Source organism: Zophobas morio, unplaced genomic scaffold, assembly GCF_036711695.1.
Source record: "Zophobas morio isolate AGI-343-1 ecotype UQ-CSIRO unplaced genomic scaffold, CSIRO_AGI_Zmor_V1 ptg000041l, whole genome shotgun sequence".
NCBI classification, from domain to species: domain Eukaryota; kingdom Metazoa; phylum Arthropoda; class Insecta; order Coleoptera; family Tenebrionidae; genus Zophobas; species Zophobas morio.
Genome location: NW_026972146.1, coordinates 4,732,811 through 4,838,872, shown reverse-complemented (window position 1 = coordinate 4,838,872; position 106,062 = coordinate 4,732,811). Strand labels below are relative to the sequence as shown.

The 106,062-nt window shown below is 30.6% G+C and overlaps 2 protein-coding genes across 8 annotated transcripts; both read right to left on the bottom strand.

Moving 5' to 3' along the window:
* Positions 1–5,248: 5,248 nt before the first annotated feature.
* LOC135140974 (gamma-aminobutyric acid receptor alpha-like) lies at positions 5,249–95,776 on the bottom strand. Of its 5 annotated transcripts, none has more exons than XM_064071734.1 (10): positions 95,650–95,776; positions 52,025–52,209; positions 51,902–51,969; positions 45,618–45,841; positions 34,178–34,260; positions 20,449–20,628; positions 19,379–19,531; positions 14,482–14,615; positions 14,251–14,388; positions 5,249–5,968 (listed from the first exon to the last, which is right to left on the bottom strand). In XM_064071734.1, exons 2-10 carry the CDS (start codon positions 52,200–52,202, stop codon positions 5,567–5,569), a joined length of 1,560 nt encoding a protein of 519 aa, XP_063927804.1. In that variant the 5' UTR covers positions 52,203–52,209; positions 95,650–95,776; the 3' UTR covers positions 5,249–5,566. The 5 variants fall into 5 exon arrangements, with proteins under 5 accessions (XP_063927804.1, XP_063927808.1, XP_063927805.1 ...); XM_064071738.1 differs by having other exon boundaries at positions 20,479–20,628; XM_064071735.1 differs by having other exon boundaries at positions 52,025–52,203.
* On the bottom strand, positions 57,533–58,496 carry LOC135140956 (uncharacterized). Of its 3 annotated transcripts, XM_064071715.1 has the most exons (3): positions 58,459–58,496; positions 57,767–58,409; positions 57,533–57,718 (listed from the first exon to the last, which is right to left on the bottom strand). In XM_064071715.1, exons 2-3 carry the CDS (start codon positions 58,314–58,316, stop codon positions 57,588–57,590), a joined length of 681 nt encoding a protein of 226 aa, XP_063927785.1. In that variant the 5' UTR covers positions 58,317–58,409; positions 58,459–58,496; the 3' UTR covers positions 57,533–57,587. The 3 variants fall into 3 exon arrangements, with proteins under 3 accessions (XP_063927785.1, XP_063927784.1, XP_063927786.1); XM_064071714.1 differs by lacking the exon at positions 58,459–58,496 and having other exon boundaries at positions 57,767–58,452; XM_064071716.1 differs by lacking the exon at positions 58,459–58,496 and having other exon boundaries at positions 57,773–58,452.
* Positions 95,777–106,062: the final 10,286 nt, after the last annotated feature.

Below are 106,062 nucleotides of genomic sequence, written 5' to 3'. Positions count from 1 at the left end.
CTTGTTAGTGTTGATGAAAACATAAATGGTAATTAAAGTTATTCTAAATAGCCGTCCGGTAGCTCAAATTTTACGGTACGAGTGATATGTTTCAGGACGAGTAGGTAGCCCAGTCTTTAATTTCGAAACGAGTACTGCGAAAAGAGTTACCGGACGTATGTTGTTATGTATTTTATGTCATACTGTCAACATACTTTTTTATTCGATAATATTATTATTATTTTGAGAAAAAATCCAAATCGAGTCACTTTTTCTGACATCGTTAGCAACCGCTCTTTGGTAAATGTTTTAATTTGTTTACTCGTGCAAATCAGCATCATATGTTTAAACACATAGTACTTATAACACTTTACAGGACTTATTGTTTTGTATAATCCGACTCGATGGACGAATGTTTTGTGAATCCGTCTCGAAGGACCAATGTTTGTGCAACTCGGCTCGTCCTACCAGTATTTTTTGTAATCTGGTTGATACGACAATGTGATACCGAATTGTACTTTGATATTGCTCCAAGGACCTTTGTTTTCTTGCGTGCGAGATAATAGACAGCGTTCGGTTTCGATGTTTAATACAGGACGGTTACAGAAGTACTAAATTTACATTTGTATTTACAATAACAGGCAGGGGCGGCTGGTCAGGGGCGGCAGGGTCGGCCACGCCGTACCAGTCATTTTAAAATACTTAGTAAGCGTTGAAATTAGAAAATAAAAAAAGAAATAAAGTTTGAATGTACGTTAGGATAGATCATATATATTAAAAATATATTTTATTATATTGTAGGTACAAAATAAAGCATTTGTTGCTAATTTTAAATGCTGATAAACACGCTTTGCCGGCGAGATTTCGGCAAGCCGTACCCAGGAATGCATTATGCTCGATGTTTCGACTTCGTAGCAGCTTACGGTTTCATCGTTCTCTTTGTCTAGTACACTGTAGTAGACAAAGACCTGGCGGAACGTATGTTGTGCCAGGTCCGGCGAAATCCTCCTTCGCCGTACCCAGCAACGCGAATTTAGTTTTTAAAACGCTTAATATTTAAGATAGCTAACCAAATTACAAAACAATAACGGCTTCGATGTTCTTCAGTGCATACTATTTTTTTTTAAATAATAATTGTCGATTTAATACATTTTTCTGTGTATGAATAATAAACGAAAAAAATTACATTAAATTATCTAAAATTTTATTTTTCGTACATAACTTAGCTACAACATAAATGCGCTTTTTCTGTATTTTTAGCATCTAAGCGTTTTCAGATATTTCAGAAACGAATTTAAAGTTTTAAATCATTTTAATTTTTCAATTATTCAATTAATTTATTTGACAATTTGTCATATACATTAAAAATAAATAAATGTAAATGAAGATAGTTAACAGTTGGTACTTTTATTATTACTTTTTTTATATTTTTTAACTGCATGTCATTATTTAATTATTATTATTTAATTGTGGATGTCCGGGGTCGGCAAGCCGTATAGCCGCCGGTCGACGCGGAACTCAGTAAAAATAATGTTTTCGGTGGTTCTCAATTAATGATAAAGCAGAACAAGTAGAATTAAGGATTAATAGTATTTGGAATCAAACTGACATTGTCAATTTCCTATAAAAAATTATTTTAACAGGTCGAAACATTTGAGATGTTTTGTACATCCTGGCACGTAAAATGTCAGTGGTTAATGAGTAGCAGCCATACATTACGAAAATATATAACACCAAGGTGTAGACTCAAAATATTTGGCCGACCCGAAATTTTGACCCACCAGCCGCCACTGATAACAGGTAAAGCAAAAGAGACCCAAAAGGGTCAGTGGCCGCTTCCGGAAATGGAAGACTTGTCCTTTTTGGCCACGGAGGTAGAAGAGTGTCTCTTCTACCTCCGTGTGTTTTTGGCTCAATTTTATCGGACTTGTCCGTTTTTTTTATTTTACCGGAATAGTTCGATCCAGTAAAACGTCAAACTTGACATAGTATGAAGTAAAATAAATAAATTTTATGATGTAAATACAATTAAGTGTATCGATAATTCGCTACTGAAAATTTATTGAAATATAATTTGTGTTAAAAAAAGATTTTTGTGGTTTTATGGTTTATTAAATGTAATTAAAATAAATAATATCAAGAACTTGTATTATATATCAAAAACATTCATTGTAAATAAGAAAATTATGTAAATAAACCATAAAACCATACAAAATTTTCCTGCGACCTCTATTCAAAATCCCAGTTTACCAATAGGAATTAAGGCACAAAGATGTTTCACTGAATTTATTACCGATTTTTCAAGAAAAGTATGCTTATAAGCCTATAAGCGTCTAATGGGTTAAAACAACAAATAATAATCACAATTTATTTGTTTTATGTGTTCATTACAATAATCCCATTTATTTACCAGAAACTTCTAAATGAAATAATATCTGGTTGACGAGAAATATCCGCAAATTTGTGTTAGGCTCATCTGGCAACGTTTTCGGTAGGTAGGTATCAATGGAATAATGCGATTAGGTATACTGACCGTTTTAAGGAGTGCTCGTCCAATAGTGCGTAAACTAAAAGATTTGGTAATTTTCTTGGAAGAGTTTGTTTCTTCAATGAAAATTTATGGTTTTTAATTCTTCGGCCGCTTGAAAGTCTCGCCATGTGAAAATAGATTATTTGATAACCTGTTTCGTAATAATTGTAAATACGAACAAAAGCATATTTGCATATTCTAAACAACTGGCCATATCGATTCCAAACTTGTACAGATATGTTTTTTATTGTTTCTGTTTTCAATGAAATAAATTTTATTTGCAAAATACTTAATGTCTAACGACATATCACGCATACATACTACCCCATTTACTATATTTTCAATCTGTGCATTTTTCGCTTCATTCGTAAGAGCCAAGTAAGAAGTATCAGTGAGACCGGCGGACTTTCAATAGCTCGTAAATGAAAAGATTTAGTAAAGTTTCCTAGAACAGTCTGTCTCTTCATAAAAAAATTTAGACATTTTTACTATGAAATATAGGTACAATACGCTATATTCCACTGTTTGTTTTCTTTGAGATACGACTAGTTCTTGTGCCGAAGTGAAACACCAAAAAGTCTAAAGTCCGGAAATCAGAGTGAATTTTAAAACACATAAAACGACTTCTTTATTTATTTAAATATTGTCCTGTAACGTCCTGTGACGTGGAATGGAGTTTCTTAATGTACAAAAGTATGTTAGATAATAACCGAAAAATTTTCTTGATTAAAACTAAAGGAAACACAATTATTACTTGGAATAAAAATAAAGAATATCAAGAACTTGTGCTATGTATTAAAAATATGTAATTTCAAATAAGTAAATTATGTTAATAAACCATAAAACCACAAAAATCTTTTTTTAACACAAATTATATTTCAATAAATTTTCAGTAGCGAATTATCGATATACTTAATTGTATTTACATCATAATAGTTATTTATTATACAAGCGGTTAAAGTGAATGTTTAATGAGCGGCCAGTTTAAGGCGAGAGCGCCTTAAGACCACGAGTTACACATTCATTTTAACCGCGAGTGTAATACAAACTTTTATTCAATTTTGACAACCCCAAGTCCCAAATTGTGAAAAAATTGGTGATTCAAAGTTCACATTCGAGAAACGTCAGAATTGACAGCGACCAAATAAAAGTTTTATATGCGTAGAATTTAGGTTACAATATCAGGTGTGTGTGTAGTATGTGACTCTGGCGACGGTGTTTGTTTATTTTAAACAAACTAAAATTATCGAAAAATTGCAAAATCATGCAAGATTCCAACGGCAAAACTTGCTCCCAAAAAAGAGCAAATCAGAAAGTGTATCAAAAGTTCCTTAGATGGAAAGAGCAGCAAGGCATTGGAGAAATTACAGAAATGGTAACCATGGTTTTAAAACAGCAAAATAAAAATTTTATTTCGCTAGCGGTTTAAAAATTTTATGGTGCTACCGGATAAACCAAAGCTTTAGTGGCCTACTGACGGCAAAATAAACGTTTGTTTACATGTCAAAATTGAATAAAATTTATTTATTTTACTTTATACTATGTCAAGTTTGACGTTTTACTGGATCGAACGATTCCGGTAAAATCAAAAAAACGGACAAGTCCGATAAAATTGAGCCAAAAAGGACAAGTGTTCCATTTCCGGAAGCGGCCACTGACCCTTTTGGGTCTCTTTTGCTTTACCTGTTATTGTAAATACAAATGTAAATTTAGTACTTCTGTAACCGTCCTGTATTAAACATCGAAACCGAACGCTGTCTTTATCTCGCACGCAAGAAAACAAAGGTCCTTGGAGCAATATCAAAGTACAATTCGGTATCACATTGTCGTATCAACCAGATTACAAAAAATACTGGTAGGACGAGCCGAGTTGCACAAACATTGGTCCTTCGAGACGGATTGCACAAAACATTCGTCCATCGAGTCGGATTATACAAAACAATAAGTCCTGTAAAGTGTTATAAGTACTATGTGTTTAAACATATGATGCTGATTTGCACGAGTAAACAAATTAAAACATTTACCAAAGAGCGGTTGCTAACGATGTCAGAAAAAGTGACTCGATTTGGATTTTTTCTCAAAATAATAATAATTTTATCGAATAAAAAAGTATGTTGACAGTATGAAATAAAATACATAACAACATACGTCCGGTAACTCTTTTCGCAGTACTCGTTTCGAAATTAAAGACTCGGCTACCTACTCGTCCTGAAACATATCACTCGTACTGTAAAATTTGAGCTACCGGACCGGACCGTATTTAGAATAACTTTAATTACCATTTATGTTTTCATCAACACTAACAAGTATTTAAAATAACAAGTAATAATTTGTTTGTATTGTTTATTCATTATAATAATTCCATTTATTCACCAGAAACTTTTAAACGAAATAAAATCTAATCGACTAGAAATAACGGCAAAGTTGTGCTAGGCTCATCTGGCAACGTTGCAAATTATATAAATGTTTACTATGAGATTTTTACACATTGTTTTCGTCGCCCTCTGTCGAGTGGTAGCTTTATTAAATGTATTGTTGCTGCGATTTGGGTTATCTACGCGCGCGATTGGTGTCCAAGCTTTTCGCCGGCGTTTGACGGCCGACTGTTGGTGCGCCATCTCTTGTTCGCCGGCCGTTGGCCTGTTCGCTCCAAACAATAGCATGGGTCTATCTATATGTATTTAATCAATGCCTGCAAAAAAGCAAACCCAAAACGTTCTACAAGTTTGAAATAAAACACTTACGAAAAAAATTATAGGTAATTTATTATCTCTAACACTATAGACTTTTCAACAAATAACAACAATAAATATAATTCCTCCTGTCTAATAATAATAATAATAATAAACGACAATATAGTTTTATTATCGTACAATAATAAATCGCTACATAATGATTTGGTTCCGCAGTAATTTCCCGAAATCATCAAGTCCCTCCCCCGCGACATAAATTTGGCAGTTTCACGTAGCTATTCCACCCCTCACGAAATAAAACCAAACCGAAAAAAACAGGAACTATGACACCAATTAAGCAGAACATCACAGCTATGACAGTTATTTACTTAACGCTCAGATTCTGAATGCGCTTGGTCCTCGACAGGTACGAATACCAGTAAAACAAGTTAATGGTAACAAACAGGACGGGGAAGACTACCCTGGATGCGCGATCAATTTTCGAGACGGAGTTAAACCGGGGCGTTCTTTTCTTCTTCTTTTTCCTGTGGCGTTGGTTCTGACACGGCGACTTCTGGCTTCCGGCGGACTTGGCCGGACTCGGCACGAAGTTCTTTTCTTCTTGGGATCTGCTGATGCAGGAGAGATTGCTCCAAGGCTGCGACGTCCGCCTCATCGAAGCCACCGGAATGGAACACGCCGACAGCGGAATTACTTCGACGAAATGCGGATCGCCGCCGTTCGAGCTGTCGAAATTCGAGCTCTTGCAAACAGGGGAACCGGACACCTACGAGCAGAGTTGAAGGGTTAAGGGGTGACGTGCGAGGGTTTTCTTGTAAGAGTGAAAAAAGTCGGCGTTATTGCTTGCTTGTCTGGGGTGGAGGGAAGCTGGAAAGTTTCCAAGGCGGTTTTGGACGATTTCGACTCGGGAGATGGTTATCGGATAAATTATTTTAGCAATTCGGTGTTATATATTTTTGAAAATTTTCCAAGCTTCAGGTAGAGGGAGGGTGGGTCACGTCAGGTCGGGTCGGATTAGTTGTATTAAGTCAGGTCAAGAGCTTTAGAGAAATTTCCCCAATTTTGTCTTCTTTTCGTTTATGCTATTTGTATGATCTAAGGTTTCCCCCTTCAAAAAGTCTATGACGTCACTTCCGAACCATATGGACAGTGAACAGTGGCGTATTATTATTTGCATAGGGCGACTGACTATTTTCATATTTTTTCGAAGTTTCATGATCCCTAGATCACGAAAAAACGGATCTCGCGTTTCCGTTTGTCTGTGGTCTGTCTGCGTCTGTGTCCATTTTTATTAAATAGATAATCTCCGAAACTACTGGACCGATTGTTGTCAAATTTTGGATGTGTATTAGGAATATCATGTAGATGGTAGTAAAACTAAAAAAAAATTTACATGTCATACGAATTTTATAAAATAACATACAGTTCTATGTGGTATATGAATCCGCCTTGATTTTTTACCCTAAGCATCCGGATTTTGGATGAAAGAATCAAAATTTTGTGATAACTGTGATTATTTATATTTCCCGTTCCTGAGCGTAAGCTAAGGAAGTATGGTTTTAATTTACAGAGGCTATCGCAAAAATATAGACAGTACTTCAAAAAAAGTTTTAAATCTTGAAGACACTTAAAACTAAGAAACTTGAAAAAAAGCTAAGAAATCCCAGAAATCCGTGATATACGAAAAATCCAAGAAATCCTGGAAATTTATAAAATATAAACATTCAAAAAATAAAAAATTTGGAACAAAATATTATTCCCTCAAGAAACAGGAGACCAAATCCGCTGAGTTAGGAAACCCAAAAATCTAGGAAAATAAAAACCCAAGAATCGCAGGAAATTCAAGAAATCGAAGGAATCGAAGAAATAGAAGGAATCGAAGAAATCCAAGAAATCCACTGAGTTAAGGAAACCCAAAAAATCTAGGAACATCAAAAAACCAAGAAACGCAAGAAATTCAAGAAACTCAAGAAAAGAAGGAATCGAAGAACTCCAAGAAACTAAAAAAATCCAATGAGGCAAGGAAACCTAAAAAATCCAGGTTATTTGAAAACCCAAGAAACCCAAAAATCGTAGAAACCGAAGAAACTTGAAACATCTGAAAAATCCAAGAAATATGAGAACCCGACAACTCCAAGAAATCGAACATTATACAGATAATAAGCATTCTAGATACCAAAAATCTGGAACAAAAGAAATTAAAAAAAAAATACAAGAAATCCAAGAAATAAGAAAAATCCAAGATACCCAGGAAATCTATAAGATACTAGTAAACATTCCAAAAAATCGAAAATTTGGAACAAAATTTTATAACCTCAAGAAACCGAAGACCAAGAAATTTAAGAAAACCAAGAAGTCCAAAATTCTGAAAGTTATAAACATCCTGAAAAATAAAAAAATTAACTCCCACGAAACTCAAGAAACCTTAGAAACTTGAAAAACCTAATAAAAGAAAGAAATCTCAGGACTCCAAGAGCTCAAAAAGTTCATGAAAACCAAGAAATCGACTGAGTTAAGGAAACCCAAAAACTCTGGGAACATCAAAAACTCAAGAAATGCAAGAAATTCAAGAAAGCCAAGAAATAAAAGGAATCGAAGAAATCCAAGAGTCCAAGAACTCCAAAAAATTCAAAAAATCCAATGAGGCAAGGAAACCTAAGAAATCCAGGGTATTTAAAAAACCAAGTATCACAAAATTCCTAGAAACCCAAGAAACTTGAAACATCTGAGAAATTCAAGAAATATAAGAACCCGAGAACTCCAAGAAATCCAAAATTAGAAAGATAATGAGCATTCTAAGCACCAAAAATCTGGAACAAAATTTTATAACCCCAAGAAACCGAAGACCAAGAAGATTAAAAAATCCAAGAAGTCCAAAATTCTGAAAGTGATAAATATTCTGAAAAATAAAAAAAATAAAGTCCCAGGAAACTCAAGAAGCTTTAGAGACTTAGAAAACTTAATAAAAGAAAGAAATCTCAGGACTCCAAGAACCCAAAAGGTCCAAGAAAACCAAAAAATCCACTGAGTTAAAGAAACCCAAAAAATCTTGGAAAATAAAAAACCCAAGAAATTCAAGAAATCCAAGAAACTCAAGAAATAGAAGAAATCGGAGGAATCGAAGAAATTCAAGAAATCCAAGAGCCTAAGAACTCCAAGAAACTCAAAAATCCAATGAGGCAAGGAAACCTAAGAAATCCAGGGTATTTAAAAACTCAAGAATCCCAAAAACCCTAGAAACCCAAGAAACTTGAAACATCTGAGAAATTGAAGAAATATAAGAACCCGAGAACTCCAAGAAATCCAAAATTAGAAAGATAATGAGCATTCTAAACACCAAAAATCTGGAACAAAATTTTATAACCCCAAGAAACCGAAGACCAAGAAGATTAAAAAATCCAAGAAGTCCAAAATTCTGAAAGTGATAAATATTCTGAAAAATAAAAAAAATAAAGTCCCAGGAAACTCAAGAAGCTTTAGAGACTTAGAAAACCTAATAAAAGAAAGAAATCTCAGGACTCCAAGAACCCAAAAGGTCCAAGAAAACCAAAAAATCCACTGAGTTAAAGAAACCCAAAAAATCTTGGAAAATAAAAAACCCAAGAAATTCAAGAAATCCAAGAAACTCAAGAAATAGAAGAAATTGGAGGAATCGAGGAAATTCAAGAAATCCAAGAGCCTAAGAACTTCACGAAACTCAAAAATCAAATGAGGCAAGGAAACCTAAGAAATCCAGGGTATTTAAAAACTCAAGAATCCCAAAAACCCTAGAAACCCAAGAAACTTGAAACATCTGAGAAATTGAAGAAATATAAGAACCCGAGAACTCCAAGAAATCCAAAATTAGAAAGATAATGAGCATTCTAAACACCAAAAATCTGGAACAAAATTTTATAACCCCAAGAAACCGAAGACCAAGAAGATTAAAAAATCCAAGAAGTCCAAAATTCTGAAAGTCATAAACATTCTGAAAAATAAAAAAAATAAACTCCCAGGAAACTCAAGAAGCTTTAGAAACTTGGAAAACCGAATAAAAGAAAGAAATCTCAGAACTCCAAGAACCCAAAAGGTCCAAGAAAACCAAAAAATCTACTGAGTTAAAGAAACTCAAAAAATCTTGGAAAATAAAAAACCCAAGAAATTCAAGAAATCCAAGAAACACAAGAAATAGAAGAAATCGGAGGAATCGAAGAAATTCAAAAAATCCAAGAGCCCAAGAACTCCAAGAAACTCAAAAAATCCACTGACGCAAGGAATCCTAAGAAATCTAAGAATCTTAAAAAACCTAGAAAGTCAAGAAATTTGAAACATCTGAAAAATCCAAGAAATATGAGAACCCGACAACTCCAAGAAATCCAAGATTATACAGATAATGAGCATTCTAGATACCAAAAATCTGGAACAAAATTTTAAATCTTGAAGAAACCCAAGACGAAGAAATTAAAAAAAAAATACAAGAAATCTGCGAAATATGAAAAATCGAAGATGTCTACCCAGCAAATCTATAAAATATTTATAAACATTCCAAAAAATTAAAAATTTGGAACAAAATTCTATAACCTCAAGAAACCGAAGACCAAGAAATTTGAGAAGTCCAAGAAGTCCAAAATTCTGAAAGTTATAAACATTCTGAAAAATAAAAAAAAAAACTCCCACGAAACTCAAGAAGCCTTAGAAACTTGAAAAATCTAATAAAAGAAAGAAATCTCAGGATTCCAAGAGCCCAAGAAGGTCATGAAAACCAAGAAATCGACTGAGTTAAGTAAACTCAAAAAATCTAGGAACATCAAAAACGTAAGAAATTCAAGAAATCCAAGAAATCTAAGAAACAGAAGGAATCGAAGAAATCCAAGATCTCAAGAAACTCAAAAAATCCAATGAGGCAAGGAAACCTAAGAAATCCAGGGTATTTAAAATCCCAAGAATCCCAAAAAATCTTAGAAATCTAAGAAACTTGAAACATCTGAAAAGTGCAAGAAATATGAGAACCGGAGAACTCCAAGAAATCCAAAATTATACAGATATAATGAGCATTCTAAATAGCAAAAATCTGGAACAAAATATTAAATGTTGAAGAAACCCAAGGCCAAGAAATTTAAAAAATCCAAGGAATTCAAGAAATCTGCCAATACGAAAAATCCAAAACATTTAGGAAATCTATAAAATACTTATCAACATTCCAAAAAATCATAAATTTGGAACAAAATTTCGAAGAAACTGAAGACCAAGAAATTTAAGAAATCCAAGAAATCCAAAATTCTGAAAGTTAAAAACACTCTGAAAAATAAAAAAAATAACTCCCACGAAACTCAAGAAGCCTTAGAAACTTAAAAACCTAATAAAAGAAAGAAATCTCAGGACTCCAAGAACCCAAAAATTCATGAAAATCAAGAAATCGACTGAGTTAAGAAAACTCAAAAAATATAAGAACATCAAAAACCCAAGAAATGTAAGAAATTCAAGAAATCCAAGAAATCTAAGAAATCCAAGATCTCAAAAAACTCAAAAAATCCAATGAGGCAAGGAAACCTAAACAAAACATTTAGCAAATCTATAAAGTACTTATCAACATTCCAAAAAATCATAAATTTGGAACAAAATTTCGAAGAAACTGAAGACCAAGAAATTTAAGAAATCCAAGAAGTCCAAAATTCCGAAAGTTATAAACACTCTGAAAAATAAAAAAAAATAACTCCACGAAACTTAAGAAGCCTTAGAAACTTGAAAAACCTAATAAAAGAAAGAAATCTCAGGACTCCAAGAACCCAAAAAGTTCATGAAAACCAAGAAATCGACTGAGTTAAAAAAACTCAAAAAATATAAGAACATCAAAAACCCAAGAAATGTAAGAAATTCAAGAAATCCAAGAAATCTAAGAAACAGAAGGAATCGAAGAAATCCAAGATCTCAAGAAACTCAAAAAATCCAATGAGGCAAGGAAACCTAAGAAATCCAGGGTATTTAAAAACCCAAGAATCCCAAAAATCCTAGAAACCCAAGAAACTTGAAACATCTGAAAAGTTCAAGAAATATGAGAACCCGAGAACTCCAAGAAATCTAAAATTATAAAGATATAATGAGCATTCTAAACAGCAAAAATCTGGAACAAAATATTAAATGTTGAAGAAACCCAAAGCCAAGAAATTTAAAAAATCCAAGGAATTCAAGAAATCTACCAATACGAAAAATCCAAAACATTTAGGAAATCTATAAAATACTTATCAACATTCCAAAAAATCATAAATTTGGAACAAAATTTCGAAGAAACTGAAGACCAAGAAATTTAAGAAATCCAAGAAGTCCAAAATCTGATAGTTCTAAAAACTCTGAAAAATAAAAAAAATTAACTCCCACGAAACTCAAGAAGCCTTAGAAACTTGAAAAACCTAATAAAAGAAAGAAATCTCAGGACTCCAAGAAGCCAAAAAGTTCATGAAAACCAAGAAATCGACTGAGTTAAGAAAACTCAAAAAATATAAGAACATCAAAAACCCAAGAAATGTAAGAAATCCAAGAAATCTAAGAAACAGAAGGAATCGAAGAAATCCAAGATCTCTTGAAACTCAAAAAATCCAATGAGGCAAGGAAACCTAAGAAATCCAGGGTATTTAAAAACCCAAGAATCCCAAAAAATCTTAGAAATTCAAGAAACTTGAACATCTGGAAAGCGTAAGAAATATGAGAACCCGAGAACTCCAATAAGTCCAAAATTATGAAGATATAATGTACCTAATGAGCATTCTAAATACCAAAAATCTGGAACAAAATTTTAAATTGTGAAAAAACTCAAGATCAAAAAATTTAAAAGAATCCAAGAAATTTGCGAAAAACGAAAATCCAAGACATTCAGGAAATCTATAAAATACTTGTAAACATTCCAAAAAATCATACATTTGGAACAAAATTTTATAACCTCAAGAAACCGAAGATAAGAAATTTAAGAAATTCAAGAATTCGAAAATTTTGAAAGTTATAAACATTCTGAAAATTAAAAAAAATAACTAATACATATAATAAAAGAAAGAAATTTTAGGAATCCAAGAGCCCAAATAGTCCAAGAAAACCAACAAATCCACTGAGTTAAAGAAACCCAAAATATCTTGGAAAATAAAAAAGCCAAGAAACGCAAGAAATCCAAGAAATCGAAGGAATCGAAGGAACTTCAAGAACCTCAAGAAACCCAGATTATTAAAAAAACGAGAATCCTAAGATATCCTAGAAGCCCAAGAAATTCAGGAAATCTGTAAAATCCAAAAAATCTGAGAATCCGAGAACCTCAAGACATCCAAAAATCTGGAACAAATTTTTAAATCTCGAAAAAATACAAGATTAAGTAACTTAAAAAACTCCAATAAATCCGAGAAATCTCTCAAAACACCAAAAGTCCAAAAAATCCAGGAACTCTACAAAAAGTACATATAACTATTCCAAAAAACCGAAATTTTGGAACACAAAAAACCGAAGACCAAGAAATTGAAAAAATCTAAGAAGTCCAAAATTTTGAAAGTTATAAACAATCCGAAAAAGAAATTAACACCCACGAAGCTCAAGAAACCTTAGAAACTTGGAAAACCTAATAAATCAAAGGAATTTAAAGACTCCAAGAACCCAAAAAGTCCAACAAACTTAAGAAATCCAAAAAATCAAGGAAAATCAAAAAGCCAAAAATCTGGACCAAACTTCCAGAAACCCTAAATTAAGAAACTTAAAAAAATCAAGAAATTCGACCAACCCACAAAATACGAAACAATAAAAAAATCCAGGAATTTATAAAATATAAAAGTAAAAATTTGGGACAAAATTTTATAACATGAAGGAACCCAATTGTACCAAGAAATTTAGGAAATCCAAGAATCCGAGAACTCCTAGAAATCCAGAAATTATATTGTTATTTCCTGTTTTTCATGTGCAATAATCACCTATACGTGGGCGTCGAGTACCCACCATCTCGAAAATCTCGAGTCGTCACTTGTCGTGTATGCAAACGTGCGATCTTGATCAGAGTGCGAACAAAGTTGTGCAGTAAAATCGCCTCTCGAGTGATAACTTCTACATATAAAAAAATGTAGGTAATAGTGGTAATAGTGTAAGAAAAAAAAATTTAGGCTTCCAGAAAGTTGCCTTACAATTAGCAAATGTTAATTTAAATAAAAAATTTCGACATTAATTCGAGTGGAACTGACAAAATTTTAAGTATAATAATAAGCAATTTGGCTTTTTTTGAACTGTGTGCTTGGATAAACTCGAGAATTATATAAGCTCTCTGAAATGCCATTAAAATGTGCCATTTTTTTTGTACTTAGAATACACATTAATCACGTCGTGTTATCATTAAAACTTTCAGTTTAATGAACATTATACATAGTTTAATCAGTTTCAAACATTGATTGCAGCTGCTTTCACTAAAACTCTCCTAGCAATTATAACTTGCCATTTTAGATAAACTATTACCTGAGCTCAAATAATTTAACTCTCACGTTACATTCGCTATTTACTCTAACATTTCAATCTTTTTCTAATTTTGAAAATCCGCAAATTCCAAAATTTGCAAAACAAAGCTTGAACGTCTGCCAATCCGTCGTTCAACTCAGTCAAATCTACTGCCCCGAAATTAGTTAAAATTCCATTTTTCATCCAATACCCACTTTTTCAGCCAATTTTTCCATCTGCTGACGATTCCTCTTAAATTTAAACAGAATTTTCTGCCGCCCTAATGATGATGTTTCGTGCTTTCGCATCGTTAAACTTTATTTGGTTTTATTTTTTCCTTCTTGTTAATAAAAAATCCTTAAAGCAAGCGAATTCGCTCAACCTTGAATTCGATAATTATTATTATTGTGAAACTCAAATCCCTCCTTTCGGCTGAATCGAAACATTTTTATGAGGTGCGTGGGGACCTTGAATGCGTAAAAAGGTGGCTTAATTATTTGTAAACACGGCTGCTTTGTAAATATATTACTCGTGATGACGTCATCACTTTTTGCGGGGGATGAATAAGTGTTTTTTAATTACCTCACCAGTTAGTTAAGTAAACACTCGAACACTCACGTGCGAGGTGGCGTCCTTCGGCGCGTTGTCTGTGGTTTCAATCCAATCCTCCTCGTCGCTGCTGGAATCGGAACTGAAATCCGAGCTGAAGTAGCACTCCCCGGAACCGTATTTCGTGAAGTAGTGGACCACAGCGAACTGTAATAATTGGCATTGTTTCGAGTAAACGTGTTCGTCACGGTAATTGTTTGCGTGCTTTTCACGTACTAGGTCAGTTAAGTGCGTTTTTACCTGGATAATAGTAGCGAAAATGAACGCAAACGACAGGAACACGAAGAAGTCGAGCGCTGTGGGGTAGGGGACTTTGGGGAGGTCCGTCCTGGCTTCCAGACCCAGGAACGTCATGGTTAAGACGGTCGTGATACCTTCAAACGGTTTATACAATGAAATTAAAAGCACAACAAATAATACTCCCGCAGAAGGCGTAAATTGAAAAATGAAATATACTTAAAATAGACAACAAATCGGAAAAATCGAAAAATCGAAAAACCAAAACACCCAAAAATCGAAACATTTAAAAATCAAAAAATTAAATGATCTGAAAATTGAAAATCCAGAAATTGAAAAGTTCTCAATATTCAAATCCTTAAAAATTGAGTAGTGAAAACTTGAAAAATTGAGAAATCCAAGCATCAAAAAATAGTAAAATTGAAAAATGTAAAACTTAAAAAATCCAAAAATTGAGAAATAAAAGTAAAGAAAAATCAAAAATTTAAAAATTCGAAAAATTGAAAAATTAAAGTATCGAAAAATTGAAGAATTGGGAAATCGAAACACCAAAAAAATCAAAAAAACAAAAATCTAAAATTCAAAAATCAAAAAATTGAACACTCGAAAAGCCAAAAAGTCGAAAAATCGATACATCGGAATGTTCAAAAACTGAAACATCGAGAAATCAAAACATCAACAGTAAGGAGTCAAAAAATAAAAAAATTAAGAAATCAAATTAGACCAAAATTGAAAAATCGAAAAGTTAATAGTTGAAAAATTGAACTATTTTAAATGAAAACAAAATCGATAAACCGAAAAATTGAAAAATCTAAAAATCGAGAAATTGAACAAACTAAAAATTAAACAATTTAAAAATCGAAGAATTGGAAAACCAAAAAATCTAAACCGAGAACTTGAAAAATCGAGTAATCGAGAAATCAAAACATCAAGGAAGTCAAAAAACTTAACGGAAAATCTACAACTTAAAAATTGAAATATTAAAATACCTATCGAAAAATTGAAAAACCGAGAAACCGAAACATCAAAAAATGGAAAAATTGAAGAACCTAAACATTGCAAAATCCCAGAACTAAAATACTGAAAAACTGAAAAATGGAAGGAAAATTGAAGAATCGGAAAAGTGAAAAAATCCAAAACTGAAACATTGAAAAATTCAGAAATCGAAAATTTGAAAAATCACAATTGAAGCAAGAATTGAAAAATCGAGAAATAGAGAAATGGGAAAATAAAAAAATCAGTTAATCGAAAAATTGAGAAATCGAAAAATTTAGAAACGTCAAAAATTGAAAACTGAAAAATAAAAAAATTTAAAAATCGTAAAACTGAAACATCGGAAAATTGAGAAATCGAAAAATGAAGAAATTCGAGAAACCGAAAATATGAAGAATCGAGAAATCGAAAAATCGATAAATTGAAAAATCCCAGCAGTAATATATCGAAAAATTGAGAAATCGAAATCGAGCAAAACTGAAGTATCGTAAAGTTAACAAATTGAAAAACTGAAAATTTTTGAAAAAAAAATCGTATCAAAAACTAAAAATTCAAAAAATCGAGAAATTGAACAATAAAAAAATCGAAACATTGAAATCCCAGTAAGTTGATAAATAGGAAAATTTAAAAAACAAAAATTTTAAAAATCCAAGAATTGAACAACAAAAAAAATCCAAGCCTGAAAACTCAGACAATCGAATGATCGAGAACTCAAAACATCAAAGAAAACAAAAAATCTAAAATTTAAAAATTCGACAAATTGAAAAATCATGGAACTGAAAAATCGAAAAGTCGAGATAGTGAGAAATCTAAAAACCTAAAACTTTAAAAACTGAAAAATTAAAATATCGAAACATTTACAAACCGAGAAAACACAAAATCAAAAATTTGAAAAATTGAAGAAACGAAATATTGCAAAATTCCAAAGCTGAAATATTGAAAAACCTAAAATTGGAAGGAAAATTAAAGAATCGAAACAGTGAAAAAATCCCAAACTGAAACATTGAAAATTTGAGAAATGGAGAAATGGGAAAATCAAAAAAATCGGTCTAAAGAGTTTAGACAGTACTTCCCTCGCTATCGGAAACGGGACGACTGCATGTCTATTATGTTTTTTTTTCACATTATATTTCAAAGCATTCGGTTTTGTAGTTCCTGATTAAATCAATAAAATAAATTTTCGCATTCATTAAATTTTTTGAGTCACCCTGTATATCGGAATCCAAAAAATATGATTGGAATGATACATTACAAGTACAGACTCATCATATTTTGTACATTTTAAATAGGATTATTCGGCAAAATTTTGAGGTGACGTCATGAATTGTTTGGAGGAGATAAGCAAATATATTTTGACTAAAAATTTATTATGCTCTTTATAACCTTAAAACATTTGCAAGATTTCAAAGCATTGGGTTCTGTAGTTCCTGATTAAATCAATAAAATAAATTTACGCATTCATTAATTTTTGGGGTCATCCTGTATATGCAAATCCAAAAAACATGAATGGAATGATAAATTACAAGAAGAAACTTATCATATTTTATACATTTTAGATAGGATTTATTCAGCAAAATTTTGGGGTGGCGTCATCCATTTTTTAGGAGGGATGAGCAAATATACATATTTTGATCAAAAATTTGCCATGCTTATGCTAAATTTAAAACATTTCCAAGATTTCAAAGCATTCGGTTTTGTAGTTCCTGATTAAATTAATAAAATAAATTTGCGCATTCATTAAATTTTTTGAGTCACCCTATATATCCGAATCCAAAAAATATGAATGGAATGATAAATTGCAAGAGACTCATCATATTTTGTACATTTTAGACAGGATTTATTCAGCAAAATTTCGAGGTGACGTCATGAATTTTTTAGAGGGGATAAATAAATATATTATGATTAAAACGGTCCTGGTTTAATAACAAATAAATATTGTTCGTCTATGAAACAAGCTCGTCTTAGACAAAGTATTCGTAAAAAAATATGTCGTAAAAAATGTACGTATGCTGGTCCCGATTGCGATTATGGTTTAAGTATTTTTTAGATAATCCTGACATGGATGTAGAAACATTTGTGACAGCCAAAGAGGTTTTTTTGAGAAAATTATCTTTGAATTTAGACCAAATTGAAATAGACACAAGGCAACAGGCACATTTGGACAAAAGAAAGAGAAATTAGGGTTACGGCTTCAAATTTTGGACGTATTTACAAACTTAGACCTACTACAGCAATAGCTAAAACTGTGGAGTATCTGTTGTACAGTACATTTAGAGGTAATAGTCATACATAGTATGGACAACAAAGTGAAGAAAAAGCTGTCAAGTGTTTTGAAATAAATAAAAATATAAAAACTGAACGGTGTGGCTTTATTTCAAAACAATTTCCTTACTTGGCTACTAGTCCAGTCAGGGTTCTAGAGGATAAGTGTGCATTAGTCGAAATTAAATGCCCTTCAAAATCGCAAGATTTGTCTTCCGAAGAAGCGGTTAGAAAAAAAATTATCAAATTTTGTACATTGACAGACGGAGAATTGAAAGTAAAAAAAATCATGATTACTACTTTCAAGTCCAATGCTTGTTACGGGTATTTCACAAGTTTATTTTGTTGTGTGGACACCCAAAGGAATTAATATAGAAAAAAACGAAGAAATATGTAAAACGATGGCAGATAAACTTGGCAGATTTTACTTTGGCGCATTATTGCCCGAAATAATTGATTTAAGAAGAAAGAGGAACCTGCCTTTGCGAGAGATTTTTTTAAAATAAATAAAATTTGTTTCTATTTTTTTATGTACTTTAATAATTTATTACGAGTACATTTTTCATCACCAAGACTTGCATATTTTTATTATAAATATATTTTGAAAATGATCTCTCGGCAAATGAAAACATATACGAGCACTTTTTTCGAGTAAACAATGAAGGGAGAAGTTACTGGGCGTAAAGTTTTTCTAAAACACCTCCTTTCTGGGATAAGTAGTAGTAGATACACTTAGCTGCTTATACGTGTTAAACAAAAGCTGTATTTTATATATATTTTTTTATTATTATAAATATGTTTATTAGTTTTGTTAATTAACAAAGCAAAATATATATTAACAATAATATTACAATGAATTTTTAGTAATCATGTGTATTGAATTCAGGATCCTGAGTGGAGTAAAAATATTATAGTTCCCCAGTTTTAATTCGGTTTTATGATAGTAGCTCATTGCGTAAAAGTTAATTTCCTTAACAATAGATTACTACGGCCGGTCCTGGTGGCTTGTTATAAAACTGAGTTCCTTGGCATAAATTAGAAAAATCAGTCGAAAACTCTAACAATCAGCTTATGGTAGAGCAGGCGATAAGGGTTTTACCTGGAAAGTCGCTTCCGTAAATTTTAGCGGGGCTCCTATCGGCAAAGTACTGAACTAACGGCTCAAAATCTGTCGAATTGATTCCCATTTTTTTCAATAATTGTTAGTTTTTGTTAAAAACTCTGCTAACCAATAGATCATTAATTTTCCTCTGATATTCCTGTTAAAATTATTCTACGTGTTTTGCATTAATTTGTGGTATATTTTGATTTTGATAAACACATTATTATTTAAACAAATTGTACCACTAACAAACATTTAATGACTCTGCGCCCTGTGAAAAGTGATGTTTTATCCATGTGCGAATTTTCAAGCGATTCTATGATGGTTATGACTCAAAAAACTTGAAAAGAAAACATACAATGGTGCTTTTTTTACGATATTTCTCAGCCATATTTTTTTAATTGATTGAACTGGTCTACGCGCTCTAGAATATGAAAAAAGCTGCAGTTTGATGTATGATACATCTATATTAATATCATTTTTTCATACAAAAAATCAAAAAAATGTTATACCTCGTCTAGCGAGTCCCCTTAAAATACTCACCTAGGGACACTCTGTCCGCCGTGGCCTCCCTGTTGAGCCAGAACGAGACCCAGGAAAGCACGACGAGGAGGACGCAAGGGCCGTACACCTGAATGAGAAAGTTTCCCATATGCCGTTGCAAGTGGAAACTGACAAGAAGCATTGAATATTCAGCTGAAATGCCACCATCAACACTAATATAATGAATTATGCAATCAGTTGTCGCTCAACTAAAAACAAATCACTGAATCATTCATGTCATTGAAAGAGAAGGAATTTGATCCTTTTTACGAAGCAGAAATTACATACAAAAATGGTCGCAAAACAAAATAAGCCAGGTTTTAACAAGTCGTGATCCTCTTTCGACTAGTTTTGTACGTTATGACTTTCCACGTCCAATAAGAGATTACCATGGCACACGAAATCCTTGGGTTTTACATGCGCTTCGAAAGGATTTCGTATGTTTTGTTTGTAGATAACTTTGTCCACGTGGACTGGCTGGGGTTTTGTACTTCGAGTTGGAATAAATTCACGGAATTTTTTGCGGCTTGGGTTATCGGTCTTACTTCGTGGGTTTGAATTTTTTGTAAAGGTTGTGGTGTAGTGTTCGGAATTACAGGCAACAATTCTTTTGTGACCAACACTAACGACTTTAATTCGTGGTGATGATGTTTATTCAAATGGAAAGCCAATATAATGTAATTAGTTTCTATTCCCGCGTGACTATTGATTGCGATTGCAAAGAACTAATTATTCAGATTTTGCAATATTACATTTCGATATATGTGAAAAACAAATCATTTTAATCACGAATCTGAAGCCATTTTTCAACAAACAAGCAAAGATTAAATTTTAACCTCAGAACTTGGCGGCTTATCCCCCGACGAACCTTTGTCCCGTCGAGTAAAACAGTCCGAAAATTGACAATTTGGATTTGAGCAGGACGCCGTGTCTCATCAACCGGTCAAATTGGTTTAGGCTGAGCGCAAACTAACTATCAGGTATTAGCAAATGATCCTATTAAGCAAACAAGTGAGGCCTTTCGGGACGCCAGTTATACTGAAAACCGCGTAAATTCATGCAACTCTTACTAATCTCAAAGGTGTCAACAAGGCGAACACCTGATTTGGTATCGCTGTTGACGATGGTGTCGGTGTGGTTAGCTGCGGGGGTCGCGATCAGGTCGAACTGTGACAGTTTCATGTCGTCGGCGATGGCCACCTGTCTGGCTTTGTTCCACCGGTACAGGACGTCCTGAGCTGTGTATCCGACTGGAAGAGAACAAACAGGTCAATATCCATTCTTGCTATAAGACGACTCTAACATCAAGTTTTTGTTTAATAGTGACTAAAGTGATGTTTTTAGACAAAATTATTCCAGTTTTTGCTTTGTTAGTTCTTCGATTTACAATTTTTTGAGTTTTGAACTTTTAGTTTTTTCATTTTTCAATTTCGTGTTTTTTATTTTTCAGCAAAAGAACAAATTTATCCAAACTAAAATATTGTAAAATCGGAAAATTGCATCATTGAAACCATAAAGAATACAACGAGTTTAAAATGAAAAATCCAAAAATTTCAGAATGAAAATCGAGAAACTAAAAAATCGAAACACCGAAAAATTGAAAAATGTAAAAACAGAAAATCCCGAAATTGAAACATCAAAAAATGATTTTGCAATTTTTAAATTTTAAAGTTTTCAAGTTCTTGATTTCCAATTTTGATCAAAATAAAATTTTGCAAAATCGAATAACTGTAACATCGAAACTTTAAAAAATACAACAATTAAATTTAATATTTTTCAAATTCTCAATTTTTAATTCTTTATTTTCTCGATTTTTCATTGTTCAACAAAAGGACAAATTTATTCAAACCGAAATTTTGAAAAATTGAAAAATTTAAAAATTGAGAAGTCGAAGAATTGAAAAAATAAAGAAAAATTGAAAAAACCGAAAAAATTTTAAAATGAAAAATCGAAAAATTGAAAAAACGAAAAACAAAAATTTCTATAAATTAAATAATCAAAAATACAAAACATTATTTTCAGAATCCGAAGATTTTAAAATGAAACTTGAAATATCGAAAAATTAAAAAATCGAAAACTAAGAAATGAATTGGATAATTCAAAAATCGAGAAATTGTAATATTGAAACCTCAAAACCCTGATTAATTAAAAAACCAGAAATTGAAAAATCGACAAAACGAAGCAATTCTGCACTTTTTCGATATAAAATTTTTCAAATTCTCGATTTTTATTTCTTCATTTTCTCGATTTGTCATTTTTTAATTGTTCAACAAAAGGATCAATTTATCAAACCGAAATTTTGAATTGAATTGAAAAATGAAAAAATTGAGAAATCGAAGAATTTAAAAAAATAAAGAAAATTTGACAAAACCGAAGACATGAGACTTAAAACTGAAAAATAAAACTTGAAATATCGAAAAATTTTAAAATTGACAAATCGAAAAATGATAAAATTAGAAATCAAACAAATGGACAATTGAAAAAACAATTGAAAAATCGAGAAATTGTAATAAAGAAACCTGAAAACCCTGATTAATTAAAAATCGAGAAATTGAAAAATTGAAAAAACGAAAAACAAAACTTCCTATAAATTAAATAAGCAAAAATACAAAAATTTTTAATTTCAGAATCCAAAGATTTTAAAATGAAACTTGAAATATCGAAAAATTTAAAAATCGAGAAACGAAGCAATTCTGCAATTTTTCGATATAAAATTTTTCAAATTCGCAATTTTTAATTTTCATTTTTCGATTTTTCATTTTTTAATTGTTCAACAAAGGACAAATTTATTCAAACTGAACTTTTGAAAAACCGGAAATTTGTAACACTGAAACATCAAAAAACAAAACAATTAAAAATCGAGTAATTGAAAAAGCGACAAAAAGAAACAATTCTGCAATTTTTCGATACAAAATTTTTCAAATTCTCGATTTTTATTTCTTCATTTTCTCGATTTGTCATTTTTAAATTGTTCAACAAAGGACAAATTTATTCAAACTGAACTTCTGAAAAACCGGAAATTTGTAACACTGAAACATCAAAAAACAAAACAATTAAAAATCGAGTAATTGAAAAAGCGACAAAAAGAAACAATTCTGCAATTTTTCGATATAAAATTTTTCAAATTCTCGATTTTTATTTCTTCATTTTCTCGATTTGTCATTTTTAAATTGTTCAACAAAAGGATCAATTTATCAAACCGAAATTTTGAATTGAATTGAAAAATGAAAAAATTGAGAAATCGAAGAATTGAAAAAATAAAGAAAACTTGACAAAACCGAAAAAATGAGACTTAAAAACTGAAAAATGAAACTTGAAATATCGAAAAATTTTAAAATTGACAAATCGAAAAATGATAAAATGAGAAATTAAACAAATGGACAATTGAAAAAACAATTGAAAAATCGAGAAATTGTAATAAAGAAACCTGAAAACCTTGATTAATTAAAAATCGAGAATGTGAAAAATTGAAAAAACGAAAAACAAAAGCTTCAAAAACTATAAATTATGCAATCAAAAATGAAAAAAAAAGTTAATTTCAAAATCCAAAAATTTTAAAATGAAAACCGGAAAAGAAACATGGAAAAATTGACAAATTATAACATCGAAAAGACGAAACACTTACAAACTGAAAAATTTATAAACCGAGAAATCGAACATTTGAAAAAAAAACAGAAACTGAAAAATCGGGTAATTGAAAAGCCAAGAATTGTAGGGACACTTGAAAAAAATCCTAATGATAATTATTTGAAAAAAGTGAATAAATTAAAAATCAGGAAATTTAAAAATGAAACAATTACAAAATTGTAAATTTGAAAAAAAAACCGTAACATTGAAAATTTTTAAGACTGAAGCCTGAAAAAGTGATAAATTAAAAATCTAGGAATTGAAAAATCGAAAAAACGAAAAACTGTAAAATTCAACAGATAGAAAATCGAAAAATTAAAAAGCAAATTAGAACAACAATTACAAAATTGTAAATTTGAAAAAAAATAAAAACATAAAATCTAAAATTTGTAACATTGAAACCTGAAAGTGATAAATTAAAAATTGAGAAATTGAAAAATCGAAAAAACGAAAAATTGTAAAAAGATGGAAAATCGAAAAATCAAAAAACAATTTTGAAAATCGCAAAATTAAAATATCTGAAAATTAAAAAATCGAAACAACTGAAAATCGAAAAATGTAAAAACGAAACACGGAAAAATCGAAAAATTGACAATAAAAAAAAATTTTTAAATCTCGAATTGAGAAAATAAAAAATCAAAGAAACGAAACCACCAAATGCTTTTTACAATGTGAAACCTTCTCGTGAGTTCCACTGTCTTTTTTAAGAATATAAAACCTTCTCAGGGGCGTCAAATGTTTTTTTTTAAGAATATGAAACCTTCTCGGGGGTCCCAACTGTCTTTTTTAAAAATGTAGAACCTTCTCGGGGGTTTCAATTATCTTTTTTAAAAATGTAAAACCTTCTCGGGGATATACATTTTAAACCCTTCATATCCTTTTGAAAGAAAGGGTTGTAAATTTCCCCTATCTTTTAACAAATGAGTCAAGACATAAAACACCTTGACGCGTTGTTAACGGTTAGTGATGTGCGATACAGAAATAAATGAAGGATCCCGAGGGCAGCATGTGGCAAAGCCTCTAAGATAGACACGACGATTTATGCCCAAGGGGATCAGATCGCTCTCTCGCGTTCAACATGGGGGCAGACCGGGTCATTGTGGCTTGATTAATGCCCACACCTGTCATCGAGTGCTACTTGTTACTTTAACCCTCCCATTATAGCGGAAAATTTTCAATTAGACCACCCCTATAGCCGTTTGACTTTTAAGGGCGCAAATTACCCTCGCTTTGATGTAAATGACAAGCGCATGATTGTTTAACGTGACGTGTAAGAACAAAGGTGTTCCATTTACGATTCCTCCCTCCACAACAGATTAATCGAATTCTGGAATAATCGCCCGCCGCGTTGAAAAATCAACTAGTCGTTTTTTCAGCATTATTATCCTTGACCGGGAAAATCATGCCAAAAGTGGCGCCGCCGCCTTAATAATCCCTGTTGCGAGTGCGACGGTCGATATGCATCTAAATATCTAATTTCTGGATTAATGCCACGGCCCGAAGGATTCAACAGGTGGTTGATAAAGGCTTTTGTGTTGATTGTTATGGCAACTTCAACATGTTAATAAATTCTTATCGTTGTGGAGGAGAAGACGTTTCGGCGTGTTGCGGGTGATGAAAGGGTGCTGGCGTGAAAGGGTATTTGTTCTGACTGCACGGTACACAAATGCATGACGGTCGACTCGAACTTTATTAGATCTGTGCAAACGCCGAGTCAAACTAGTGCACGAATTAATTTAATTGAAAATTAAAACGAGGGTGCGAACTTTTCGGTGTGCTCTGAGAGAGTCGCTTGGTTATCCAGTTAATGGAACCGAAACTAAAAACTCGCTACAAATCGAGAAATAGGTTACCAGCCCCGTAGCTAGAAAACTTATTCAGGGGGGGCAAGTTTGTCGACAGAGGGGGCTTCATGTAAATATTTATATTTTAATAATACACTCAGATAACTACTTTATTTTTTCTGAGTTTTTATATTTGAAAGAACGTTAAAATAATTGGAAACGTCGATTTTTCACGCTAAATTTTCGTAAAAACCTGTCGAAGTCCAAAAAATTAGTACGGTACTTGGTTAAAATGCTGGTTAAAACAGAGAATGTAGATTCACAAACAGCTGTACTGCATCCAAAAATTTGTGTAGTGACCATATAGGTAACATCCAATTTGTTTGAGTTTATTTTTTTGCATGTTTAGTACATATTTTAAAAATCCGACTTCGAAACCAAATATTTCGAAAATTTTGGTACGGAACCATGTCATGTTTTTTTAAACTCGTCGAGATGTGTATTTCAGAATTTTTTCTCAACTTTAACAAAAGCTCAATTTTTGGAAACCCATATAAAATTTTTGACTTTTCCCAAGCATTTTCGAAAATTACCAAAAGAATTCCTTTGTTCATCTCGATTTCTTCCAAAAATCGTTTTGGATTCAATTTTTTTGAAAATTCTTACATTTTTTGCAGAATCGACGGAAGAAAAATGGCAATTTTTGAGAACCTGTATCAAATTTTTGACTTTTTTCAAGCACATTCGAAATTACCAAAAGGGATTCCTTTATTGATTTCGATCTCCAGATGTTGTTTTTGGTTGTTTTTTCGAAAATTCGTACAATTTTTCCATAATCGCCAAAAGAAATATGGTAATTTTTGAGAAATTTTGAAAATTCCAGCTCGAAACCGAGTATTTCGAAAATTTTGATCCGGAACCTTGAACCTGTCATGTTTTTTTAAGCTCGTCGAAATCAATATTTCAGAATTTTTTGTCAACTTTTACGAAAGTTCAATTTTTGAAAACCCATATAAAATTTTTGGCTTTTCCCAAGCATTTTCGAAAATTACCAAAAGAGATTCCTTTGTTCATCTCGATTTCCAGAAATCGTTTTGGATTCAATTTTTTTGAAAATTCTAACTTTTTTTCCAGAATCGACGGGAGAAATATGGCAATTTTTGAGAACCTGTGTCAAATTTTTGACTTTTTTTCAAGCACGTTCGAGATTACCAAAAGGGATTCCTTTATTGATTTCGATCTCCAGATGTTGTTTTTGGTTGTTTTTTCGAAAATGCGTACAATTTTTCCACAATCGCCAAAAGAAATATGGTAATTTTTGAGAAATTTTGAAAATTCGAGCTTGAAACCGAGTATTTCGAAAATTTTGATCCGCAACCATGAACCTGTCATGTTTTTTTAAGCTCGTCCAAATCTATATTTCAGAATTTTTTGTCAACTTTTACGAAAGTTCAATTTTTGAAAACCCATATAAAATTTTTGACTTTTCCCAAGCATTTTCAAAAAATTATCAAAAGAGACTCCTTTGTTCATTTCGATTTCCAAAAATCGTTTTGGACTCAATTTTTTTGAAAATTCTTACAATTTTTCCAGAATCGACGGAAGAAATATGGCAATTTTTGAGAACCTGTATCAAATTTTTGACTTTTTTTTAAGCACGTTCGAGATTACCAAAAGGGATTCCTTTATTGATTTCGATCTCCAGATGTTGTTTTTGGTTATTTTTTCGAAAATTCGTACAATTTTTCCACAATCGCCAAAAGAAATATGGTAATTTTTGAGAAATTTTGAAAATTCGAGCTCGAAACCGAGTATTTCGAAAATTTTGATCCGGAACCATGAACCTGTCATGTTTTTTTAAGCTCGTCCAAATCTATATTTCAGAATTTTTTGTCAACTTTTACGAAAGTTCAATTTTTGAAAACCCATATAAAATTTTTGACTTTTCCCAAGCATTTTTAAAAATTATCAAAAGAGACTCCTTTGTTCATCTCGATTTCCAAAAATCGTTTTGGACTCAATTTTTTTGAAAATTCTTACAATTTTTCCAGAATCGACGGAAGAAATATGTCAATTTTTGAGAACCTGTATCAAATTTTTGACTTTTTTTTAAGCACGTTCGAGATTACCAAAAGGGATTCCTTTATTGATTTCGATCTCCAGATGTTGTTTTTGGTTGTTTTTTCGAAAATGCGTACAATTTTTCCACAATCGCCAAAAGAAATATGGTAATTTTTGAGAAATTTTGAAAATTCGAGCTCGAAACCGAGTATTTCGAAAATTTTGATCCGGAACCATGAACCTGTCATGTTTTTTTAAGCTCGTCCAAATCTATATTTCAGAATTTTTTGTCAACTTTTACGAAAGTTCAATTTTTGAAAACCCATATAAAATTTTTGACTTTTCCCAAGCATTTTTAAAAATTATCAAAAGAGACTCCTTTGTTCATCTCGATTTCCAAAAATCGTTTTGGATTCAATTTTTTTGAAAATTCTTACAATTTTTCCAGAATCGACGGAAGAAATATGGCAATTTTTGAAAACCTGTATCAAATTTTTGACTTTTTTCAAGCACGTTCGAGATTACCAAAAGGGATTCCTTTATTGATTTCGATCTCCAGATGTTGTTTTTGGTTTTATTTGGTTGAAAAGTCGTAAAATTTTTCAGCAATCGCCAAACGAAATGTAATTTTTGAACTTTGAAACCGAATGTTTCGAAAATCTTGATCTGGGACCATCTAGACCTTGTGTTTTTTGATTGAGCTCGTCGAGATCAACATTTCAGATTTTTTTGTGGATCTTTAGTCAACTTCAACAAAAGCAAAATTTTTGAAAATCCATAAAATGTTTTTGACTTTTCCCAACCGTCTTCGAAAATTAGCGAAAGGGATCTCTTTATCGATTTCGATCTCCAAATGTTGTTTTTGGTTTTATTTTCTCGAAAATTTGTACAATTTTTCCAAAGCCGCCAAAAGAAATGTAATTTTTGAGAAATTTTGAAATGTCGACTTTGAAACCGAATTTTTCGAAAATCTTGGTCTGGGACCATCAAGACCTTATGTTTTTGGATTAAGCTCATCGAGATCTACATCTCGGAATTTTTTGTTGATTTTTTGTTAATTTCAACAAAAGCTCAATTTTTGAAAATCCATATACATTTTTTGACTTTTCCCAAGCATCTTCTAAAATTAGCAAAAGGGATCTCTTTATTGATTTCGATCTACAGATGTTATTTTTGGTTTTATTTTTTTGATATTTCGTCGAATTTTTCCACAATCGCATAAAGAAATAACTTTTTTTTAAGTCACTTTTGAGATTTTTTAGAAATTTTAGGTAGAACCCAATATTTCGTAAATTTTGCTCCGGGAGCATGAACATGTTTTTCGATTAAGCTCATCGAGATCTATATTTCAGAATTTTTTGTCAACTCTAACAAAAGCTCAATTTTTGAAAACTAAATAAATTTTGACTTTTCTTAGCATTTCCAAAAATTACCAAAAGTCATTCTTTTATTTATTTCAATCTTCAGATGTTGTTTTTGGTTTTATTTGATCGAAAATTTGTAAAATTTTTCTAGAATCGTCAAAAGAAATAGGAGTATAATTTTTGAGAAATTTTAAAAATTCGACTTGGAAACCGAATAGCAGCAAGACCTTATGTTTTTTGACTAAACTCGTCGAGATCTACATCTCAGAATTTTTTGTAGATTTTCAGCCAATTTCAACAGCTCAATTTTTGAAAATCTAAAAAAAAAAATTTGACTTTTCCCACGCATTTTCGAAAACTAGCAGAAGGGATCTTTTTATTGATTTCGATCTCCAAATGTTTTTTTTTTGGTTTTATTTTTTCGAAAATTCGTACAATTTTTCCAGAGCCGCCAAAAGAAATGTAATTTTTCAGAAATTTTGAAATGTCGACTTTGGAACCGAATTTTTGAAAAATCTTGGTCTGGGACCATCAAGACCTTATGTTTTTTGATTAAGCTCATCGAGATCTACATCTCAGAATTTTTTGTCTATTTTTTGTCCGTTTCAATAAAAGCTCAATTTTTAGAAAATCCATATAATATTTTTGACTTTTCTCAAGTACCTACATAGTAGGCTATGGAATAAAATGTGACATGTTAATTTTTTTATGCGGTCAACATCAACGGTAAGGTGATATTGCCAAATAATATACCCTGTACGAAAATAAAGGTGGGGCGGTTGGGGCCAGTTAATATGCTTCGGCAATCGGCATTATATTGAAATTTTATTACTAATTTGAAATTTATAATGTATAAGTCTTCCAGGGGGGGCAACCACAACTGCTAGGGGGGGCTCAGCCCCCTCTTGCCCCCCCGTAGCTACGGGGCTGTAGGTGACGTCATGTTAACATTTTCTCTACTGTTAAACGAGTTTGTAAATCCGCAGAACTTATTCTTCATTTCCCGTCTCTTTATTCGCACTCGATAAATCTCAATATTATTATTACAACTTCCCAAATAGCACAACAATACGCGAAACCGGCATAACCCACGCTACACTGGCTGCTTCGAACTCCCTAACGGCACTTTCTACGTGTACAACATAAACTTCTCCATCGGCACTTTACCCTGGCGTAGCACTAGAAAGTTAAGTTGCGATGTGAACGCAACATTACGTCTAAAAAATACATAGAACGAAGGCCGTTTTTGCCTCCGTACGTTCCAATAATGCGGTTTGCGGGGCGAAAGTGTTTTTGTCTGTTCCAAAGTGGATTTTAAATGCAGGGAAAGGATGGTAGCAGATCGTACGGCTTGTTAAAGTCATTTTGTAGTGATCCGATAGAAGAAGTGGATATTTTAAATCGGTTGTCCCGTGAGGCGTGTAAAAAGCTGCCTCCGACCGAGCGTAAAACGCACTACTCGCATATTATCCTAGAGCTTCGATCGGGACTTTCGCAAACTCATGAGCTTCGAAAAGTTTATAATTTTTTTTCGTATTAAAATAACTGAGAAAAAATTTAACTGAAAACCCCGAATATCTAACCACGAGTCAGGTTGAAAGCTACGTTTTCAATTTTTCGCAGGAAATTTATTTCGGTAACCCCCACACGCGATACATCATTCTGAATAGCTATTGTGGATCGACGTCTTTTGAAGCCATTTATATGATTATTATCTTGTAAACAATTTTTTGGATCATTTTGGATTAGTCGCAACGGTGATGACAGATTGATGCTCCTATTTGAACAGTTCTACATGTAATTCACAAAAGTAAACATTAATCAATTTTCAAGATTAAAAAAGTTCTGTTTAACTAATGCATACACAGTGTAATATTGGTTCCATCCCACGCCAGCCGCTGTTAAATTTATTGTATAGCTTTTAAATTTTCAGTTTCAGTTTTTACGAAAGCCACTTCAACACGGCCATGCATTTTTCATAAGTGCAGCAACATAATTGCTGAATTCGAGTGTCTGCCAGTGGTTAATAATTTATTCGCAAAGCTCGATTGTGTGAACTAGTTGTATTTGGACAAAAGTGAGCCATGGAATTTTTCTTCGCGTTGGATAAACTGGTTCGTTAACAACGACATTCCGACTTCTGTCGTTAGAATTTAAAATGCCGAAAATGATTTTGTTAGAACAAACAATTTCCATAAAAAGGTGTTATCTGCAAATGAAAAAAGGTATCCCAACTCAAGCGTGAAAAATTAATAGTGAACATATTTTCTGCGACTTTTTTTAAACTTTTTAAATATTTGTATAAATAAGCATACATTAATTTCCGCACCCAAGCTGGTCCAAAGTCGAATATTATTGCTTTCATCTGTGTGTTTTTTAATTCGCATCGATTTTTGAAGTTTTTAAGGTTCTTAGCTTTTCGATTTTAGGATTCCTCAGTTTTTCGATTTTTATTTTGGAGTTCTTGCATTTTTTAACTTTTTGTTGTCGATTTTTCAGTTTCTCGATTGTTATTTCGTCAGTTTTTTCAAGTTTCAATGTTTTAATTTTTATTTTTTTCAATTGTTGATTTTTTCGTTATTCGATTATTTACTTTCGCTATTTTTTCAACATTTCGGTATTTCAATTTTTTTTATTGTTCAACAAAAGGACAAATTTATTCAAACTGAACTTTTGAAAAACCGAAAAATTTTAACACTGAAACATCAAAAAACAAAATAATTAAAAATCGACAAATTGAAAAAATCTACAAAAGGAAACAATTTACAGTTTTTCGATGTAAAATTTTTCAAATTCTCAACTTTTAATTCTTTATTTTCTCGATTTTTCATTTTTTAATTGTTCAACGAAAGGACAAATTTATTCAAACCGAAATTTTGAAAAATTTTAAATTTAAAAATCTTGTAATCTTGAAACGTCTAAAAATTATAAAACTGAAAAATCAAAAAATAAAAATTGAGAAGTCGTAGAATTGAGAAAATAAAGAAAAATTGAAAAAACCGAAAAAATGAGAATCAAAAATTGAAAAATGAAACTTGAAATATCGAAAAATTTTAAAACTGAAAAATCGAAAAATGAAAAAATTAAGAAATCAATTGGATAATTCAAAAATCGAGAAATTGTAATACTGAAACCTCAAACCCTGATTAATTAAAATTCGAGACATTGAAAAATCGACAAAACGAAGCAATTCTGCAATTTTTCGATATCAAATTTTTCAAATGCTCCATTTTTAATTTTTATTTTCTCGATTTTTCATCTTTTAATTGTTCAACAAAGGACAAATTTATTCAAACTGAACTTTTGAAAAACCGGAAAATTGTAACACTGAAACATCAAAAAACAAAATAATTAAAAATCGAGAAATTGAAAAAATCAACAAAAAGAAACAATTTGCAGTTCTTCGATGTAAAATTTTTCTAATTCTCAATTTTTAATTCTTTATTTTCTCGATTTTTCATTTTTTAATGGTTCAACAAAAGGACAAATTTATTCAAACCGAAATTTTGAAAAATGTAAAAATGAGAAAATTGTAATCTTGAAATGTCTAAAAATTATAAAATTGAAAAATCAAAAAAATTTAAAATTGAGAAGTCAAAGAATTGAAAAAAATAAAGAAAAATTGAAAAAACCGAAAAAATGAAAATCAAAAATTGAAAATAAAACTTGAAATATCGAAAAATTTTAAAATTGAAAAATCGAAAAATGAAAAAATAAGAAATCAAACAAGTGAACAATTGAAAAAACAATTGAAAAGTCGGAAAATTGTAATATAGAACCCTGAAAACCCCGATTAATTAAAAATCGAGAAATTGAAAAATTGAAAAAACGAAAAACAAAAATTTCTATAAATTATATACTCAAAAATACAAAAATTTTTAATTTTGGAATCCAAAGATTTTCAAATGAAACTTGAAACATCGAAAAACTGAAAAATCGAAAAATGGAAAAATTAAGGAACGAATTGGATAATTCAAAAATCGAGAAATTGTAATATTGAAACCTCAAAACCCTGATTAATTAAAATTCGAGAAATTGAAAATGTTACTTCGACATTCCTCAACTTTTGAATTTTACAATTTGTGGGATTTTTCTATATCTAGAAAATTTAGTTTTCCGTGTTTTGAATTAATCAGTTTTTCGATTTTACAGTTTTTTTTTTCAATTTTTCAAATTTTCAGTTATCGAAGTTTACAGTTTCTCAAGTTTTCAGATTACAATTTTTAAATTTCTCGGTGTTTCAAGTTTCGTTTTTTCTATTTTTGATTTTCAATTTTGCAATGCGCCAACGTCATCAAAAAAGATTATAAGTGCAAAAAATTTATTTACAGCACATTATCAACGGGAATATATTACATCGGAAGAATGTCACGTAGACATTAGTTTGATTTGAATGAGTTTATCGCCCCAAAACAGATGACTAAAATTATTCATAAGCCTCCATTGAACAAAATATTCTAATTGTTATTATTACAAGTCTTACCTTATCATTATTTTATTGTTATAAAGACGAGCGTATTCTCACATTTTCCAAAAAATGGGGTGCCTCGTTCTTAATTTGATCAATAATAAATTGACTGATTCAATAATTTTTTTGAGTCACCAGTTTAAGCAAATCTAAAAAATATGAATGCGATGATTAAAAGTTCATATTTTGCACATTTGCGAAAGAGTTTATTCGGCAAAATTTTGAGATGGTATGTGATTTGCCAAAATCTGTCTTATCTTAGCAAGTTCTAGCCCCCCCCACCCACCCTCTCTTTCCTTGGAAGGTATGTCATTGGCAAAATCCGTCTTATCTTATTAAATACTTGCCCCGCCCACCCACCCTCTATTTTCTTATAGGATAAGTCATTTGCCAAAATCAGTCTTATCTTATCAAGTAATAACAAAAGTCAAAAAATTCAAAAGAAGAAAAATCAAATAGTCGAAGAAACGAAAAATTGAAGAAATGAAAAAACGAAGAAGCGAAGAAATGAAGAACTGCGTTATTCAAAAGACGTAAAACCCAAAAATTAATTGAAGAATGAAACATTAAAATATCCAAAAGATGAAAAACTGAAGAATTGAAAATCGAAAATCGAAAAAAGAAGAAATGAAAAGTTGAAAAAATCGGAAGACGAAATTGAATGAACGCAAAATTCCCTCTGTTCGATTTTTGGATTTTACAATTTCTCAATTTTTTGACTTTACAATTTTTCGAGAGAAGACACGTAAATAAAGAAAAATTAGAAATCGAGAATTTAAAAAATCGAAAAAAGGAGAAATGAAAAATTCAAACGGTGAAAAATAGAAAAATCCAACAATTCAAAAATTGAAAATTGAAAAATTGAAAATAGAGCATCTGACAAATCAAAAAGTCGGAAGACAGAAAAAGGAAACTTTTCCAATTTTGGATTTTTCGAATTAATCGTCCAAAATTTAAAAAATCGAAAAATTGAAAAGAAGAAATCGAATATTTGAAGAAAGGAAAAAACGAAAAAGAGAAAAAATTTTCGACTTTTCCACTATTCGATTTTGATGTTTGGATCTTTCGATTTATCAATTTTTGGATTTTTTGATTTTTCAGTTTCTCGATTTTGACTTTACGATTTCTCGATGGTTCGCCTCGACTTTTTGACTTTTTGATGGTTTTGGATTGTTTTAATTGTCATTGAGAATCTGAAAAATCGCAAAATTCAAAAGATGAGAAATCAAATAGTTGAAACGAAAAATTGATACAATTTAAAACCCATTTACTATGTACAATTTTGAAATGACGTCATCACATTAGTGGTGGGGATGATTAAACAAATTTCGGTTAGCGTTTTACCATCTACATGATGTACCTAATATAAATATAAAATTTGACAACGATTTACATGGCCTACCACGGAGAGTTCATTCAAACGTATCGAGAACGTATCAAAAACGTATCGTGGACGTAATCAAAACGTAGTGTAAAAAAACTCAGTGATACTCACACGAGCCGAACTTGAGCGGGCACCTCTGGATATCCATCGGAAAGTCCTCCAAATTCATAGGACATCCAGCTTTAATCGTCAATCTGAAAGAAGAGATGAATAATGTACCTAGTTTTTGTTAATTCAGGCTCCGGAATATGTAATTCGCAATTATCGAGTTCGGACGTTGAGCAAAAACCCGCTAAATTATGCACGTAAAAATCGGAATTAATTTTGCAAACCGTGTTATTGTGTGTAAATTTCATTATAAAGTTTGCTAAGTAGGACCGGATTAGAGACAAACGGCTTGATCACCGCCGGAACTTTTATTCCTAATTCCCTTAATTGACATAATCACTTGCAGAACTCTATTATAATTCTTTCATTATTCAAACGTTTCTCGGTTCTGGTACTTAGCGCGGATCACGAAATATTGCTCAATTTAATTATACCGGGAAGGGTGATTTACATTTATGTTTGGGATTTAGCGGCAGTTGTTGAAGAAATTTTACTTTTGATATTTTGCCGTAATTGAGAGCCAATTTCGTTCGCTATAATTAAGCACACAAGATTTTTTCTACTGAAAATTAATTTGAAAAACGCGATTATTGTTGCGAGCTCGATTTAAATCTTTATCTTCCCGTTCTACTCGAGTGGTGAAAAATCTCTTAATAAAAGAAAATAGGAAACAGTGTGGGCAAACTTCCAAACAGATACTGTTACATTGCCGAGCAAGGTCAAAATAAATTTCGACTTCCTCTGTCTGTTGAAGATTTAATTTAATTGGATGTCTATTTTAAGCACTTTGCTATTATTGTTTTTATTGTTGTAACAACAAAACGGAAGTCTTTAAAATCCTCGAACTTTTGTAGCAAACGACACTGGTGATAAAAATCTGCAGATGGCGTGGAGTTTAAGCCAATTTCCATAAAACAGAAATAAATTTCTAAATGGGACACAAGAAGATATATGTCGGATGTACAGAATATTGGTAACTGTAAATAAATAACAAAAATGTGTTCGAAGAAAAACCGGGAAACTTGTGTCCGTGTGTAATTTTTTTTCTCCAGAATAACTGAATATTTTTTGGAATATTATTATTTATTGTCGATTCTGTCTGATTCAATCACAGTTTGCTCGAATAAAATGAAATTAAAATTAAAAATGTTGCTGTTATTGTCGTTCGAAGGAAATCCATTAAAAAAATACCGACAAGAGATTGATTTTCTGTCCATAATTTATTCTTTTCGTTGCATTAACAACTTGAAATGAAAATTGTTTCTTGACTTTTTTAATTATTTCAACTGGATTAAAATTTTCATAAAGTCGTGTTGCTCACAAAATAAAATCCTCATGACTTGTCAACAACCGGCTATAAATTTTATGACACTCATTTATCCTGAAGCCCGAAGCACTCGTGAAAAAATCTGTCTTTATTCCGGCGGCGTTTATCGCGTACTCGAGATACTCGGAAAACAGCGAATATAAGTGAGGATAGTGGTAGTTTATTGAATTCATCTCACGTCCTATAAATCTCACGATGGTGCTCAACGAAACATCCTCAGATCGAAATCGTATGTGTGTACAGCGTAAAACGCAATAAATTTCAATTCGTGAAAATCTCTTCACGTTTACGTGTCCGTTTTTATTAGTTGCAACAAAAAGGTTGCGAACTAATTCAAACACCGCCGGTTCGAGATCCCGACGCAATTTATATAAAACCGCAGCCCCTGCAAAGCGAAACGCCGCTAAATTTCATTAGAGTTATCTTCGTCACATATTTTGGTTTATTTGGAGTCGATGTTTGACTTTGGAGAGGTGAATTTTGAGCGAATAATGCGTGTCGCGGGACGAGCTAAACGTGACGGGGTATATTTTTCTTTCCGAGCGTAAGCTAAGTGAGTATAGTATTCGAGTCCATCGAGCGACTGGCTACTTTCATGTGTTCTCGGCGTTTATGACCCCAAGAGTAGGAAAAATAGGTCCCCGTTTCCGTCTGTCTGTCCGCCGTAAGATATGTACCAATTTTTCGATTACTCGGTTTGTCGAATTTTTGATTTCTCATCTTTTCGATTTCACTTATTCAATTTGTCAGTTTTCAATTTTTAAATTACTCAATTTTTCGATATTTCACTGTTGGGATGTTCAATTTTTCCATTCTCCAAATTCTCCATTTTTCAAAATTTTCGATTTTCCGATTTTCCCGTTTTTAGATTTCTCAATTTTCCAGTGTTTCAGTTTTACGATTTTTCAATTTTTCGATTTGTCAACTTCTGTTTAATCGATTTCCTCAATTTCTTGATTATTGAAATTTTAGATTTCTCGGTTTTTTATTTTTCGATTTCCCAATTTTTCGATGTTTCAGGTTTGCGATTTTTCAGTTTTTCGATTCTCAATTTTTCGATTTTTTAATTTTTCAATTTCTCAATTTTTGACGTCTTCATATTTTAGATTTTTCGCTTTCTCGATTTTTAGATTTTACAGTTTTTTAATTCTTCAATTTTTCGACTTTTCAATTTTTTGATTTTTAATAATTTTCTATCGATGATTTATAGATTTTTCTTCATTTAAAATTTTTCAGTTTTTCAATGTTTTGTCATTTCAGTTTTGGAATTTTTCAATTTCTCGGTTTTTCAGGTTTTCGACTCTTCAATTTTTCGATTTTTTAAATTCCGGATTTTTCCATTTCACGGTTTTTCAATTTTTCTACTTTTTGGATTTTCGATCTTTCAATTTTTGGATTTTTAATTTTCAGGTTTATTTCAATGTTTCGATTTTTTTGATTTTTTATGATTCGACTTCTCGAATTTTCAATTTTTCTTGGATTTTTCGATATTTCAGTTTTGGGATTTTTAATATTTTGATTCCTCAGTTTCTCGATTCTTCAAATTTTCCAGATTTTTTCATTTTTCTATTTCTCAATTTTCCGATGATTCAATTTTTTGATTCTTTAATTATTCGATTTAAAAAATTTTCAATTTCTCAATTCTTGATGTTTCCAAATTTTAGATTTTCCGCTTTCTCCATTTCTCGATTTCTCGATTTTTAGGTTTTCCAATTTTTCAATCATTCAATTTTTCGACTTTTCAATTTTTCACTCAGGTTTTTAATTTTTCAGTTTTTGGATTTTTTATCATTTTCGACAGATGATTTTTCAATTTTTTTTACTTTTAAATTTTTCAGTTTTTCACTTTTTGACTTTTCGATTTTTCGATTTTGGGATATGAAGAAAAAGGACAAAAAGGACGAAAAGGACGAAAAGTACGAAACGGACTACAAGGACGAAAAGGACGAAAAGAACAAAAAAGGCGTAAAGGACCAAAAAACGAAACGGAAGAAAAGAACGAAAAGGACGAAAATGACGAAAAGGACGAAACAGGACGAAGAAAGACGAAATAGGACGAAAAGGACGAAAAGGACGAAAGAGGACGAATAAGGAAGAAAAAGGTTTAATAAGGACGAAAAATGTCGAAAAAGGATGAAGAAGGACGAAAGGACGAACAGGACGAAAAAGGACAAATAAGGATGAAAAAGGACGAAAAAGAACGAAAAAGGACGAATAGGACGAAAAGAATGAAAAAGGACGAAAGAGAACGAAGGGCGGTAAAGGACGAAGAAGGACGCAAAAGGACGAAAAGGACGAAATAGGACGAAAAAGGTCTAAAAAGGACGAAAATGGTCGAAAATGGACGAAAAAGAACGACAAAGGACGAAAAGAATGAACAAGACGAAAGAGGACGAAAAGGGACGAGAAATTAGACAAAACATTAAAAAACTGAAAAATTTAAAATGAAGAAAAATCATTAAATCATCGATGGAAAATTTTACAAATCCAAAAATTGAGAACTATAACACCTGAAAAACTGAAAAATTGAAAAGTCAAAAGATTGAAGAATTGAAAAACTGTAAAATCTAAAAATCGAGAAAGCGGAAAATCTAAAATTTGGAAACGTCAAAAATTGAAAAATAGAAAAATAAAAAAATCGAAAAATTCAGAAATAGAAAAATTAAAAAAATCGAAAAATTGAGAATCGAAAAATTGAAAAATCGAAAAATTGAGAATCGAAAAATTGAAAAATCGCAAAACTGAAATATCGGAAAATTGGGAAATCGAAAAATAAAAAAACCGAGAAATCAAAAATTTCAATAATCAAGAAATTGAGGAAACGAAGTATTAAAAACCTAGAACTTAAATACACAAAAATTGACAAATCTAAGACAAACTGGAAAATCGAAAACTTGAAAAATAAAACCTGAAAAATCCGAAAATTGGATAGTCGAAAAAGTAAAGAATGGAAAAACTGGAAAATCTAAAATAGTACAAAATTTACAAAATAGAAGAATTGAAAAATTGAACAATCGACAAAAATGAAAAATCACAAAACTGAAACGACGAATAATGGAAAAATTGAAAAATTGGAAAATTTAAGTATCGAAAACCTGAAAAATCGAGAAATTTAAAAATTCCAAAACTGAAATGACGAAAAATTGGGAAACTGAATAATTGAAAATTCGAACTTTCCCTAATTTATTGTTTTGTCGTTTCAGTTTTGGAATTTTTCAATTTTTCGGTTTTTCAGGTTTTTAACTCTTTCATTTTTCACTTTTTCTACTTTTTGGCTGCTCGATTTTTCAATTTTTCGATTTTTAAATTTCAGCTTTTCAATTTCTCAATGTTTCGTTTGTTTGATTTTTTCATGATTCGACTTTTCAATTTTTCTTGGATTTTTCAATTTTTCGATATTTCAAGTTTCATTTTAAAATCTTCGGATTCTGAAATTAAAATTTTTTGTATTTTTGATTAATTAATTTAAAAAAATGTTTGTTTTCCGTTTTTTCAATTTTTCGATTTTTCAATTTAAAATTTTTTCGATATTTCAAGTTTCATTTTTCAATTTTTGATTCTCATTTTTTCGGTTTTTTCAATTTTTCTTTATTTTTTCAATTCTTTGACTTCTCAATTTTTAATTTTTTTGATTTTCAGTTATGGGATTTTTAATATTTTGATTCCTCAGTTTCTAGATTCTTCAAAATTTTGATTTCTCGATTTTAAACATTTTTCTATTTCTCAATTTTCCGATGTTTCAGTTGTTGCAATTTTTCAATTTTTCGATTTTAAAATTTTTCAATTTCCCAATTTATGATTTTTCCAATTTTTAGGATTTCCGCTTTCTTCACTTCTCGATTTCTCAATTTTTAGGTTTTCCAGTTTTTTAAATCATTCAGTTTTTCGACTTTTCAATTTTTCACTTTCTCAGGTTTTTGATTTTTCAATTTTTGGATTTTTAATAATTGTCGATCAATGATTTGTCAATTTTTTTTAATTTAAAGTTTTTCAGTTTTTCAATTTTTGGATTTTCAGTTTTGGAATTTTTAAATTTCTAGATTTTTCAGGTTTTCGATTCTTAAATTTTTCAATTTTTCAATTTTTCGAATTTTTAAATTCTGGATTTTTAGATTGCTTTGTTTTTCAATTTTTCGTCGGTTCAGTGTTGGGATTTTTCATTTTTGTATATTGTTCACTTTTTCAATTCGTCTATTTTTTAAATTTTGGATTTTTTAATTTTTTAATTTTCCATGTACCGAGTTCTCGATTTTTCGATTTTTTATATTATGGATTTTTCAATTTCAGAGTTTTTCGATTTTTCCACTTTTCGGCTTTTCGATTTTTCAATTTTTCGGTTTTAAATTTTAGATTTTAAAGTTTTTCAGTTTTTGTCATTTCCAAATGTTTATTTCTATTTTCTTTACCTCTCGATTTCTCGATTTTTAGATTTTTCAGTTTTTCACTTTTGACTTTTTTTCGATTTTTTAATTTTGCAATATCTCGATATCGCGATCTTTTGATGTTTCGTTTCTCGATGCTTCAGTTTTTCAGTTTTTCGATATTTCGATTTTTCAACTACTTATTCGATTTTCCAATTTTTCGTCATTTTAGTTTTCGAATTTTTCAATTTCCAATTTTTCAATTTTTCGATTTTTTGATGTTGCGATTTCTCGGTTTTTCGACTTTTCGGCTTTTCAAGTCTTCATTTTTTCGATTTTAAAATTTTGTTTGTCGAAGTTTAGATTTTTCAATGTTTCAAATTCTCGGTTTTTTGATGCTTCGTTTTTCGGTTTCAGTTTTCCAATGTTTCGATTTTTCCGTTTTGAAAATTTTTGAGTTTGTGGCTTTTCGATTTTTCGATTTTTCAATTTTCCCAAATTTTCGGTTTTTTTTTTACGAATTCTTCGTCATTTCAGATTGGGAATTTTTCAATTGTTCTCGATTTTTCAATTTTTCAATTTTTTAAATTTAAAAGTTTTCGATTTCTAGGTTTTCGATTTTTTCACTTTTCGGCTTTTCGATATTTCAATTTTTCGATTTTTATCTTTCAGGTTTTCAATTTTTCTTGTTTCGATTTTTTGATTTTTTTTATGATTCGACCTTTCGCATTTTCAATTTTTCTTGAATGTTTTTGAATTTTTCGATATTTCAGTTTTGGGATTTTTAATATTTTGATTCCTCAGTTTCTCGATTCTTCAAAATTTTAATTTCCCGATTTTAAACATTTTTCTGTTTCTCAATTTTCCGATGTTGCAATTTTTGCAATTTTTCAATTTTTCGATTTTAAAATTTTTCAATTTCACAATTTTTGATTTTTCCAAATTTTAGATTTTCCAGTTTTTAAATCATTCAATTTGTCGACTTTTCAATTTTTCACTTTCGCACGTTTTTGATTTTTCAATTTTTGGATGTTTAATAATCGTCGATCAATGATTTGTCAATTTTTTTTAATTGAAAGATTTTCAGTTTTTTAATTCTTGGATTTTTTTTCATTTTCGATCGATGATTTGTCAATTATTTTTTTTAAATTAAATTTTTCAGTTTTACACTTTTTGACTTTTCGATTTTTCGATTTTGGGATATTTCGTTTTCTCAATTTTTCGATGTTTCTATTTTTCGATTTTCCAATTATTCAATGTCCCAATTTTTTGTCATTTCAATTTTGGAATCTTTAAATTTCTCGATTTTTCAGATTTTCGATTCTTAAAAGATTCAATTTTTCGATTTTTTAAATTCTGGAATTTTAGATTTCTGTTTTTCAATTTTTCGTCGTCTCAGTTTCGGGATTTTTCATTTTTGTCTATTGTTCAGTTTTTCAATTCTTCTATTTTTTAAATTTTGAATTTTTCAATTTTTTTATTTTCCGTGTACCGAGTTCTCGATTATTCAATTTTTCGATTTTTAAAGTTTTCGTCATTTCAGTTTTGGAATTTTTCAATTTTTTGATTTTTCAGATTTTTGATTGTTCAATTCCGATTTCTCAATTTTTCAATTCGTCGATTTTTTGATTTTTTGATGTTGCGATTTCTCGGTTTTTCAATTTTTGGCTTTTGGGTTTTTCAATTCTTCATTTTTTCGATTTGACTTATTCAATTTGTCAATTTTCAGTTTTTAAATTACTCAATTTTTCGATATTCCACTGCTGGGATTTTCAAATTTTCGTTTCTCCAAATTGTCCATTTTTCAAAATTTTCGATTTTCCGATTTTCTCATTTTTAGATTTCTCAATTTTCCAATGTTTCAGTTTTACGATTTTTCAATTTTTGTCGTATCTGAGTTTTCGATTTTTCGATTTTCAGATTTTTTGATTTTTCACTTATTCAATTATTCTTATTCACTTATTCAATTTTTGTGTATTTAAGTTCTGGATTTTTAATATTTCGTTTCCTCAATTTCTTGATTATTGAAATTTTCGATGTTTCAGTTTTGCGATTTTTCAATTTTTCGATTTTTAATTTTTTTATTTCTCAATTCTTTGACGTTTCCAAATTTTAGATTTTCCGCTTTCACGACTTCTCCATTTCTCGATTTTTAGATTACAGTTTTTCAATTCTTCAATCTTTCGACTTTTCAATTTTTCGAATTTTCAGGTGTTATAGTTCTCAATTTTTGGATTTTTAATAATTTACCATCGATGATTTGTCAATGTTTCTTCATTTTTAATTTTTCAGTTTTTCATTGTTTTGTCTAATTTCTCCACCTTTTCGTCCTTTTTCGTCCTTTTCGTCCTTTTGGTCCTTTTTCATCATTTTCGTCCTTATTCGTCCTATTTCGTCCTTCGTCCTTTTTCGTCCTTTTCGTCCTTTTCGTCCTTTTCGTCCGTTTTCGTCCTGTTCGTCTTTTTTCGTCTTTGTTTCGTCCATTTCGACCTTTTTCGTCCTTGTTAGCGCTTTTTCGTCCTCTTTCGTCCTTTTCGTCCTTTTGCGTCCTTCTACGTCGTTCTTCGTCCTTTACCGTCCTTCGTCCTCTTCCGTCCTATTTCATTCTTTTCGTCTTTTTCGTCCTTTTTCGTCCTTTTTCGTCCTTTTTCGTACTTATTCGACCTTTGTCGTCCTTACTCTTTTTTCGTCCTTATTTGTCCTTCGTCCTTTTTCGTCCTTTTTCGACCTTTTTCGTCCTTTTTCATCCTTCGTCCTTATTCGTTTTTTGGTTTTCGATGATTTATCGATTTTTCTTCATTTTAAATTTTTCTGTTTTTCAATGTTTTGCCGAGTTTCTCATCCTTTTTCGTTCTCTTTCGATCTGTTCGCCCTTTTTCGTCCTTTTTATCCTTTCCAGCCTTCTGGTCCTTTGCGTTTTTTTCGTATTTTTTATCTTTTTCGTCCTTTTCGTCCTTTTCGTCCTTTTCGTCCTTTTTCGTGCTGTTCGTACTTTGTCGTCCTTTTTCGACCTTTTCCGTCCTTTTTAGATTTGTTTCGTCCTTTGTCGTCCTCTTTCGTTCTTTTCGTCCTTTTTCATCCTTCTTCGTCCTTCTTCGTCCGTTACCCTCCTTCGTTCTCTTTCGTCCTTTTTCGTTCTTTTCGTCCTTTTTCGACCTTTTTCGTCCTCCGTTTTTTTCGTCCTTCTTCGTCCTTTTTCGTCCTTCGTCCTTTTTCGTCCTTTTCGTCCTTTTCGTCCTTTTCGTCCTTTTCGTCCTTTACGTCCTTTTCGTTCTTTTCATCCGTTTCGTCCTTTTGGTCCTTTTAATCCTTTTGGTCTTTTTGGTCCTTTTCGTCCTTTTGGTCCGTTTCGTACTTTTCGTTCTTTTCCTCCTCTTGGTCCTTTTCATCCTTTTGGTCCTTATTCGTCCTTTCCGTCCTTTTCGTCCTTTTTCGTCCTTTCCTTAATTTAGTGTTTTGTCATTTCAGTTTTGGAATTTTTCAATATCTCGGTTTTTCAAGTTTTCGACTGTTCAATTTTTCGATTTTTTAAATGCTGGATTTTTCCAATTCACGGTTTTTCAATTTTTCTACTTTTCGGCTTTTCGATCTCTCATTTTTTCGATTTTTAAATTTCAGGTTTTCAATTTGTCATTGTTTCGATTTAAAATTTTTTTATGATTCGACTTCTCGAATTTTCAATTTTTCTTGGATTTTTCAATTTTTCGGTATTTCAGTTTTGGGATTTTTAATGTTTTGATTCCTCAGTTTCTCGATTCTTCCAAATTTTGATTTCCCGATTTTAAACATTTTCAGTTTTTGCAATTTTTCAATTTTTTATTTTTCCAAATTTTAGATTTTCCAGTTTTTAAATCATTCAATTTTTTGACTTTTCAATTTTCCAGTTTCTCAGGTTTTTGATTCTTCATTTTTTGGATTTTTAATAATCGTCGATCAATGATTTGTCAATTTTTTTTAATTTAAAGTTTTTCAGTTTTTCAATTCTTGGATTTTTTATCATTTGCGATAGATGATTTGTCATTTTTTTTTTAAATTAAATTTTTCAGTTTTTCACTTTTTGACTTTTTGATTTTTCGATTTTGGGATATTTCGTTTTCTCAATTTTTCGATGTTTCTATTTTTCGATTTTCCAATTATTCAATGTCCCAATTTTTTGTCATTTCAATTTTGGAATCTTTAAATTTCTCGATTTTTCAGATTTTCGATTCTTAAAGGATTCAATTTTTCGATTTTTTAAATTCTGGATTTTTAGATTTCTGTTTCTCAATTTTTCATCGTTTCAGTTTCGGGATTCTTCATTTTTGTCTATTGTTCAGTTTTTCAATTCTTTTATTTTCCATGTACCGAATTCTCGATTATTCAATTTTTCGATTTTTAAAGTTTTCGTTATTTCAGTTTTGGAATTTTTCAATTTTTTGATTTTTCAGATTTTTGATTGTTCAATTCCGATTTCTCAATTTTTCAATTCGTCGATTTTTTGATTTTTTGATGTTGCGATTTTTGACTTTTCGGTTTTTCAATTCTTCATTTTTTCGATTTTAAAATTTTGTGTTTGTTGAAGTTAGATTTTTCAATGTTTCAAATTCTCGGTTTTTTGATGTTTCGTTTTTCGGTTTCAGTTTTCCAATGTTTCGATTTTTCCGTTTTGCAAATTTTTGAGTTTGTGGCTTTTCGAATTTTCGATTTTCCATTTTTTCAATTTTCCCAATTTTTCGGTTTTTCTTTTTGCCAATTTTTCGTCATTTCAGATTTGGAATTTTTCAATTGTTCTCGATTTTCCAGTTTTTCGATTTTTTAAATTTTGAATTTTTCGATTTCTAGGTTTTTCGATTTTTTCACTTTTCGGCTTTTCGATATTTCAATTTTTCGATTTATAAATTTTAGATTTTTAAATTTTTGAATTTTCAGTTAATTGATTTTTCAATTTGTACTTTCTGAGCGTAAGCGGCGACTAGCTATTTTCATATTTTCTCGAAATCCAGAATAGGAAAAAAATGGTCGCCCATTTCTGTCTGTCTGTCTGTCTGTGGGGATTTTTATTAGACAGAATACTAGTCCTCAAAACTACCAGACTGATTGTCAACTTGTGTAGATATATTCTATTTTATAAAAGTGGTCAAATCTGATTTATCATAGTTTTTAGAATTGCTTATACATGGTGTCAAAAATATTAACGAATGAGGCGGTTTATTATATTGATTAAATCGAAAACGACTCAGTACATTTTCCCGAAAATATACACACGATTTTAACTTATAAGGGATGTCATAAAAAATAAATTTCGCAGAATCAAACTTTAATTTGTGGTGCACTATCTCGTCCACGAACCAGCTTTTAATTAAAAGCGTAAAAGCCAAAGCTCTTAAAAATCTTTTCTTAATAAAGCACAAACAGTCGGGACCTTTGCAGTGTTTGCCTCCTTGCGGAAGTTTAAGCTGATCGAAGTGGAACAGCGGTTAATCGAGCCCCAATTAATATTAGTAAATTAACTCAATGGCACGTAATCTCCGATCCTTCAGCAAACTATGCAAATGTGAAAAGCTTTGCCGTGCCACGGACGAGCTTAATTAAACTTTGTCTCAGAATGCACAGATCGCAATTGAGTCTAACTGGAACGTGTAAGTCCTTGTTTGCCGAAGCCTAGTTAGAATACAGACAAAAATGGTTGCGTAACGAGTATTTAAAGCGGATCTGTGTGTATAGATGCATATTGTGGAACACTCCATAGAAAGTAAAAGTCACTAAATAAACTCACCTAGACGAATACAGCACCCTGCCGTCCTGATACAGCCTAACGAACTTGTTCGGGGTCGTTATAGTGTGCAAATACGACTGCTTTCCGTTGTAAAAATAAGTGTCGGGCTTCCAAATCCTCCCGAGCATCGAGATACTCAAAGCCAAAGTGTCGTTCGTGTCCCCGGGGAAGGCCAATCGTCGATCCACCCAAGATTGACGGAAGTAGCAATCCATCGAATACGTCTAGATCAACAAGTCGTGCGATTAAAATCCTGGATTAACATTGTGCTGGGATGTGAATGTTTAAAGGTACGGATTTTGGAAGGGAGCCAGCAGGCGGGGCGGAAACGGCGAAAGCAAACGCAAGGAAGCAAAAACACGAACGAATTCTTGCTTTCATAGCCAGATGAAAATTAAAACGGGGACTACACATGCAGATAGAGAAAAGTGAGAGATGGGAATTTTCGGATAAAAGGCGATATATTTATTGATAACGTTCTTTTCTTTTGTTGATGGGATTCGAGTTAAAAAAATTGGTCGAAGGTTGTTTGTATAGAACTTTTCTCGCGTCTGAAATGCACGCGGTTCTTTGATAAATTAAAAAAAGTTTGCGTTTCAAGTTTTAATTATGCAGTTTTTCAATTTTGAAATTTTTATATTTTGCAATTTTTCGATTTGAGTTTTTCGAGTTTTCTATTTTAAGTTTTCAGTTTCCCGATTTGCAATTTTTCGTGTCGATTTTTATTTCCTTTATTTTTTCAATTATTCGGATTTTCAATGTTCAATTTTATAAATTGTTTTCAATTTTAGTTATTCAATTTTCGTTTGTTTAATTTTTCGATTTGCGATTTTCAATTTTTCATTTTTTTTGTTTCTTCAATTTTTCGATTTTTCATATGTTGAATTTCTTCAATTTTTTATTTCTTCAATTGTTCAATTTGCAATTTTCCGTTTTCATTCTTTTGTTTCTTCAGTGTTTCGAGTTTTCAAGTTTAAATTTTTCAATTTTCCAACTTTCGAATTTCTGCAGTTTTTCGTTTTATTAATTTTTCGATTTGCGACTTTCAGTTTTTCATTTTTTTGTTTCTTCAGTTTTTCGATTTGCAGTTTTTCGAGCTTTCAAGTTAAAATCTTTCAATTTTCCAACTTTTGAATTTCTTCAGTTTTTCTCTCATTTTTTTGTTTCTTCAGTTTTTCGATTTGCAGTTTTCCGAGTTTTCAAGTTTAAATTTTTCGATTTTCCAACTTTTAATTTTCTTCAATTCTTCGATTTGCGATTTTCAGTTCTTCATTTTTTTGTTTCCTCTGTTTTTCGAGTTTTCAAATTTAAAATTTTCAATTTTCAAACTTTTGAATTTTTCAATTTTTTAATTTTTCAATTTTTCGATTTTAATTTCTCGAGTTTTTTATTTTAAGTTTTCAGTTTTCCGATTTGCAAATTTTCGTGTCGGTTTTTTTCCTTTATTTTTTTCAATTATTCAATTTTTCAATGCTTCAATTTTATAATTTTTTTTTAATTTTAATTTTTCAATTTTCGTTTGTTTAATTTTTCGATTTGCGATTTTCAATTTCTCATATTTTTGTTTCTTCAATTTTTCGATTTTCCATAAATGAATGTCTTCAATTTTTTGTTTCTTCAATTTTTCAATTTGCGATTTTCCATTTTCATTGTTTCTTCAGTTTTTCGAGTTTTCAAGTTTAAATTTTTCAATTTTCCAACTTTCGAATTTCTGTAGTTTTTCGTTTTATCAATTTTTCGATTTGCGATTTTCAGTTTTTCATTTTTTTGTCTCTTCAGTTTTTCGAGTTTCCAAGTCAAAATTTTCCAATTTTCCACCTTTTGAATTTCTCCAGTTTTTCGTTTCTTCAAATTTTCGATTTGCTATTTTCAGTTTGTCATTTTTTTGTTTCTTCAGTGTCTCGATTTGCAGTTTTTCGAGTTTTCAAGTTTAAATTTTTCAGTTTTCCAACTTTTAAGTTTCTTCAATTTTTTGATTTGCGATTTTCAGTTTTTCATTTTTGTTTCCTCAGTTTTTCGAGTTTTCATGTTTAAATTTTTCAATTTTCCAACTTTTGAATTCTTCAGTTTCTTGATTTCGCAATTTTTCGATTTCTGTTTTCATTTATTAAGTTTACAATTTTTCGATTCGCAATTTTTCGTTTCGGTTTATTATTGTCTTTATTTTTTCAATCATTCGATTTTTCAAGGTTTCTATTGTATTTTTTTTTCATTTTTATTTCTTCAGTTTTTTGATTTCCTATTTTTCAATTTTTCATTTTTCTTATTACGTCAATATTTAGATTTTGTTTTTGTTTATTCAATCATGTGTTTGTTAATGTGAGTTTTTGTTTTCAAATTTTTCATTTTTCCTATTTCCCAACTCTTGGATGTATGAGTTGTTTGATTTTGTAAATTTTCGATTTACAATTTCACGAGTTCTCAATTTTTAGATGTTTTAATTTTTTTTATTTCTTTAATTTTTCAATTTGCAATTTTTCGTTTCGGTTTTCATTATTTTTATTTCTTGAATTTTAGAAAATTTTTCAGTTTTCCGATTTTCCAACATTTGTATGTTTAAACTTTTAGATTTTGCAATTTTCCGATTTGAAATTTCTCGGAGTTCCCAATTTTTAATTTTTCAATTTTACGATAAGAATCGAGTTTAGAGGTTTCATTTTAAATTTTTTTCAGTTTTCCGATTTTCTAACTTTTGGATCTTTCAATTTTTCGAATCTTTGATTTTTCGTTTCTTCAGATTTTCGACTTACAACTTTTAGTTTCGGTTTTAATTTTTTTATTTTCAAAATTTTTCGTTTTTCTAAAGTTTCCATTTTATAGTATATATTTTGGTTTTACAATTTCACTTTTCGTTTTTTCAATTTTTCAATTTTTATTTTTTTTTATTACTTCAATTTTATAATTGTTTTCAGTTTTCCGATTTTCCAGCTTTTGGGTGTTTAAATTTTTTGATTTTGCAATTTTTCGATTTGAAATTTTCCGGAGTTCTCAGTCTTTAATTTTTCAATTTTTAGATTTTTCAATTTTTCATTTCTTTAATTTTTCGATTCGGTTTTTCATTTTTTTTAGAATTTTTCGATTTTCCAATGTTCCGATTTTATAATTTGTTTTTTCAATTTCAATGTTATCGATGTTTCGTTTTTTCAATTCTTCATTATTTTTATTTCTTGAATTTTATAGAATTTTTCAGTTTTCCGATTTTCCAGCATTTGATTGTTTAAACTTTTAGATTTTGCAATTTTCCGATTTGAAATTTCCCGGAGTTCCCAATTTTTAATTTTTCAATTTTTTATTTATTTTGCTTCTTCAATTTTACGATAAGAGTCGAGCTTCGAGTTTTCATTTTAAAATTTTTCAGTTTTCAGGTTTTCTAACTTTTGGATGTTTCAATTTTTCGAATCTTTGATTTTTGATTTCTTCGGGTTTTCGACTTACAACTTTTGGTTTCAGTTTTAATTTATTTATTTTCATAATTTTTCGTTATTCTAAAGTTTTCCATTTTATGTTTTTTTGGTTTTACAATTTCACTTTTCGTTTTTTCAATTTTTCAATTTTTATTTTTTTTTATTACTTCAATTTTATAGTTTTTTTCTATTTTTCGATTTTTCAGCTTTTAGGTGTTTAAACTTTTTGATTTTGTAATTTTTCGATTTGAAATTTTCCGGAGTTCTCAATCTTTAATTTTTCATTTCTTAAATTTCTCAATTTTTCAGTTCTTCAGTTTTTTGATTCGGTTTTTCATTTTATTTTTAAATTTTTCAATTTTTCAATGTTCCGATTTTATAATTTTTGGTTTTTTCAATTTCAATTTTTTCGATTTTTCGTTTTTTCAATTCTTCATTATTTTTATTTTTTCAATTTTATAAAACTTTTCAGTTTTTCGTTTAACCAACATTTGGATGTTTAAACTTTTAGATTTTGCAATTTTCCGATTTGAAATTTCCCGGATGACTTTTGGTTTCGGTTTTAATTTTTTTATTTTCAGAATTTTTCGTTTTTCCAAACTTTCCATTTTATAATTTTTTGGTTTTACAATTTCACTTCCGGTTTTGCAATTTTTCAATTATTATTTGTTTTTTATTACTTCAATTTTATAATTTTTTTCAGTTTTCCGATTTTCCAGCTTTTGGGTGTTTAAACTTTTTGATTTTGCAATTTTTCAATTTGAAATTTTCCGGAGTTCTCAATCTTTAATTTTTCAATTCTTAGATTTTTCAGTTTTTCATTTCTTCAATTTTTCGATTCGGTTTTACATTTTTTTTTTCAGAATTTTTCAATTTTTCAATGTTTCGATTTTATAATTTTTTGTTCCTTCAATTTCAATTTTTTTGATTTTTTGTTTTTTCAATTTTTCATTATTTTTATTTCTTCAAGTTTACAAAATATTTCAGTTTTCCGATTTTCCAACATTTAGATTATTAAACTTTTAGATTTTGCAATTTTCAGATTTGAAATTTCCTTTAATTTTTCAATTTTTCATTTTTTTATTTTTTTTTGTTAATTTTTTTCTTCAATTTTACTATAAGAATCGAGCTTCGAGTTTTCATTTTAAAATTCTTCAGTTTTTCGATTTTCTAACTTTTGGATTTTTCAGTTTTTCGAATCTTTGATTCTTCATTTCTTCAGATTTTCGAATTACAACTTTTGGCTTCGGTTTTAATTTTTTTATTTTCCTAATTTTTTGGTTTTTCAATTTCACTTTTCGTTTTTCAATTTTTCGTTTTTTTTTATTACTTCAATTTTATAAATTTTTTCAGTTTTCCGATTTTCCAACTTTTGGATGTTTAAACTTTTAGATTTTGCAATTTTTCTATTAGAAATTTCCCAGAGTTCTCATTCTTTAATTTTTCAATTCTTAGATTTTTCAATTTATCATTTCTTCAATTTTTCGATTCGATTTTTATTTTCTTTTTTTTCAAAAATTGGGTTTTGTCAAAGTTCTGATTTTATACTTTTCTTTGTTCAATGTAAAATTTACCAATTTTTGGGTTTTTCAATTTTTCACGTTCCAAATTTTCGATTTTTCAATTTTTAGATTTTTTAATTTTTCGTTTTTTCATTTTCAGTTTTCACTTTCTCTATTTTTCAATTTTTCGTTTCTTCAATTTTTGATTTCCAATTTTTCTAGTTTTTATTTTAAATATGTATCTAATAATAATCATAATTTTTAAAATTTTCCACTTTTTGAATTTGACTGTTTTAGAATTTTTCCATTTTTCAATAATTGGATTTTTCTTCAGTTTTCGGTTTTTAATTTTTCAATTTCTCTATATTTAATTGAACAATTTTTCGATCTCTTTTTAACCATTCTGTGATTTTTTTTTTAATTTTAGGTTTTCCAGCTTTTTGAATCGATTCCTTCTTCTTCTTCGGCAGCTTTTCGTTTATCCACCTTTTTCCGATTTTTTTATTTTTTCCAATTCAATTTTTCAAATCAAATAATTGAAAGAATTGCAGATTGTAAAATTAAAAAATCAAAAATGAAGAAACAAAAAATTATAAAATGAAAACTTTGAAAAATCGAAAAAAAATATAGAAAATTAAAGTATGAAAAATCTTGTAGAAAAACGAGAAAATGAAAATTAAAAAATTGGGAAAATGAAAAATAAGAATCAAGAACTTAAAAAATTGAGGAAAGGAAGAATTGAAAAATTTGTAGGTCGAGAAATCGAAAGATGTATTTTGAAAATTAAAGTTTCCAAAACGGAATATTATGAAATTGAAACAGTGAAAATGGAAAAATTGAAAATTAAAGAATGAAAAAACGGAAAATTGTAATATCAAAACAATCTAAAATCTAAGAAAAGTGAGTCGTTCTTGATTTAATCAATGGAATAAACTGCCTCATTCATGAATTTTTTGAGTCACTCTGTATAAGTAATTTTAAAAACTATGAGTGGTGTGCATTGATAAACCACAAGTATAGAGCTAACAAATTGACTGTTGTAAATTTTGTAGATGACGTCATTAAATTGTTGGTAGGGATGGTGACCCAATTTTTGGATGGCGTTTTACGATATACATGTCAGTCCTAATAGACATACAAAATTTGATAACAATTTGTCTAATAAAAGTCCGGACAGACGACAGATAGACAGACAGACAGTCAGCTTCTGCTCGTGAAGTAAACCAAAGTTTTGATGAAACTTCCAGGAGCAACATTTCCCCACATATTTATTTATCATGCCCGTAACATGCATCTAGTAGTTCGCCCGATTCCACTAAACGACAAGCTCCCAAACTTCTTTAATTAAACAAACTGAAACAGTATGATTAATGTTTACCATATCGACTTCGGAGATTGGGCCCATGCTGCGCACCATGATATCAACTTCGACGATTGCGGGCGGGCCTAGATGTAATCAGCGATAAAAGACATAAATCTTACGTTTGTTTATTTGCCGTACCGCCAAAGTCCGGCCTGATGCTGTTATCGTATCCCCGGAGCAGATTATCGAGGAGCGTCGAAATGTTCTGGTGATTGTTGATTTGCGGCGCCCTGGAAGATTGTTTGAGGGACACACCTGAACTGGTTTCAAACTTGGTTAGCAACGAAACGGCCAGCCAAAGTTGAAACCGCTTCATCCTGTTGCTGAAACAAAGGATCAATTTTCATGTGGATTTTTAGAGAGGGTCGGATTGAAACTTTGTCGAGGCGATCTCGTTCCAGGCAACGGACGACAATGGGGTAAAATAATAAGCCGTAAATCAGAAATAAATAAATGGGGATTTCGAGAGTTATCTCGCTTTTCTGCTGTGCCGGCCACACTTAAAGGGATATTATCATAATTATTTTAAACCGCAAACCACCACACAGAATATTTTCACGTCAACGGACAATTTCTGAATCAACGACAAAAAATGTTCTTTGACCGACCACATTTTATTTATTTTTGTTATTACAATCGTAATAAGGCATAAAATTTTTCATTTCGCCTCAAATTAATAAATGCGTTTATTGCGTCGTAAAATGTTATAACCGGCTAATTTTAACAGAAAACATCAAGCAACATTAATTTGTCGCGTTCAAAAAGGTAATAAATATCTCCTCGAATTGCCAAGAGGTGTATATGAGAAGCTTGACACGCGAAAAATGGATATTCACTTTATTTTATTTTTAAAATAAAACGAGCTCTGAAAGAGACACATGTCTGGAACAAGTATCTGGAAAACAAAATGTTGGATCTGTATTAATTCACGTTTAAAAACAACAATGTCCTGTCAGATTATTTCACTAAACGGTTTTCATATTTTTTAATGACAGTTTTGTTTCTCGAAAAAAATCCAAAAAATCAGATTCAGTACGCAAGAATTACGTTAAAGTTTTGTAATTCCAGAATAAATTTTAGTATTTTGTCAAATTTTGAATGATTTTGTTGGTAAATAAAAACGTACTATAGAGGTTGTATAAGCAGTTTATCGTTGTGTGTAAATCAAATACTGATGAATGTCTTCTCGTCCCGGAAAGTGAGGAACTGCGGCTCTCTGCTTGATCCGCTCATCGTAGAATAAATTGTATCAATTGCCGTAATAATTAACGTAAAAATCTGGAGGCCAAAAAGAAGTACGTTCTGTTACAAAATTTGCATGAAATTTATTTCGCAAAATTATGACATTTCAATATCGCGATGATTCGAAATCCAAAAAGTCGAAAAATTGAAAAATCCAGAAACTGAAAATTTTTCAAAATGAAAGTGTTCAAAAATTGATACATTTTTCATGAAAAATCGAGAAAATTAATAACCGAAAAGTCGAAACATTTTTCAAATCGATTTAGAAAATCGTAAGATCGAAAAAATAAAAAATTCGAAAAATAGGTAAATAGAAAAATTGAAAAATCTAAACATCGAAAAAATGGAGAATCTAAAACCTCAGTTGAAATCGAAAAGTTAAAAAATAAAAAAATAAAAAAATTAAAATAAAAAAGAAATGGAGAAATTGAAACATCGAAAAACTGAAATATTCGAAAAATCCAAAAATCGGAATTTCAAAAAAACTGAAAAATCTAAAATTCAAAATTCGAAAAATAGCAAGATTGAAATATCAAAAAGCCGAAAAATTGAAAAATTAAAAGTCTAAACTTCAAAAATCTAAAAATTGAAATATCGAAAAGTAGAATATCGCGAAATCGAAAAATCCAAAAATCCTAAATTCAAAATATTCAAAGATGCCGAAACTGAAACATCGGTAAATTGAGAAATCGAAAAATTAAAAACCGAAAAGTGGAAAAATCGAAAAATTAAAAACTGAAAAGACGGGGAATTGAAATCGAAAAATAAAAAATTTGTAAACGTCAAAAATTAAAAAGTCGAAAAATTTTCGATTTATAATTTTTTCGATTTTTCAATTTTTGATCGAAATTTCAAAAAATTGAAAAACCGACAGGTCAAGAAGCGAAGGATGGAAAAACCGAAAAGTCGAAAAGTCAAGAAGTCGAAAAATCGAAAAATTGAGAAATCGAAATAGGCTAAAGTCGAAAAATCGAAGAAAAGTTAAAAATTGAAAATGTGAAAAATGTTAAATTAACAAAAATCTGTAAAACGAAAAATGGAAAAATTGAAAAATAAAAATATCGAAAAACTGAAAAATCGAGAAATCGAGAACTCGAAAAATCAAAAAATTGGAAAATCAAAATATCAGAAAATGGAATAATCGAAAAATTAAAAAATCGGGAAATCAGAACATCAAAAAATTTAAAATTTAAAAAATGGCATGTCGAAAAACTGAAAAATCGAAAAATTCGAAAAATAGGTAAATAGAAAAATTGAAAAATCTAAACATCGAAAAAATGAAGAATCTAAAAACCTCAGTTGAAATCGAAAAGTTAAAAAATAAAAAAATTAAAAATTTAAAATCATAAAAAATAAATGGAGAGATTGAAACATCGGAAAACTGAAATATAGAAAAATTTTAAAACCGAAAATCGAAAAATCAAAAATCAAAAATTATAAAAAGGAAAAATCAGAAAATTGTAATACCGAAAAATCTAAAACGGAGAAGTCAGAAAATCGAAAAACCCAAAAATCGGAACTTCAAAAAAACTGAAAAACCTAAAATTTCAAAATTCGATAAGTAGGAAGACCGAAATATCAAAAAACCGAAAAATTGAAAAATTAAAAAGCAAAACTTCAAAAAACTAATAATTGAAAAATCGAATAAGTAGAATATTGAGAAATCGAAAAATCAAAAAATCCTAAATTCAAAATATTGAAAGATCCCGAAACTGAAACATCGGTAAATTGAGACATCGAAAAATTAAAAACCGGAAAGTGGAAAAATCGAAAAATTAAAAACTAAAAAGTCGGGGAATTGAAATCGAAAAATAAAAAATTTGTAAAAGTCACAAATTAAAAAATCGACAAATTTTCGATTTATAAAGTTTTCGATTTTTCAATTTTTGATCGAAATTTCAAAAAAATTGAAAAACTGGAAGCTCAAGAAGCGAAGCATGGAAAAACCGAAAAGTCGAAAAGTCAAGAAGTCGAAAAATCGAAAAATTGAGAAATCGAAATAGGCCAAAGCCGAAAAATCGAAGAAAAGCTAAAAATTGAAAAAGTGAAAAATTTCAAATTAACAAAAATCTGCAAAACGAAAAATGGAAAAATTGAAAAATAAAAATATCGAAGAACTGAAAAATCAAGAAATCGAGAACTCGAAAAATAAAAAAATTGGAAAATCAAAATATCAAAAAATCAAAAATTTAAAAAATGGCAAATCGAGAAACTGAAAAATCGAAAAATTGAAAAATTCGAAAAATAGGTAAATAGAAAAATTGAAAAATCTAAACATCAAAAAAATGAAGAATCTGAAAACCTAAGTTGAAATCGAAAAGTTAAAAAATAAAAAATTTAAAATTAAAAAAAAAAGAAATGGAGAGATTGAAATATCAAAAAACTGAAATATCGAAAAATTTTAAAACCGAAAATCGAAAAATCAAAAATCGGAACTTCAAAAAAACTGAAAAATCTAAAATTTCAAAATTCGAAAAATAGGAAGACTGAAATACCAAAAAACCGAAAAATTGAAAAAGTAGAATATGGAGAAATCGAAAACCGAAAAGTGGAAAAGTCGAAAAATTGAAAAACTGAAAAATCGAGGAATTGAAATCTAAGGATAAAAAATTTGTAAACGTCAAAAATTAAAAAATCGAAAAAAATTTTTCGATTTTTCAATTTTTTATAGAAATGTCGAAACATTGAAAACCCGAAAGGTCAAGAAGCGAAGCATGGAAAAACCGAAAAGTGGAAAAGCCAAGAAGTTCAAAAATCGAAAAATTGAGAAATCGAAATAGGCCAAAGTCGAAAAATCGAAGAAAAATTGAAAAACTGAAAAATCGAAAACTGAGGACTCAAAAAATCGAAAAATCGACATCAAAAAAACTGAGAAATCTAAAATTTAAAAATTGGAAAAATAGAAAATTTGAAATACAAAACCGGAAAATTGAAAAATTAAAAATCTGAACTTCAAAAATTTAAAAATTGAAAAATCGATAGAGGAAAATATCGAGAAATCGAAAAATCCCAAAATCCTAGATTAAAAATATTGAAATATCCTAAAACTGAAACATAGGTAAATTGAGAAATCGAAAAATTAAAAACCAAGCAGTGAAAAGGTCGAAAAATTAATAAATTGAAAAACTGAAAAATCGAAAAATCGAGAAACTGAGAAATCGAAAGATCGAAATTTTATAAACGTCAAAAATTGATTTTTCGATTTTTCAGTTTTTCATCAAAATTTCAAAAAAATGAAACACCGAAACGTCAGATAACGAAGCATGGAAAATCGAAAAGTCAAGAAGTCGAAAAATTGAGAAATCGAAGTAGGCCGAAATCGAAAAATCGAAGAAAAGTGATAAACTGAAAAAATGAAAATTTTCAAAATAACAAAAAATCTATAAAACGAAAAATCGAAAAATTGTAAAACCGAAAAATCCACATATCGAAACATCAAAAAAATTAAAAATCTAAAATTTAATAATTTGCAAATATGGAAAAACTGAAAAATTGATAAATCGAGAAATATAAAATTTAAAGAATCGAAAAATTCAGTACATAATTGAAAATTTGAGAATTTGAAAATGGAGAAATTGAAAAATCGACAAATTGAGAAACCGGGATTTATGAATACGTGTTGAATTTTTATTTAATGTTCGAGATTTCTGGAGAAAGAACGAAAGTTGAAGATTTTTTGGCTTCTCGATTTCTCGATTTTTTAAGTTTTTGATTTCTCAATTGTTGAACATTTCAAGTCTGGGAATTTTTTAATTTCCGGGTTTTTAAATTTTTCGATTTTTTTAGGTTTATCTGGCGATTGTTCTATTCGTATTGTTTAAGTAGTGCTTAGTATTAAGGCGCTTGTAACGTATGTCTTTGATTTTTACCACTTTAATAAAAAACAAAAAATTAATCAAAGCTTAATTGAAGCGAAAAATTGATGTCATAATTTTACACTGAATTCTGAATCTGTTTCTTTTTTAATGAATTACTCATTGTATAATATGATCCAATTATTTAGAAATAGCCGTGCCTAAATACCGAAACATTTTTCTTTTCCTAAGAAACTTTGGTCCCTAAATACTTATAAAGGGCAGTCTACATCTTAAAGCGGCGATCTAATAGTGGGTCGAATTTTTTGCGGCATTTTTTAAACTTGGGTTTTACTTTGTCGGACAAATTCCGGAAAAATACACAAAGACTTTGTGAAATTATTAGCTTTTATGTCGTTGTTCCATAAGATGGATTAAATTTTTGGCTTGCCAAAACATCCCTTCGGGAAGTTAAGACGTGACGTTTTATCGTCACAGAGCTTGGAGATTTTTCCGCCTAATATTGAAATAGTGAAAATAATTCGACAAATTGAAACGAACCCTTAAAATATATTCTACAAACTGTGAAAGGATGAGGAAAAAAAATGTAGCTGCGAAAAATTTTTATTGGCAAAAACCTGGACGTACGACAGGACAAAGAATGGCTACATCGGAGGATCCATGTTTTGAATTTCTTCGATTTCTTCCTTGACGTTACAGAGACAATCCGGGTTGTCGCACTGTCTGTTGTCGTCCATATTTTCGTCGCCGTCCTTGTGGTCGTCGGGATACGGGTCTGCACACCACATTATCATCATTATTATTATTACCAGTGTTCATTTACCTTTACTCAGGTCATCCCCTCTCTTCTCCTCGCCCCGGTTTTCTCTATCCCCGGCGCTCCTTCTCCTCCTCCTCCTCCTTCTCTTCTTCTCGCCGCCTTTCCTTCGCCGCCTCCGCAGCTGCTTCACCGGGAAGTCGCTGTCGCTGTCGCTGAACCTCAGGCTCTCCGAGTCGCTGCCGTGGTGCCTGTGGGCGCGCACCGGGAGCACGGCGTGATGCCGCCCCCGGCGCCGCCGCCGCCGCTTCTTCGTTTTCTGCATCCTCTTGCGCCTCCGGCACTCGGCGCAGTCCTTGAAGGGGTCCAGGATGCCGATGTTGATCCTGAACTTGCCGGCACGCTGCTTCACGATGCCATTAGTCGTGGCGTGATTAAGGGCTCGTCGAACCTGGGTGGATAGATTTCGCGGTGCCGGAAACGAATCGTTGTGGTGGAGCGAGGATTTCACATGAGTGACGATTTTGTTGCTGTTGGAGCCGCCGGTTTCCTTCAGCTCGTAGATGGCTTGCAGGACTTCGGGTAAAAAACGTGGTGGGCGGGTGGTTTTTTTCATTGTGTGTCGCACGGGGTCGGTTTTTTGCCTTTGGTTTATTATTTAGAGGAGGTCGAGGGATCACTGATAAAGATAATTTTGAATTTGTTTTATCTGAAGAGTAGAGCTTTAATTTTGGATGGGGTGACTTTTCAACACTTACCGAAATAAATTTTGGACGTTTTGGTAAACAAAGCGTTGTTAGGAAAGCGAAAAAGCAGAGCCGGGGCGATTTTTGCATTAAACAGTCCAGAAAACACGTATGTGCCATGACGGTCTTATTTACCATTGAAATTTTTAGAAACCTCAAAAAATTTGAATTTCACAGCGAATATTTAGAAAATGCTTGTCGGCGTAATTTTAGGTCCTTTGGTGTTTTATTTTTGGATAAATTTAAAGAAATCTCGTGTTTTGTTGCTGGATGAACTTGAAAAAATTTTTTGAGCGTTTAGTGTTTTATTTTTTACGAATCTGAAAAAGTCTTGAGTGCCGCAGTGTTTTTATTGTTTTTGTGGACATTTTTTGTAAACTATTTAAAACAATTTTGAGGGACTTGGGTGTTTTATTTTTGGAAAATTCTGACCTGACCTGCTTTTGAGTTAATTTTGGGACCCCTGCTATAGTTTTGGAAATTTCATTCTACCCTATAAAATTTTATTGACGATAATGAGACGGATAGTAGTACAATGGTAAGAAATATTTATCGCTCCAACAAGTTCACTCGAATTTGTCTGAGAACATTTACCAGGTAGTTCTACTCATAAAATAATGGTCATTTCTGTTCATGAGTAACGATTGTCCCTGTCCGGATCTGCATTATTCTGCTTTCTAACCTCTGGGGATTTCCGGCACGCGACAACTTAAGTTGTAAATATCTTTTGCTATTGTACTACTGTCCGTCTCGTTATTGATAATAAAATTTTATAGGGTGCAATAAAATTTCCAAAACTATACTTGGCAAAAATAAGACGAATTTTGTCAAATGATCAATCTTAGAATTATTCGATCTTACAATTTCCCGATTTTACAATTTTTCAATGTTTTGGTTTCTCAATTTTTCGATTTTTCAATTTCTCAATGTTTAATTCTTGATTTTTCATTTTGCCATTTCTCCAATTTTTCGATAAGCGATTTTTTGATTTCACAAGTCTCGAACTTACAATTTGGCAATTTTACAATTTCTCTGTTTTAAAAATTTGGATTTTTCGATTTTTTGGTTTCTCAATTTTTCGATTTTACAATTTTTTGTTTTAAAAAATATTCGACTTTTCAGTTTTTCGCTCTTGATATTTCGGTGTTTCAATTTTTCACTTCATCAATTCATCGACTAGACAATTTTTTGAGTTTGCTGTTTTTCGTTTTTCAATTTTTAGACCTTTTCAGTTTCTCAATTTTTAATTTTTCAATTTTTATTTCTTGAGCTTTTCGATGTAGTTTTTCGATTTTCAACTTATCCATTTTGATATATTTCTTCAAATTTTCATTTTATTTTCAATTTATCAATTTTTAATTTTTCACTTGTTCAGTTCTTCGAATCGCAATTTTTCCATTTTACAATTTTCGGATTTTTGCATATTTTGGTTTCTCAGTTTTTAAATATTCAGTTTCTCAGTCTTTAACTTTTGATATTTTAAATTTTCAGTCCTTCAATTTTTTAACTGACAATTTTTCCTACTATTTTTCGATTTTTTTACAATTTAAAATGATATACCTTCTACCCTTCATTTTCTTAGGATGTCATTTGCGAAAATTAGTTTTACCTCAACAGGTACTAGCCCCGCCCACCCACCCTCTCTTCTCTTAGTGCGTATCTTATTTGCCGAAAATCACTCATATCTTAGCGGGTACTAGCCCCGCCCACCCACCCTCTTTTTCTTAGAAAGTATGTTATGTGCCAAAATTGGTCTTATTTTAGCAAGTTCTAACCCCACCCACCCACCCTATCTTTTCTTAGAGGGTATGTCATCTGCCAAAATCAGTTTTATCTTACAAGGTACTAACCCCGCCCACCCACCCTCTCTTTTCTTAGAAGGTATGTCATCTGCCAAAATCAGTTTTATTTTAGCAGGTACTAGCCCCGCCCACCCGCCCTCTCTTTCCGTAGTATTATTTTCGTTGTAATTATTGGCTTCTTTTCAAGAACACGATATTTGAAACAAAAATCTCCTCAAGTTTACCATTTCATATTGTAATTATTTTATAGTTGAAAGAAGATTATGTGTATGTACTAAGAAAATCGAAGGATAAGCCCCACCCACCCGCCCCGGTCTCAATTCTAATGAATTTTTTATTCGTTGTGAGATCGGGGGGCGGAGCTTATCTGCAAAGTTCATATTTCTCTACAAGAAAACTACACATATTAAGAAAAACAAAGCCAAAGTTTAAGCCCCACCCACCCGCCCGATTTCATTTGTGACGAATTTCTTATTCGTTGTGAGATCAAGGGGCGGAGCTTAACTGCAAAACCCATGTTTGAGACATGATCGTATTGTAGAAAATAGACTATTTTGAGAAAAAATAGGGAATGAATATTTTTATTCTCTGAAAAGCAAAAGAAGATCGAAAGAAGAAGCAGAAGAAACCTAAAACGTGTTTAAAATGGTAAATTTTGGTAGAAAAATATGGATTTTGCAGTTAAACTCCGCCCTTCTATCTGACAACGAATAAAAATGCATCACAATTGAGGTAGGGGTGGGTGGGTGGGGCTTAATTATTGGCTTCTCTTCAACAACACGACATTCGAGACATAAATTGAACTTCAAATTTACCATTTCATATTTTAATTATTTTATTGTTGAAAGAAGATCATGTGTATGTACTAAGAAAATCGAAGGATAAGCCCCACCCACCCTCCCCGATTTCAATTCTAATGAATTTTTTATTCGTTGTGAGATCGAGGGGCGGAGCTTATCTGCAAAGTTCATATTTCTCTACAAGAAAATACCATGTTTTAAGTATCATGTGGTTGAAAGAAAACTACACATATCAAGAAAAACAAAGCCAATGTTTAAGCCCCACCCACCCGCCCGTTTTCATTTGTGACGAATTTCTTATTCGTTGTGAGATCAGGGGGCGGAGCTTAACTGCAAAACCCATGTTTGAAACACGATCGTATTATAGAAAGTAGACTATTTTGAGAAAAAAATAGGGAACGAATATTTTTATTCTCTTAAAAGCAAAAGAAGATCGAAAGAAGAAGCAGAAGAAACCTAAAACACGTTTAAAATGGTAAATTTTGGTAGAAAAATATGGATTTTGTTGTTAAACTCCGCCCTTCTGTCTGACAACGAATAAAAAATTCATCACAACTGAGGTAGGGGTGGGTGGGTGGGGCTTAATTTATTGACTTCTCTTCAACAACACGACATTTGAGACATAAATTGAACCTCAAATTCGCCATTTGATATTTTAATTATTTTATTGTTGAAAGAAGATTATGTGTATGTACAAGAAAATCGAAGGACAAGCCCCACCCACCCGCCCCGATTTTAATTCTAATGAATTTTTTATTCGTTCTGAGATCGGGGGGCGGAGCTTATCTGCAAAGTTCATATTTCTCTACAAGAAAATACCATGTTTTAAGTATCGTGTGGTTGAAAGAAAACTACACATATTAAGAAAAACAGAGCCAAAATTTAAGCCCCACCCACCCGCCCGATTTCATTTCTGACGAATTTCTTATTCGTTGTGAGATCAGGGGGCGGAGCTTAACTGCAAAACCCATGTTTGAGACATGATCGTATTGTAGAAAATAGACTATTTTGAGAAAAAATAGGGAAAGAATATTTTTATTCTCTTAAAAGCAAAAGAAGATCGAAAGAAGAAGCACAAGAAACCTAAAACGTGTTTATTTTGCAGTTAAACTCCGCCCTTCTATCTGACAGCGAATAAAAAATTCATCACAACTGAGGTAGGGGTGGGCGGGTGGGGCTTAATTATTGACTTCTCTTCAACAACACGACATTTGAGACATAAATTGAACCTCAAATTCGCCATTTGATATTTTAATTATTTTATTGTTGAAAGAAGATTATGTGTATGTACAAGAAAATCGAAGGATAAGCCCCACCCACCCGCCCCGATTTTAATTCTAATGAATTTTTTATTCGTTCTGAGATCGGGGGGCGGAGCTTATCTGCAAAGTTCATATTTCTCTACAAGAAAATACCATGTTTTAAGTATCGTGTGGTTGAAAGAAAACTACACATATTAAGAAAAACAGAGCCAAAATTTAAGCCCCACCCACCCGCCCGATTTCATTTCTGACGAATTTCTTATTCGTTGTGAGATCAGGGGGCGGAGCTTAACTGCAAAACCCATGTTTGAGACATGATCGTATTGTAGAAAATAGACTATTTTGAGAAAAAATAGGGAAAAATTATTTTTATTCTCTTAAAAGTAAAAGAAGATCGAAAGAAGAAGCAGAAGAAACCTAAAACGTGTTTAAAATGATAAATTTTGGTAGGAAAATATGGATTTTGCAGTTAAACTCCGCCCTTCTATCTGACAACGAATAAAAAATTCATCACAACTGAGGTAGGGGTGGGTGGGTGGGGCTTAATTATTGACTTCTCTTCAACAACACGACATTTGAGACATAAATTGAACCTCAAATTCGCCATTTGATATTTTAATTATTTTATTGTTGAAAGAAGATTATGTGTATGTACAAGAAAATCGAAAGATAAATGTCAATTCTAATGAATTTTTTATTCGTTGTGAGAGGGGGGGGGCGGAGCTTATCTGCAAAGTTCATATTTCTCTACAAGAAAATGCCATGTATTAAGTATCGTGTGGTTGAAAGAAAACTACACATATTAAGAAAAACAAAGCCAAAGTTTAAGCCCCACCCACCCGCCCGATTTCATTTGTGACGAATTTCTTATTCGTTGTGAGATCAAGGGGCGGAGCTTAACTGCAAAACCCATGTTTGAGACACGATCGTATTGTAGAAAATAGACTATTTTGAGAAAAAATAGGGAAAGAATTTTTTTTTTTCTTAAAAGCAAAAAAAGAAGAAGCAGAAGAAACCTAAAACGTGTTTAAAATGGTAAATTTTGGCAGAAAATGTGGATTTTGCAGTTAAACTCCGCCCTTCTATCTGACAACAAATAAAAAATTCATCACAATTGAGGTAGGGGTGGGTGGGTGGGGCTTAATTATTTGCTAGTCTTCAACAACACGACAGTTGAGACATAAATTGAACCTCAAATTTACCATTTGATATTTTAATTATTTTATTGTTGAAAGAAGATTATGTGTATGTACTAAGAAAACCGAAGGATAAGCCCCACCCACCCACCCCATTTCAATTGTGATTAATCTATTTATTCCTCGTGAGGCGGGGAGGGCGGAGCTTAAATGCAAAAGATTTTCTCCACAAGAAAATATTATGTGAAACATATATTAAATTTCGCGTGGTGAAAGAAAACTACACATATTAAGAAAAACGAAGCCAAAATTTAAGCCCCACCCACCCGCCCGATTTCATTTGTGACGAATTTCTTATTCGTTGTGAGATCAAGGGGCGGAGCTTAACTGCAAAACCCATGTTTGAGACACGATCGTATTGTAGAAAATAGACTATTTTGAGAAAAAATAGGGAAAGAATTTTTTTTTTCTTAAAAGCAAAAAAAGAACAAGCAGAAGAAACCTAAAACGTGTTTAAAATGGTAAATTTTGGCAGAAAAATGTGGATTTTGCAGTTAAACTCCGCCCTTCTATCTGACAACAAATAAAAAATTCATCACAATTGAGGTAGGGGTGGGTGGGTGGGGCTTAATTGTTGGCTAGTCTTCAACAACACGACAGTTGAGACATAAATTGAACCTCAAATTTACCATTTGATATTTTAATTACTTTATTGTTGAAAGAAGATTATTCTATATGTACTAAGAAAATCGAAGGATAAGCCCCACCCACCCGCCCCATCTCAATTGTGATTAATTTATTTATTCCTCGTGAGACGGGGAGGGCGGAGCTTAAATGCAAAAGATTTTCTCTACAAGAAAATATTATGTGAAACATATATTAAATTTCGATGGTGAAAGAAAACTACACATATTAAGAAAAAAGAGCCAAAAATTAAGCCCCACCCACCCGCCCCGGTTTCAATTGTGATCAATTTTTTATTCGTTGTGTGATAAGGGGGCGGAGCTTAACTGCAAAATCCATGTTTGAGACACGATCGTATTATAGAAAATAGACTATTTTGAGAAAAAATAGGAAATGAATATTTTCATTCTCTCAAAAGCAAAAGAGGATCGAAAGAAGAAGAAGAAAACCTAAAACATGTTTAAAATGGTAAATTTTTGTAGGAAAACATGGATTTTCAATGAAACTCCGCCCTTCTATCTGACAACGAATGAAAAATTCATCACAACTGAGGGTGGGTGGGTGGGGCTTACTTATTGGCTTCTTTTTTTTATTGTATGGTTATTTTCAACAACACGATATTTAAAACATAAATCTCGTGGAAAAATATTGATAAGAGCTATCAAAAATCTTTGCAAAAAGAATTTTAAATATTGAGACTTGTTAAAACACTCATGGTAAATATCGTTGGAAAATTTTCTTTTCAACTGCTATAATATTTCTTGTTGTCGTAATTTATTTATTATTGTTTTATACTGTTACGTTGATCGGTGAATAATAACGGCATGGGTAAAATTCAACAATTTATTTCTCAGTAAGTCGAATTACACGACTAACTGCACAGCGATTATGTAGAAAATAAACCTCTATTTGAAGCTATACTTCCCTTCTAGAAGTTCCACAGTCGAGGTCTTTCTGGATTACGCATCGCGACTTCCGCTTCCGCTTCGACGATGAGTCATCATCGCCCATAGACGTCGTACAGGGGTGGCATATGCGTTTCTTTCCTAGCATTATTATACGTGACCCTAAACACGCTATATTTTTGGAATCAGTGGCGTCACATCAAATTTCGAGTCTGGACACCTTTTTTAATAATAACTGTAATGGCCAAACTCCAGTTCAGGCCGACCAATTAGTACACGATTCGTAAACGTCCGTCCCGAAACAAATTGAATTTAGATAACGGCACAAAACAAATTTTGTTGTCAGGAAAGTATCGATGCAATGCCTTGTCGATTTAACTACAAAGAACATAATAGGATGTTGTTCATCATCGGCTGGTCGTAATTGGATCAAGGCACCGAGTCCGTGTTGAAAGTGGATAAGTAGATTTTCCTAATTTCCCCTCGCATTTATCTCTTTTTCCGGCTGAACCTTCCAGTGCGCGGATTCCGATTGACGTTTGCGATTCCGCATCGAAAAAATCGCGGTTTTAATCACCACCTTTGACAATTCCGAGCTGCCGCAAAAAATCAAGCCTCGGATGGGTACATGGGTTCTGAACGCGATTTCCACGAGTTGAATCACTTTCTAAGCTTATTTACGTCACACCTCTTACATCCGCTCCCGGAGCAAATCCCGTTTGTCGCGAATGGATTAAATCTTAAACCGCTCACTGACGGCGCCCTTAAAAACGCTAAACATGTCTGGAATACGGGTTGAGGTGGGTCGACTTTTGATTTTTTTTTTTTTTGGTCTCGGTGGAGCGGGCACCTTCGATGATATTTCGAAAGCTTGACGAGTCCTGGGGGATGAGACACGCTTTTTTAATCTATAACATCAACACTGGGATTCTGCCAATTCGCAAGTAGTGGCTCTGGAAGATGAAATAAAAAATAAACAAAATTTAATTTCGATGAGCGTAGATTCATATTTCTTGGAATATCGCCGCGTCATTATTTTCTTGGAAGATATCATCCGGAATTAAAAAATATTTGCTTTTTGCAAAACTATATATAAAATATTACATTAGGCACCTAAATTTTCCTTATTTGTAAAAGAAAATATCAAAGAACCTCCTTCAATTTAATTATTAAGGAAAAATGAATTTGAGAAAAACACATCAAAGACTGGAATCACTCAGCTGTATAATCAGATAGTTATTTTCTATCGATTCGTAAAATGTTACCCTTTTCTCGTCTTATTGATGTACACGTAATTACTTTGATAAGTTTTTTTTAATTTCACTCAACGTTTTCATAGCTACTGAACGAAATCTTTTAAAATAAGCCGCTCCGGTTCCTGAATATGGCTTTCAGTGACTCGAATCAGCCGTATTTTAATAATTCAGCCGAACTTATTTTCCTCAATATTTGCCTTTTCTCTAGTACTGGAAAGTTTCAATATAATTTCTCCTTTAAAAAGACAGTGACGTCGGTTATTGGTAACTCAGAGGTTGCTGACTAGATTCGACGATTTATTTTGTGAAAAATTACAATCTCTTAATTTTCAATTTTTCCATGGGACGTTGAGAATCGAGAAATTGAAGAATTGAAAAACTGAAAAATAAAAAAATCGAGAAATAGAGAATTCGAGAAATCGAAAAGTCGAGAAACCAAAACATCGATTAATTAAGAAACTGAGAAAAGTTGAAAATTTAGAATCGTCTTAAATTGAAAAATCGAAAAACTTAAAAATCGAAAAAGTTCAAGATTGAGAAGTCGAAAAATCGAAGAATCGAAATATTGAAAAATCCCAAAACTGAAATGACGAAAAATTGGAAAATCGAATAATTGAAAAATTGAAATCGAAACATCGACAAACTGAAAAACTAAAGCATCGAGAAACAAAATTAAAAAATCGAGAAAAAAGTCAAAAAGTGAAAAACTGAAAAATTTTAAATAAAAAAAAATCGACAAATCGAAAATGATTAAAAATCCAAAAATTGAAAAGTCAAAAACCTGAAAAATTCAAAAATTGGAAAGTCGAAAAATTGAATGATTTAAAAACTGGAAAATCTAAAATTTGGAAAAATCAAAAATTTTAAAATCGAAAAATTAAGAAATTGCAAAAACTGAAACATCGGAAAATTGAGAAATAGAAAAATGTTTAAAATCGGGAAATCAAAATTTTGAAGAATCCAGAAACTGAGGAATCAAAACATTAAAAATCCCAAAACTGAAATAACGAAAAATTGAAAAATCCAAGAAAAATTGAAAATTCGAGAAGTCGAATCATAAAAAAATCTAAAAATCGGAACATTGAAAAATTGAAAACCTGAAATTTAAAAATCGAAAAATTGAGAGCTCGAAAAGCCAAAAAATTAGAAAAATTGAAAAACCGTGAAATGGAAAAATCCAGCATTAAAAAAATCGAAAAATTGAAGAGTCGAAAACCTGAAAAACCGAAAAATTTTTGCAAAACTGAAATGACAAAACAATAAATTAAGGAAAGGACGAAAAGGACGAAAAGAAGGAAAAAAACGAAAAAAACGAAAAGAACGAAAAGGACGAAAAGGACGAAAAGGACGAAAAGGACAAAAAGGACGAAAAAGGACGAAGGACGAAAAAGGACGAAGAATGACGAAAAAAACGGATGACGAAAAAGGCCGAAAAAGGACGAAAAAGGACGAAAAGAACGAAAAAGGACGAAAGAGGACGAAGGACGGTAAAGGACGAAGAAGGACGAAGAAGGACGAAAAGGACGAAAGAGGACGACAAAGGACGAAAAAAGTCTAAAAAGGACGAAAAAGGTCGAAAAAGGACGAAAAGGACGAAAAATGACGAACAGGACGAACAGGATGAAAAAGGACGAAAATGGACGAAAAGGACGAAAAGGACGAAAACGACGAAAATGACGAAAAGAACGTAAAATACGAAAAAACCGAAAAAGACCAAAAGACTGAAAATGACGAAAAGGGCGTAAAATACGAAAAAAACGAAAAAGACCAAGACTGAAAATGACGAAAAGGACGAAAAAACGAAAACGACGAAAAAGATGAAAAGGACGAACAAGGACGAACAAGGACGAGAAGGACGAAAAAGGGCGAAAAGGGCGAAAAAGGAAGAAAAGGACGAAAATGACGAAAAAGGACTAAAATGACGAAAAGGACTGAAAGGGCGAGAACTTAGGCAAAACATTGAAAAACTGAAAAATTTAAAAGGGAGAAAAACCGATAAATTATCGAAAAAAAGGACCAAAAAAACGAAAAAGGACGAAGGATGAAAAAAGACGAAAAATCCAAAATTTAAAAAATAGAAGAATTGAAAAACTAAACAATAGACAAAAATCAAAAATTCCAACACTGAAACGAAGAAAAGTTGAAAAACAGAGAAATTTAAAAATCCAGAATTTAAAAAATCGAAAAATTGAAAAATTTAAGAATTGAAAACCTGAAAAATCGAGAAAAATTCCAAAACTGAAATGACAAAAAATTGGGACACTGAATAATTGGAAAATCGAAAAATAGAAACATTGAAAAATTGAGAAATCGAAATATCCCACAATCGAAAAATCGAAAAGTCAAAAAGTGAAAAACTGAAAAATTTAATTTAAAAAAAACAAGGACGAAAAAGGACGAAGAAGGACGAAAAGGACGAAAAAAGACGAAGGACGAAACAGGACGAAAAAGGACGAAAAGAACGAAAAAGGACAAAAAGGTCGAAAAAGGACGAAGGATGAAAAAGGTCGAAAAAGGTCGAAAAATGACGAAAAAGGACGAAGGACGGTAAAGGACGAAACGGACGAAAGAGGACAAAGTGGACAGGAAAGGATGGAGAGGACTAAAAAGGAAGGAAAAAATTAAAATGTCGAAAAAATGATAAAGTTAAAAATCTGAAAAATCGAAAAATTTAGAAATCGAACAATTAAAAAATCGAAAAATTGAAACAATGTAAAATTAAGAAATCAAAAAATAAAAAATTGAGAAATTGAAAATTTTGAAAAATCTAAAAATTGAAGAATTGAAAAATTGGAAAAACGAGAAATCGAAATATGTACCAAAAATCGAAAAATTGAAAAATCTAAAATTCAGAAATGAAAAAATAGAAAAATCAAGAAATCAAAAAGTCGAAAAATCCAGGAATCGAAATATCGAAAAATTGGGAAATAGAAGAAAAATTAAAGAGTCGAAAAATTCAAAAATTCCGAAACTGATACATCGGTAAACTGAAAAACTGAAAAACCGAAAAATGGAGACGTCGCAAAATAGAAGCAAAAAATTAAAAAATCAAAAAAACTGGTTAAAAAACCTGAAAAAACGAAAAATTAAAATCGGGAAATTGAAGAATTGAAAAACTGAAAAATCCATAAATCTAGAAATAAAAATTTCGAAAAATCGAACATTTGACAAACCAAAAATCGTTTAATCAAAAAATTTAGAAATCGAAAAATGAAAATTTGGAAACGTCATAAATTGAAAAATCGAAAAATTGAAACAACGTAAAATTAAGAAATCCAAAAATGAAAAAATCGAAAAATTGAAAATTTGAGGAATCGAAAAATTGAAGAATTGAATTACTGAAAAATTCCGAAATGTTGAAAATTCTAAAGAGATTGAAGAATCGAAAAATTGAAAAAACGAGAAATCGAAACATCAAAAATGGAAAATTGAAAAATCTAAAATTCAGAAATGAAAAAATCCAAAAATCCCAAAACTGAAATATCGAAGAACTGATAAATAGAAGAAAAATTGAAGAATCGAAAAATTCAAAAAACTCAAAACTGAAATATCGGTAAATTGAGAAATCGATAAATTGAAAAGTCAAAAAATTAAAATGTCGAAAAATTGATAAAAATAAAACTGGTAAAAAACCTTAAGGAACTAAAAATTGAAATCGAAAATTGAAGAACTGAAAAATTGAAAAATCGAGAAAAAAATTTCGAGAAATCGAACATTTTAAAAATCAAAAATCGATTAATCAAAAAATTGAGAAATCGAAAAATTGAAAATTTAGAAACGTCATAAATTTGAAAAATCAAAAAATTAAAAAATCGAAATTAAAGAATCGGATTATTGAGAAATCCCAAAAGTGAAATTGAAAAATCGAGAAATCGATACATCAAAAACCGAAAAATTAAAAAAATTGAAAAATCTTAAATAGAAAATTAAAAAAAAAAATAAAATCGCAAATGTTAATGATGGAGAAATCGAAAAATCGAAAAATCGAAGAGAAATTGAAGAATCGAAAAATTGAAAAATCCCAAAACTGAAACATTGGTAAATTGAATAATCGAAAAATTAAAAAATCGAAAAATAGAAGTCGAATAATTAAAAAAAACGAAAAACTGAAAAATTAAAAACAGAATAATAAAAAAATTTAATATTACATAATTCAATTTTATTTTCAAAAATCTCGATATAAATGAAAACAAAAATCAACACAGATTCATAAACCACAAGTCTATAACTACGTTATTTCGATTTTCTTTCCAAAAATCTGCATCATCTACAGGATGTTTCTATCATACATACAAACTTTGACAACACTCGGTCCGATATTTTCATATTCTAATAAAAATCCTTGCCTAAATACTTATGGACTCATCCACCAAGATCGATTTTAAGCACCGTCCCAAGACTCGTTATTTATTCATTAGCGCCGGCCCCAAATCTGGATAAGCGAATCGCCTCGATACCATCTCGACCCAACATAACGGTTTTACGATCGACAGCCAGCCATCAGACAACGTGTTTATAAAAGACGAATTAAAGTTAAAATTGCTGCGGCTCGCACTTAATTAAACTAATGGAAAGAGAATTAAAAAATAAACCCCAACAATCAAAAACTTGTACAAATCTGATTAGGCCGCTTTTAATTACAAAGGTTAATTAAAAGTTTTATTTATTAAAAAGCAGACACGTCGGACGGTTGAAACGAGAGACGATTTAGGTGATTAGGGGCGATAGCGGTGCCCTGGGACGCAATTTGTGAAGGGCTTTGGGCGTATCTTATGGCAGGGGGCTGTAACGTGTCCTTCATATTTTCCTTGCATTAGATCGAAAATTGTTTAATAAAGTCGGGGCTAGAGAGCCGCTGGTCATAACACAGCTCGTAATATCCTGCAAGTCTTCATATTGAAGGATTAAGGAAGAATTGTTTGTCAAGGGCAGGAGGATTTTATTTATAAGGAAAAACTGGCATTTACATTGTTAGTTTGTTCAATGATAAATCATATTGGTGGTGGTGGTAGTTCACAGGAAAAATATATAGAAATGTTGACTAACAAGTGTGCATCAGGTTTTCCTTAATTATCGCTTACAAACAGCAACTCCGGTAAAGTTCGAACTTCTTTTTGTTTCTCAACTTGTTCCAATAATTATATTCAGTTTTGCTGGTTGTTAGAAGTTGAGCGCTGAAAACAACCGTGATGTATTTCTTTCTTTGTATAAAAGGAAAGAACGTGTTAACTTCGTATATTTGGTATCAAAATGCGCTTTTCTCATTGTATACGCCAATTTTAACTGAGTTTTAAAAAAAAAACGTAGGTATGCGATGGTAAATTGTATAAACTTGTTGAAATTGCTGAGTTCATTTGATTCAATTGGAAGCAATATCGAGAGCTATTAAAGTATCTGTTATTCACAGAAACCAAACGCTGGCATTACAGTGTGTTATTTTCAATTGAATTTCAATAATTGTACACATCTTTCCACTCATGTATTTTTTCGCGTGCATATTTAACAAAAATTAATTTTTTATGATTTTGATTAATTTTAATTTACTATATTCGAAAACAAATTGATTAATGCAATCTTCAAAATGTGTTGGTGAATGGCAAAATTTTATAATAATAATAACAATAATATTTATTTATGTCCAACAGTGTTTAAAACATCAATTACAGGACAAACCAACTAGATGTAAGGGAGACCTGAGAACAATGTTTGTTCTCATAACATCATACCTAAAGGTTAAGCAATGTGCCTTTTCGTCGCTTTATTAGTGCTTTTTAGTTGTTTTTTTTTTGTCATTTTTTTTTATCTCTTTTTTTAGCTTTTTTGGCGTCTTTCTTTTTGTCTAATTTCTTTTTTGTGGCAAACCGCAGTTTTTGTCGCCTTTCGCCATTTTTGTCTACTTTTTGATCGCTTTTTTGTCTCTTTCTTGTAACCTTTTGGTTCTCCTCTTTTTTGCCATTTTTTGTCGTTTTTTGATAGTTTTTTTTTTAATATTAAAAGTGACAGAATTCGATCTTTCAGTATCTATGTCTTTGATTTTGCGACTTTTAAAATTTTTGTTTAATTTTTAGAATGTTCACTTCTCTAGGAAGTCAGTTTGTTTTCTTCAATTTTTCAGGGGTCCAAATTTTTCGACTTTGGTTTTTTTGATTTTTCAGTATTTCGATCTTCAGTTTCTAGATTCTTTATTTATTTGTGATTTTTCGAGTTTTAATGTTACAATTTTAATTCCTTCAATTTTGCAGTTTGTCGATTTTTTATTTTCCAAGAAGTCGTCAAAAAATTCTCCAAAATTGAAGGATGTAGATCTCGACGCACTGATTCAAAAAATATACCATGTTAATTCGGTGTGCAATTCGAATTTTTTGAAATTAGCGAATGTATTTAGTTAAATTTCGAAAATGTCATAATTTACATAGTGTAAAATTTCATTTTTGAAAGAGTAGGCTAAGAGTTCTCAAAAAATTTAGTGTTACAGATCTTCACGTGTAGATTTCAAAAATATAGCGTGTTTAGGGTCGCGGAGCAATATTTTCGAAATAATCGGAGTGAAAAATTTAGAAATCGAACAATTGAAAAATCGAAAAATTGAAACAACCTAAAATTAATAAATCAAAAAAATCGAGAAATTGAGAATTTTGAAAAATCGAAATTGAGAAATTCCAAAAGTGAAATAATGAAAAATTGAAAATTCTAAAACAGATTGAAGAATCGAACAATCGAAAAATTGAAAAATCGAAAATTCAGAAATGAAAAAATCGAAAAATCAAGAAATGAAAAAGTTGAAAAATCCGGAAATCGAAATATTGAAAAATTTCAAAACTGGAAGATCAAAAAATTAAAAAATAGAAGAAAAATTGAAGAATTGAAAAATTCAAAAATTCCGATACTGAAAAATCGGTAAATTGAAAAACTGAAAAATCGAAAAATGGAGACGTTCCAAAATTGAAGCAAAAAATTAAAAAACTGGTTAAAAAACCTGGAAAAACGAAAAATTAAAATCGAGAAATTGAAGAATTGAAAAACTGAAAAATCAATAAATCGAGAAATAAATTTCGAGAAATCGAACATTTGAAAAACCAAAAATCGATTAATCAAAAATTTAGAAATCGAAAAATTGAAAATTTAGAAACGCCATAAATAGAAAAATCGAAAAATTGGAACAACGTAAAATTAAGAAATCGAAAAATGAAAAAATCGAGAAATTGAAAATTTGCGGAATCGAAAAATTGAAGAATTGAATTATTGAACAATTCCAAAAGTGAAATATCGAAAAAGTGAAAATTTTGAAGGGATTGAAGAATCGAAAAATTGAAAAAACGAGAAATCGGAACATCAAAAATCGAAAAATTGAAAAATCCAAAAATCCCAAAACTGAAATATCGAAAAGTTTATAAATAGAAGAAAAATTGAATAATCGAAAAATTCAAAAAACTCAAAATTGAAATATCGGTAAATTGAGAAATCGATAAATTGAAAAGTCAAAAAATTAAAATGTCGAAAAATTGATAAAAATAAAAACAGGTAAAAAATCTTAAGGAACTAAAAATTAAAATCGAAAATTGAAGAACTGAAAAACTGCAAAAACGAGAAATAAAAATTTCGAGAAATCGAACATTTTAAAAACCAAAAATCGATTAATCAAAAAATGGAGAAATCGAAAAATTGAAAATTCAGAAATGTCATAAATTGAAAAATCGAAAAATTGAAACAACGTAAAATTAAGAAATCGAAAAATGAAAACATCGAGAAATTGAAAATTTGAGGAATCGAAAAATTGAAGAATTGAATTATTGAACAATTCCAAAAGTGAAATATCGAAAAAGTGAAAATTTTAAAGGGATTGAAGAATCGAAAAATTGAAAAAACGAGAAATCGGAACATCAAAAATCGAAAAATTGAAAAATCTAAAATTCAGAAATGAAAAAATCCAAAAATCCCAAAACTGAAATATCGAAAAACTGATAAATAGAAGAAAAATTGAAGAATCGAAAAATTCAAAAAACTCAAAATTGAAATATCGGTAAATTGAGAAATCGATAAATTGAAAAGTCAAAAAATTAAAATGTCGAAAAATTGATAAAAATTTTTCGAGTTTTAATGTTACAATTTTAATTCCTTCAATTTTGCAGTTTGTCGATTTTTTATTTTCCAAGAACTCGTCAAAAAATTCTCCAAAATTGAAGGATGTAGATCTCGACGCACTGATTCAAAAAATATACCATGTTAATTCGGTGTGCAATTCGAATTTTTTGAAATTAGCGAATGTATTGTTAAATTTCGAAAATGTCATAATTTACATAGTGTAAAATTTCATTTTTGAAAGAGTAGGCTAAGAGTTCTCAAAAAATTTAGTGTTACAGATCTTCACGTGTAGATTTCAAAAATATAGCGTGTTTAGGGTCGCGGAGCAATATTTTCGAAATAATCGGAGTGAAAAATTTAGAAATCGAACAATTGAAAAATCGAAAAATTGAAACAACCTAAAATTAATAAATCAAAAAAATCGAGAAATTGAGAATTTTGAAAAATCGAAATTGAGAAATTCCAAAAGTGAAATAATGAAAAATTGAAAATTCTAAAACAGATTGAAGAATCGAACAATCGAAAAATTGAAAAATCGAAAATTCAGAAATGAAAAAATCGAAAAATCAAGAAATGAAAAAGTTGAAAAATCCGGAAATCGAAATATTGAAAAATTTCAAAACTGGAAGATCAAAAAATTGAAAAATAGAAGAAAAATTGAAGAATTGAAAAATTCAAAATTTCCGAAACTGAAAAATCGGTAAATTGAAAAACTGAAAAATCGAAAAATGGAGACGTTCCAAAATTGAAGCAAAAAATTAAAAAACTGGTTAAAAAACCTGGAAAAACGAAAAATTAAAATCGAGAAATTGAAAAATTGAAAAACTGAAAAATCAATAAATCGAGAAATAAATTTCGAGAAATCGAACATTTGAAAAACCAAAAATCGATTAATCAAAAATTTAGAAATCGAAAAATTGGAACAACGTAAAATTAAGAAATCGAAAAATGAAAAAATCGAGTAATTGAAAATTTGCGGAATCGAAAAATTGAAGAATTGAATTATTGAACAATTCCAAAAGTGAAATATCGAAAAAGTGAAAATTTTAAAGGGATTGAAGAATCGAAAAATTGAAAAAACGAGAAATCGGAACATCAAAAATCGAAAAATTGAAAAATCCAAAAATTCAGAAATGAAAAAATCCAAAAATCCCAAAACTGAAATATCGAAAAGTTTATAAATAGAAGAAAAATTGAATAATCGAAAAATTCAAAAAACTCAAAACTGAAATATCGGTAAATTGAGAAATCGATAAATTGAAAAGTCAAAAAATTAAAATGTCGAAAAATTGATAAAAATAAAAACCGGTAAAAAACCTTAAGGAACTAAAAATTAAAATCGAAAATTGAAGAACTGAAAAACTGCAAAAACGAGAAATAAAAATTTCGAGAAATCGAACATTTTAAAAACCAAAAATCGATTAATCAAAAAATGGAGAAATCGAAAAATTGAAAATTCAGAAATGTCATAAATTGAAAAATCGAAAAATTGAAACAACGTAAAATTAAGAAATCGAAAAATGAAAACATCGAGAAATTGAAAATTTGAGGAATCGAAAAATTGAAGAATTGAATTATTGAACAATTCCAAAAGTGAAATATCGAAAAAGTGAAAATTTTAAAGGGATTGAAGAATCGAAAAATTGAAAAAACGAGAAATCGGAACATCAAAAATCGAAAAATTGAAAAATCTAAAATTCAGAAATGAAAAAATCCAAAAATCCCAAAACTGAAATATCGAAAAACTGATAAATAGAAGAAAAATTGAAGAATCGAAAAATTCAAAAAACTCAAAATTAAAATATCGGTAAATTGAGAAATCGATAAATTGAAAAGTCAAAAAATTAAAATGTCGAAAAATTGATAAAAATTTTTCGAGTTTTAATGTTACAATTTTAATTCCTTCAATTTTGCAGTTTGTCGATTTTTTATTTTCCAAGAACTCGTCAAAAAATTCTCCAAAATTGAAGGATGTAGATCTCGACGCACTGATTCAAAAAATATACCATGTTAATTCGGTGTGCAATTCGAATTTTTTGAAATTAGCGAATGTATTGTTAAATTTCGAAAATGTCATAATTTACATAGTGTAAAATTTCATTTTTGAAAGAGTAGGCTAAGAGTTCTCAAAAAATTTAGTGTTACAGATCTTCACGTGTAGATTTCAAAAATATAGCGTGTTTAGGGTCGCGGAGGAATATTTTCGAAATAATCGGAGTGAAATTCGAAGTTTTGCATTTTTTTAATTCCTAGTCTCGGGAAAATCGTAAGAAATCTTGAGGAAACTCAAGAAATGTTGAGAAACCTAAAACAAGTTTCTAAGAAATCTTGAGAAATCTTAATAAATCCTGCGAATTGTTGAGAAATGATAAGAAATCTTCAGAAATTTTAAGAAGTTTTGAGAAATCCAAAGAAATCCTGAGAAATATTGAGAAAACTTGAGAAATCCTAATAGTCTTGAGAATGATGAGAAATCTTGAGAAACATTGAAATATCCTAAGAAATCGTGACAAATTTTGAAAAATCTTGAGAAGGCTCGAACAACGTTGAGAAATTTCGGGGAAATCTTGAGAAACCATGAGTAATCTTGAAGTCTTGATAAATCTTGAAAAATTTCGAAACATATTGAAAAGTCTACAAAAATTTTGAGAAATCTCGAAGTCTAGAAACTCCGAAATCTTGAAAAATCTTGAGAAACCCTGTGAAACTTTAATAAACCTTGATAAATTTTGAGAAAACTTGAGAAATCCTGAGGATTGTTGAGAAATGATGAGAAATCAGGATAAATCTTGAATAATCTTGAGAAGGCTCGAAAAACGTCGAGAAATTTCGGGGAAATCTTAAGAAACCTTGAGTAATCTTGAAGTCTTGATAAATCTTGAGAAACCCTGTGAAACTTTAATAAACCTTGATAAATTTTGAGAAAACTTGAGAAATCCTGAGGATTGTTGAGAAATGATGAGAAATCATGATAAATCTTGAATAATCTTGAGAAGGCTCGAAAAACGTCGAGAAATTTCGGGGAAATCTTAAGAAACCTTGAGTAATCTTGAAGTCTTGATAAATCTTGAGAAATTTTGAGACATATTGAAAAATCTAGAAAAATTTAGAGACATTGAAAAATCTAGAAAAATTTTGAGAAATCTCGAACTCTAGAAACTTCGAAACCTTGAAAAATCTTGAGAAACCCTGTGAAAATTTAATAAATCTTGATAAGTTTTGAGAAATCTTGAGAAATCCTGAGAATTGTTGAGAAATGATGACAAATCATGATAAATCTTGAAGAATCTTGAGAAGGGTCGAAAAACGTCGAGAAATTTCGGGGAAATCTTAAAAAACCTTGAGTAATCTTGAAGTCTTGATAAATCTTGAGAAATTTTGAGCATATTGAAAAGTCTAGAAAAATGTTGAGAAATCTCGAACTTTAGAAACTTCGAACCCTTTTTTGTCCTCTTTTTATCTGTTTTTTGTCTTTTTTTGGCGTGTTTTCTTGGCATCTTTTTTCATCTTGTTGTCATTTTTCATCGCCTTTTCGTCGCTTTTTTAGTGCTTTTTAGTTGTTTTTTTTTCGCATTTTTCTCGTTACCCTTTTTTTGTCATTTTTTTAATCTCTTTCTTTAGCTTTTTTGGCGTCTTTCTTTTTGTCTAATTTCTTTTTTATGGCAAACCGTAGTTTTTGTCGCCTTTTTTTGTGGCTTTTTATTGCCGTTCTTATATATTTTTGTCATTTTTTTCATCGCGTTTTTATTGGATGTCTTTTTTCTGTGATTTCCTGTTGCCATTGTTTTAATGCATTCATCTTTTTTTTTGAAACGTTGTTTTGCCCCTTTTTTGATCTCCTTATTTAGTGTCTTCCGTCCGCTTTTTGCCGCCTTTTTTGTGTTTTTGTTCCTCTTTTTTGGCGCTTTTGGAGTTTTATTTTGGTTTCTTGGGGCCTTTTTTCGCCATTTTTGTCTCTTTCTTGTAACCTTTTGGTTCTCCTATTTTTTGCTATTTTTTGTCGTTTTTTGATAGTTTTTTTTAATATTAAAAGTGACAGAATTCGATCTTCAGTTTTTATGTCTTTGATTTTGCGACTTTTAAAACGGAAGTCAGTTTGTTTTCTTCAATTTTTCAGGTTTCCAAATTTTTCGACTTTGGTTCTTTCGATTTTTCAATATTTCGATTTTTAGTTTCCAGATTCTTTATTTATTTGTGATTTTTCGAGTTTGAATGTTACAATTTTAATTCCTTCAATTTTGCAGTTTGTCGATTTTTTATTTTTCAAAAAGTCGTCTAAAAATTCTCCAAAATTGAAGGTAGTAGATCTCGACGATTCTAAAAATATAGCATGTTAATTCGGTGTGCAATTCGAATTTTTTGAAATTAGTGAATGTATTTAGTTAAATTTTGAAAATGTCATAATTTACATAATGTAAAATATCTTTTTTTTGCTTTTTTGCAGTCTTTCTTTTTGTCTAATTTCTTTTTTGTGGCCTTTTTTCTCTGTTTTTGCCGTAGTTTTTGTCGCCTTTCTTTGTTGCTTTTTTATTGCCGTTCTTATCGTTTTTACCTTGTCGTGGTATTTTTTCATTTTTTCATCGCGTTTTTATTGGATGTCTTTTTTTCTAAGCTTTCCTGTTGCCATTTTTTTAATGCATTCATCTTTTTTTTTGATACGTTGTTTTGCCCTTTTTTTTTGATCTCCTTATTTAGTGTCTTTCGTCCGCTTTTTGCCGCCTTTTTTATTTCCCGAGTGTAAGCAAAGGAAGTATTGTAATCGAGTCCGTCAGCCGGCTCTCTACTTTTACGTTTTCTCGATCCTTCATGACCCCTAGAAGACGAAGAAATAGGTCTCCCGTTTCCGTCTGTCTGTCCGTCTGTCTGTCTGTCCGGCTGTCTGCCGTCCCGGATTTTTATTACACAGATAATCTCCAAAAGTACTGGACCGATTGTTGCGAAATTTTCTATTTATGTTAGGAATATCGTGTAGGTGGTAAAACGCTAACCAAAATTTGTCTAATCATCCCCACCACTAATGCGATGACGTCACTTCAAAATTGTACGTAGCAAAAATAACTAACAATAAATTGTATAAAATAACGTAGTCCTACACATGTAGTTTATGACTTCGAATTGAGTTTTTACCCGAAACGTCCAAATTTTTGGAGAAAAAAATTAAAATTATGAAACAATATTTTGCAATTTCATTTTAAATCTACAAAACCAAATGCTTTGAAATCTTCTAGATGTTTTAAAGTTGCCATAGGCATGATAAATTTATAGTCAAAATATTTGCTCATCCCCCCTAAAAAATTGATGACGTCACCTCAAAATTTTGCTGAATAAATCCTATCTTAAATGTGCAAAATATGATGAGTCTGTAGTTGTGATTTATTATTCCATTCATATTTTTGGATTTGCATATACAGGGTGACAAAAAATTAATGAATGTGTGAATTTGTTTTATTGATTTACTCAGCAACTATAAAACCGAATGCTTTGAAATCTTGGAGATGTTTTGAATTTATCATAAGCATGGTAAAATTTTGATCGAAATGTATTTGCTCATCCCCCCTAAAAATTTGATGACGTCACCTCAAAATTTTGCTGAAAAAATGCTTAAATATGTCAAGAATGATGATTTTTCACTGCATTAGTATTTTTTAGATTTGGTTATACTGAGTCAATTAATTTTATTGATGAAATCTAGAATTACAAAAATGTAATACTGTCTAAACTCTTTAGACCAATTTTTTTTTCTTATTCTTCGGTTTGCAATTTCTCGATTTTGCAATGTTCGACGTTTCTCGATTTTTTAGTTTTTCAATTTTTAATATTTCGATTTTTAACTTTTCGAATCAAAAGTAAAAAACGAAAAAGTATAAAGTGAAAACTTTGAAAAATCAAAAATTAGAAATCAAGAGCTTGAAAATTGAAGCAACGAAAAATTGAATATTGAATACTAATCGAACAACAGAGAAAAAAATTGAAAATTAAGAACAGAAAATTTGAATAAACAAAAAATTAAAAATCGGATGAAACACTGAAAAAATAAAGGAAAGGAAAAAACGAATCATAGTGATATAAAATCGAGAAAATGAAAAATTAATATCAAGAACTAAAAAAATTGAGGAAACGAAAGAATGAAAAAATGAAAAATGGCGATATCAAAAAATTGATCGGAAGTAAATAAATCGTGATTCTGAGGATATGAAACGACGTATTTACAGACAAATACAATTAATTTTAATTTTTATCCAAAAATGGTGGAGGCGCCGGGACAACAATTGATCTAAAAATATTTATTTCAAAAAAATTTAAAGATCTTATTGCCGCTATCAGACTACTATCTTCTATCATTTTCGTGATTATTTTGTCCGATTTTCTGTGCTCCTATAATTTTCCTCCTGAAATATGAATCTAAATAGAACTAGTTTCTATTAAGGCGGCTCCCGATTACCGTCTCTCATTGAATCCGACTTTTGTCGGTAGTAAATAATTCAAGCCATTCTAGCCTGCAGACAGCATTGTGCCATGCTAAACGACAATCGGAGTATCCCGTTATCGCGCAAAAGTTTGACAATTGTTTAACAGAAAAACCTCTAAACTCTAGAGAAATCCGTCGTCCCGATTCATCAACAGCTGATCCTACAATATTCGCAAAAACTTGTATAGCCACTTTTCCGCGTTTCGAACAGTTCGAAAACTCAAATGAAAAGCAACTGCATCGACAGAACACCGTCAAGCCGAAACATGCCGAAAAACATTAAAAACCCATTTATTTGTTTCCCGATTTTTTCTGTCCTCTTAAGAAAGCGAAAACTTTCAGTATAAGATAGTTCGACCCCGCCTCGGCAAAAACCGATGACGCACTCAATAATTTATCGACGTTATGGTTCCGAAACAGACAACACGAACTTGCAGTTTTGCTAATTTTCCTGAAACCGAACCGGCCTGTTATGAAAAGGGTAGGTGCCTCGAACCTTTGATCTGATTTAAGTGGTCGCCCTTTGTCTACAATCAATCACTTGCGATATATGACGTTGACACCCGAAAGTTAGCAAACAAAACCGGAGGAAAGAGACCCTTTCGCAATAACGCGTTCAGTTCATTGAATTAAAATTGTTTGGTTGGAAGTCTCCAGCGACTGTAACATTTATGGCTTCCTTTTGCGCGAAATTAATAAGTCGTATTGAATGTTGGCACACATACAACGCAGACAATGACGATATTTCCCATAGGGGTACATTGTCGGGAGTCAGGTTATCTCTTTGTCGTTATTATTTCGTAAAAGTTCCATTAGGGGAGAGAGGCTCAAAACGGAATGGATGGCATTTAACGTAGGGACCGAGCACGGACGCAAAATGGTGAATAGCTTATTGATTTATTGGACAGGATATGCAGTTAAGTGGAGACGGAGTCGCCAATCACAACTACGAAAAATAAAATTATAAAAATCGGGACAGACGGCAGACAGACAGACAGACGGAGACAGAACATGAGAAGCAAAATATTTCAAATCAATCATCGCACAACTAAAGCTTTGAAAATTAAATCGAAATCCTGCATTTGCACGTTGCAATCGCGCCTCGCTCAAAATGCATAAAATCCCGAAGCAGGAAATTTCCCTCCCTGCCAACTACACCAGAAACGAATAAACATCCCGGTGGTCCCGCTTCTAAATTCCAGCCAGGATTTATCCTTCTAATAGCGTCGGAAGTAAATAAGCGCCAGCCACTCCGAATTTTAATGCACCGTTCAAATCGAAATGTTCGCACCTTGTCCTTATTAATCAAGTGCAATCCGTATGCGCATATAGATTGACGGGAATTGGGTCGAGGCAGGACACGATCATCGAAACTTGCCCAGGCTCTCTTAAAACTACATCAACTTCAATTTCCGGCTCGCTGTTGAATGTGTTTAACCGCGATCCTTTGAATTGCTAATTCCGGAATTTATGAAGCCTTCCATCAGACATATCTAATGGTGGCGAAGCCTTAAATCCGCCCGAATCCTTGCTGGGAACCAATTAACCCGAGTGTGTTCAATAACAGTACAAGCGATTGATTAAGGTTTTTTAATCAGGAGGGCGTCTTTGAGGGTTTAATTGTTTAATAAAAACGCGAGAATGGGCAATTTTTATACCTCGGAGTAGGCATACCACGGTTTCGCATTAAAATGTAATTAATTCCGATCGGGGTCGGGAACGGAGTTAAGAAGTTTGTAGTTAAGGAGTGGCTTAGCTTGTCAAGAGGCGAATTTGTTTTCGGGGAATTTTAGGTAAATAGCACGCAAAAACTCGCTATGAATAAAAAGACAAGTTTGGTTTACAAATAAGTACGATCTGGTAGAGGAATAAGTTTGCTCCGCCTCTGGTAGAAAAGTTGCTTCTTTTGGAAAGTTGCTAAGTCGTGGTGCGTCAGAGAAAAGCTATTGAATAAGGTGAAACAGGCGGCTTTTCTGAAAACACTTCCGCAACGGGTGTAGAAAGTCGGAAAGAGTACAAGAACAAAAATGAAAAAAAACGCCGATGAAAATTCCACAAAAAATAAGGCGACAAAACGGTGGCAAAAACATATTTAAAAAATGATGGCAGCAAAAAACGGCAATAAAAAGAAGACAAAAGAATAAGACAAATGAAGAAGACAAAAAAAGAAGGCAAAAGAAGAAGACACAAAGATAACAAGGAAAGGCGATATAAAACTACTAAAAAACACTAAAGCGACAGAATAAACGCATAAAAACGGAAAAGAATGCTAAACAAGAAGATGAAAAGAGGCAAAGAAATTGAATAAAAGAGGGAGAAAAGAGCGTCAAAAAGCATAAAAAACACGCAGTAAAAGAAGAATACAAAAAGGAGTCGACAAAAAAAGCAATGAAACACCAAAAAAAAAACACAAAAAAAGACAAATAAAGCGGCAAAAACTGTCAAAAAACGCCAAAAATGGCAAAAAAAGAGGAGAACCAAAAGGTCACAAGAAACAGACAAAAAGAGCGATCAAAAAGTAGACAAAAATGGCGAAGCACCAACAAAAGGGACAACAAAAACACAAAAATTGGTCTAAAGACTTTAGACAGTACTTCTACTTCTATTCTATATAGCCTTAAAACATCTGCAACATTTCAAAGCATTCGGCTTAGCAGATTCAAAATTAAATTGCAAAATGTTGTTTTATAATTTTGATTTTTTCCAAAAATCTGGACGTTTCAGGTAAATACTCAATTCGGAGTCGTAAACTACATGTGCAGGACCATGTTATTTTATACAATTTAAAACCTATTTACTATGTACAATTTTGAAATGACTTCACTGCATTAGTGGTGGGGATGATTAGACAAATTTTGGTTAGCGTTTTACCATCTACATGATATTCTTAATATAAGTACAAAATTTCACAACAATCGGTCCAGTAGCGGGACGGCAGACAGACGGACAGACGGACAGACAGACGGAAATGGGAGACCTATTTCTTCGTCTTCTAGGGGTCATGAAAGATCGAGGAAATGTAAAAGTAGAGAGTCGGCCGACGGACTCGATTACAATACTTCCTTTGCTTACGCTCGGGAAGTAAAAACTCAGAAAACGAAAAAATGAAACATGGAAAAATCAAAAATTGTGAAACTTAACGATTTAAATCGAAAATTCCAATTTTTCTGTTTTGCAGTTTTTTAATTTTTAAGTTTTCGATTTTCAGATTTTTCAAGATCTTGATTTTAATTTTTCATTTTCCCGATTTTCTAATTTTATATCACAATTTTTCGTTTTTTGCTTTATTTTTTCAATATTTCTTTCTTCTCATTTTATAATTATTAGTTTATTCAACTTTCCAAATTTTCCAATTCCAGTTTTCAAATTTTTCAATGTTGCAGTTTTTGGATTTCCAATTATCCGATTTTCTTTAATTTTCAATATTTCGATTTTACAATATATATTTTGTTTTCATCGATTTTGCATTTTTTCGACTTTTAAGTTTCTCAATATTTCATTTTTCGGTTTTCAAGTTCTTGATTTCCAATATTTAGATTTTTCAATTGTACGATTTTTTATTTTCTCCATTTTCTTATACGAAAAGTTGGAAAATCGAAAAATTGCATGTAGAAAAACTTACACATTGAAAAACTTAAAAATCGAAAAAATTAATTAAATAAAATTGGAAAAAGTGTAAAATTGAAAAATTGTGGAATCGTTAAAATTGTAAAGTCGAAAAATTGAAAAATTAAAAATCAAATAATCTAAAAAGTTTAAAAATACAATATGCAATTGAAAAATAGAAATATTCTAAAAACTATAAAAATTGCAAATCAAAAATTGAAACATCTCAAATTGAAAAAACGAAAAATTAAAAAATCTGAAAGTTGAAAAATCGAAAAATTGTAAATTCTAAATTGAAACTCATGAAATTGCATGTCGACAGATTTCAAAATCTACAAAGTAAAACATCCTAAAGCAGGAAAGCCGAAAAACTGAAAAATTTTGAAATGAAAACTTGAATAGTTGAAGAGACAAATAAAAATGGAAAATCGAAAAATTGCAGATCAAAAAAGTGAGATAGGAAAAATTGAAAAAATTGCCATTGAAAAACAAAAAATTATAAAAACGGAACATCGAAAAATGGGAAAATTGTAAAAATAAAGAAGATAAAAAACCGAAACGAAAAATTGCATAAAATTGAAGAAACAAAAAAATGAAAAATTTAAAAGTGAAATTGAAAATAAAGAAAATAAAAACCGATACCAAAATTTGCAAATCGATAATCTGAAGAAATGAAAAATTGAAGAACTGAGGAATTTAAAATTTGAAAACTGAAACTTGAGAAAATTTAAATCGAAAAATTGCAAAATCTAAATATTGAAGAAACAAAAACAATGAAAAGCTGAAAAATCACAAATCGAAAAATTTAATAAATTAAAATTGGAAATACAAAGAAAATATAAAATCGACACATTGAAACTCGAATAATTGAAGAAATAAAAAAGTAAAAACCGAACGAAAAATTGCAAATCGAAGGATTATAAAAAATGGAAAATCGAAAATCGAAAAATTGGAGAATCGAAAAACTCAAAAATTAAAATTTTAAAACAAACAAATTATAAATTCGAAACATTGAAAACTGAGTAATTTAAAAAATACAGAACATAAAAAGCCGAATGAAGAACTGACAAATCGGGAAACTGAAAAAACTGAAATTGAAAGAATGAAAAATTTAAAAATCTAAAAGCTGAAAAATGGAAAAATTGTAAGCCGAAAAACTGCTAATCGAAGTAGAAAATACAAAAATTGAAAAATTCCACATTGAGAAAGCGAAAAATTATAAAATTAGAACGTAGAAATACCAAATACCTGAAAACGTTAAGAAAATAAACAACCGAAGCGAAAAATTGTGAAACTTAAAACGATTTAAAACGAAAATTGCAATTTTTCTGTTTTGCAGTTTTTCGATATTAGTTTTTCATTTTTCAGTTTCTCAATTTTTAAGTTTTCGATTTTCCGATTTTTCAAGATCTTCATATTTATTTTTCATTTTCCCCATTTTCTAATTTTATATCACAATTTTTCGTTTTTTGCTTTATTTTTTCAATATTTCTTTCGTCTCATTTTATAATTATTAGTTTATTCAACTTTCCAAATTTTCCAATTCCCGTTTTCAAATTTTTCAATGTTGCAGTTTTTGGATTTCTGATTATCCGATTTTCTTTAATTTTCAATATCTCGATTTTACGATATATATTTTGTTTTTATCGATTTTGCATTTTTCGATTTTTAAGTTTCTCAATTTTCCATTTTTCGGTTTTCAAGTTCTTGATTTCCAGTATTTAGATTTTTCAAAGACTTTAGACTTTTTCGTTTTTTTTTCATTTTTGATTTTCCAATTTTGCGATTTTTTATTTTCTCCATTTTCTTAAAAGAAAAGTTGGAAAATCGAAAAATTAAAAATAGAAAAACTAATTAATTGGAAAAAAATGAAAAATGGAACAACTAAAAAAACGAACAATTGCAAAATCGAAAAAGTAGAAAATCGTAAAAGTGTATGTGAAAGAACCCAAAAGATGAAAAACTTAAACATTGAAAACCTTAAAAATCGAACAAATTAATTAAATAAAATTGGAAAGTGTAAAATTGAAAAATTGTGGAATCGTTAAAATTGAAAAAACCAAAAAATCTAAAAGTTGAAAAATCGAAAAATTGAAAAAATTTCAAATGAAACTCATGAATATGCTTGTCGACAGTTTTCAAAATCTAAAAACTGAAAGATCCTCAAGTAGCAAAACCGAAAACTGAAAAATTTTAAAATGAAAACTTTAAGAGTTGAAGAAACAAATAGAAATTGAAAATTGAAAAATTGCAGATCAAAAAGTGAGATACCAAAAATTTAAAAAATTGACATTGAAAAACAAAAAATTATAAAAACCGAACATCGAAGAATGGGAAAATTGTAAAAATAAAGAAAATAAAAAACCGAAACGGAAAATTGCTTAAAATTGAATAAACAAAAAAATGAAAAATTTAAAAGTGAAATTGATAATAAAGAAAATAAAAACCGATACCAAAAGTTGCAAATCGATAATTTGAAGAAATGAAAAATTAAAGAACTGTGGGGAATTAGAAAATTGAAAATTGAAACTTGAGAAATTTTAAATCGAAAAATTGCAAAATCTAAATATTGAAAAAAAAATGAAAAACTGAAAAATCACAATTCGAAAAAATTAATAAATTAAAATTGGCAATACAAAGAAAATCGAAACATTGAAACTCGAACAATTGAAGAAATCAAAAAATAAAAACCGAACGAAAAATTGCAAATCGAAGAATAAAAAAAAATGAAAAATCGCAAATCGAAAAATTGGAGAACCGAAAAACTGAAAAGTTAAAATTTTAAAACAAATAAGTTATAAATTCGAAACATTGAAAACAGAGTAATTAAAAAAATAAAGAACACAAAAAACCGAATGAAGAACTGAAAAATCGAGAAACTGAAAAATCTAAAATTGAAGGCATGAAAAATGAAAAAATGTAAAAGCTGAGAAATCGCAAATCGAATTAAAAATCCAAAAATTGGTAAATTCTAAATTGAGAAAGAGAAAAATTATAAAATTGGAACGTTCAAATACCTGAAAAAATGAAGAAAATAAAAAACCGAAGCGAAAAATTTCAAATCGAAAGTTTGAAGACATGGAAAATTAAAAATCGGAACATTGAAAAATTGAAAATTGAAAACTTAAAGAGTTGCATATCGCTAAATCGAAGTAATAAATAAAAATGAAAAATTGAAAAATTACGGAACCGAAAATTAAAAATGAAAAATTAAAATAATTGAAATTGAAAAACAAAAAAAATATATAAAATCATAGAAAAATTGTAAAAATAAAGAAAAGAAAAAAACAGAAACGTGAAATTGCAAATCGAAAATGTGAAGAAATGAAAAATTAAAGACTCAAGAAATTAAAAAATTAAAAAAATGGAAACTCGAGAAATTTTAAATGGAAAAATTACAAAATCTAAAAATTGAAGAAACAAAAAAGTGTAAAACTGGAAAATCACAAATGGAAAAATCTTAGGATGGAAAAATTTAATTAATTAAAATTGGAAAAACATAAAATATATAAAATCGAAACATTGATACGCGAATAATTGAAAAAATTAAGAAAATACAAACCGAATAGAAATTGCAAATCGAAAAATTGAAAAATTTAAAATTGAAAACTCGACAAATTTAAATCAAAAAATTGATAAATTTAAACGTGAAAACTCAAAAAATTGTAAATCGAAAAATTGAATAACTGAAAAATTCAAATTAAAAAAGCTGTGGAAGTGTTATTTTCGCCACTGAAAAAAAACTAGAAGAATTTAAAATGAAAACTCGAAGGGTTGCATATCGAAGATTCTAAGAAACAAATAAAATTGAAAAATTGAAAAATTAAAAAATGAAACTCGATAAATTTTCTCAATCATCAATTTTTTAACCTCAAAAAACCCCAAATTTCTCCCCATCCCCAATATTAAAAAATGTATTCAGATCAGCCCCATTTTTCACTGTAAATTTGACTGAAACAATCCTCAGCCATTGATATCGACGTCGTCTCGGCCGCTGGCAAACGTCTTGGTCGCATAAATCACAACAATTGTGCAGATCCTCGCAGTCAAAATCGCCCCGAGAATTCATAAATACACCACCCCTTTCTACAAAATTAATTTAAGAAACACGATTTATAACCGCGAAATAAACGGCACTTATAATGAGAGCATAACCTTGTCAAAAAAAGCCGGAATATTTCACCGCTCCAGAGCTAGACAATTTATGAACGTGCTTATACAAATGTGCGCAAAAAGAATTGATGGATGTGACGATTTCTTCTAAATAAATCACGTCCGATGCCGGAGTGATTCGATATGGCTTGAGGTATCCGAGTCTCCGCCGTATCGCTTTATTCTAGTCCATCAACGAAAAGTGGTATAAAAGCTGCTAATGCAGTTACGGGCTAACACCTTTTGGCTATTTATTGGAAAACGTGGCTGCGCTGGAGCTCGACAGATATCCGAAGATCGAAAATGTCTCCATTGCGGTGACGCGACGCCACTGAACCAATAATGGAAACACTGGAGTATTAGACAAGTTAAGCGCTCCGGAATTTGTATTATATCAGCTGGAGTTAATAGTTGCTTTGACGTTTTGCATTGCTAGTCTGGAATTAGTAAGTGGCTATTTTAGCGAAATGTTCTTTCGGCTGGACACGCAGATAAGGCGGATTTATGGGCCGAGGAGGTTTCGCTGACTGCCATTTTTTTTTAAACAGACGTGTTATGAGTGGGGTTTACGTCGTCAAAATTAGACAAACGAATGTTTTCAGAGATGAGAAAAATACGTAGTACTTGCTAAGATAAGATTTTGGCAAATAATATATATCCTGTAAAGTTTTAACTTACCCTATTTTCTCAGAGTAGACGTCATTAGCCAAAATGAGACAATCTAATTACTAAAAATTGGAGAAAAATGAGAAACTAATATCTAAAAATGTTCTCAAAAAATATAAAAATTGGCTCCACTCGAACGGAAAATTACACAGAAAACCAACGTAGATTACGAACTGAAAATCGTTTTTCCGACCATTTTTCTAATAATTCAGGAAAATGAAAAATTATTTCTAAAAAATAAAATATATAAAAAATGATTTTACTCGAACAAAAAAAAAAGCGACAAAATATAGAGAATCAAATGTAAATCTTCAGTGCTTTTTGGGATATCTCTTCAAATAACGAAAAGCCAATAAAAATTTTTTTTTAATATTAAAAGTGGCAGAATTCGATCTTTCAGTTTCTATTTCTTTGATTTTGCGACTTTTAAAATTTTTGTTTAACTTTTAGAATGTTCACTCCTCTAGGAAGTCAGTTTGTTTTCCTCAATTTTCCAGGTTTCGGAGCAATATTTTCGAAATAATCGGAGTGAAATTTGAAGTTTTGGATTTTTTTAAATCCTAGTCTCGGGAAAATCGTAAGAAATCTTCAGAAAGCTCAAGAAATGTTGAAAAACCTAGAACAAGTTTCTAAGAAATCTTGACAAGTCTTAATAAATTCTGAGAATTGTTGAGAAATTTTAAGAAATTTTGAGAAATCCAGAGAAATCCTGAAAAATGTTGAGAAAACTTGAGAAATCCTAACAGTCTTGAGAAGGATGAGAAATCTTGAGAAACCTTGAAGTATCCTAAGAAATCATGACAAATTTTGAAAAATTTTGAGAAGGCTCGAAAAACGTCGAGAAATTTCGGGAAAATCTTGAGAAACCATGAGTAATCTTGAAGTCTTAATAAATCTTGAGAAATTTTGAGACATATTGAAAAATCTAGAAAAATTTTGAGAAGTCTCGAACTCTAGAAACTTCGAAAGATTGAAAAATTTAATAAATCTTGACAAATTTTGAGAAATCTTGAGAAATCCTGAGAATTGTTGAGAAATTATGAAAAATCTTGAGAAATTTTAAGAAATTGTGAGAAATCTCGAAATATAGATACTGGAGAATTCCGAGAAATCCTGAGAAATGTTGAGAAATCTTGAAGAATCCTGAGAATCTTGAGAATGATGAGAAATCGTAATAAACCTTTAAAAATCTTGAGAAACCCTGAGAAACTTTAATAAATCTTGGTTAATGTTGAGAAATCTTGAGAAATATTGAGGAATCTTGAGAAATTTTAAGAAATTTTGAAAAATCTCCTAACTCTAGAAACTATGAAATCTTGAAAAATTTTGAGAAACCCTAAGAAACCAAATATAATTTTAAATAAACCTTGATAAATTTTGAGAAATCTTGAGACATATTTAGAATTGTTGAGAAATTATGAAAAATGTTGAGAAATTTTATGAAATTTAGAAATCTCGAAATATAGAGAATTTGAGAATTCCCGAGAAATCCTGAGAAATGTTGAGAAATCTTGAAAAATCCTGAGAATCTTGAGAATGATGAAAAATCGTAATAAATCTTGAAAAATCTTGAGAAACCCTGAGAAACTTTAACAAATCTTGGTAAATTTTGAGAAATCTTGAGAAATTTTAAGAAATTTTGAGAAATCTCGGAACTCTAGAAACTTCGAAATCTTGGAAAATCTTGAGAAACCCTGAGAAACTTTAATAAACCTTGATAAACTTTGAGAAATCTTGAGAAATCCTGAGAATTGTTGAGAAATTATGAAAAATCTTGAGAAATTTTAAAAAATTTTGAAAAATCTCGAAATATAGAAACCTGGAGAATTCCCGACAAATCCTGAGAAATGTTGAGAAATCTTGAGAAATCCTGAGAATCTTGAGAATGATGAAAAATCGTAATAAATCTTGAAAAATCTTGAGAAACCCTGAGAAACTTTAATAAATCTTGGTAAATTTTGAGAAATCTTGAGAAATCTTGAGAATTTTTAAGAAATTTTGAGAAATCTCGGAACTCTAGAAACTTTCAAATATTGAAAAATCTTGAGTAACCCTGAGAAATTTTAATAAACCATGATAAACTTTGAGAAATCTTGAGAAATCCTGAGAATTGTTGAGAAATTATGAAAAATCTTGAGAAATTTTAAGAAATTTTGAAAAATCTCGAAATATAGAAACCTGGAGAATTCCCGACAAATCCTGAGAAATGTTGAGAAATATTGAGAAATCCTGAGAATCTTGAGAATGATGAAAAATCGTAATAAATCTTGAAAAATCTTGAGAAATCCTGAGAAACTTTAATAAATCTTGGTAAATTTTGAGAAATGTTGAAAAATGTTGAGAAATGTTGAGAAATCTTGAGACTTTTTTAGAAATTTTGAGAAATCTCGGAACTCTAGAAACTTTGAAATCTTGAAAAATCTTGAGAAACCCTGAGAAATTTTAATAAACCTTGATAAATTTTGAGAAATCTTGAGACATACTTAGAATTGTTGAGAAATTATGAAAAATCTTGAAAAATTTTATGAAATTTTGAGAAATCTCGAAATATAGAAACCTTGAGAAATCTTGAGATATCCTGAGAATTGTTGAGAAATGATGAGAAATCATGATAAATCTTGAAAAATCTTGAGAAGGATCGAAAAACGTCGAGAAATTTCGGGGAAATCTTAAGAAACCTTCAGTAATCTTAAAGTCTTGATCAATCTTGAGAAATTTTGAGACATTAAAAAATCTAGAAAAATTTTGAGAACTCTAGAACTCTAGAAACTTTGAAACCTTGAAAAATCTTGAGAAACTTTAGTAAATCTTAACAAATTTTGAGAAATCTTAAGAAATCGTGAGAATTGTTGAGAAATTATGAAAAATCTTGAGAAATTTTAAGAAATTTTGAGAAATCTGGAAATATACAAACCTGGAGAATTCCCGAGAAATCCTCAAAAACTTTAATAAATCTTGGTAAATTTTGAGAAATCTTGGAAAATGTTGAGAAATCCTGAGAAATTTTAAGAAATTTTGTGAAATCTCGAAACTCTAGAAACTTTGAAATGTTGAAAAATCTTGAGAAACCTTGAGAAACTTTAATAAACCTTGAGAAATCTTGAGAAATCTTGAGACATACTTAGAATTGTTGAGAAATTATGAAAAATCTTGAGAAATTTTATGAAATTTTGAGAAATCTCGAAATATAGAAACCTTGAGAAATCTTGAGAAATCCTGAGAATTGTTGAGAAATGATGAGAAATCATTATAAATCTTGAAAAATCTTGAGAAGGATCGAAAAACGTCGAGAAATTTCGGGGAAATGTTAAGAAACCTTGAGTAATCTTGAAGTCTTGATCAATCTTGAGAAATTTTGAGACATACTGAAAAATCTAGAAAAAATTTGAGAACTCTAGAACACTAAAAACATTGAAAACTTGAAAAATCTTGAGAAACCCTGAGAAACTTTAATAAACCTTGACAAAGTTTGAGAAATCTTGAGAAATCCTGAGAATTGTTGAGAAATTATGAAAAATCTTGAGAAATTTTAAGAGATTTTGAAAAATCTCGAAATATAGAGACCTTGAGAATTCCCGAGAAATCCTGAGAAATGTTGAGAAATCTTGAAAAATCCTGAGAATCTTGAGAATGATGAGAAATCGTAATAAATCTTGAAAAATCTTGAGAAACCCTGAGAAAATTTAATAAATCTTGGTAAACTTTGAGAAATCTTGACAAATGTTGAGAAATCTTGAGAAATTTTAAGAAGTTTTGAGAAATCTCGGAACTCTAGAAACTTTGAAATCTTGAAAAATCTTGAGAAACCTTGAGAAACTTTAATAAACCTTGAGAAATCTTGAGAATTCTTGAGACATACTTAGAATTGTTGAGAAATTATGAAAAATCTTGAGAAATTTTAAGAAATTTTGAGAAATCTCGAAATATAGAAACATGGAGAATTCCCGAGAAATGTTGAGAAATCTTGAGAATGATGAGAAATCGTAATAAATCTTGAAAAATCTTGAGAAGGCTCGAAAAACGTCGAGAATTTTCGGGGAAATCTTGAGAAATCTTGTAAAATATTGAGAAATATCGAGAACTTGAAATTTCGAAATCTGGAAATCTTGAAATTTTGAGAAACCTCGAGAAATCTTGAAAAACCTCCAGAAATCGTAAAAAATTTTGAAAAATGTAGAAATTTCGAACCACGAAACCTTGCGAAATTGTAAGAAATCTAGAGAAGTCTTGAGAAATCTTGAGACACTCAGAAATTTGATGAAATCCTGAGCAATCTTCAGGAAATCTAGAGAATTTTCTGAGAAATCTCAGAGAAATCTTGAGAAATCTCGTAACCTGTGAACTTTAAGGAATCCTGAGAAATCGTGAGAAATTTTTGAGAAGTCTCCTCAAGTTTTTGCGAAGATTTGAAAGTTAAGCGAAAAAACTGAAAGCCCATTCGCATACTACCAGTGTGTGGGAGTAATTTTGTATAACATTCAACTCATTTTAAAAGACGATTTATTGAGATGACGTCATCAATTTATTGGTGGGGATGGTTAGCCAAATTTTGGCTAGCATTTAACAATCTACATGATATTTCTAATATAAATACAAAATTTGACAACAATCGGTAAATTTTTAGGAAAAATTAAATCAATTCAATTTTATTTGTTTTTATTTTATAAGAACCCCTATAATAAAGATACGTATGGACTGAAACAAATAAAACTGAAAAATTGAAAAACAAACATTATAAAATCAAAAAATTATAAAAATAAAGAAAATAAAAACCCGAAACGAAAAATTTGAAGAAATGAAAATTAATCACTAAAATAAATTGACTTCATTCATATTTTTTTAATCACCCCGTATTATACAAAAACTTAAAATGAATATTTTTAAAATTAATTATTATGCCTTCTTCCCCCAAAAATTCAATAATAGTCAAATTGATCCAAAAATGGGTCAATCTGTGCTTATTTTTCCAGTACTTTCGCAGATAAAAAAATTATATTAAGTTGTTCAAGTCAGTTCGACCATTTGTTTCAAACATCAAGATATACAGAGTGTTTTTTTATTCACTTGTTCGGTTTTAAAAACTAAGTTATACTTTTTTCAATTTTATATTAACCCGGCGCCTCCTCCATTTTTATTCAAAAATTAAATTAAGCCAACTTGAAGTGAAATTTTCTCAGGACCACGAATCTGGCATAATTTTGCAATATTTACTTAAATAAAAGGAAAAAAAATGTTTAGTTGTAAGAAATGTGACTTATTCAAATTTATCCAAATAAGAATCATTATTTGGCTCAGACGTTATGAAATCTAAAGAAAAATATATTTTCCTCTACATTGTATTAAATTTCTGTCGAAGTTTATAATTGTTTTAAAATTAATTAAAATAACAAAAATCAGAATGATCTAAACTGCATTGAAAATGGATTGTCCTTGTTCGAAATTTCAACAAGCAGCAATTTAAATACACGGATTTAAAAGTATAATTCAGGACGTGAAATTTAAGACGGGGGGAAGTATGTTATTTCAACAAGACGGTGCTATTATACATGAACAAAAAAAATAGCTGGATAATTCATTCCTAAACAGTAGAGCGAACATTTGAAAGTTTTTTGTAGCGCATGAAGTTGTTTAACGACGCGACATCAACAGTGCATTTAGCTTTCGTGTTTGTGTAAAATATGTAACAAAGTGCTTGCCAAATATGTTCAAGCGGAACAAGAAAAAATGACTCGGTACCCAGTTACCACGAAATTCGCAAAATATTATTTTTAACTTGATGAATAAAGTTTCCGGAACTTACAGCCATAAGTGGTGTTATTATAGCAGTCGCTTTAAAAACAAGTTCAAATTAAGCAGACGTGTTTGGTGGTGTTGTGTCAACGTTGGTTAAAATTTTTGTAACAATATTATTTAAATGTTTGTCAATTGTGGCCACAATTCAGTTTCTATTTGCTATTAGTATCGATTTTCAGTATTGCTGACCAAGTAATCAAGTACCAAAATACGAAACAAAGTCATAGTAAAACCGAAAAATTATGTAAACGGCACACCAGATCGAACTCTTCGATTCCCCAACCGCCGACTTTCCTCCAGTCGAATTCTCTCAAAATTAAAAAATCAGAACCGTCCATCCACCGAACTTGTTGAGTCTTTGTCTTTGTAACAAAACGCTGCATGCTTATTCATCAAAGTCCTTGAACACATATTAAAAAATACTTCACCAAGTCGGAAGGAACCCCGGTACAAACTTTTAATTGAAAATAACCCACCGACAACTTTCGCGAAATTCCCGCTGCACCGGACACCCGATCCAATGCACTTCGACTCTTAATCTCTCGCTATCAGATTACCCTCCAAAGCAAACAAAGTCTCATCCGACTCACCTGAACTTGCGGAACTCAAACCGGAGCGCCTTTGTCAGAGGATTCCGGCAAGTCTCGCCGGAAAACACACATCTAGTAAAGTGGCATCTTCGGACTTCTGTGGGTGTCTTCACCACGCGACACTGACGACTCGTGCCCCCATAGACACAGATTTATCGCGGACGGTGCGCACTCCGCTCGCGCAAATGTAGCGCGTGCTACGGCAGCGAACTTTGCCAAAAGTTTACTTCTGATGGCACGCAAAAATTCAGCCGGATTGGGATCAAAGCGGCGATCGCAGGTGGCAAATTTGCCGGGGGCGGTGGAGATTAACGGGCAGTGAGGCGGATTTTTCTTATTTCGAAATTTTCGAAAGTTTTCGTTCAATTTTAAGACACTAGTCATAAATTAAGTTATCGTTTCGTTGGCGCTTACTCTTTGATTATTAGGTTATATCACGCTTAGGTGATCTCGTATCTTCTTTATCTTGTTAGTTTATCGTATTAATTAAGGCCGAAGATGATATGAAGTTATTAAATCGGATTTGTCGAACGTGATGAGCTCATTCTTGTGTTGTGTAGTGTTTTCGAAGCAAAAAAACTTTTGTTACAAAAAGGGCACTTTTCGTTAGTCGCTGGTTTATCAACGGATTTTATTCAGCAGTGCTTTAACGCTTGTTTAATAATTGTCCACAAAATGTTAGCTAAAGCATGTTTATCGCCGCACTTGCAACGTTTGTAATTTCGTGATGTTTGCTGTGTTTAGTGCTTGTCGTGCAACTGTTTTATCTCTGTCGTGAATAGCTTAGTCATCACAATGATTTTGATTTGATTTCCAACATCCTGTATTTTGTTGTCTCTGGGATTTTTTCAAATTTTTATCCCAAGATTTTTTTATTTTTTTGGGACTATTATAAGTTTTTTTGTGTGTTTTCTATTGTTTACCAGTGACGTGCGTTAAAAACCACTAACATTAAAATAAATAAAACATGTAAATGCAGTTTAGATCATTCTAATTTTTGTTATTTTAATTAATTTTAAAACAATAATAAACTTCGACAGAAATTTAATACAATGTAGAGGAAAATATATTTTTCTTTAGATTTTATGTCTGAGCCAAATAATGATTCTTATTTGGATAAATTTGAATAAGTCACATTTCTTACATCTAAACATTTTTTCCCTTTTATTTAAGTAAATATCGCAAAATTATGCACAGATTCGTGGTCCTGAGAAAATTTCACCTCAAGGTGACTTAATTTAATTTTTGAATAAAAAAGGTGGAGGCGCCGGGTTAATATAAAATTTTAAAAATGTTTAGTATACAACTTAGTTTTTAAAAAAGAACGCCCTATATATTTTATAGTACTTCGTGGATAAATCAACAAATGTACGCTCTCTGTTGTGGTGTAAATTAAATTGAATCTTAATATACAGAGTGTTAAAAAATAAATTATTACGATTTCTGTTTTTTTCTTAAGACATGAACTGACTTGAACTACTTAATATAATTTTTTTATGTGCGAAGATACTGGGAAAATAAGCACAGATTGACCCATTTATTTTAAGTGTTTGTTTAATACGGGGTGATTAAAAAAAATAACGAATGGGTCAATTTATTTTAGTGATTAATTTTGATTTCTTCAAATTTTTCGTTTCGGTTTTTTATTTTCTTTATTTTTGTAATTTTCTTTTTTTTATAATTTTCTGTTTTTCAATTTTTCAGTTTTATTTGTTTCAGTTCATACGTATCTTTATTATAGGGGTTCTTATAAAAAAAAATGAATTAATTTAATTTTTCCTAAAAATTTACCGATTGTTGTCAAATTTTGTATTTATATTAGAACTATCATGTCGATGGTTAAATGCTAGCCAAAATTTGGCTGATCATCCCCACCAACAAATTGACGTCATCTCAATAAACCGTCTTTTAAAATGAGTTGAATGTTATACAAAATTACTCCCACACACTGGTAGTATGCGAATGGGCTTTCAGTTTTTTCGCTTAACTTTCAAATTTTCGCAAAAACTTGAGGAAACTTCTCAAAAATTTCTCACGATTTCTCAGGATTACTTAAAGTTAACAGGTTACGAGGTTTCTCAAGATTTCTTTGAGATTTCTCCGAAAATTCCTCTAGATTTCCTGAAGATTTCTCAGAATTTCTTCAAATTTCTTAGTGTCTCAAGATTTCTCAAGACTTCTCTAGATTTTTCAAAATTTCTTTTGATTTACTGGAGGTTTTTCAAGATTTCTCGAAGTTTCTCAAAATTTCAAGATTTCCAGATCTCGAAATTTCAAGGTCGAAGATTTTTGAAGATTTCTCAAATATTTTCAAGAGTTCTCGATATTTCTCAAAATTTCACAAGATTTCTCAAGATTTCTCCGAAAAGTCTCGAGCCTTCTCAAAATTTTTCAAGATTTATTACGCATTCTCAAGATTCTCAGGATTTTTCAAGATTTCTCAAGGTTTCTATATTTCGATATTTCTCAAAATTTCTTAAAATTTCTCAAGATTTCTCAAAATTTATCAAGGTTTATTAAAGTTTCTCCGGGTTTCTCAAATTTTTCATGATTTCGAAGTTTCTGGAGTTTTGAGATTTCTCAAAATTTCTTAAAATTTCTCAAGATTTTTCAACATTTTTCAAAATTTCGCAAAATGAACTAAGATTTATTGAAGTTTCTTAGGGTTTCTCAAGATTTTTCTAGATTTATTACGATTTCTCATCATTCTCAAGATTCTCAGGATTTTTCAAGATTTCTCAACATTTCTCACGATTTCTAGGGAATTCTCAAGGTTTTTATATTTCGAGATTTCTCAAAATTTCTTAAAATTTCTCAAGATTGTTCATAATTTCTCATCAATTCTAAGTATTTCTCAAAATTTCTCAAGGTTTATTAAAGTTTCACTGGGTTTCTCAAGATTTTTCAAGGTTTCGAAGTTTCTAGAGTTAGAGATTTCTCAAAATTTTTCTAGATTTTTCAATATGTCTCAAAATTTCTCAAGATTTATCAAGACTTCAAGATTACTCAAGGTTTCTTAAGATTTCCCCGAAATTTCTCGACGTTTTTCGATCCTTCTTAAGATTTTTCAAGATTTATCACGATTTCTCATCATTTCTCAACAATTCTCAGCATTTCTCAAGATTTCTCAAGGTTTCTATATTTCGAGATTTCCCAAAATTCCATAAAATTTCTCAAGATTTTTCATAATTTCTCAACAATTCTAAATATGTCTCAAGATTTCTCAAAATTTATCAAGGTTTATTTAAAATTATATTTGGTTTCTCAGGGTTTCTCAAAATTTTTCAAGATTTCATAGTTTGTAGAGTTAGGAGATTTCTCAAAATTTCTCAAAATTTCTCAAGATTTCTCAATATTTTTCAAGATTTCTCAACATTTACCAAGATTTATTAAAGTTTCTCAGAGTTTCTCAAGATTTTTCAAGGTTTATTACGATTTCTCATCATTCTCAAGATTCTCAGGATTTTTCAAGATTTCTCAACATTTCTCAGGATTACCCGGAAATTCTCAAGGTTTCCAAATTTCGAGATTTCTCAAAATTTCTTAAAATTTCTGAAGATTTTTCATAATTTCTCAACAATTCTCAGGATTTCTCAAGATTTCTCAAAATTTGTCAAGGTTTATTAAAGTTTCTCAAGGTTTCCCAAAATTTTTCAAGATTTCTCAAACTTTATCAAGGTTTATTAAAGTTTCTCAGGGTTTCTCATGATTTTTCAAGATTTCGAAGTTTCTTGTGTTTCGAGATTTCTCAAAATTGCTTAAAATTTCTCAAGATTTCTCAAGGTTTCTCAAAATTTTCCAAGATTTATTAAAGTTTCTGAGGGTTTCTCAAGATTTTTCAAGATTTATTGCGATTTCTCATCATTCTCAAGATTCTCAGGATTTTTCAAGATTTCTCAGGATTTCTCGGGAATTCTCAAGGTTTCTATATTTCGAGATTTTTCAAAATTTCTTAAAATTTTTCAAGATTTTTCAAAATTTCTTAAAATTTTTCAAGATTTTTCATAATTTCTCAACAATTCTCAGGATTTCACGAGATTTCTCAAAATTTATCAAGATTTATTAAAGTTTCACAGGGTTTCACAAGATTTTTTAAGCTTTCGAAGTTTCTAGAGTTCGAGATTTCTCAGAATTTTTCTAGATTTTTCAATATATCTCAAAATTTCTCAAGATTTGTCAAGACTTCAAGATTTCCCCGAAATTTCTCGACGTTTTTCAAGCCTTCTGAAGATTTTTCAAGATTCATCATGATTTCTCATCATTTCTCAAAAATTCTCAGAATTTCTCAAGATTTCTCACAATTTATCATGGTTTATTAAAGTTTCACAGGGTTTCACAAGATTTTTCAAGGTTTCGAAGTTTCTAGAGTTCGAGGTTTCCCAAAATTTTTCTAGGTTTTTCAATATGTCTCAAAATTTCTCAAGATTTATCAAGACTTCAACATTACTCAAGGTTTCTTAAGATTTCCCCGAAATTTCTCGACGTTTTTCGACCCTTCTCAAGATTTTTCAAGATTTATCATGATTTGTCATCATTTCTCAACAATTCTCAGGATTTCTCAAGATTTCCCAAAATTGATCAAGATTTATTAAAGTTTCACAGGGTTTCTCAAGATTTTTCAAGTTTTCGAAGTTTCTAGAGTCCGAGATTTCTCAAAATTTTTCTAGATTTTTCAATATGTCTCAAAATTTCTCAAGAATTATCAAGACTTCAAGATTACTCAAGGTTTCTTAAGATTTCCCCGAAATTTCTCGACGGTTTTGGAGCCTTCTCAAGATTTTTCAAGATTCATCATGATTTCTCATCATTTCTCAACAATTCACAGGATTTCTCAAGATGTCCCAAAATTTATCAAGATTTATTAAAGTTTCACAGGGTTTCTCAAGATTTTTCAGGATTTCGATGATTCTAGAGTTCGAGATTTCTCAAAATTTTTCTAGATTTTTCAATATGTCTCAAAATTTCTGAAGATTTATTAAGACTTCAAGATCACTCAAGGTTTCTTAAGATTTCCCCGAAATTTCTCCACGTTTTTCGAGCCCTCTCAAGATTTTTCAAGATTCATCATGATTTCTCATCATTTCTCAACAATTCTCAGGATTTCTCAAGATTTCTCAAAATTTATCAAGATTTGTTAAAGTTTCACAGGGTTTCTCAAGTTTTTTCAAAGTTTCGAAGTTTCTAGAATTCGAGGTTTCTCAAAATTTTTCTAGATTTGCAATATGTCTCAAAATTTCTCAAGATTTATCAAGACTTCAACATTACTCAAGGTTTCTTAAGATTTCCCCAAAATTTCTCGACGTTTTTCGACCGTTCTCAAGATTTTTCAAGATTTATCATGATTTGTCATCATTTCTCAACAATTCTCAGGATTTCTCAAGATTTCCCAAAATTTATCAAGATTTATTAAATTTTCACAGGGTTTCTCAAGATTTTTCAAGCTTTCGAAATTCCTAGAGTTCGAGACTTCTCAAAATTTTTCTAGATTTTTCAATATGTCTCAAAATTTCTCAAGAATTATCAAGACTTCAAGATTACTCAAGGTTTCTTAAGATCTCCCCGAAATTTCTCCACGGTTTTGGAGTTTTCTCAAGATTTTTCAACGTTCATCACGATTTGTCATCATTTCTCAACAATTCTCAGGATTTCTCAAGATTTCTCATTGTTTCTATATTTCGAGATTTCTCAAAATTTCATAAAATTTCTCAAGATTTTTCATAATTTCTCAACAATTTTAAGTATGTCTGAAGATTTCTCAAAATTTATTAAGGTTTATTAAAGTTTCTCAGGATTTCTCAAGATTTTTCAAGAATTCAAAGTTTCTAGAATTCCGGGATTTCTCAAAATTTCTTAAAATTTACCAAGATTTATTAAAGTTTCTCAGGGTTTCTCAAGACTTTTCAAGATTTATTACAATTTCTCATCATTCTCAAGATTCTCAGGATTTTTCAAGATATCTCAACATTTCTCAGGATTTCTCGAGAATTCTCAAGGTTTCTATATTTCGAGATTTCTCAAAATTTCTTAACATTTCTGAAGATTTTTCATAATTTCTCAACAATTCTCAGGATTTCTCAAGATTTTTCAAGGTTTCAAAGTTTCTAGAGTGCGAGATTTCTCAAAATTTTTCTAGATTTTTCGATATGTCGCAAAATTTCTCGACGTTTTTCGACCTTTCTCAAGATTTTTCAAGATTTATCATGATTTGTCATCATTTCTCAACAATTCTCAGGATTTCTCAAGATTTCCCAAAATTTATCAAGATTTATTAAAGTTTCACAGGGTTTCTCTAGATTTTTCAGGGTTTCGAATATTCTAGAGTTCGAGATTTTTCAGAATTTTTCTAGATTTTTCAATGTGTCTCAGAATTTCTGAAGATTTATTAAAACTTCACGATTACTCACGGATTCTTAAGATTTTCCCGAAATTTCTCGACGATTTTCGAGCCTTCTCAAGATTTTTCAAGATTCATCATGATTTGTCATCATTTCTCAACAATTCTCAGGATTTGTCAAGATTTCTCAAAATTTATCAAGATTTATTAAACTTTCACAGAGTTTCTCAAGATTTTTCAGGGTTGCGAAGTTTCTAGAGTTCGAGATTTCTCAAAATTTTTCTAGATTTTTCAAGATTCATCATGATTTCTCATCATTTCTCAACAATTCTCAGGATTTCTCAAGATTTCTCAAAATTTATGAAGATTTGCTAAAGTTTTACAAGGTTTCTCAAGATTTTTCAACTTTTCGAAGTTTCTGGAGTTCGAAATTTCTCAAAATTTTTCTAGATTTTTCAATATGTCTCAAAATTTCTCAAGATTTATCAAGACTTCAAGCTTATTCATGGTTTCTCAAGATTTCCCCGAAATTTCTCGACGTTGTTCGAGCCTTTTTAAGATTTTTCAAAATTTGTCATGATTTCTTAGGATATTTCAAGGTTTCTCAAGATTTCTCATCATTCTCAAGACTGTTAGGATTTCTCAAGATTTCTCAAGATTTCTCAGGATTTCTCTGGATTTCTCAAAATTTCTTAAAATTTCTGAAGATTTCTTATCATTTCTCAACAATTCTCAGGATTTATTAAAATTTCTCAAGATTTCTTAGAAAATTGTTCTAGGTTTCTCAACACTTCTTGAGCTTTCTCAAAATTTCTTACGATTTTCCCGAGACTACGATTTAAAAAAATCCAAAACTTCGAATTTGACTCCGATTATTTCGAAAATATTGCTCCGCGACCCTAAACACGCTATATTTTTGAAATCTGCACGTCAAGATCTATAACCCTAAATTTTTTGAGAACTTTGAGCCTTCTTTTTCAAAAATGAAATTTTACACCATGTAAATTATGACATCTTCGAAATTCAACTAAATACATTCACTAATTTCAAAAAATTCGAATTGCACACCGAATTAACATGCTATATTTTTAGAATCAGTGCGTCGAGATCTACATCCTTCAATTTTTGAGAATTTTTAGACGACCTTTTGGAAAATAAAAAATCGACAAACTGCAAAATTGAAGGAATTAAAATTGTAACATTAAACCGGATTGCGCAAATCGCTTTAAACATTAAAAACCTTGCCAGCACTTCACTCATAAACTAAACCGAATAAAGCCAAGAAATTATATTTGAATCTGAATAGTAATAAAACACGAAATAAAATTCAAACTGACAAAGAATGGACCAAACGCTAAAACTTTTCTTTTTATGTATTCCTAGTTATATTTTATATTTTATCGTCTGAGATACGAACTGTAAGGGAGATTTAGGGCTCTTTTCAGCTTTCGTGAACAGTTTAATGTTCGGTAAATCATTCAATTAACTTATAAACTGTTTGTGAATCGCGAAAATAACACGATTGTTGCTGCGTTATCATATCTCCAGAGCCGTGCTAACCGAACTTATCCGTTTTTATTTAAAGTGCCAAGCGAAATCGACACGTTCCAGCCCGATAAATTCTCTTCGGTTACGTTTAAAATTCTCTATTTTGCCCAAAATGGGATTCCGAAATTTATTAACATGAAACTTTAGAAGGAAAACATTGAAAGTGTTTCTTGGAGGTATGGAGGTGGACCGCAATCGATTTACTGCTTCCTTTAATTAAATAGAAGGAAACCAATTGCTGGGGGGAGGAATCAAGGGTGTAAACGTAACACCCTCACGTAAAATTTCGCAGATTTGGTTTTTTCACCCTAAAACACACAAATTATTAAGTACGAAAAATTTTATTTTAGAATCCGCTCTTTCGTTATTAACAACAATCTCGAGCGTTTTCACTCGTCTTAATAAGCAACCGAATTGCAAAAACGTAAAAACGAGGATTTGAATAATGCTGATGAACGTAACTGGAGGACACTCGATATCTGAAGTTGTCTTCCGATTTCCTTTTAAGCCTTCATTCTCTTTAACCTAGACCTGAATGCATCATCGATAATTTCACTTGACACACAAATTTCGCCATCAAATCGTCGACTTTATTGAAACTGGAGTTAAAATTGGATCCAGGGGATTAACGATGACCGCTGTAGCGGCAAATCAATGCGTGTTGAATGCCGTATGCAGGAAGAATAACCGCACAATTAATAGAAGCAGAAGCGACAGCCGGATTGAGCGCAATTGAGAGCTCTAATCAATCAAACGCTAGTCAGGTTGTGTTACAGGATGTCATTGTTTCGAGTGACAGATTCGGAGCACATTCATTTCTGAATATTAAAATGAAGTTGTGGAAGAATTATGTGGCGTATTGCGGAGCTCGGGAATGAATAGGAGCCGCGGAGGAATGATTGGTTTGGTGTTAACGAACTAATTGTGTACTATCGGGTGGCGGGAATTCGCTGGATGGGTACAGACAGGAGTTAATTACTCGGAAAAAGCATATTTCTGTCAGGAGTGGCTCAGAGGAGGCATAAATTGTTTTCTCGCGGGTTTACACTTCTTTAGAATTCCGGATTTATCAGTTTTCGGGCTTAATTTGCTTTCTTAATGAATTAATTCAGTAAAATGAGAGTTTATCCTATGTGGAATTGGCAAGAATTTTTTGTAATTAAGGACACTTTCGGTCTGAATTTTAATAACACTTTTCACCTGTTGTCTCATAATTTTTCATAACGCTGTAAATTTTTTGTTGATCATTTTAAATGAAGTTACTTATTAAATTATTTGCAACAAGGGACAGCAATATCGTGCCTTTAACATCCTACGTCGTCAAATTTTTCTTTTTCTTGTAACCTTTTGGTTCTCCTCTTTTTTGCCATTTTCTGTCGTTTTTTGAAAGTTTTTTTTTTAATATTAAAAGTGGCAGAATTCGATCTTCAGTTTCTATGTCTTTGATTTTGCGACTTTAAAAATTTTTGTTTAATTTTTAGAATGTTCACTCCTCTGGGAAGTCAGTTTGTTTTCTTCAATTTTTCAGGTTTCCAAATTTTTCGACTTTGGTTCTTTTGATTTTTCAATATTTCGAATTTCAATTTCTAGATTCTTTATTTATTTGTGATTTTTCGAGTTTAAATGTTACAATTTTAATTCCTTCAATTTTGCAGTTTGTCGATTTTTTATTTTCCAAAAAGTCGTCTAAAAATTCTCCAAAATTGAAGGATGTAGATCTCGACGCACTGATTCTAAAAATATAGCATGTTAATTCGGTGTGCAATTCGAATTTTTTGAAATTAGTGAATGTATTTAGTTAAATTTTGAAAATGTGATAATTTACATAGTGTAAAATTTCATTTTTGAAAAAGTAGGCTAAAAGTTCTCAAAAAATTTAGTGTTACAGATCTTGACGTCCAGATTTCAAAAGTATAGCGTGTTTAGGGTCGGGGAGCAATATTTTCGAAATAATCGGAGTCGAATTCGAAGTTTTGGATTTTTTTAAATCCTAGTCTTGGAAAAATCGTAAGAAATCTTCAGGAAGCTCAAGAAATGTTAAGAAACCTATAACAAGTTTCTAAGAAATCTTGAAAAATCTTAATAAATCCTGAGAATTGTTGAGAAATGATAACAAATCGTCAGAAATTTTAAGAAAATCCAGAGAAATCCTGAGAAATGTTGAGAAATCTTGAGAAACCTTAAAATATCCTAAGAAATCATAACAAATTTTGAAAAATCTTGAGAAGGCTCGAACGACGTAGAGAAATTTCGGAGAAATCTTGAAAAACCATGAGTAATCTTGAAGTCTTCAAAAATCTTGAAAAATTTTGAGACATTTTGAAAAATCTAGAAAAATTTTGAGAAATCTCGAACTCTAAAAACTTCGAAAGCTTGAAAAATCTTGAGAAACCTGTGAAAATTTAATAAATCTTGATAAATTTTGAGAAATCTTGACAAATCCTGAGAATTGTTGAGAAATGATGACAAATCATGATAAATCTTGAAAAATCTTGAGAAGGGTCGAAAAATGTGTAGAAATTTCGGCGAAA

What these genes read in the sequence shown, in the direction of transcription:
- LOC135140974 (XM_064071734.1), bottom strand. Translation starts at nt 52,202, where the DNA reads ATGAAGCGGTTTCAACTTTGGCTGGCCGTTTCGTTGCTAACCAAGTTT. An exon ending in CAATCTCCGAAGTCGATATG is followed by an intron (nt 45,842 to 51,901) that starts GTAAACATTAAT and finishes TTGTTGATCTAG; the next exon opens with ACGTATTCGATGGATTGCTA. An exon ending in GGCGGACAGAGTGTCCCTAG is followed by an intron (nt 14,616 to 19,378) that starts GTGAGTATTTTA and finishes AACCGTTTGAAG; the next exon opens with GTATCACGACCGTCTTAACC.
- LOC135140956 (XM_064071715.1), bottom strand. Translation starts at nt 58,316, where the DNA reads ATGAAAAAAACCACCCGCCCACCACGTTTTTTACCCGAAGTCCTGCAA. An exon ending in AGGGGATGACCTGAGTAAAG is followed by an intron (nt 57,719 to 57,766) that starts GTAAATGAACAC and finishes TGTGGTGTGCAG; the next exon opens with ACCCGTATCCCGACGACCAC.